Source organism: Lactuca sativa, chromosome 9 (assembly GCF_002870075.4).
Source record: "Lactuca sativa cultivar Salinas chromosome 9, Lsat_Salinas_v11, whole genome shotgun sequence".
Lineage (NCBI taxonomy): Eukaryota > Viridiplantae > Streptophyta > Magnoliopsida > Asterales > Asteraceae > Lactuca > Lactuca sativa.
Window position 1 is genome coordinate 124946530 of NC_056631.2, and position 144179 is coordinate 125090708.

Below are 144179 nucleotides of genomic sequence, written 5' to 3' on the forward strand. Positions count from 1 at the left end.
CTTACTCTTTGTCTCATTATGCTCTGGACTTGTCTCATTCTTTCTAGTTCAGCCTCAGCATTAGCTTTTATCTCCTCCTTCGACTTTTCATACAAGATGCCTTTTCCTTTTCCTGTTACATCTTTCTGAGGTTGAGAACTAGAACCTCCTTCGTTTCCTCCAATAACAATTCCTTTGGAAATTGTTTTTGTGGTTATTGTTGTTGAAGAAATCGGTTTAGTAGGCATTGGAAGAGTTGCAACCAGTTGAGTCGAGATGACTTTTCCCACTGTTTTGGCTTCACCTTCTTTGCTTCGACTTTTCTCTCCCCCTTGCACCCCTGTGAAAACAGGTGGAGCACCCTTCGGAAGTAAAGAAGTAAAGTTTGAAAGCGAAGCAAGAGCTTTCTGAATAGCTTGTTCTAAAGTGTTAATCTTTAGAGACAAGAATTTGGGAGTAAGGATTTGCGAAGATGTTGAGTGCGAAACTGCTGATTTGAGCTCAGTGACCAGTTTGATCAAGTGATCAAACTTCTCCATGGTAGCAGCTTTCTGATCTTCAACAACAGGAATATTGTTGAGTTTGTGGAGTTGAGTAGAAATTTTCACAATCTGCTTTTGAAGATCTTCTTGTCTTGTATGCACAGCTTGAAGATCCTTCGCAAGGTCAGACTTCAATTCCTGAATTTTGAAGTTGACATCCTCACGAACTTTCTTGACGTCTTGGATAAAAAGAATATGTCTTTCTTTTGTAGCAGCTTTAAGGTCTTTGACTGCAGACGTAAAATTATGCCCTTGTGATTGCACTCGGAGTTCGTTGTTTTTGTCGGACTGATCTACTTTCTCCATGATTCTCTTCTCAGCTCCTTTGATCATAACATCCACCTCCATTGCTGAGATTGAAGACATTCTCCCAGAATCGGCTTGCGATTGGATAATAGCCTTTAATTTTTGATTCAGTATCTTGAACTGCTTTCCTGTCATCAGCATATGATCAGGAATGTCTTCTTCATCGGAATCAAAAGAAATGTCATCGAGAACACCTCCAAAAGCACCTCCTTCGACTTCAGGATCAGACATTTGTTGCGAAGGTGGAGGATTCTCAGGTGATTGAGATGGAAAAAGGGTGGTGAATGGGTTTTTAAGGGCATGATCAAAAATGAATGAAGTGGTGGATAATGTGGTGATAGGTAAGGATGTTGGTAGTGTGGATGCGACACTCGGGATAGGTGCCCCCGTATTAGATACGTTGACAACCATATCCGAAATAGGTACCTCCTCAGTAACTGACTTGGTAAGAACTATTTCGAGTGGTTGGGTTTGAGAAATAGTAGTGGAAATTTGCGAAGGTTGAGAGATTGGTAAAGAAACAGTTACCTTTGTTGTGACAGGTGGTGTTTCTGGGACAATTTCTTCGTCTGATGATTCATTGCGAGTCACCATCTTCCTCTTCTTGCCCAGAGTTCGTTGCATGTTTTTCGCAACGTCTTCTGCCCGTTGACGTTTCTTGCCAGGAGACACTGGGGCAGGAATACTGCGAATAGTAACTCCCTTACTACTCACTTTCGCTTTGCGAATCTGTTTTAAAACCCCAGACTTGGAAGGTAAAACATCCTTCTTCAAGACTTCATCTTGCACAGTTGGTGAAGATGAACCCTTCGCAGGTTTCTTGCTCCCCTTCTTCTTCTTCGACGGAGTAGCAACGTCGGGTAATACACCTGTCTGATCAGCTGTATCGATGTTTCGCAAATATCTCACCAACACTTTGTGAGTGGGAGACACTTTGCGAAGCATCACATCCGGAATGCGAGCTACACGGGTAAAAATGGCTTCGTCATCTTCAACCACTTTGGGAAATTGGTAAAGCGAAAACTCAGCAACTTCGACATCTGATACGATTGGAATTGCTTCTTTCTCTTATACTTTCTCCAGGATCAAACTCCAGTACCTGGCACAAGATATTCCCTTCTGCGAATTCGTGTTTTCCAGACTTTTCACAAATTCCTTCCACAGTTGCGTTGCATAGTCGACATTGATGTCATAATAGATACCCATTACCATGGCATACACTTCGACTCTTCCTCTATCCAAGCCGACTTACCTTCCGGTAAGGCATCGTAGGAAAATGCCAAAAAGAAAATTCCATATGCATGGTAATCCCGACTTCCTGAAGTCACTAATCTTCTCCAACTCCGGTTGATGTCCCATCTGATTGAACATGTGGATGATCTGGGAGTTTACAGGTTTAACAAAGTGTGGGTTGTTTGGAATCTGCAAGAACTCCACGAACAAATTCTTGGACAGTTTGACCCTCTTGTTGTTGATGAGATTGAAGGTAATCACATCCGCCGTGTGATTATATGAAGCGGTGGAAGCAGCACGAGATAACCATATCATCGGAACTGGGAATGATCGGAACATGGCAGTTGATAACGGTGATCGTTTCAAAGCCACAATTAGCATCTTCAAGTCTTCTGGATACGCTGAAACATTGGGATCAACTTTGTAATTTGTGCTTTGAATCTTCGTAAGGGATTGAGAAAGGACCTCATCAGTGTTTGAATTTGTGGCTGCCATTGTTAGGGTTTGAAAGAAATTGGAATTTTTGATCAAGATGAAAGCTTTGAAGGTTTGTGAGAATTCTTGTTTGCGTAACCATACACAGTGTTCTTCATCCCCCTTTTATAGGTTACTCAAAATTTGATTTGAAATTAAAGCGGGATGCATTTAATGTTATCGGATGTGGCACCTTGAATCTCGGATCATGGCTGTAAAAGATTACTATGCAGCAAAAAGTAACTGTCACATCTCCTTGAAAACCGGATAGAATACCAACCATTTTTAGTATACAGCCTGTCAAGTATCCGTTATAGAATCCAAATCGGTAAAACCCTTCGCATGGAAGCAAGGCTCTTTCACTTTTGGGATTTAAAGCGAAGTCATATGCCAGACTTGCGAAATCATCAGTCTGAGTTGGTTTTACTCAGAACCTCAAGGATTTCGTGTGTGCATTGTGCCAATGAAATAAGATAAGAATCAAGAAATTTTGGAATGTGGTGATGTCAAAAAGTTAATTTGACATGAATGCAGAAAAACCCCAGGCAAAGGTTGCTTCGTTAATTATCAAGAGAGATAATCAACAGCTTGTGTAGTTTCCCGTGAATTACAATCGAATACTTGTAAAGAAGTATCAAAGGGCTTCTTTTAAAAGTCATTTTGGGTTGGTTTGAAATTTCATTACATATCAGCCTTAACATAAGGTGAGAAATTGTAAATGAAATTACTTGTTTGACTAGTGTAGACAGTGACAAGTTGGCTTGTGAAATTATTTATCATGACAAGAATTTGCGAATGAAACTTACACTGAAATCATATTCAAAAGAAAATTTGTTTTGGATCTTGTTGGGTAACAAATATTCTTGGTTGTAAATATTTGATCAAGACCACGCATGCAAATTGAATATGATTTGAAGTTTCAAAATTTTTGATACTGAAACAAAGGTTTTGTAAAAGTCTGGAACAAATTTCCCCGTCAATTCCTTAAAGGTGTATGATTTTTGGGTTTCACTTTCATCACGGACTCATGATGTTAGATCTTTAACACAGAGTTGTGATTTGTCTAGGTTTTGATTGGTTTGATCAAAAACCTCAAGGACAAATCTTTTAAAAAAAAAATTTGGAGTGTAAGAACTGTTTGGTTTAAAAAGATTGTTTAAGAATCGAATTGTACCTCTGTTATTATGTGGAGAAAACAGAAAACTCTTAACTCATTTAAGAAAAGTAAGGTAGCTCTTGTTGATTTATGCGAATACAAGCCTTGTTGGGTAGAAATGTTCATGAGATAATTTTGTCAAGGCTTTCATTTCTCACACATAGAATCATTCGAGGCTTGAGGTCTACATACAGCAGCATGCTTATAGGGACATCCTAACTATTTTGTAAAAGAAATTTAATACCTTCCCATAGAAACACAAATGTATGACCTCTTCGCATCGTAGCCCTGTATTAAATTCTCAACACACAGTTTAAAGAACAAAGAAAACAAAAATATTTTTGTGATTTTGGTATTTTTAAAAAATGAAAGAACAAAACAAATAAAATCTTTTTGTATTTTTGATTTTTCAAAATTAAAGAACAAAAAATAAAATATTTTTGGATTTTTAATTTTTCAAAAAAATAAAATCTTTTTGGATTTTCGATTTTTCAGAACTAAAACAGTATGCGTAAACCTTACCATAGTGATTATGAGCCAAATGCGAAAAACTGTGGTTGCGAAGCCATGCGAAGCCTTCTGAATGAACAGTAACCTCTGAATGATTTCGACTCTTAGCTGCTGAACAAAACTTTTACTCTTGTGTTGACAAAATTGAATTCGCATTAATCATCCCCAAACCTTCTAAAATTCGAACAAATGATTTTTCATCAAGAGGTTTTGTAAAAATATCAGCAAGTTGTTCAGTTGTTTTGACAAAATGAATTTCAATATTTCCATCTTCCACATGATGTTTAATAAAATGATATCGAAGAGCAATATGTTTTGTCTTTGAATGTTGTACTGGATTGTGACAAACGCGAATTGCACTTTGCGAATCACAATACAAAGGAATCTTTTTCATGTTTATTGCATAATCACGAAGTTGACTCTGAATCCAGATAATTTGCGAAGTACAAGCAGACACAGATATGTATTCTGCCTCAGCGGTTGATATAGCCACACAAGTCTGTTTCTTTGATTGCCAACTTACTAACTTTCCATCCAATAGTTGACATCCACCTGTTGTACTTTTTCTGTCCAAAGTACATCCTCCTAGATCAGAATCTGAAAAAGCTTGAATGAAGAATCCTGTTTTCGCAGGATACCAAAGTCCTAAAGAAACAGTTCCCTTGAGATAGCGAAAAATATTTTTCACTGCAGTCAAATGAGGCTCTCTTGGATTAGCTTGAAATCTAGCACAACAACAAACCGAAAACATAATATCAGGTCTACTTGCAGTTAAGTACAATAAAGACCCTATCATGCTACGATATAGTGTTAGATCAACAGCAGGAGCATCTAACGAAGGAGTTAGTCTTGTTCCTACTGCCATAGGTACTCTGAGCTTTGTGCTATTTAGCATTCCAAACTTTTCAAGTAAGTTCTTCGTATATTTTTCTTGATTGATTAAGATTCCTTCTCTGTTCTGCCTTATATTTAAACCAAGAAAATTATTAATTTTTCCCATCATGCTCATTTCAAACTGACTTTTCATTAAATTTTCAAATTCAATTGACAATGCTGGATCAGTTGAACCAAAGATAATATCATCAACATAAATTTGAACAAGCATTAGATGACACCCAACTCTCTTGCGAAATAATGTGGGGTCAACTGATCCTTGTTTAAATTTAGATTGTTTCAAGAAATTTGTAAGTGTTGCGTACCAGGCCCTTGGTGCTTGTTTTAACCCATATACAGCTTTGTCAAGGACATACACTCACTGTTTACAAATCCTGGTGGTTGTTCAACATACACTGTTTCTTTGAGTTTTCCATTTAGGAATGCACATTTAACATCCATTTGATAAACATCAAAGTCTTTGTGAGCTGCATAGGCTAAAAATATGCGAACTGCTTCAAGTCTTGCAACAGGTGCAAATGTTTCTTCATAGTCAATGCCTTCTTGTTGCGAATAACCTTTTACCACTAGTCTTGCTTTATTTCGAATAATATTGCCATCTTTGTCGGTTTTGTTTTTAAAAATACATTTTAATCCAACAATTGAAACATCAGAAGGTTTAGAAACTAATCTCCAAACCTGGTTTCGTTCAAATTCAGCCAATTCAGATTGCATAGCAACAACCCAATCTGAGTGTTCCATAGCATTCTTGACTGTTTTTGGCTCTATTTTCGAAATAAAAACATTAAACATACAAAGTTCTTGGTTTGTATTCAGTACCTCATTTTTCGCACGAATTTGAGCTCTAGTCAACACACCTTCTTGTAGATTTCCAATTACCTGTTCTTTTGGATGATTTCGTGTCCATTTCTCAAGTGGTGGAAAATTTGGATCAAATTCTAATGGTGCATCTTCAAACATATCTTCATTTTCAGATCCTGCAACAGAAAATTATCATTAACTTCATGAAATTCTTCATTATTATCAAGATTAATTGTCTCTGTTTCATCATGCTCCCCCTCAACATGATCTGTATCTTGATATTCTTGTCGATTTTGCGAATGCTCCCCCGCAACTTGATGTTCTTGTTGATTTTACGAAGGCTCCCCCTCAACTTGATGTTCTTGTTGATTTTGCGAAGGCTCCCCCTCAACTTGATGTTCTTGTTCCCTATGAACATCTGATGTGCTTTCACAAGTTATCGTTGATTCATCAGTATGTTTTGAGGATTCTGATGTTTGATTATCAGGAGCATTAGTTTCTGCATCAATTGCCTTGTCAGGAATTCCAAAAATTAAGTCATAATCAAAATCATTGATTTCAGAATTATCAATTGGAGTATTTGAATCCACAAGTATTGGTTTATTATCAAATTTACTATCAATTTGTTTAAGATAGTAATCATCAAATGTTAAATTGAAAGTTTCTTCAATTTTTCTTGTTCGTTTGTTGAGCACTCTATATGCAACTGAATTCTGCGAATAGCCTAAGAAGATGCCTTCATCAGCTTTAGCTTGAAATTTGGACAAATTATCTTTTAGATTCATGATAAAGCACCTGCAACCAAAAACATGAAAGAATTTTACATTAGGTTTCCGATTATTGATTATTTCATATGGAGTAACATTAAATCTTCGATGAATGAATGATCGATTTTGAGTAAAACATGCTGTGGACACAACTACTGCCCAAAGATATTGAGGTAGATTTGCATATGTCAACATGGTTCTGGCAGCTTCGCATAGAGATCGATTTCTTCTTTCAACTACACCATTCTGTTGTGGTGTATATGGTGATGAAAAATTATGCGAAATGCCTTTGCTTGTGAGAAAACTGTCAAGAGTTTGATTTTTAAACTCAGAACCATTATCACTTTTAATTTTTCGCACATTCTTCTTCAAACTAACTTCAATCTTTTTGATAAAATCAATCATCGTCTGAGCAACTTTAGATTTCAACCTGAGAAAAAACACCCACGTAAATCTAGAGAAATCATCTACAACAACTAAAATATACCGCTTTTTGTTTATTGTTGCAACAGTTGATGGTCCACATAGATCAATGTGAAGAAGTTCCAATGGATCTACTATTTTTGAATCTATCACAATCGGATGACCCTTTCGATGTTGTTTTCCTTGTTCGCAAGCTGCACATAAAGAATCATTGTCAAATTTTAGTACTGGTAACCCTCGAACTAAATCTTCAGTTACAAGTTTATTTATATTTCGAAAGTTCAAGTGTGACAATCTTCTATGCCAAAGCCAACTAAGATCATTGGATGCTTTTGATAGTAAACACACAGCTGGTTTTCCCACAATCGGTTTGATGTTCAGTGTAAACATATCACCATATCTTTTGGATTTGAGGAGTATTTCATTCGTCTTGACATTTGAAATGATACTACCTTCTTCATTGAATACAACTTGATTTCCAGTACCCACAACAAGTTGTGATACACTTATCAAATTATGTTGAAGTCCTTCAACATAGGCCACTTTGTTTACTGTGAAGTTTCCATTTGTGACTTTCCCATATCCTTTCACTTGACACTTGTGATTATTTCCAAATTTGACAACTCCAGCATTTTCCAAGCTTCTGTAATCTCGCAAATTATCTTTCCTTCCAGTCATGTGACGAGAGCAACCACTATCAATGTACCATTTCATGTCATATTGCTCGTCACATATCACCTGCATTTATTGAAAAAATTTAGGAACCCAAGACTTTTTGGGTCCATCATTAGTATAATGAAACAAATTTTTGGAATTTAAAAACCATGTTTTCACTTTGTTTGTAACTGAATCAATTATATCAACATCATCAGTTCTAGATTTTGAAATATAATCATTCAATAATTTTGGATTTCCATTAATTTGAATCTTATTCTTCACAACATTCGCAATTTGATAACTGGTTTCCATTTTTGAACTGGAACTTGCGAATTATGAGATGATGCACTCTCAATTGAAGAATTATTTGTGTACTTATCAAATGCACTTTTGATTTGTTCTTTTGAAAATTTTCCACTTTGATATTTCTTTCCTTTTTCTTCAAACCAATGATTGAACGTTCTAACATCAGATTTTCCTTTTGTATATGAAACTTTGGTTGGTTTTGATATTGAAGGATTTGGAAAATTTGGTTGTTTTGGTGAAAATTTCATTTTAGCTTGAGTTGAGTTCTTCAAACTTGATGAAGTGTTCGTGAATTTGCCAACATTTTGAAACTTTTGATTATTTGCAAACTTTTGCGAATTCTCAAATTTTCGATTGTTGTCATATTTGCGAACATATGGAACCTTGTCAACAGAGTTTATTTGTTTATGAAAACTTGATGATGTTTTTGAAATTTGTTCTTTTTCATCTCTTGATTTTTCATTAGACACCACTTGCCAGAATATTGCTTTTCTTGCTTTTCTTTTTGAAACATTATTTTTTGTTGAAAAATTTCCAACCATGAATTTGAATTCATGAGAGTTTAGTTTCACTTCAACCTTTGGTTTTTCATCTTTTTCAAAAATTTTATTTGATTTTTCACCTTTAACCACCCATTTTTGTGATGATTTTTGTTTTTGAAACACATAAGTATTTTTCGTTAAATTGTTTTCTTCTATGTTTTGATTTGCGAAAAAACCTTCAGTTGTGGACTTTTGATTATCTTTTTCAATCATTTTATTGAAATCAGGATGAACTTTCTCAGCATTTCCAGTAGTGACAAAAACTTGATTTGGAAAAATGGTTTTATCAGTACATACAAAATTTGGATATACCATAGTGTTGGTTTCCAAATAATGTGCGCCTTTATCATTTAAAATTTTATCAAATTCTTTTGTATTTTCAAACACTTGATCAACTACAACCCTTTGAGGTGTTCCAGTTGAAACTTTCTTTTCTTCTTTATTTACATCTGTGTTATCAGATTTCCAGCTTTCAACTTCCACATTATCAAACATACAATGTTGCGAAGTTGAAGGTTTATCAATTTCATCCTCTACTATTGAATCAACTATTATTTCTTTACCTTTTATCTTAGATATGATATTAATGATTGACAATTGAGAACAATCAACCTCTTCTTCCTCTTCTATCTCACTGATTTCACTCACATTATCAGAATTTTCATCAATATCAGCATAATTCATTTGTGTGGCAAGAGTTGAATTTTCAGTTTTCTTTATGATTTTCACTTGTTCACTCTTTGTCAAACTTTCATTGACAATTTTAACCAACTCATCAGCATTTAGAAATTCATCAATTTTGACAATACCATATGCATATCTATCATCAGGTATTTTGTCAAATTGAGCAATTGTGCTTTCGCAATCATAAGAAACAACATCAACTTTTTCACGTTCATACTCAAGAAAAGGTAAAAGTTTTCTATGTTTTTCTTTGCTAATATAAGAAGAGTGATGTAAAGCTGTTAATTTTGCATACAAACATTTTGCAAAATTACAATATATGTTTCTCTATGCTAGTAATAACCTAACATCGTTAGTTAAGATTATTCCTATCACAGTCTATATTTTTGACTTGTAATTCCAATTTTTCAACTCTGCTCTTCTTTATTTCTAAATCTCTTTGTGTCTCACTAAGTTGCACATTTAATTTCTTAGCTTCATTACTAGCAGACACAATAACAGAATCAAAATAAGCCACAGTATCATCAAATGAAACAATTTCAGCATCATAAGCAGATAAAGGAATATTAAAAGATTCAAGAATTGCACGTACCTTGGTTGTCATGGGTGACTTGTCAGTGGATTTGGACACAAAACATCTCCCTGAAATGTTTTCTTCGCATTCCTCAAAACTTGCGAACATTGCTCCATGTGTGGGATGCCTTATTTCTTCATCGTCAGATCCTGAAGACCAGATTTGATAAGTTCCACTCTCTTCTTCAGTAGTTTCTCCCTTCGCAACCAATGACACTCCTTTGGTCTTAGCACGTAACTCTTCAATTTTCTCTGAGTAGTATGCTTCATCTTTGACTGTTTCTTTCTTCTCTTCTCTCTTTCGCAACATGCAGTCGGTTGCGAAATGATTCGCACCATTGCAATAAAAACAATAGATTCCTGAATCACCTTTCAACTTTTTCTCTTCATTCGCATTTTTCTGTTTTTCATCAATTTTCTCCATCTTCTTTCTCTCATCCCCTCTAGTCCTTGTGGTAACATTCTTCGCATCATTCATCTTTCCTTTTGGATTAAAAGGCTTTTTGAAAAACTTTTTAACTCTGTTGTTTGAATAGAATGCTACAGCTTCATCATCAGAATTCATCAAAAATCCTTCATTATCTGATCCATCTTTTTCATCATTTTCTGATACCTTTGAAACTAGAGCCAAAGGACCACCAATAGCTAGTTTTGATTCTTCATACATTTCTGAGACCTCATATTCATGTGTTTTCAGTTGATTGTAGAGATCATTCAATTTGGTTGTATCAAAACTTTGTTGATTCTTAATCATCATGCTCACACTTCGCCATTCCTTGCGAAGTCCCATAATGAAAGTTAAATTGAATTCCATGATAGATCTAGTTATACCATACCTATTACAGCGAAACATAAGCTCATTCAGACGATCATAGTAACTTTCAAGAGTTTCTGCATCATTTTGTCTGAATTCCTTCAGTTCAATCAGACATTGCTTCACAGAATTGATCTTCGTCTTTTCGCTACCTTGATACTTTTCTTTTAGAGTATTCCAGATGTCTTTAGCTATTTTACAACTACGAATGTAATTGTAAACCACAGGAGGTAGAGCACCTCTTAGTTCCCACATGCACCTCTTTTAATTATCCTTCAGTCGTTTTCGTTGATCTTCAACATCAGGAGATCCAGTGGATGAACCAATTTGTTGAACATTTGCAGGAGCTTGAACTGTTCCATCGATACAATTCCAAAGTTCTTCATCAATTCCATTTAAGTAATCTTCCATTCTATCAGCCCACTGATCATAGTATTCTGGAATCAACATCAGAATTTTGGTTGAAGAACCAAGCAAATGAGAGAAAGAAGTCATTGTATTCATGTTGAAGTTCGCCATTAATGAACAAAAAAAAATCTCTGAAAACTTGAGAACTTGATGAATTTCAGAATTCGATCAAACAAATTGATCAAAAATCACTAATCGATTACTCGACTTAACAATTCAAATACCGAATCAATTCAAATCTGAAGATCAAAAGTGATTTTCAAAACCAAAATTGCACGGAAAATTTTGAGTAAATTTTGCAACTCAAAAAGCAAATGATTCTTCTACGAAAATCAGATCTAAATAGTTTGAATCCTGCTCCGATACCAATTGATGAGAATTGTTATCGAGTATTAAGAAAAGAAACAATAGATTTGAATGATGAAAGATGATGAACACACGAAGTAAATATTAATCAGATCTCGTTTTATTAAGACTGATTACAAAGTAAGTTGAAGAGAGATATTGTGTTTCGATATTGTGTGTTTACTTCAAGCCTAAGTCCTTATTTATAGGGAACTTACAAAAAGTATACTAAGTCTATACATTGAAACTTCGCATGCTACACTTTGCATATAAAATTGACTTAGTAAAATAACATACAAAATGCGAATCATTACAAGACACACTATTCGACTTTTACAACTAACATCTACAAACTGTAAACGTTTGAAAAACCCTAGAAATCCCTATGATTCCTACTATTATATAAGGGTGTCTTCTACCAAGACCTAATTGTTCTCAATGTAGTCTTCTACCAAGACTTAACTGTTCTAAATGTTCGTTCTTTGTAAAAGTGTGTAATTTTCCCACGTGTAAATATCATTAACAAAATATAGTTTTTACATTTAATGCTTAAGTGAAATGATCACTAAATATATGAAAAGGGGAAATTAATGTAGTACTGTGGTGTTGTATTATAGGAACTACTGCTGTACTAACTACCTTAAACCGGATTTATATTAAGGTATCATGTGATTAATTGTACCATACTATCGATTGGTAACAACGACAAAAGTTAGGTTGTAAAAAGAAATGACGTTTGGCACCCGCAGACCTGTAGGTCCGGCTGTAGCTAGCAGCAAGGTGTAGGATAGTCAATCCAGTATAGATCTATACGCAAACTCACACTCTCCCTCCAAGAGACTCTGGCTACAACTCGGGCCATGACATTTAAGGCAAGCTCCGAAACAGTGGATCACAATTTTGTCAATGTATATATGTATATGTAATGTATTGTTACTCATTCTAGTATCATTGTATATGTTCTCTTTCTATTATAGTTGTATATGTTCATCCTCTAGTATAGTTGTATATGTTCTTTCTCTAGTATAGTTGTATATGTTCTTCTCCTAGTATAGTTGTATATGTTCTTCCTCTAGTATAGTTGTATATGTTCTTCCTCTAGTATAGTTGTATATGTACTCATAGCAATGTAATGTATATGTTCTCATAGTAATTTATGTTCTCTCTATCTAGCAAGTATTGACTCATGAATGAACTGACTCATTGTATGATATCACATTCTAGTAATAGTTCTAGTATCTTCCTAAACTACCCATATGGTAGTTTACTAGTAATCTAACTGGTACGTATAGACATGGATGTATACCCTTGCTACCCAATGGCATGGGATGAACTGGAAGGGCCTTTATGACTATATATGTACACATGTTATATAACTAATATTTAAATGACCTTCGGACGAGTACCCGATATCCCACCAGACCACATCCAAATCGAGGAAAAGGAAACAGGGTGGATAGCCTTCCTAAGTCTTTTAAACATTTCTTATATAACTATACATATAGAGGCATGCAATTTATAATATAAAAGCATAAAATAAGTTTTGTAAAACCTTTGAACATAATTATTATCTAAGAAAAGATCGACATGATGTCAATCTATAAAACGGTTTGAAGGCATGGGTTTGATAAAACAGTTTAAGTATAAGGAAGCATTTGTTTGAAACACAATTCTAAATGAGGTTGAATGGGACATACAGACTAAAATGTACAGTTTAATAAGGATTTTTAAACATAATAAGTGTTTACGATAAACATTTGAAGGAAACTGTTTGGTAAAACGGCTAATGAGTAGCCAATCAGTTGTATGCTGTTTATTAATCACAAGTGATTGATATAATAACTAGCTTGATTCTAATTGTATCCCCCCCCTCCCCGGTAAAACATGTAAAAATAGTTAAAACATTGATTAAGGGGTATGAACTTACCTGTAGCAAGTGGATCGGAAGGAAGTGTCGGATAAGTGCTAGGTGTCAAGTGAAGACTTAAACACGCACAAAGATCCTAATAACATATATGGATATATGTTTATAAACAATTAGTCTTTAAACAACTATTAAACAAAGTCAAGACACTCTAAGGCATGACAAACTCTTTGTATAAGTGTTATAAGTGCTATGGAGTGCATCTAAGTGTTGTAGGGAAATGCTAGTGTGTTTGGGGTTCAAGGGTAAACTCCCTTGGAGTTTACGGTTTTCATGACCATTACCCAAGGAGTTTACAACAGTAAACTCAAGGGTTTACGGTCGTAAACTCTACACTTTAAGATCATTTGTTGGTTTGAAGTCTTCTAAGCTATTCCAAGCATTCCTACTTCATGATTTAGCCTTAGGAAGTGTTGGGTGGCATCAAAACACTCCTAAATGGACTTTACGGTCTAAGGACCATTTCTCCATGAGTTTACTACCTTAAACTCATGACTTTACTACCTTAAACTCCTAAGTTTGGTATTTGAAGGTTTTCAAGTCCTTAGCTCAAACATGGCACTAGTCTAGGTTAGATTCTAGCCATAAGGAACAACCATGGGCCATTTATGGGACATTTACACAACATTTGAGGTTTTTACGGTTTTGGGAGATCCCCAAACAGTAAACACATAAAATATATGATTTTGGTGCTTTTTGTGTGATACACCCATCAAGGATGGATCTAGACAAGTCACTAAGGCATTGTGAAGCATCTAGACACCCTAAAGCACCCTAAGGCACTATATTTTGTGTTTACGGTTTTGGGAGCCTCCCAAAATAGTGAACACCTTGTTGTTGGTGTTCTTGGGACTTTTCCTTGGTTTAAACATGTATAGCTAGCTTAAAATGACTCTAGGATAGAAGTACTTACATAGTGGAAGCTTGAAATGAACTTTAAGTCCAAGAACACTAGTATGTGTTCCTGGTGTTCTTGGTGTTTTGGAAAAACTAGTCAAAACACATAAATGAATGTGTTAAAGCATGTACAATCACTAGATTAAGTGATATACTAACTCGAAAGGGTTAAAACACTTACTAGTTTGAAGATCTAGAATAAAAACTTGGATGATACTTGAGAGGATATTTTGGAGTTTACTCTTTTGAGCTTTGGGGAGTAAACACAAATGACTAACTTTTTGGAAAGTAAACTCATACATAGGTATGAGTTCACGGTTTTGGGTGATTTCTAAACCCAAAACATAAAAGTTTGGTCGGGTGTTTCTAAGACGCGAGGTGTTTGCGGTTTTTAAAATTCAAAACCCGGATTTATATTAAGTTATCATGTGATTAATTGTACCATACTATCGACTGGTAACAATGACAAAAGTTAGGTCGTAAAAAGAAATGACGTTTGGCACCCGCAGACCTGCAGGTCCGGCTGTAGCTAGCAACAAGGTGTAGGATATTCAATCCAGTATAGATCTATACGCAAACTCACACTCTCCCTCCAAGAGACTCTAGTTACAACTCGGGCCATTTATGGGAACAACCATGGGCCATTTATGGGACATTTACACAACATTTGAGGTGTTTACGGTTTTGGGAGATCCCCAAACCGTAAACACATAAAAATATATGATTTTGGTGCTTTTTGTGTGATACACCCATCAAGGATGGATCTAGACAAGTCACTAAGGCATTGTGAAGCATCTAGACACCCTAAAGCACCCTAAGGCACTATATTTTGTGTTTACGGTTTTGGGAGCCTCCCAAAACAGTGAACACCTTGTTGTTGGTGTTCTTGGGACTTTTCCTTGGTATAAACATGTAGAGCTAGCTTAAAATGACTCTAGGATAGAAGTACTCACATTGTGGAAGCTTGAAATGAACTTTAAGTCCAAGAACACTAGTGTGTGTTCTTGGTGTTCTTGGTGTTTTGGAAAAACTAGTCAAAACACATAAATGAGTGGATTAAAGGATGTACAATCACTAGATTAAGTGATACACTAACTTGAAAGGGTTAGAACACTTACTAGTTTGAAGATCTAGAACAAAAACTAGGATGATACTTGAGAGAGTTTGGAGTTTACTCTTTTAGAAAATGGGGAGTAAACACAAATGACTAGTTTTTGGGGAGTAAACTCATACATAGGTATGAGTTCACAATTTTTGGGTGATTTTTCAACCCAAACTTAAAAGTTTGGTCGGGAATTTCTAAGACGCGAGGTGTTTGCGGTTTTTAAAATTCAAAACCTGAGACGGCACTTTCTTTCACCCGTTCGTTTAAAAATAATATTGAAATAATCAAACGAAATTTATATTTCTTAAAAATAAGAAATAATGACATTGACTTATGATACGAAGTGGTTGACTTTTAGGGTTTGACTGAATGGAAATTTCGGGTTGTCGCATCATCCCCCTGTTAATGGAATTTCGTCCCGAAATTAGAATTTAGGTAAGGAAGTAGGCATGAATGATCGAGTCGTGAGGTGGAAAACTTCCTAATCGATTGGTTCTTGCGATCCTAAGTGAAATCCGGTCCTCGGTTGGTATCCCAACGAACCTTCATTAAAAGGGAGGCGGCGTTGCTTTGTCCGCTTGACCACTCGGTTGAGGGTCACTACAGTTCTAATACGAAGGCGAGGATCTCGCGAATTTCGTTTTCGTTGAGTGGACTTACGGGATCTCGCGAATTTCGTTTTCGTTGAGTGGACTTACGAGAGTCCTAACGGAAAGATACGGTTTCAAGGTCAAGATGCGAAGGGTAGACTGTACATTACTGAGGTCGCATAGTAGGTTTAGTCTGTGAGGTACATGACCGATTCTGGTAAGAATCTCGGAGGTCCTAACTATCTTAGCTTTCCATGCGATACTAAGCATATTAAGCCGTTCCTAGAGTGAGACTTCCTAAAGAACATGGTGTCTCACTTGGAATCTCCAAGGTTTCCTTTTCTCGTTTAACTTCCCAGTCAAGGGCCACTCCTTGGTGGGTCAAGGTCGTACGGTTTCCTGTGATTTGCGAGGGTTCTGGAAGAACTATGACAGTAGGTCTGTAAGACCTAGAATTTGGCGAATGACTGTCGGCGTCTCTGGTGTCGACAAATTATCAACGGTTTTGACAAATTGTAAGAGTACTCAAAATTTCCCACATCACTAACAGTGTGTCATAGAAATTTGACTCTTCAATTTCCAAAACTCGTGCCTAGAGAACTTCGCGAAAGGTACCTATGAAGGTAATGTTTCCATGGGTTTCTTCTTACTACGAGGGTAGATAAGTAATTCATTACATGGAGAAATGACGAACTGATCCATGTAAGAAAGACGTACCCTACTCATTTAGCTCGTGAATACTATGGGCGTATTGGTCCTATCCGAAGGGTATCACTACGAACTTGAAGTGTCCGCATCGAGTTCAGAAGGTAGTCTTTCGGGCATCCTTCCCTAACACTCAAACTGGTGATATTCGGATCTCAGGTCCATTTCTAGAAGTAATTCTTTCCTTTTGTTTGCTCAACCAATTCATTTATGCGAGGCAGGGACAACGATTTCTAATGGAAAATCTTGACAAAGTCCTCGATAGCCGAGGTACATGCGATGTAATCTGTCGATCTCTGGAAGAATAAGACCGGGGCTCTCCAGGGTGAGAAGCCTAGTCTTCTAATTCTATTTCTGTGTTGTTCGCTAAGTTGTACGGGCTGTTCTTCTATCTCCGTAGGTGTTTAGACTATAGGGTGATCTGTTTACAAGAGTCATACTGGGTTCTAAGTTTGTTCTAATGAGGATGCGATTACTCGTAGTCTTGGGAATTTCTCCGTCCTGAAGTTCATTTTAGAATCCATACTTGGTTCAATGATCACCATCTCGGGTATACGAGTCGTATATAATTAAGACTGAAAAGATAGTCGGATAACTGATTCTTCTTTAAGCTCATATCCCATCGGGGAAAAAGAAGTTAAAGTGGAATCATTAACTCTAAACCTGTAGAACCTTGATTATATATTACCCTTATGTATACATTCCTCAACGATAGATCAACCGTATGAATCCTTGGATTGAACTTGACATACTGCACGAGTGGTACTTCGGGGATTTCTTCGGAAAAGAAAGGAACTATGGGGGTACTCCCGACATGAATACTTCGGTGTTCTGAAATCACGGTTTCGCTAAAAAGACGTTTACTGATAAAGAGATGTACGTATGAAGCTGTTTTTGTGAGGATCAAATTGAACTGAGTCGTATGATAATGTCGGAATCATACTGAAACTTAAAGACATTAGATTTGAACATAAGACGTTTACAAACAAAACACAACCATGTAACCGTGAACAGAGTTACAGTACTTTAGATTTACTACAAGACTATTGCTGTGAATAAGGTATACTACAAAACACAAGTATACGCAACATGAGCATCCCTATACCGACAGGATCTCGCAAAAGGTAAGACTCTAGTTGCACTAGATTTGGATGGGTTATAACTCTGTTACAACGAAACACCTAAATTACATTAACGCGGATCCAGAGCAGGTTCTCCTGCGGTAGTGATCCTGAGAATCTTCCCATCTGTGCCAGAGTTCTTTGCTATAGGGCAATCATTCTTGAAGTGCCCTGTCTCACCGCATTGCTGGCATGTCTGGCTGCTACTAGCTTTTATGGCGGGAGTGCGGTGCTTAGCCAGTGATATGAGGACACGAGTGCCTTCCTCATTACTCCACCATGGAAATTGCTTCCTAAAGCGTTTTGCCGGAGTTTCCACTGGTGGCTGTGGCATGGCAAGTCTTTGGGCTCTCTTGCGCTCCTTTAGGGCTTTACGATATCGCCTCTTCCTTTCGGTCTTATTGCTTTGCAAGTCCATGGCTGTTTCCATTTGTTGGTTTCCCGGTTATGTACTACCATCGGAACTCTCGACCCCATTGTCAGTCTTGCTTGTGTTGCCTAAGTTGATGTGTGTTAGGAAAGTTGTCACAGCAGCTGCTACTGCAGCTTGTAACGTAGCGGCGTCGATATGGAGTATAGGGGTTTCGTTCCTCGGCTGATTGTTTCTGGATGAAGACATGATTCTGTTTCATGGAAAGAAAATAAATTTATAAGCGAGCATGGTTGAACCCAGACGTAGTTCGACTGTTTATGTAAAGAATAGAAGTATGTTCCCGTGGGTTTGACCTGCATTTCTATGATGCAGTCCTAATACGGATTGGAAGTATGTTCGTGAAGGTTTGACCTACATCCCTATGATGCAGTCCTAGTACGGAATGGAAGTGAGTTTGTAGAATGGTCTAAAGATGTTTGTCGTTCAAGCCGAGGTATCGTTGGTTGATGAATAACATGATCCAACCACTGGAAGAGACATGGAAATGTCTCTAGAGTTAAATTACTATAGTCCAATGACTTGACTAAAGCATGTTTCAAATGGACTCAAATGAAAGAATGATAAGAGCACTTGAATAAAGAATGACACAGAAGTTAGCCGACTGTCAATATCTTTGATATTCACGACGTACTAGTTCGGGAAAATGACCTTGTAAAAGGTCTTACATCATATCTAGAGAAGATAGTCCTTGACAGCATAAAGACCTAACCAAAAGTACTTACAGTACCAGATAGTTTCATAGAAAATGCCACTTCGGGCATAGACAAAAAAAAACGATTCCTTTTAATAAGGAAAATAAAGTAAAGCGTCTACTACTGGCGACGGTCAACCCTTTGGTGAACTCTTAGTTCAGCCAGTTGACGTTCCATGTCAAGTAGATGTCTTTCGTACACTCTTTGGCGTACTCGGAGCTCTATGACTTCGGCTCATGATTCAACCAGTGCTTGCAACAGGGTTTTGTGGTTTCTCTCAGATCTCTTGCGAGCATCTTCTAGACAAATGGTGCGGAGGGTACACATTTTCGCATCGGCGACAACTTCGGTGATCTGATGTAGGGTTGTCCTGCCTTGAATCTCATTTCGGGCCACTCTGCGGACCAAGATTGGCAAGATTCTGTCTGCTGAGCCCTCATTACTCAGGTTACAGAAGCTTTGGTCACCATTAAATGGCATGGCTGATCTTGTCCTTGGCTCTATGTTTCCAAGCATTCCACCCACTCAGGCTTCGGGCCTTGGAAAGTCAGACGAGGGTTTGGAATTGGAATGGGTGCTGCCTTGTAACGCCCAAAATATAGAAGGCCAAGAAAGGAAAGAAAATCCTAATTTTAGGGGCAGATCGGCGAGTCCAAGGGGGAACTCGGCGAGTCCGAGCGGGATCCGGGTCGAGGAGTAAGCGACCGACTCGGCGAGTCGGCCAAGGAGACTCGGCGAGTCTGGTCTGTGCGAGGAAAACCCTAATTCCGGGAGTTGTATTCTATATAAAGGGTGTTATGTCCCTCCCTCAGCCTCCATTTCATCCTAGAGAACCTATAAACTCTATATTTCGTGTGAGCTTCCATCATTTGAGAGAAATAGCTTTGGAGGAAGGAAATTGTGGAAAGGAACTTGAAGATCAAGAAGGTTGCTTCAAAGGAGAGGTGTATATCCGAGATCTACTTCAGTTTGTGTTCATCTTGGAGGTATTAAGCTGCCATTATCCCTTCTTTGCATCTAGATCTATTTTTGTTATGAGATTTGGGGGTTTTATGGTTGATTGAGACCCAATTCGAGTTAGGGGCTTAGATATGTTGTTTCCACTTCAGATCTAGTGTGGGATGGTCCAATAGGTCATAAAGCATCAGAAGATGAGTAGTTGGTGAAGCCCTTTTGTCCTTAAACCAAACCCTAGTATGTTTTGAGCCTAGATCTCTTTAGTTATACGTAAAGTTTGCAAATTTACGTGGGGATTGAGCTTTGGAAGTATGGATCTATGGTTTTGAGTCCCTGCATGACTCAAAAGTCCTCTACATGTTTGGAGATCTGAATGGACTCGGCGAGTCCTTTGAGTGGACTCGGCAAGTAGCATGAAGATTTGGAGAAACTCAACGAGTGGGATGAACAACTCGTCGAGTCGGATGAAGTTGGGTAGGAACTCGGCGAGTTGGATGAACAACTCGGCGAGTCTATTGAAGGTTGTCTTGGACTCGGTGAGTCAGGTCGCGAAACCCCAAAACCTTCAAGTTGAGACTCGAATCAATGAGTCGAATGGAGACTCGGTGAGTTGGACAGGTCAGGACTCGTTAATTGGTAGACTCAGCGAGTCATAGACTGACTCGGCGAGTCGAGTCGCGAATAGAAGGACTCTGAACATATGAACTCGGCGAGTCAATAGGGTGACTCGACGAGTAGGGTTGACCTGGAAGGTTGACTTTGACCAGGACTTTGACTTTGACTAGAGTTGACTAGGTTGTCTTTCGGGGGTCAGTTAGACTCAGTGTTGCATTGATATTGTGTCACACCCCAAAACCGAGAACGGCGGAAACGTTCTGGGGCGGAGGACGTCATGTATAATATCAACAACAATGTAAAGTAGTAAACAAGCAACAACATCATCCATTGCATTAATAAAATAATTATTATACAATTGTATTCTGACAAATTTTGATAAACACTAGAGCATAAATCAAAATGAAAGATAAGTCTTGAATAAGCTCCATCTTCCGTTTTTCCTTGCATCGGTACCTGTCTATGATGACCTGAGGATACAAGTAATTTTGAAAGCGAGTATCAGCTTTAAAGCTGGTGAGATCATAAGTATTAATGTGTCTTAATGTGTGAAAACTTATAATTTCTAATACTTGACATTGCTTTGAAAGAAAACGAGTATAAGTATGAAAATATTTGTAGCTCAACTGTATATGTTTGAAAATCCCTAGAAATCCCTATGATTCCTATTAGTAACAAAAGGAGTCTTCTACCAAGACTTAACTGTTCTGTGTGTATGTGTCTCATGTAAGAGTATGTATTTTTCCAAAGTATAACTATCATTACTCAAAATATCTTTTGTATATTTATGTTTAAGTGAGATTATCACTGAAATATGTACTGGAAAAATTAACGTAGTACTAAATCGTAGCTCTAAAAGGGCTACTATTTATCAACAGATAGCATCTACATTGCCGCGTTTCCTATGAAAATTCGCGAAGTGAATGTAATGGGAAAGGAATGGTACTATGGTGTAGTGTCGAACTACAACCGTACCTATTACCTTAAATCTAGGGTAAACCTACCAAGTACCACAGTATTTGGATATATATTTAGGTATATATATCAATACACCGATACTCAACTTGCCTTATTTGATGGATAAGGTATAATGTGATGTCTAGATCCCAGACTGTTTCGCTCCCCTATCAGAGGGATTTTAGGACCCACACACGACCCCTGCATGAATGCAAGCCGTGAGCACCACATTACCTGCGATCATGTATACTCGATATAACCATCACGTTCGTAGTGTGATTTATCAGTATAGTTAGATCCTAAACTGGTTCTGAGCTATAGCCCCTAATGACGTCTATCCTATGTATATGAAAGCGTACTCATGTAAGTGTGATCACGTAATTGTACTTATGGTGTACTGAAGTGTTCTACGTGTGCTAGCTGTAATGTGTGATCTCTTTAGCTAGCATGTATTGTCATGTAAGTGTTCTAGTATAATTGTATATGTTCTCGTCCTAATATAGATGTATATGTATTTCACAGCAACATTCTAGAAAGTATTGACTCATGAATGAACTGACTCGTTGTATGATATCGTGTTCTAGTAATAGTTCTAGTATCTTCCTGAACTACCCATATGGTAGCTTACTAGTGATCTAAGTGGTACGTATGGACATGGATGTATACCCTTGCTACCCAAGGGCATAGGATGAATTGGAAGGACCTTTTATGACTTTATGTGTACACATGATATATAACTAATATTTAAACGACCTTCGGATGAGTATCCAATATCCCACCAGACCACATTCAAATCGAGAAAAAGGAAATAGGGTGAATAGCCTTCCTAAGTCTTTTAAACATTTCTTATATAACTATACATATAGAGGCATGCAATTTATAATACAAAAGCATAAATAAGTTTGGTAAAACATTTGAAACATAAATATTAGTTTAAGGAAAGATCGACTTGATGTCAATCTATAAAACAATTTGAAGGCATAAGTTTGATAAAACAATATAAGTATAAGGAACATTTGTTTGAAACACAGTTGTAAATAAGTTTGAAATATTATAAACAGAGTAAGAGGTACAGTGTAATAAGGAGTTTAAAACATATAAAATGTTTATAAAAATCATTTGAAGGAAACTGTTTGGTAAAACGGCTAATGAGTAGCCAAATCTTTTGAATGTTGTATATTAATCACATGTGATTGATGTAATAAGTAATATACTCCTACTTACTAATCACATGCGATTGACATAATAAGTAGCATGATTCTACTTGTATCCCCCCCCATAAAGCATTTAAAAGTAGTTTAAAACATTATTTAAGGGGTATGAACTCACCTGAAAGCTTGAAGATAGCGAGATGGAAAACCGGGCAGAGTTTTGTCTCGGGAAACGGATTTTCCTCGAGATTCTCGGGAATCTCGGGAGTAAAATCGACCCTCGGGACTTGAGCAAAAAGACCAGAGCTTCGGGTTATAACGGGCACGGAAAACGAGGCAAGATCGAGAGAGAAATGAGAGAATTGAGCAACTTTTTCGGAAAGCCTCGCATCCTATTTATAGGAAGGCTGAACCGCCTCCGAACGCGGGGCGTACGCTCGTACGCAGCGCGTACGCGTACGTCATGCATGACCGAAGCCTCGACTGCCTCGGTTCGGATGGGACGGGTTGCTGGGTACGCGGGTCGGATGGGACGGCAGGTCGGACGGGACAGCGGGTCGGACGGGTCGGAGCTTCGGACGGGTCGGACGGGTTAGATTCTTCGGATAGTGCGACGTGGACGATCCGAGACCCTCGATCTCAGTACGCGGGGCGTACGAAGGTACGCAGGGCGTACTTCGGTCCTATCCGGTGACTCCCCTTCGGATAATACCGGGAATTTATAATTAAATTCATATTTATTTTAATTAAACTTCTAAAATTCATATCTCCCTCATACGAACTCCGTTTTTGACGTTCCTTATATCCACGCGAAGGTGAGACCAAGATCTACAACTTTCGTTTAGAATCCGTTGGCAAATTCCAAAGTTATTTTTATTATTTATTTAATAAAATGACGCGATTAAGGAATTTCTTCAAATATTCATAACTTTCACATCCGAAGTCAGATTTGGACGTTCTTTTTATGCACGATCATAGATTGAGGTTGTCTATAACTTCCATTTAGATACTTAAGGCTAAAAACTATTGCATCGAAATTTCGCGTTTTACGATTAATCGCTGATGCCGGTTTTTCCGAGAATCTTCGGTTGGTCATAACTTCTTCATTATAACTCGGATTTTAGGGTTCTTTATATGTACGAAAACCTTGATACGGTTCCTACTACTTTAATTAACCCAAATAAGATTTTAGGAAAGTTATATTTTGACCTAAATTTGATTGGTTTTACATTACATTGTCTCGAAATATAGGGTTGTCACATCATCCCCCCGTTAAAGGGAATTTCGTCCCGAAATTAGAATTTAAGCAAGGAAGTATGCACGAATAATCGAGTCGTGAGGAGGAAACTTCCTAATCGATTGGTTCTAACGCACCTAAGTGATAACGGGTTCTCGGTTGGCATTCCAACGAACCTTCATGTAGCACCTGGTTTCCGGTATGTGAATTTTATTTGAGCATTGCCCTAATTTAGCCTTAGACTCGGCGAGTCATAGGGTCCGACTCGCCGAGTAGGGACGGGACTCAGGACGCGTTTTAAGTAGGCGACTCGACGAGTCCATATCCTGGACTCGGCGAGTCACCGCTGCGGGATGAAACCCTAAGTTTCAAGGGTTTGCACCCTATTTAAACTCTCATTCCGCCCCAACTCGTCCCCATTCACCCCCAGAACTCCCCCTACATCGTTTTCCCTTGTTTTCTTGAGAGTTTGAGGTATTCTTGGTGTGTTCTTGAAGGTTTTGAAGTGTAAGAGGAGTAGATCAAGAAGAGGAGAAGGAGATCAGGCATCCTTGTGTCATTTCAACATTTCCTTTGAGGTATAACCCGTTTTCCCCTTGATTCTATGCTTAAAACTTCATTTGGGTCCTTCTTGGTCAATTTCCCAAGTTGCATGTTCATTATATGTTGTAATAAGGCGTTTGGCCTTTGGATCTATGTAAGATTGAGCTCCAGGAGCTCAAACCTGTTAGCTTTTTGGTCCCATAAGGCTTGTTAGCCCTAGATCTACCATTTTGAGACATTTTGAGCCTTATAATCCTTATTGGTGGATATCCACACGTAAAGTTGGAAACTTTACGTGTGATTCGTGTCCTAGAAGTCCAGATCTATGAATGGCATGGTCTGGAACCGAGCAAATCGGTATATTTAAGGAGTGCATGGCGACGACTCGGCGAGTCGCATAGGTGACTCGGCGAGTCTGGTCGCGAGTCATAGAATTGGTCCCTTCTTCATGTGTCGAGTAGAGCCTTGAGTCACAGGGGGTGACTCGGTGAGTTGGGAGCTGAACTCACCCATGTTGGGACTCGGCGAGTCAATGCCCTGACTCGGCGAGTCCAAGACAATCTTCTTAGCTCAAGAACAGACTCGACGAGTTGTTCATACAACTCGGCGAGTCTTAGCATAAAGTGTTCATCGGATGAAGATGAACTCGACGAGTTGTTCATACAACTCGGCGAGTAGGATGAAGGACTTGAATATTGGTTAAGAAGGTGAACCCGTCGAGTCGTCGCCTAACTCGACGGGTAGGATCGGGATTCAGGGCAGTCGTTTGGGCAGGGACTCGGCGAGTTGGAAAGCCAACTCGGCGAGTCGGGTCAACTGAAAGTTGACTCTGACTTTGACTTAGAGTTAATCCAGGGGTAAAATGGTCATTTTACCTTAAGGTCAGTTAGCAGTGTTTGATTGGGTATGTCGTGGAAATTGCAGCCGGAGGACTCCCGGAGCAGCAGCAGTCAGTTAGTTCCCGATCAGTTCAGCAACTACTTCGAGGTGAGTTACCTTCCAGTAGCGGTGGGTCTAGGGCCACAATGCCGACCCACCAGTAGGAGTTGTATGATAGATGACTGTCTTTGTGATATCATCTAAGTTTGCTATTACCTGATACGTTATATGCTAGCATGATATGTTATCTGTGATAGTAGTAAAGTTCGGTCGTTAGGACCGAAGGGTAGTCAGACACCCCAGATACGTCTGACAGTATGTGGTGATACGTTTGCATGCTGGCTTGTTATGTTATATGTGATCATAGTAGTAGGGGTGAAATAGTCCCCGAGGATCGGTTGTCAGGACCGATGGGTAGACGGCACCCCAGAATGGCCGTATGGGTAGGTCAGCACCCCAGAATGGCTTGACACGGGTAGGTCGGCACCCCAGAATGGCCGTACCGGGTAGTCAGGCACCCCAGAATAGCCTGGCAGTATATATGTTATGTGTTGGTATGGTATGCGGTACGTTGGGGGAACTCACTAAGCTTTGTGCTTACGTTTACAGTTTTGTTTTCAGGTACCTCTGCATCGAAGGGGAAGGAGCCGGCGCGGTAGCGGCACGTCATACACACACTCTTCGGTTTCCGCATTTATGAGATTTACTGGGACTGTACTCTGATATTTTGATGGGATGTATGGTGTGGCTTTTTAGAACGTGGTTGCAATGTGTTATGGTGTGAACAAACAATGTTTCTTTTTATTTAGACAATGTTTTTATTTATTAATGCTCTCTAAAGTAATATAAAAAAAAAAAAAAAAAAAAAAAAAAAAAAAAAATTGGGTCGTTACAAGTTGGTATCAGAGCCCTGGTTTGAGGGATTCGGACACGCCTTCGGGAGTGTTTGGACTCAAGCCGAGGGATTGAAAGATTTTTCCAAAAGAAATTATTCTTTAAAACCCGGAAAAGAATCACGAGAAAGAGTAAAGTGTGTGACGTGCGCGACCGGCCGAGCTCAAGTAAGTATTCCCCATAGTACCCATACAAGTTTATGTTATGTTTATCAGCCTTATGAAAATTGCATGCTAGAATAGGCTAAGGATCTAGGAGTGATGCCTTATGTGCCTGTTTATTTGTTCCAGCTTGTTGAATATTGCATGTTAGAATTGAGTAGACAGCAGTAGGGTAGCCTGTTTAGGTTATGCCTGATAGTATGAGCTTAGCATCCTATGTTAAGTGTCGTTTCTTGTTCTAAGAACAGTTTTGGCTTGAGTCTGTTTTTCCTTATCCGAATGCTGCTTGCTTCGTGCTTGGTGGGATTCTGAGTAATGGGAGTGAGCCACTAGGTAAACACGTCACACCACATGTAATCAGGGTTGAATAACCCCAAAGTGTTAGAACTGGCCCTATTGCGCAGCTCTTGTTTGAGTCCAACCGTTGTAGGGACGGATCTTTTACTTGAAGGATTACCTAATCCTCATTACATGTGATGGTGTTTAGGTGGTGGCTAACTGGCATTATGAGGAGACCTACAGCAGCTGAGGACCAGTTGTGTTGAACTTGAGTTCTCCCTAGGGCAAGCCTAGGGCGAGAATATCGGAGAATAACAGTAGTAGAGGGGAGTTGGTGGAGTCGAGGAATTCCTCGAAGAAGGTACGGATAGATGTGGAAGGTAGTATGGGCCCGTACTACTGAAAGCAGAGGATCCGTACCCGAGCCGAGGAAGGCCAAGACGAGACCAAGGAACCTGTAAGTAGTTGAGATCCCTCAGGAAGTAGCAGTACCACTAATGATTATTATTGATGTTTTGCAGAATGGTGGTACTTCGATCGAGACCGACAGATGGCGGGTCAGGAGAGGGGTCAGGATCGGGATCTGGCACCGAGCCGATTGAGGAGAGGCTACGTGAGTTCATCACGTCGGAGATCACTAGGGGCATCCTTGAGTCGACCCCCATCATCTTTGGGTCGATCAAGGAAGGGATCGTGGAGATGATGGAGGATCGCCTACGGGCATTCAGGAGCGACTTGGCCTCCAGCCAGTCAGGATCTCGCACACTGTCCTTCAAGGACTTCAGGAGCAGTGGTGCGCCGGATTTCCATGGGGCGAAGGACCCCATTGTCGCCAGGCGGTGGATTGCGGATATCGAGTCCGCCCAGTTGATCAGCTTCTGCCCCGAGGGGTCGAAGGTGAGGTACGCAGCAGGGTGTTTGCGGGACCGGGCCCGAGATTGGTGGGAGTCAGTGGGTGACTCGATGGGAGCCTCGGCTGTCGAGGCAATGACCTGGTCGGACTTTGTGGCTAGGTTCAGGGCAGAGTTTGCGCCAGCGGTCGAGCTTCAGCAGCTGGCCAGGGAGTTCTTAGACATGAGGCAGACGACAGAGACCGTGGCGGAAATCACCGCCGAGTTTCGGGAGAGGGCTTTATTGGTGCCCCAGTATGCAGGTGACGAGGATATGAGGAGGACTCGTTACCACGACATGCTACGAGCTGACATTCGGGAGCATGTTAGCTTTTCGGCTTGCCCTACCCTGGACTCCATGATTGCCAGGGCTAGGGAGAGAGAGATAGATTTGGAGCACATCCGGAAACGGAAACTTGAGGATGGTCAGGCATCAGGGGCTTCGGGGAAGAAGCCCAAGGGATCAGATGGGAGGCCGAAAGGCCAGTCGGGACCGAGCCGCTGCAGGAGGTGCGGCAGGCCGCACGAGGGGGCGTGCAGGATGGGATCGTCAGGCTGCTACAAGTGCGGCAAGTTTGGGCATATCAGCAGGGATTGCACTGCTCCTGCGACCGTTATTCAGACATCGGAGTTGCTGTGTTTCCACTGCAACCAGAGGGGCCACAAGAAGGCCAATTGCCCCATGTTGACAGCTTCAGCGCCAGTGAAGGCGCCAGCTCCAGCGACCCTGCGGATCACGGATGGCCGTCAGGGCAAGGCAGAGGCTCCAGTGGTGAGGAGTCGGGCATTTCAGTTGACTGCCGAGGAGGCACGCGCCGCGCCCGATGTGGTGACGGGTATGATTTCTTCCTTCTATCTTTTATTTTTCGTTATTATGATATTGATATGTGCTCTGTGTGTATACATGTGTATTAGGATCGTTCCATGTGAACGGCATCCCGGTTCAAGTATTGTTCGATTCGGGTGCATCCCGATCGTTCGTTTCTCTTGCTCTTAGCAAGAGATTTCATGAGACTTCAGGCGAGTTAGATTGCCCGTTAGAGGTAGAGATTGCCGATGATCGATCGGTGCGAGCATCGATGGTGTTTCGAGATTGTGTCCTGCGACTGTTTGAGGAGTGCTACCTGGTAGACTTGGTTCCCATTCCTTTGCGTGGGAACAAGGTGATTATTGGTATGGATTGGTTGAGCCCTAATGGGGCAGTGATAGATTGCGCACAGCAGCTAGTGCGAGTCAAGACCCCAAGTGGGGGAGAGTTGGTGATTCATGGAGAGCGGCCGCAGTGTGGACCCACTGTATGTTCAGCAGCGAGGGCTAGGCGCTACCTTCAGCAGGGATGCGCGGGTTATGTCGCGTACGTGATGGACACCCGGGAGGCGGGTAAGGCGACCGTGAGCGAGGTCCCGGTGGTTCGAGATTTTGCTGATGTTTTTCCGGAGGAACTACCTGGGATACCTCCGGAGCGACAGGTGGAGTTCAGGATTGACCTCGTTCCCGGTGCGGCTCCGATAGCCAAAGCACCGTATCGGTTGGCTCCTCCCGAGATGCAGGAGTTGTCTACGCAGCTGCAGGAGCTGCTGGACAAGGGATTTATTCGGCCGAGCAGTTCGCCCTGGGGAGCCCCGATTCTGTTTGTGAAGAAGAAGGATGGGTCGCATCGGATGTGTATAGATTATCGGGAGCTGAACAAGGTAACGGTGAAGAACCGTTACCCGCTTCCGAGGATTGATGACCTCTTTGACCAGCTTCAGGGCGCATCTTGGTTCTCCAAGATTGATTTGCGTTCGGGTTATCATCAGATGAGGGTCAGGGAGGAGGATATGCAGAAGACCGCGTTTCGGACGCGCTATGGCCATTACGAGTTTGTGGTGATGCCGTTTGGCCTCACCAATGCTCCTGCCGCGTTCATGGACCTCATGAACCGTGTATGTAGACCGATGCTGGACCGGTCTGTGATAGTCTTTATCGATGATATCTTGGTTTATTCCAAGACCCGGGAGGAACATGAGGAGCATTTGAGAGAGGTGTTAGAGACCCTGAGGAGGGAGAGCTTGTATGCCAAGTTCTCCAAGTGTGAGTTTTGGTTGCGCGAGGTGCAATTTCTGGGGCACCTCGTCAACCAGAACGGGATTCTGGTCGATCCGGCCAAGGTCGAGGCCGTGATGAGATGGGAGGTTCCGAAGTCCTCATCTGAGATTCGGAGCTTCCTAGGATTGGCAGGCTACTATCGGAGATTTATCCAGGATTTCTCCAAGATAGCCGTGCCCCTGATGCGGCTGACGAAGAAAGCCGTGGTCTTTCGGTGGGGACCCGAGCAGCAGGCTGCATTTGAGACGCTGAGGCAGAGATTGTGTGAGGCGCCGATCTTAGCCCTGCCAGAGGGCGTAGAGGATTTCGTGGTTTATTGCGATGCGTCCATTTCTGGGTTGGGCGCGGTGTTGATGCAAAGGGGGCATGTCATTGCTTACGCTTCGAGGCAGCTCAAGCCTCACGAGGCGAACTACCCGACGCACGATTTGGAGTTGGGGGCGGTGGTATTTGCCCTCAAGATTTGGCGACATTACCTTTATGGGGTTCGGTGTACCATCTACACGGACCACAAGAGCTTGAGGTACCTCATGGACCAGCCGAATCTGAACATGAGGCAGCGTCGGTGGTTGGATGTGGTGAAGGATTATGATTGCGAGATCCTTTACCACCCGGGAAAGGCCAATGTGGTGGCCGATGCGCTTAGCCGCAAGACGGCGCCGATCAGGGACGCCTGTTTGAGGATGACTGTGGTGACTCCCCTGTTGGAGCAGATTCGAGAAGCTCAACAGGAGGCTATCAAGGAGGAGCATCGGAAGAGCGAGCGCGTAGTAGGTCAGGTTTCCTCCTTCGATTATGATAGCCGAGGGTTATTGACACTACACCATAGGGTGTGGGTGCCGTATCACGGGGGCGTGCGCCAGATTTTGATGGAGGAGGCGCACAAGTCCCGATTCTCCATTCATCCCGGGGCGACGAAGATGTATAGGGATCTTCGTCTAGACTATTGGTGGCCCTGCATGAAGCGGGATGTGGCATGGTACGTCGAGCGGTGCTTGACCTGCAGGAAGGTCAAGGCCGAACATCAGAGGCCGCATGGCAAGATGCAGCCGTTGGACATTCCACTGTGGAAGTGGGAAGATATCACGATGGATTTTATCACAAAGCTCCCCAGGACCGCACGTGGAGTGGATTCGATTTGGGTCATCGTGGATAGATTGACCAAGAGTGCTCACTTTATTCCGATCCCGGAGAGCATATCGGCCGAGAAATTGGCCGACATTTATATCAGGGAGGTTGTGGCACGGCATGGGGTGCCAGTATCGGTGATCTCAGACAGGGATGTGCGTTTTACTTCCAGGTTTTGGAAGAGATTCCATGACGAGTTGGGCACTCGTCTGCATTTCAGCACCGCCTTTCACCCGCAGACAGATGGACAGAGTGAGCGGACCATCCAGACTTTGGAGGACATGTTGCGGGCGTGTGTTCTGGATTTCGGAGGTAGCTGGGATACCTATCTTCCTTTGGCTGAGTTCTCCTACAACAACAGCTATCACGCGAGTATCGACCGCCCTCCCTTCGAGATGTTGTACGGACGGAGGTGTAGGACCCCGATATGCTGGGGTGAGGTTGGCCAGAGAGTTATGGGAAGCACCGAAGTGGTGCTCAAGACGACTGAGAGGATACAGCAGGTCCGGAGCAGGCTTCAGACTGCTCAGAGTAGACAGAAAAGTTATGCCGACAAGCGTCGATCCGATTTAGAGTTCCAGGTCGGGGATATGGTCCTCCTGAAGGTGTCGCCGTGGAAAGGCGTCATCCGATTCAGGAAGCGGGGCAAGTTGGGCCCGCGATTCATCGGACCGTTCAGGGTCTTAGCCCGGGTGGGCAAGGTAGCATATAGGCTGGATCTGCCAGCCGAGCTTAGCCAGATCCACAACACTTTCCATGTTTCGCAGTTGCGGAAGTGCCTAGTGGACCATTCTGCAGTAGTGCCTTTGGAGGATATTCAGGTTGATGACAGCCTGAACTACATCGAGCGCCCAGTCGCAATCCTCGACAGGAAGTCGAAGGATTTAAGGAACAAGAGGGTGGAGCTAGTGAAGGTGCAATGGCAGCACCGCAAGGGTTCAGAGTGGACTTGGGAGCCGGTAGACGAGATGATGGAGCACTACCCCGAGCTGTTTCAGGATCAGGCAGCAGACTTCGAGGACGAAGTCTAAAATAAGTGGGGGAGATTTGTAGCACCTGGTTTCCGGTATGTGAATTTTATTTGAGCATTGCCCTAATTTAGCCTTAGACTCGGCGAGTCATAGGGTCCGACTCGCCGAGTAGGGACGGGACTCAGGACGCGTTTTAAGTAGGCGACTCGACGAGTCCATATCCTGGACTCGGCGAGTCACCGCTGCGGGATGAAACCCTAAGTTTCAAGGGTTTGCACCCTATTTAAACTCTCATTCCGCCCCAACTCGTCCCCATTCACCCCCAGAACTCCCCCTACATCGTTTTCCCTTGTTTTCTTGAGAGTTTGAGGTATTCTTGGTGTGTTCTTGAAGGTTTTGAAGTGTAAGAGGAGTAGATCAAGAAGAGGAGAAGGAGATCAGCCATCCTTGTGTCATTTCAACATTTCCTTTGAGGTATAACCCGTTTTCCCCTTGATTCTATGCTTAAAACTTCATTTGGGTCCTTCTTGGTCAATTTCCCAAGTTGCATGTTCATTATATGTTGTAATAAGGCGTTTGGCCTTTGGATCTATGTAAGATTGAGCTCCAGGAGCTCAAACCTGTTAGCTTTTTGGTCCCATAAGGCTTGTTAGCCCTAGATCTACCATTTTGAGACATTTTGAGCCTTATAATCCTTATTGGTGGATATCCACACGTAAAGTTGGAAACTTTACGTGTGATTCGTGTCCTAGAAGTCCAGATCTATGAATGGCATGGTCTGGAACCGAGCAAATCGGTATATTTAAGGAGTGCATGGCGACGACTCGGCGAGTCGCATAGGTGACTCGGCGAGTCTGGTCGCGAGTCATAGAATTGATCCCTTCTTCATGTGTCGAGTAGAGCCTTGAGTCACAGGGGGTGACTCGGTGAGTTGGGAGCTGAACTCACCTATGTTGGGACTCGGCGAGTCAATGCCCTGACTCGGCGAGTCCAAGACAATCTTCTTAGCTCAAGAACAGACTCGACGAGTTGTTCATACAACTCGGCGAGTCTTAGCATAAAGTGTTCATCGGATGAAGATGAACTCGACGAGTTGTTCATACAACTCGGCGAGTAGGATGAAGGACTTGAATATTGGTTAAGAAGGTGAACCCGTCGAGTCGTCGCCTAACTCGACGGGTAGGATCGGGATTCAGGGCAGTCGTTTGGGCAGGGACTCGGCGAGTTGGAAAGCCAACTCGGCGAGTCGGGTCAACTGAAAGTTGACTCTGACTTTGACTTAGAGTTAATCCAGGGGTAAAATGGTCATTTTACCTTAAGGTCAGTTAGCAGTGTTTGATTGGGTATGTCGTGGAAATTGCAGCCGGAGGACTCCCGGAGCAGCAGCAGTCAGTTAGTTCCCGATCAGTTCAGCAGCTACTTCGAGGTGAGTTACCTTCCAGTAGCGGTGGGTCTAGGGCCACAATGCCGACCCACCAGTAGGAGTTGTATGATAGATGACTGTCTTTGTGATATCATCTAAGTTTGCTATTACCTGATACGTTATATGCTAGCATGATATGTTATCTGTGATAGTAGTAAAGTTCGGTCGTTAGGACCGAAGGGTAGTCAGACACCCCAGATACGTCTGACAGTATGTGGTGATACGTTTGCATGCTGGCTTGTTATGTTATATGTGATCATAGTAGTAGGGGTGAAATAGTCCCCGAGGATCGGTTGTCAGGACCGATGGGTAGACGGCACCCCAGAATGGCCGTATGGGTAGGTCAGCACCCCAGAATGGCTTGACACGGGTAGGTTGGCACCCCAGAATGGCCGTACCGGGTAGTCAGGCACCCCAGAATAGCCTGGCAGTATATATGTTATGTGTTGGTATGGTATGCGGTACGTTGGGGGAACTCACTAAGCTTTGTGCTTACGTTTACAGTTTTGTTTTCAGGTACCTCTGCATCGAAGGGGAAGGAGCCGGCGCGGTAGCGGCACGTCATACACACACTCTTCGGTTTCCGCATTTATGAGATTTACTGGGACTGTACTCTGATATTTTGATGGGATGTATGGTGTGGCTTTTTAGAACGTGGTTGCAATGTGTTATGGTGTGAACAAACAATGTTTCTTTTTATTTAGACAATGTTTTTATTTATTAATGCTCTCTAAAGTAATATAAAGAAAAAAAAAAAAAAAAAAATTTGGGTCGTTACACTTCACTAACTGGCGATGGCGTTTCTTCGTCCGCTTGACCTCTCGGTCGAGGGTCACTATGGTTCTAATACGAAGGCGAGGATCTCGACGAGTGGACTTGAAAGAGTCCTAACGGAAAGGTATGGTTTCACGATCGAGATGCGAAGAGTAGAAAGTACGTTACTGAGTTCGCGGAGTAGGTCTTGTTTGTGTGAGGCACAGGACCGATTCTGATAAGAATCTCGGAGGTCCTGTCTAACTTGGATTTAGATTCCCACGCTTTACGAAGCGTATTAATCCATTCCCAGAGTGAGTTATCCTAAAGAACTTGGTCACTCACTTGGAATATCAAAGGTTCCTTTTCTTACGTAACTTCCCAGTCAAAGGCCACCCATTGCTGGGTAAAAGTCGTACGAGTTTCTGTAGCTTGCGAGGAGTTCTGAATGAACTAATGCGGTAGGTCGGTAAGACCTAGAATCTGGCGAAGAACTGTCGGAGTCTCTGGTGTTGATAAATGCTCAACGGTTTTGACTAATTGAGAGAGTACTCAAAATTTCTCACACAACTATCAGTGTGTCCTAGAAATTTGACTCTTCAATTTCAAAACTCGTGCCTAGAGAACTTTGCTAAAAGTTCCACTGTAGGATTGTTACCATGGGCTTTCTTCTTACTACGAGGGTAGATAAGTAAGTCATCTCATGGGGAAAATGACGAATTGATCCAAGTAAGAAAGATGTAACCCTTCATTTAACTCATGAAAACCATGGGCGTATTGGTCCTATCCGAAAGGTATCACTACGAACTCGAAGTGTCCGTATCGGGTTTAGGAGATAGTCTTCCGGACATCCTCCCCTAACACTCGAACTGGTGATATTCGGATTCCAGATCCATTTCTGGAAGTAAATTCTTTCCTTACGTTTGCTCAACCATTTTGTATATGCGAGGCAGAGATAACGCTTTCTATGAAAGTTTTGACGAAGTCCTCGATATCTGAGGCACATACGATGCGATTCGTCGATCTCTGGAAGAATATGACCGGGGTTCTCTAGGGTGAGAAACCTAGTCTTCTAATTCTAATTCTATGTGGTTCGCTTAGTTGTTTGCACTGTTCTGGTATCTCCATGGGTGTTTAAACTATAGGGCGATATGTTTTCGGGAGTTGTACTGGGTTCTAAGTTTATTCACATGTCGATGTGATTACTCATATACGTAGGCAGTTTCTCCGTCCTAAAGTTCATATTAGAATTCATACATGGTATCACCATCACAATTTCGGGTATACGAGTTGCATATAATTAAGGTTGAAAAGGTAGTCGAATAACTGATTCTTCTTTAAGCTCACATCCCATCGGGGAAAAAGAAGTTAAAGTGGAATCATCAATTCTAAACCTGTAGAAGCTTGATTATATATCACTCTTATGTATACCATTCTCAGTGATAGATCAATCATATGAATCCTTGGATTGAACTTGACGTACTGCACGAGTGGTACTTCGGGGATTTCTTCGGCAAGAAAAATAACTAAGGGGTACTCCTGGAATGAGTACTTCGGTGTTCTGATATGACGGCTTCGCTGAAAAAGTGATCTAGAAGAAAGAGATGTACGCATGAAGCTGTTTTCGCATCGATCAAATTGAATCTGATTGTATGATAATGTCGGAATCATACAGAAACTTTAAAGACATTAGAATTAAACATAGACGATTACAGTCAAAACACAACTGTGCAACCATGAACAGAGTTACAGTACTTTAGATTTACCACTAGACTATTGCTGCGAATAAGATATACTACAAAAGACAAGTATACGCAACACGAGAATTCCTATACAGACAGGATCTCGCAAAAGGTAAGACTCTAGTTGCACTAGTTCTAGATAGTTTATAAGTCTGTTACAACGAAACGCCTTAAATACATTAACGTGGTTCCTGAGCAGGCTCTCCTGCAGCTGTGATCCTGGGAATCTTCCCGTCTACGCCAGGGTTCTGCATTATCGGGCAATCCTTTTTGAAGTGCCCTAACTCACTGCATTGGTGGCATGACTGGCTAGTACCCACATCAATGGAGGAAGTGAAGTGTCGGGTAGGAGTTATGGGAACACGGGTGCTTTCCTTGTTTTCCTTCTTTGGGCAATCTCTTTTATAGTGCCCAAACTCACCACAGTTATAGCAATCTAGGCTGGCCCTAGTGGTGAAGGTAGCTTTACAGAAACGGGCGATGTGTCCTTTCTTGTTGCAGTTCACGCACTGTAAGACGCGGCACATTCCCTCGTGGTGGAAATTGCACTGGTCGCACTTCGGGAGTGTTCCCTTATATGGTCTGCTCGGTACTGGGATGGCAGAGGTTTGTGGCTGCTGTCTGGCAATTTTCTGAAACCGTTTGCGTTCCACCTTGGCTTGACATTTTCTTTTCTTGTTCTCTGCTTTCTGGCTTTGCGAGCCTGTGGATGTTACTGTTGGGTGACTTCCTGGATGGATATTGCGATTGGAAAGTTTATTCCCATTAGCAGCATTGACTGTGCTGTTAGCGCTACAGTGCGCCATGAACGCGGTTACGGCAGCCACTACGGCAGCTGTAACTGTCGTTTGAAAGGTGGCGGCATCCATCGGAAAAGTAGAGGTCTCGTTGCTTGGTTGGTTGCTTCCGGACGACGCCATGATTCTGTAACATGAAAGAGTAAAGATTTGTAAGCGATTATGGTTGACCCTGATGTACTTAGATTGTTCATGAAAAGAGTAAGGGTATGATCTCTAAAGTTTGACCTACATCCCTATGATGCAGTCCTAGTACGGAATGGAAGTATGATCGTAGAATGGTCACAAGACGTTTGTCGTTCGAGATGAGGTATCGTGGGTTGGTGAATAACAAGATCCAACCACTGAAGGAGACTTGGAAGTGTCTCCTGAACAAATCACCATAGTCCAATGACTTGACTAAAGCATGTTTCAGATAGACTCGAATGAAGGTAAGATAAAAGTACTTGAATGAAGAATGACACAGAAGTTAGCCGGCTGTCAATATCTTTGATATTCACGATGTAAGGGTTTTGGAAAACGGCCTTTTAAAGGTATCACATCATATCCCCAGAAGATAGTTCCTGACAGCATAAAGACCTAACTAAAGTACTTACGGAATCAAGATAATTTCATAGAAAATACCACATCGGGCATAGACAGAAAAAAAACACAGTCTCTTGTTATAAGGGAAATAAAGTAAAGCGTCTACTACGGGCGACGGTCATCTCTCTGGTGAACTCTTAGTTCAATCAATTGACGTTCCATTGTCAAGTAGATGTCTTTCACACACCATGTGGCATACTCGGAGTCCTATGACTTCGGTTCGTGATTCAGCCAGTTCTTGCAGCAGGGTTTCGTGGTTTCTCTCTGATCTCTCGTGAGCATCCTCTAGAAGAAGGGTGTGGAGGGTATGCGTTCTAGCATAGGCGACTTCTTCTGAAATCTGATGTAGGGTTGTCCTGTCTTGAATCTCATTTATGGCCTCTCTGCGGACCAAGATTGGCAAGACTATATCTGCTAAGCCCTCATTGCTCAAGTCGTAAAAGTTTCGGTTGCCAATAAATGGCATGGGCTGATCTTGTTCTTGGCTCCATGTTTCCAAGCATTCCACTCACTCAGGGTCAGGCTATGAAAAGCCGGAAGAGGGTTAGGAATTTGAAATGGGAGCTACTCGGGGTAGGTTCTCAACCTCTGGCTCGGGGTTAGCATCGTACAAAAAGTCTTCATTACGGTGATCATCCAAGGGGATAGGATGATCATTCTCTGGTTCTTCTCCAAACCAACCAACTATGACTTCATTCGGAAGGTACTGGTTGTCAAGGGAATGGAGTCCAGCTATGATTTTTATGCGAGAATTTAGGGTAAGAGGATAATTATTAGACGAACTATCTAGATAATTATTTAGAAAACCTTCATTAGTTACATCGTTAATTGTGAAGTGCATACCAGCTATGTGTAATCTAAACAGGATAGACCTTCGAATAAGTGACCTTATTTCCAAATTCACACAGAATAGGGGTAAGGCAAAATTACCACTGATTCTAAGTCTATAACATCCTAATTACATGTAGCCTTAGTGTATCCACTTAGCAACTATCAACTTAGTAATGAGGATTCCGTTTTAATTCTCAAGTATAAAGTACTTATAGTAACACCAAATACTCCTATAGTATTTTAAAATTTTATATTATGTTCTATTGTTCTCATTGTGGTAGGGTTGGTAAGATTTTAGCATTGTTGCAACCACACACTTAAACTTAGGCACATGCTAGTCAACCCTCGGATAATATAGGCGATCAGGCTATATCTTCCCAATTCTGACCATATGTCTCTAAGCATACTTGTGTTGCCCAACAATCGTAATTCTTTTGTACTGTCCTAGTGACACTGATTTTAGTATGAATGCAGCACGTATACTTACTTAAATATTTTACTATTTAGAGTATAAACTCTTGGTCAGAGTATTTTTAATCCCATATGTATTTATAGTTAGTATATCTTTTATGGGTTGATATACTTAATTCACTATAAACAATGCTCTGATACCAATCTGTCACACCCCAAAACCGAGAACGGCGGAAACGTTCTGGGGCGGAGGACGTCATGTATAATATCAACAACAATGTAAAGTAGTAAACAAGCAACAACATCATCCATTGCATTAATAAAATAATTATTATACAATTGTATTCTGACAAATTTTGATAAACACTAGAGCATAAATCAAAATGAAAGATAAGTCTTGAATAAGCTCCATCTTCCGTTTTTCCTTGCATCGGTACCTGTTTATGATGACCTGAGGATACAAGTAATTTTGAAAGCGAGTATCAGCTTTAAAGCTGGTGAGATCATAAGTATTAATGTGTCTTAATGTGTGAAAACTTATAATTTCTAATACTTGACATTGCTTTGAAAGAAAACGAGTATAAGTATGAAAATATTTGTAGCTCAACTGTATATGTTTGAAAATCCCTAGAAATCCCTATGATTCCTATTAGTAACAAAAGGAGTCTTCTACCAAGACTTAACTGTTCTGTGTGTATGTGTCTCTTGTAAGAGTATGTATTTTTCCAAAGTATAACTATCATTACTCAAAATATCTTTTGTATATTTATGTTTAAGTGAGATTATCACTGAAATATGTACTGGAAAAATTAACGTAGTACTAAATCGTAGCTCTAAAAGGGCTACTATTTATCAACAGATAGCATCTACATTGCCGCGTTTCCTATGAAAATTCGCGAAGTGAATGTAATGGGAAAGGAATGGTACTATGGTGTAGTGTCGAACTACAACCGTACCTATTACCTTAAATCTAGGGTAAACCTACCAAGTACCACAGTATTTGGATATATATTTAGGTATATATATCAATACACCGATACTCAACTTGCCTTATTTGATGGATAAGGTATAATGTGATGTCTAGATCCCAGACTGTTTCGCTCCCCTATCAGAGGGATTTTAGGACCCACACACGACCCCTGCATGAATGCAAGCCGTGAGCACCACATTACCTGCGATCATGTATACTCGATATAACCATCACGTTCGTAGTGTGATTTATCAGTATAGTTAGATCCTAAACTGGTTCTGAGCTATAGCCCCTAATGACGTCTATCCTATGTATATGAAAGCGTACTCATGTAAGTGTGATCACGTAATTGTACTTATGGTGTACTGAAGTGTTCTACGTGTGCTAGCTGTAATGTGTGATCTCTTTAGCTAGCATGTATTGTCATGTAAGTGTTCTAGTATAATTGTATATGTTCTCGTCCTAATATAGATGTATATGTATTTCACAGCAACATTCTAGAAAGTATTGACTCATGAATGAACTGACTCGTTGTATGATATCGTGTTCTAGTAATAGTTCTAGTATCTTCCTGAACTACCCATATGGTAGCTTACTAGTGATCTAAGTGGTACGTATGGACATGGATGTATACCCTTGCTACCCAAGGGCATAGGATGAATTGGAAGGACCTTTTATGACTTTATGTGTACACATGATATATAACTAATATTTAAACGACCTTCGGATGAGTATCCAATATCCCACCAGACCACATTCAAATCGAGAAAAAGGAAATAGGGTGAATAGCCTTCCTAAGTCTTTTAAACATTTCTTATATAACTATACATATAGAGGCATGCAATTTATAATACAAAAGCATAAATAAGTTTGGTAAAACATTTGAAACATAAATATTAGTTTAAGGAAAGATCGACTTGATGTCAATCTATAAAACAATTTGAAGGCATAAGTTTGATAAAACAATATAAGTATAAGGAACATTTGTTTGAAACACAGTTGTAAATAAATTTGAAATATTATAAACAGAGTAAGAGGTACAGTGTAATAAGGAGTTTAAAACATATAAAATGTTTATAAAAATCATTTGAAGGAAACTGTTTGGTAAAACGGCTAATGAGTAGCCAAATCTTTTGAATGTTGTATATTAATCACATGTGATTGATGTAATAAGTAATATACTCCTACTTACTAATCACATGCGATTGACATAATAAGTAGCATGATTCTACTTGTATCCCCCCCCCCATAAAGCATTTAAAAGTAGTTTAAAACATTATTTAAGGGGTATGAACTCACCTGAAAGCTTGAAGATAGCGAGATGGAAAACCGGGCAGAGTTTTGTCTCGGGAAACGGATTTTCCTCGAGATTCTCGGGAATCTCGGGAGTAAAATCGACCCTCGGGACTTGAGCAAAAAGACCAGAGCTTCGGGTTATAACGGGCACGGAAAACGAGGCAAGATCGAGAGAGAAATGAGAGAATTGAGCAACTTTTTCGGAAAGCCTCGCATCCTATTTATAGGAAGGCTGAACCGCCTCCGAACGCGGGGCGTACGCTCGTACGCAGCGCGTACGCGTACGTCATGCATGACCGAAGCCTCGACTGCCTCGGTTCGGATGGGACGGGTTGCTGGGTACGCGGGTCGGATGGGACGGCAGGTCGGACGGGACAGCGGGTCGGACGGGTCGGAGCTTCGGACGGGTCGGACGGGTTAGATTCTTCGGATAGTGCGACGTGGACGATCCGAGACCCTCGATCTCAGTACGCGGGGCGTACGAAGGTACGCAGGGCGTACTTCGGTCCTATCCGGTGACTCCCCTTCGGATAATACCGGGAATTTATAATTAAATTCATATTTATTTTAATTAAACTTCTAAAATTCATATCTCCCTCATACGAACTCCGTTTTTGACGTTCCTTATATCCACGCGAAGGTGAGACCAAGATCTACAACTTTCGTTTAGAATCCGTTGGCAAATTCCAAAGTTATTTTTATTATTTATTTAATAAAATGACGCGATTAAGGAATTTCTTCAAATATTCATAACTTTCACATCCGAAGTCAGATTTGGACGTTCTTTTTATGCACGATCATAGATTGAGGTTGTCTATAACTTCCATTTAGATACTTAAGGCTAAAAACTATTGCATCGAAATTTCGCGTTTTACGATTAATCGCTGATGCCGGTTTTTCCGAGAATCTTCGGTTGGTCATAACTTCTTCATTATAACTCGGATTTTAGGGTTCTTTATATGTACGAAAACCTTGATACGGTTCCTACTACTTTAATTAACCCAAATAAGATTTTAGGAAAGTTATATTTTGACCTAAATTTGATTGGTTTTACATTACATTGTCTCGAAATATAGGGTTGTCACATATTGGTAGCTCGGGGACCGAGTGGAGCAGGAGTTCAGAGAGTTGCCGGGCAGCAGCTAGTACGTTCATCAGCCAATTCAGCCAGTGCAGGTGAGTTTCCCTTTGTATGAATGGGTCTACGGCCACAATGTCGGCCCATGTATTTACGAGTAGAAGACCCGGGGGTTAGCCCTAGGCACAATATGCTAGTATGATGTCCGGGACGAGGTCCAATGATAGAGGGTGGGTGCCCAAGGAATGGTTTAGGTGATATAGTTTATACTTGTTGTCTGTGTAATACTTGTATGTGCCTGGTAGGGAGGTGAGTGTGGGCGAGGTCCTGTAAATCACCAATAGCAGAGTGTGGATGGTGTTCCACATCTCAATAGCAGTAGAGCAGGGGCGAGGCCCAAGTTACGGAAGGATTGAGGGTGGGCTGGGCCCGTACCTCACTATTAGCAAGAGTATGGACGGGGTTCCATGATTCATCAGTAGCAGGACAAGGGCGGGGCCCGGAGATAGGCGAGCCCTTAGGACAAGATCCGTTAGTATGTGTTTAGATTATGTGATGTGATGTGTTATGTTTACGTGCTATTATATGTTAGTGGGCGAGGCCCTGTGATAGGTGAGGCCTAAGTGAAACACATATGTATCCGAGCGGGGCTCGAAGCCAGGTGGGGCCGTTGTAGCGGGTGAGGCCCGAGGTAGGGGGCGAGGCGCAGGATAGCGGGCGTGGCCCAGTATGTGCAGTATGTGGTTATGCATGGTATGTGGTAGGGTGGGGAACTCACTAAGCTTCGTGCTTACGGTTTTCAGTTTTGGTTTCAGGTACTTCCGGTGGCGGAGGGAAGAGCTCGAGATGATCGCATGGCACACACCATAGTTTAAGACAGCCTGGGAATGTTTACTCTGATAACGAACATGTATTTTGGAAACTAATACTCTGTTTATGTTTTAAAATGATGAATTTGCTTAAAGTAATGTTTTATCAAAAGAAATTTTTAGTCTTGAATTTTGGGACGTTACAAGTTGGTATCAGAGCCTTGGTTTGAGGGATTCGGGCATACTCTCGGGTGTGCCTGAACTCAAACTGAGGGGTCGGAAAACAAGTTTTCAAAAATGAAAAGACAGTTTCGTAAAAAGAATTTTGAGAACGAAAAACAGTTTTAGAAAAGCAAAAAAAATTCAAAAAGAAAACAACTTTGAGAAGAGAAAAGGGGTGTGGTGCATGCAATCAACCGAGCTCAAGTAAGTACCCCAAAATACCCATACAAGTTTATGTTATGATTATTAGTTGATAGAACAATATGCTAGACTAGGACTAAGGATCTAGGGATGATGCCTTATGTGCCTATTATATGTGCTTTGAGCTGCATGATAGTGTTGATTAGACAGTAGTAGGATAGCCTGTTTAGGTTATGCCTGAGTTTGTGTTGCATGCTAGTTCAGATTTTTTTGCTATGTGTGTATCATTGCTTGAGTATGTTGTGGTTAGATTTTCCCCTTGTATGAATGTTGCTTGCTTTGTGCATTGTGGGATATTGAGTGATGGGAGTTAGCCATTAGGTGGATACGGCACGTCACATGTGATCAGGGTTGAATAATCTCAGAGTGCTGGATTTGGCCCTATTGCGCAGCTCTCGTTTGAGTCTATTACTCGAAGGATTATCTGAGCCTTGTGACATGTGATGATATCCAGGTGATGGCTAATTGGCATCGCGAGGAGGCCTTCAGCAGCTGAGGAGTGGTTTGAGTTGGGTCAGAGGTTTCCCTAGCGTCAGCCTAGGATGAGATAGTGCTGAGAGCAGTAGTATTGGGAGAGGGACCTGGTAGAGTCAAAGAAGTTCTTGAGGAAGGTACGGATAGATGTGGAAGGTAGTATGGGCCCGTACTACTGAAAGCAGAGGATCCGTACTCGATTCGGGAAAGGCCGAGACAAGACTAGGAACCCGGTAGTGCGTGTGTTTGGTCTCGTAGCAGTGATGGGTATTCTGATAGTGGTTGTGTGATGTGTTTCAGCATGGTGACGTTGCGAGAGAGACCAGTGGGCGGATCAGGCGCCGGAGAGGGATCAGGCTCGGGCTCAGGAGCCGAGCAGCTGGAGGAAAGAATGAGGGTGTTGATATCCATCGAGGTTGCGCGCAGTATGCTAGATCAGACTCCTGTGATCTTTGGCACGGTCAAGGAGGGTATATTGGAGATTTTGGATGAGAGGTTGGGAGCCTTCCGTACTGAGATGATGGCCTTGTTGGGATCGCGTACCTTGACATTTCGGGAGTTCAGGGCTTGCGGGGCACCAGATTATCATGGGGCTAGGGACCCCATTTCTAGCAGCAGATGGTTGGCTGATGTTGCAAACACATTCCGTACGAGCCGGTGTCCTGAGGGAGACAAGGTCAGACTCGCTTCCTGTCTTCTGAAGGACAGAGCGAGAGATTGGTGGGAGGAGATTGGTCATGCGTTGGGGGATGATGCCGCGTTGGACGCGATGACTTGGAGCGATTTCTCGGCCAGGTTCAGGGCAGAGTTTTTGCCGATTATTGAGGTGCAGCAGTTGGCACGAGAGTTTCAGGATTTAACACAGACCACTGAGACTGTGGCAGATATCACCGTCAAGTTTAGGGAGAGGGCTCTTCTTGTACCGCAGTATGTCGCGGATGAGGAGATGAAGAAGGCCCGATACCATGAGATGTTGAAGGATGACATCAGGGAGTTCGTGAGCAGATCCAGCTGTAAGACGCTGGAAGATATGATTTCTCGGGCTAGAGAGAGGGAAATTGATTTGGAGCAAATCTGGAAGAGGAAGCCGGATGAAGTTCAGGTAGCTGCAGGTTCGGGCAAAAGGCCCAAGGGATCAGATTCGAGATTGAGGGATTATCAGGACCGCAGTCGGTGTGGGAAGTGTGGCAGGGCGCACGGGGGCGCGTGCAAGAGTGGTAAAGGTGGTGAGTCTGGCTGTTTCAAGTGCGGTCGGACTGGTCATTTCAGCAGGGTTTGTACTGTTACCACCACGCAGGGATCAGACTTGTTATTTTTCACTGCAAACAGCGGGGCCACAAGGAGGACCAGTGCCCCAGTTTGTTTTCAGCAGGACGGGTGATGGCACCTGCCCCTGCAACTTTGAGGATCACAGACGGCCGTCAGGGCCATGCAGAGGCGTCTGCGGTAGGAGGCAGAGCTCTTCAGATGACTACCTTAGAGGCGCGATCAGCACCGGACGTTGCAGGTATGTGATTTCTATTTTCAGTTCTTTTATTTGTGCATGATTATATTGTTATGGTTCTGCATCATTATCGGTATGAGTGTTTTATTTCTGAGCAATTGATTATGATCGAGTTATATGGCATCTGCATACCTTGGATATTGGATTGGTAGTTAAGGGATGGGTTCTATTGGAGAAGGTTTCCTAGGATGCAGTAACTATAGCATGTCTGGGAAGGACTTGGTATGTCTCGCTAGATCGGAGTCGTATAGTGTTAGAGATGGATTGGTTAGATCCCTAGCTATGGTGAGCTAGGGTTTCTCAGAAGATTGATTATGGAATGGTAGCAAGGATTGGGATTTCTTTTTGAGTATTGAGCAACAAGGGGTAAGCAGGATCGAAGTGGGGGAGAATCCTCCAAGTGTGCAAAGGTAGGAGCACGCAGACCCAGAACGAGTGCGCGACCTCCGATAAGGAAAAGAAGTGGTTCAGCGTTTGATGGATTGAGGACTTCAGGGTTGGGAGTTTGAGAAACTCCCCATCAGCTAGTGCGTGTGATGGAAATGGATAGTACATGGTTGGGAATTCAGGTTGTGGATCGCCCGTGGGACTCGAGGGAGTCGGAATGAGGATCTTAAGAGCTAATGGCACATGGGTGCCTTCGTAGTAGCAGTCAGTTGTAGAAAGTGATGTAAGACTACAGGGCAGCCGTAGCATTCACTAACAGTCAGCAATGGAAGGTGATGTAAGACTATGGGTAAGCTGTAGCATTCCTTAGTAGCTTCGTTAGCGGAGTTAGGGCGAGGCCCTTAACTCCTAGTGATCAGATTGGGATCAGGAATGGGTAGTGGGTAAGGATGTTAGGGAGTCTGCCTGTATAGACCTAAAGAGGTGAGACCTTGGGAGAGGCCGCTCCAGGATATAGTTGGGTGAGACCCGTGGGCGAGGCCCGTATGAGAGTAGCAGTATAGGTGAGACCTGAGAGCAGGGTTGCTTAATAGTATGGTTGGGTGGGACCCGTGGGCGAGGCCCGAGCGAGAGTGACTAGACTAGTGGGACTAGATGGTTAGAGGTGGTTGGGACCTATGGGCGAGGCCTGTGAGTTTTAGCAGCGCAGGTGGGACCTGGTAGGGACCTTAGTGTCAAGCTAGGGGATCGGGGATCCCAGATTTGTGGTGCCTGAATGGCGAAATAGATTGAGCAGTTATAGGTGGTCGAAGTTTCTTTGGAAGTCGATGGGAGCGACTAGTGGTGGTGTTGGGATTAGCTGCCGGTGGGAGCCGGTAACCCAGACATTGATAGGTTGGTAGGGACTAGGGTGGTCTTAGTTCATCCGGAAGGCAGATGAGGAATGGCAGAAATTTCCAGTCAGTAGTAGTGCGGGTAAGCGGTTTATGGTGGAATTCAGTTAGTCGAGTCGAGGGGTGCTCGACACCAAGTTATGACAAGAGAGGAAGTGTCAGTGGTTACTGGCGGTGATGACCCATACTGGTTTTAGCAGGAATAATGGATTAGTGAAGATAGGATCTTCACAGTGTCACAAGAAACAGTTGCTTATGGAGCTTTTCCTTGGGAAGGCAAGGAATTGTGCAAGGAAAGAAGGGGTGAACCCATATGGGTTCAGTGCAGTACTCGATGATTACCAGAAGGAGTTTCGGTAACTAAGTTGTGTTTCCTGGATGTTCAGGGTCAGGGTGACCCGAGTTTATTATTCGCAAGGATTTGTGTTAGTTGGAATGACCGAGCGGGAGGCCAGCGAAGGTAGGCAGCTAGTGTTGGATTAATTGGTGAGTTATTGGAGGCAGATCGCAGGCGGTGGGCCATAGCAAACTTCGAGGATGAAGTTTAGTTTAAGTGGAGGAGAGTTGTAACACCCAAAATCTGGAAGGCCAAGAAAGGAAAGAAAATCCTAATTTTAGGGGTGACTCGGCGAGTCCAAGGGGGAACTCGGCGAGTCCGAGCGAGATCCGGGTCGAGGAGTAAGTGACCGACTCAGCGAGTCGGCCAAGGAGATTCGGCGAGTCTGGTCTGTGCGAGGAAAACCATCATTCCGGGAGTTGTATCCTATATAAAGGGTGTTATGTCCCTCCCTCAGCCTCCATATCATCCTAGAGAACCTGTAAAACTCTATATTTCGTGTGAGCTTCCATCATTTGAGAGAAATAGCTTTGGAGGAAGGAAATTGTGGAAAGGAACTTGAAGATCAAGAAGGTTGCTTCAAAGGAGAGGTGTATATCCGAGATCTACTTTAGTTTGTGTTCATCTTGGAGGTATTAAGCTGCCATTTTCCCTTCTTTGCATCTAGATCTATTTTGGTTATGAGATTTGGAGGTGAGTGTGGGCGAGGTCCTGTAAATCACCAATAGCAGAGTGTGGATGGTGTTCCACATCCCAATAGCAGCAGAGCAGGGGCGAGGCCCAAGTTACGGAAGGAGTGAGGGTGGGCTGGGCCCGTACCTCACTATCAACAAGAGTATGGACGGGGTTCCATGATTCATCAGTAGCAGGACAAGGGCGGGGCCCGGAGATAGGCGAGGCCTTAGGACAAGATCCATTAGTATGTGTTTAGATTATGTGATGTGATGTGTTATGTTTACGTGCTATTATATGTTAGTGGGCGAGGCCCTGTGACAGGCGAGGCCTAAGTGAAACAGATCTGTATCCGAGCGGGGCTCGAAGCCAGGCGGGGCCTGGAGCTGCGGGGCAGTTGTAGCGGGCGAGGCCCGAGGTAGGGGGCAAGGCCCAGGATAGCGGGCGTGGCCGAGTATGTGCAATATGTGGTTATGCATGGTATGTGGTAGGGTGGGGAACTCACTAAGGTTCGTGCTTACGGTTTTCAGTTTTGGTTTCAGGTACTTCCGGTGGCGGAGGGAAGAGCTCGGGATGATCGCATGGCGCACACCATAGTTTAAGACAGCCTGGGAATGTTTACTCTGATAATGAACATGTATTTTGGAAACTAATACTCTGTTTATGTTTTAAAATGATGAATTTGCTTAAAGTAATGTTTTATCAAAAGAAATTTTTAGTCTTGAATTTTGGGACGTTACATGCCTGGGGTAGGTTCTCAACCTCGGGTTCGGAGTTAGCATCGTCCGAAAGGTCTTCATCATCGTGATCATTCAAAGGGATAGGATGATCATTCTCTGGTTCCTCTTCAAACCATCCAGCAATGACCTCATTCGGGAGGTACTGGTTGCCGTGGGGATGGAGTCCAGCCATGTTATCTACGTGAGAAATGGGGTAAGAAAATAACTAGTAGACGAACTATCTAGATAATTATTTAGAAAATATTCATTAGTTACATCACTATTTGTGAAGTGCATACTAGTTATATGTAATCGAAACAGGATAGGCCTTCGAATAAGTGACCTTAACTCCAAATTCACACAGAATAGGGGTAAGGCAAAATTTTCACAGATTCTAAGTCTATAACATCCTAATTACATATTGTAACAATGTAAAATTTCCAATTTAATTTTTTTAATTTTTAAACCACAAAATGTATATCGTATCTTAATCTCAAATCCAAAACAACAGTGTTTTCAAAACAAATCCCAAGATCTCTCTAATGTGAACTCCATCGGTGTGGGTATGTATGAGTCAAGCCGTCGCCTTCCCACGGTCCTCGTTGGTACCTACGACATCAAACACAACTGTAAGTATTAATGCTTAGTGAGTTCCCCAAAATAGCACATACCACAAATACGCCACTCGAGGCTAAACCCGACCCTCCGGTCAAGATGTCTCAGCGGGACCCTCCAGTCCCGCAGCTCGTCGGACCCTCCGTCCAGTCATAGCTCATTGGGCCCTCTGGCCCGGTCTGAATCGTTGGACCCTCCGGTCTGGTCTATATAATCATACAGCATACAAATAACACATAACATGTAATCTCTAATATAACACGTAATCTCATACATAGCACATAAGACCCTCTGGTCAACTTAGAAAAACACTCAAGGTAACGTATAGTGAGAAGACTCACCTCGCGTAACTCGGTAACTCGGAAAACCTCGAACTTGGTGAATAGGACCTAGCCTCTGCCTAATCATGTGAAATATACACTCGTCATCAACATAATTTCCCAAGGCTAGACCAAACTCTCTAAACACTCTTAGGAAGGGTAAAAGACCATTTTACCCCCCTGCTTGGCTCAAATACACTAGAGTTGACCAAACCCTAAAAGTCAAAAAAAGTCAACCCTCTCCGGGTTACGCTGGGCGTACCCGAAGCTTCCACAGAATCGGGGTAAGCGACACTCTACGCCGCGTGTACTGGGATTACGCCCAACGTAACACCCATTTTCCCTTATCCCATTCATTCTGACCTTAATCTGTTAAGACTTTCGTCCAAACTCCAGATCCGACTCCTTTTATACGACTTAACCCATAAAGTCGAGACCTTTATGCCTTTGCATGGCTGCAGAGGTCACTTTGTGCTCAAAACACCATTTCTCTTTCCATAATGGGACTATAACTCATGCATGACACTAGATCCACGACCAAGACTGGATTTTTATGAACCCTTAACATCAAACACACTAGAAGAGGCCAGATTCATGCTCATGGAGACTATTTGCACACAAAGTCTCAAGCATTGGACCCAAAAACCCTAAAATGGTCCCAAAAAGCAAAACCTAAGAAGAAAAAGGAAAGCTCTGAGCTTTTTACCTCAAAAGAGATCTCCAACCACTGTAGAGCACGGATCTACACTTGTTCTTCCACTTCTAGCACCAACAATGGCTCCTCCTTCCCTTCATCACCTTGAAAAGTTAGCTCTAAGCTCAAAACATACACACACAGGCTAAGGCACGGATCTCAGCTCTCAAGGGACTCACTCAAGGAATATGGTGGCTAGGGCAAAGGGCCACATGCTCCTTTTATAGTGCACAAGCCAGAAATTAGGGTTTACATCTGTGCTCACTACGCCCAGCGTACCCCTGAGTATGCCCAGCGTACTCGGTCAAGTCCACGTCCAAATTAAGCGCGTGAGTACGCGCGGCGTACACCCCAGTACGCCCAGCATACTCGCTAATTCAACATACAACTCAAGGGACTAAACTTGCCAACTTTCAAAATTGAAGGGCCATAAAGCTTACCTGGATTTTGGGTTGTTACAATTCTCCCCCACTAGAACCAGACTTCGCCCTCGAAGTCTCATGCTGCGAACAACTCCGGATGCTGCTCCCGCATCTCCGACTCCGGCTCCCAGGTCAGCTCGGACCCCTTCCGATGTTGCCACTGGACCTGAACCAGGGGCACTTCCTTGTTCCTTAGAACCTTGATCCTCCGATCCAAAATCGCAATCAGCTTCTCGGCATAATTCAGACTTGCGTCCACCTGGATGTCCTCCAACGGTACCACTACCGACTCGTCGACAATACACTTCCTCAACTACGACACATGGAAGGTATCATGAATCTGGTCCAACTCCGCAATTATCTCTAGGCGGTATGCTACCCTGCCCACCCTTGTGATGACCCTAAACGGCCCAATATACCGGGGCCCCAGCTTGCCCTCTTCCTAAATCGGATCACTCTTTTCCAAGGAGATACCTTCAGGAGTACAATATCACCGACCTGGAACTCGAGCTCAGATCGTCGCCTATCCGCATAACTCTTCTGACGACTCTGACCTGCTGGATCTGCTCTGTCGTCTGAAGCACTATCTCCGTACTACCCATCATGCGTTGCCCCACCTCACCCTAGCAAATAGGGGTACGACACCTCTGTTGGATTAATGTCTAAGTCCATAACTATATTTGGTAAGACTTGACCCGACCCGGCATGGTCCATTTGGGTTGCATACCATCATGCACTTGAATGAGAGAAATAAGACACTTATGGTTATTAATATATTATAAGTTCTAGTATATTAATAATAAGAATAATGAGATTATTTAATTAGTATTGATCAAGAATTAATCTAGGATTAATTAAGTGATCAAAAGAAGACTAATTAAATATATGGGTTGATTGTGTAAATCATCCATACTTGTATAGTGGGCTAATGCTCCATGGATAATCAAGTTGGGCTAAAACCCATAGGATGGTCCATGGATGCTCCATGGTGTATTTGTACCCATGGATCATGGAAATGAAAGGCCATGTCAATTAGGGTTTACATGGTGTAACCCTAACTATATAAGCATCTTATTCTTGACCAAAATCGGCCACTAGTAGTGTTCTAGAGAGGGCTAGCCGATTTCATGAGTTGTAAGAATTCTCTCAAGCTATTCTAAGTGTTTGATGATTGTGATTCCATTTGAGGTGTCACACTTGGGGCACTAGGCACTCTAGCTTCATGAAGACTTTCTTCTCCAAAGAGGTATGTATTCTATCTTGCTATAGTTATTGTTTTGTATGCTAGATTAGGATAATACCTTGGAAGTTCTTATTTGTATGTATAATAGAGAAAACATAGATCCAAGGTATTTAGGGTTGCATGTACACTTAGGAAGTGTTAGAATGCTCAAAACACAACAGTGGTATCAGAGCCTAGGCTTGTTTTCTTGTTATACCTGCAATAGAAGCTGAAAAAACGAATCTGGTGCTGTCTGGCCATCAGACTCGGCGAGTCCATCAGGAGACTCGACGAGTCCATGCCTTAAAAATGATGAATTCGATCCAACTCGCCGAGTTTGTTCATGCACTCGACGAGTTGGACCCCCAGACAGCATATTTTCGAGTTTTTTGGCTAGAAATGGACTAGGAACATTACCCTAAGTTGTTTTTGATCTTATAAACTTGTTTTTGATGTGGTAATGTTCATGCTAATCCATTTTCAAAGATAATTGTCAATAGATTCATGTTTTGTATTAGTTTAAGGTTTAGACTAATTACATGAAAAAGTTTGATTTGAATTATCTTGTTCTTATGAGTTGCTTAGATTAATAGAAATGTTGAGTGAAATAGTTGTTTTCAATCCATTTTAATCTAAGAGTTGAGTATAAAATGTGTTTGTGTAACTTGTCCTCAAGTTACATGAAGAGTCACATTAAAGACTCATAAAATTCATAAGAGTTGGCAATGGTTACAAAATGAAGAGTCTTGTGTCATTGAATAACCTTTTATGACTCCATAACTTGTCCTCAAGTTATGAAAGTTCAAGAGTCACTTCATTAAAAGAAAAAAAATATGTAACCATAATTAAATCCATAAGTTATAAAATAAAGGAAAAGTTAGTTCTTTTATTAGTTTAAAGTCTTCCATAACTTGTCCTCAAGTTATGGAACTTGAAGAGTTTTTGGATTAAAACTACTTTAAACACATAAGTTATGGAATTAATTAGTTTTGAATAGTTTCAAAACTTGCCCTCAAGTTTTGGAATTTGAAAAGTTTTCAAGTATGAATACTTTAATTCCAAGTTAGCCCTTAGAATTTTAAAAGTTAAAATTCAACCCTTATACTTTATAATATTATAAGTTAATAATATATATATGTATAAGAGTAAAGTCAGTCTTACCGCTAGTACGCCTCATTCACGAAGCCGGTCTATAAGGTGGGTATAAGGTTGTTGCCTATAAAATGGCAACTTAATGGGTGTCCACTCTCACCCACCGCTTGCTTGACTGGTGGAGGGTCGTTAGCCGAACGGGTTTGACAGGACTAGAATTCTCCCTTCATTAAAAGTATTAATGAAAATACTAAGTAACTAAACTCTTAATAATACCCAATCTTAGTTACTTAGGAAAAATGTGAATAAGGTGCTAATCCATGAAATTACACTTTACACTTTGTCTAAGTCGTTAGTGGAGCGTGTGTGGTTAACCGGCACACTAACTTGGACTTAACAAGGTAGGTAAAGGGTGACTTAATATTTATCATAGTATCGATGGAGCGTGTGTGGTTAACCGGCACATCGATTGAGGGGTAATTTATTAAGGGTACCAAGTGATTTGCATGGTTACTTCACACCTTGTTTTGTGATCCTCGGCATCCCAGTCACAAAACCTGAAGGGCACACTCGAGATTGAAACATGCCATTGAACAGTTCAATGAATCTCAAAGATCTAGGAGTTTCAAAACCAATTAAAACCTAATAATACATTTCGTTTATCTTGGTGGAAATTGGTGAATCGTCATTCACCTACCTTCAAATATTTTATAGCTTGGATTACGGCATACCTCTTCTAAGTTATAAAATAGTTTGTTGGGTCCTAGCCTTAATATTTCATATTGGGTGTCATATTAAGGACTTAAGATCAACTATCTTGAATATCTCCCAAAAGATGTCTGGTTTAGACACTTATGATCTTCCCAAATCTCTTGAAACAAGGTTTCCTAATGAAGATAATGTCCCATGGATATCATACTTCTTCACCTCTTCAAATTATTCTCCCTAACCCACAAGTTCTTGAAAAGTTTAAGGTCACTCAGGCCCTATTGGCAAGGCAAGGTCTAGGTGTGGTCACATCTTGGAGATGTAGTCACATATTGACAAGCCGGGAGAGTTGGGTGTCAAAGTCTTGAAAAAGTTGGTGGTTCAACTACTTTCTAAGTCACATAGTGAGTTCTTTTGGAACACCTATGAAACAGACTATGACAAGACCCTTAATGATCTTTGCTAAGATCAACTTCCTAAAACCTTATGGACATTGACAATGATGACATTGGATATCTAGTAAAGCATTCTCTACCCAATGGAAAGGGATCGGCTATAGTCAACTCGGTTGACCAAATGGTAAAGAGAAAAGCTAAGTCTGTGATAGTCCTGTGTACCATTATCAAAGGGTCCATATGTTTGTATTGCCAAAGAAAGGGCATTGGTTACGAAGCTGCCAAATTTACCTAAGGATGTTAAAGTCAATAAGTTTGACTCTACTTCAGGTAAATTCCACTATCTAACTCTGTTAAGTTTCTATTCTGAGATTCTTGATACATGATGTGACTGGGTCACATGGTGATGTTTTAAGAATCAAAGAAAAGTGAAGAAACTTAAAGAAAGAATATGCTGAATCTGATGGCGTAGATGGATTTCTATCGCATAGTTTGAAGATCGGATTCTTGAGCTACTTCTCAGGAGTTATGAGATATCGCTTAGGAATAGATAACAACAAGTTTTCATATGGATTGTAAGGATAAGTTTTTCCGCAAAGTTTTAAAATAAAAGGAAAAATTTTGATTTTATTTATTTTAAAATATCCTTACAATGGCATTTGAGGAAAATTTGTTGCTTATATAATTCCATTAAGAGCAAGAGTGGAAATATGAAATTGATTCTTTCATTTGTGGTAATGTCTAAATTTACCAAATAAGGAAAGATTCTCATCACCCAAGTTTCAATTGGACCGAAACTTGGAGTCATGCAAGTTGTATAGCATGATGAATGAGAACTTTCAAGTTTTGGAAAATTAAGACTAATTACTTGTTCACATGGATGTGTGAATCAAGTAAAGGACTAAGGGATCGAGTACACATAGTCTTGTGCACTGATTTAGTCCACCACAAAAAGTTTGATAAGACTATTCGTCATGATTTACTTAAGTTCAGTAAATATGATTATACTTACAAGCTTAAGTGTAACTCTGAGACATTGGAAAAGGTTCCAATGTAAGGCAGAGCGAATAAGAAGAATCAATTTAGGCAGAAGGATAAAAGTTTCTCAAATCTGAAAAGATGGGAGAGTACTTTAGTATCAGTTTTTGTGATCATCTTAATGATTAAGAAACCATAGCACAATTAGTTCTCTAAGGAAATCTTAGTGCATTCTTATGACTAAGAAGAGGGATCTTGAATTGTTGAAGTGGTTAAATCAAGAAGATGAGTCATACTTCGTTCCAATACAAGTCTTAGAGTCATACTCCAAGATTGTAACTTGAGTGACATGTCTTAAAGAAGGTTTAAAACACTCGTCAAATGTAAGAGTAAAAGTTTTCTACTCTTGTACATTTGAAATTGGTAAGTTGTGATGTTTTGGATAAAACAAAGACCAACTTAGGCCAATCGTGTGAAGTGTTTGTCTTGATTAGAATCCACACTGTCTCTTGGATGTTTGACAAGGGAGTCTTATAGGTCAAGAGGACAGTGGGAGTCTTAAAGGTCTTGAAAGTCTCAAGAACTAATCAAGAATAAAACCTAAAGTTCTTCTCTAGCACACAATTTGAGGTTTATAATCTATTGTGTTGACATATACTGTGCCCATTCCAGTTGTAGTTGACTTTGCATATGAGTTCTTAGAGTTCTCAATGTGTTGCATAACAACTTGGAAGCAATGGCAGGCCCTTGAGCTGCCAGGTGGCAAGAAATTAAGATTGAGTTCAGTCCATATGAGTTTGGATTTGTCATTATCCTTGTCTTGTGACTATGATTTTGACAATTCACATGGATAAGAACACATACACCAGTAAATCTAAGTGTCATAAGGTTTCTCTCCGATTCATGAAAATGATGGTGAGGAAACACTTTCACTAAGTAGATTTTAGCTAGATAGCAATTGTGATATTTGCATTCTCAAAGTCGTTAGTGGAGCGCGTGTGGTTAACCGGCACACTAACATGGACTTGTGAGAAGTGGCAAAAAGGTCTAAACATTATGATTACGGCATACCTCTTCATAATTGTTTAGACTCACAAGTGTGCTATCTAAGGGAAGGTGTATGATTTTGATAAAGTTTTATCAAAACAATCTAGCATCAGAAATCTGAACTTTGGTAAGAAAGTCAATGGAGTATTGATTTCTAGAAGTCCAGCTGATTTCTGAGTACATGTCAAAGCTAGTGGGAGCATAAGTGTTATGCTATTAATCATCATGTTAGTGGGAGCATGATAATTATGATAAGTATTGCAAGTTAGCAATGTTAATTATAGAAAACAAAAGTTTCAATTGGGAAAGAGTTGTTTTGCTATAATTAAGGGAGAGGAAATTATACTTCATCTCAAATCTATAAGCTTAGATCATGAGGTTTTAATCATTTAGTCAAGGATATATATATGAATTTCATGTTGGAATGGCTCAACATAAGGAAATTCTGTATATGAGCCCATTATTTGCGTTCTAAAATTCGATTATGATTACGGCATCCCTTTTCATAATCTGAATTATGAGAACTTGGCAAATTGAAATGGACATATTATAGCAAAAGACTAGTTTAGTCTTTATGTGAGACATCATGAATCGTGTCCCATATGCTTTGGATATAGGATCGATTACATGTGCTATAATCATCCGTTCTAAAATTTTCCAAATGCCTGGGGCATTAAGAAGGGAAAAAGGTTTAGAACTGGATATGACTAAAAGGATTAAACAATTGTCGAGGACAATCTAAGGTTTACCAAAGATTGGTTGCTCAAGGACAATTGGAAGTATAGTGATAATTCTGGAAGGACCATATTGACATAGTCTGTAAGGAGGCAACTCTTGTTCAGAAGTGATAGTCAAAATGGAATCTAGAAATGTTTCAAAGTTAGAATTTTCAATCTGTGTAAGATTAAGGAAACTTAATGCAAGAAGGATATTTCCAAGGAGTTGATCTCCTTTGGAATACTCTGTAATGATTGTTGCCAAGTCTTTATGACTTTGTGCATAATCATTACAAGAGGATCAATGCATATAAGTTTAGAATCTAACAGATTTCAGTAAATGGCATGAATTTGGAATTCTTGCATTTGCGGTAAGGATTTGGGAGTGTGAAAAGAGTATCATTGAAGTTATGTTCAATTGATCTAGTTCACAAAGTAAGGATCATAGACAAACATAGTATGCATACTTGGTGTGTGGCATGACTAGTGTTTAAGAAAACATAGTGTACATGCTTGGAGCATGGGACAACTATTGTTTTAAATTCAAGAATAAAGTTGATAGCTGAAACAGTATACAATGAATAATGTGTAATCATATGGTGATAAATAAAAGGTGTTTTATTTATATTCATAAGTTCTGAGACCATATTGGATTCAATTATTATTGTGTTTCACTTTGCATGTTTTGACTTCCCGAATAAACTGGGTTATTCTTCCGGAATGACTAAGTTATTCAAACCATCCACAGTCGGTCATATTTTGGAAGTAGATATGAATTAAGACTGTCATGATGGGTTGTAGAGGTCTAAGGTGTTGGACAAGGCTACAACAATCATGAGTGCTCATAAGTTCTGAGTATTGGATTCAACCCGCGCTCATTGGAATCACTTCATGGATTTTATCACGAGTGATCATGAGACGATAATATCTTATATTCTTTAAACCTAGAGATATGAGTTGTTACTATGAGTTGATAGTACATTGATTGCACGAAACCGCATTTGGTAACTCGGTGCTATAAAACGTGCTTTTGTGTATGATTCAACAAGTAGTAGAACAAGCCATATGAGTCGAAGTTTATCCGTTCCTTTTACCTTCGGGATAAAAGCGATATCTGTGGGCCCCTCGATGATTTGATGATGACAAATGGAAGTGCTCGGCCGGGCCAGGACTGATTTGATTTGTTCAATTAGTCAGTCGTCATAAATCGGAAATCGGGAAACAACAAATGGACAGAGAGAATGATTATAATCCATGTCTCAGTCCATATGATATCTAGAATGGAGGAATATATGATCCCTTATCTAATGGACAAGTCACTGACAAAGGTCAGAGTTCATCGACAAGGTCAGAGTTCGACAGAAGCTTTTGAGAGCTACGATTGCCGGTTGGTTCCTGAAGTCATACGCAATAATAGTTTTAGACTTATCCAAGTGGGAGACTGTTGGATTAATGTCTAAGTCCATAACTATATTTGGTAAGACTTGACCCGACCCGGCATGGTCCATTTGGGTTGCATACCATCATGCACTTGAATGAGAGAAATAAGACACTTATGGTTATTAATATATTATAAGTTCTAGTATATTAATAATAAGAATAATGAGATTATTTAATTAGTATTGATCAAGAATTAATCTAGGATTAATTAAGTGATCAAAAGAAGACTAATTAAATATATGGGTTGATTGTGTAAATCATCCATACTTGTATAGTGGGCTAATGCTCCATGGATAATCAAGTTGGGCTAAAACCCATAGGATGGTCCATGGATGCTCCATGGTGTATTTGTACCCATGGATCATGGAAATGAAAGGCCATGTCAATTAGGGTTTACATGGTGTAACCCTAACTATATAAGCATCTTATTCTTGACCAAAATCGGCCACTAGTAGTGTTCTAGAGAGGGCTAGCCGATTTCATGAGTTGTAAGAATTCTCTCAAGCTATTCTAAGTGTTTGATGATTGTGATTCCATTTGAGGTGTCACACTTGGGGCACTAGGCACTCTAGCTTCATGAAGACTTTCTTCTCCAAAGAGGTATGTATTCTATCTTGCTATAGTTATTGTTTTGTATGCTAGATTAGGATAATACCTTGGAAGTTCTTATTTGTATGTATAATAGAGAAAACATAGATCCAAGGTATTTAGGGTTGCATGTACACTTAGGAAGTGTTAGAATGCTCAAAACACAACAACCTCCTCCCATACAACAGCTCAAAGGGTGGCATACCGATGCTCAAATGATGGCTGTTGTTGTAAGAAAACTCCGCCAAGGGTAAATATGTGTCCCAGCTCCCGCCGAAATCCAACACACATGCTCAGAGCATGTCCTCGAGCATCTGAATAGTCCGCTCAGTTTGCCCGTCAGTCTGTGGGTGGTATGCCGTACTAAAATGCAGCCTCGTACCCAACTCCTCGTGAAATTTCTTCCAGAATCTCGAAGTGAAACGCACATCTCGGTCTGACACGATCGAGATGGGTACTCCATGTCGTGATACCACCTCCTTCACGTATAGCTCTGCCAATCTTTCTGCAGATAAACTCTCACTAATAGCGAGAAAGTGGGCGCTCTTCGTCAATCGGTCCACTATCACCCAGATCGCGTCGACACCCCTTGCCGTTCTCGGCAATTTGGTGATGAAATCCATGGATATCTGCTCCCACTTCCACTCCGGAATCTCAAGTGGCTGCAGCTTACCATGCGGTTTCTGGAGCTCGGCCTTAACCCTACGACAGGTTAGGCATCTCTCAACGAACCACGCCACATCCCTCTTCAAACAGGGCCACCAATACTCCCTCTTCGTATCCAGATACATCTTAGTGGCCCTGGGATGGATCGAAAACTTCAATATGTGCGCCTCCTCCATCAAGATAGTACGCGTCTCGCCCACAAACGGTACCCAAATCCGACCCTGAAAGGTCATAAGCCCTCGGCTATCGGTAACAAACCCTGACACCTGCCCGATAACTCGCTCTCTCTTACGGTTCTCCGGTCTCTCTGCCTCGGCCTGGGCCCCACTGATGGTATCCAATACCGGAGTCATCACCGTCAACCTCATACAAATATCCCGCATCGGGGCACCCTCTGCCCTACGACTTAGGGCGTCGGCTACCACATTAGCCTTGCCCGGGTGGTACAAGATCTCGCAATCATAATCCTTTAACACATCCAGCCATCTCCTCTGCCGCATGTTCAGATTGGTCTGATCCATCAAATACTTCAACCTCTTGTGGTCAGTGTATATCGTACACCGAACCCCATACAGATAGTGACGCCAGATCTTGAGGGCGAACACCACACCCCCCAACTCCAGATCGTGGGTGGGATATCTCGTCTCATGAGGCTTCAACTGCCTCGATGCATACGCGATCACATGCCCTCTCTGCATCAACACCGCTCCCAACCCCGATATCGATGCATCACAGTACACCACGAAATCCTCCATCCCTTTCGGTAGTGCGAGCACGGGAGCTTCGCACAATCTCTGGTGAAGGGTCCTAAACGAGGTCTACTGCTCTGGACCCCAAGATAAAGTAACACCCTTCCGGGTCAACTTGGTAAGTGGCACGGCGATCTTGGAGAAATCTCTGATAAATCTCCGATAGTAGCCTGCCAGCCCTAAGAAGCTCCTGATCTCCGTAGGTGACCTCGGCACCTCCCAACTCATCACAGCCTCAATCTTGGCTAAGTCAACCAATATCCCATTCTGGTTAACGAGATGCCCTAAGAACTAGACCTCCCGTAACCAAAAATCACACTTGGGGAATTTGGCAAAAAGCCTCTCTGATCTCAGAACTCCGAGGAGCTCCCTCAAATGTTCCTCATGCTGCTCTCTGGTCCTCGAATACACCAGGATGTCATCAATGAATACAATTACTGAACGATCCAACATCGGCCTACACACCCTGTTCATGAGATCCATGAACGCCGCTGGTGCATTGGTGAGCCCGAATGGTATCACCACGAACTCGTAATGCCCGTAAAGAGTCCTAAACGGCGTCTTCTGGATATCCTCATCCCAAACTCTCATCTGGTGAAATCCTGACCTCAAGTCTATCTTGGAGAACCAAGACGCCCCTACAACTGATCGAATAGATCGTTGATCCTTGGTAACGGATAACAGTTCTTGACCGTCAACTTGTTCAACTCCCGGTAATCAATGCACATCCGGTGTGAACCATCCTTTTTCTTGACAAAAAGGATCGGCACTGGGATGGATGAACCCTTTCCCCAACAGCTCTTGCAGCTGTGAGGATAACTCCTGCATCTCTGGCGGTGCTAGCCGATATGGCGTCTTAGCGATAGGCGCAGCCCCGGGAATCAAATCAATACAAAACTCCACCTGCCTCTCGGGAGGCACACCCGACAACTCCTCGGGGAACACGTCCGGAAACTCACGCACTATCGGCACCTCATCCACTGAACTTGGCCTCCCAGCGGCCTCTCGTACGTCCGTCACATAGGCTACGAACCCCTTGCAGCCCTGCTGCAAACTCCGCCTCGCTCTGGCAGTCGAACAGAATACCGAACCACCACGATTCCCCTCGCCATAAACTGTCAGCACTCCCCCACTAGGATCTCGGATCGTCACCAATTGACGCTCGCAATCTATGACAGCCCCGAAACGGCTCAACCAATCCATGCCTACTATAACACAAACATCCCTCATATCAATCGGAATCAAATTAATCGGAAACTCCACCCCGAAGATCTCCAACACGCATCCACGTATCACCTCGGTAGCACATACCTCATGCTCATCTTCTATGGAAACCCGCAGAGGTTGACTCAACGCCTCTCTCGGAATACTAATGTGTCGACTAAAAGTCACAGATATGAAAGATCGACTCGCACCCGAGTCGAACAACACTAATGTAGGTACAAAACTCACAAGAAAAGTACCTACGCATAACATATAGCAATTACAATAGCATAAACTCAACATAAAATAGATAAAGATTACATACCCGCCACAACGTCAGGCACTGCGCGGACCTCCTCCGCAGTCAACTGGAAGGCTCTCCCCCTAGCTTTCGGTGCTTCGGCCTTCACTGGCCGAGTCTCAGTAGATCACCCCTCTGAGACTCGGTCTCCTCCCTCGCCTGTGTCTGAAGCTCAATCTCCCTCTTCTGGGCATTTTCCTGGAGCTTGAAAAATGTCTGGTAAGTCGAGTTCGCCACGAACTCACAAATGTCCCTCCTCAGTATACTCAAATAACGGCTCATGCGAGCCTGCTCAGTGGACACCAGTTCCGAGCAAAACAGCGCCCACTCATGAAACATCCTCGTAATCACTGTCACCGACTCAGTCCCCTGCTTGAGGGTCAGAAACTCCTGAGCTAAACGTTCCCTCTCCACCTGGGGAACATACTTGTCACAAAACATCACAGTAAACCTCTCCCAGGTCACTACAGTCAGCTCAGCTATCGAATAGCTCGCGGTTACAAACTTCCACCAGTCCTTCACTCCCAAGCGATGCTGGTTGAGTGCGAACCGCACCCTCAAGTGCTCTGGACACGAGCACGTATAGAAAAAACCCTCTATGTCTGAGATCCACCTCATAGAGGCGATCGGATCCTATGTACCATCGAACTCTGGTGGTTTCGTGTTGCTGAACTCTTGGTACAGCAACGAATCACCACCTTGGGGTCTCACACCAGCAACAGCTACTGTGGCTGCAGCAACAACAGCATTAGTCAAGGCAACGTAACGCTCGTCAAACGTCTCGATCAGTGTGGTCTTAATAGACCCAAACATCTCCGAAATCTCGGCTATGATGGCAGCAACCACCTCCTCATGGATGATCCGACGGATCTCCTCATCACTCACCCCACTACTCCCAGCGGTATGGCATGTCCCGACCATGATCAACCTCTGAAATACAACATAAGAAATATCAGGGACACTCTCGAGTATACTCACACTCGATAACTCAATCATCCTCACTTCTGGTGCCCCAAGGATTCTTACTTGGACTGCACACCAATCTGGTGTTTTCAATAGTACAGGCCCAATACTATTGTCCACATCGAATCAATATACAACCCAAGTCCTCCTCCTAGGATCCCAAGTCGTAAATACTCTACTCTCGCTATGCACTGGCTACCCTCAGTAGACCTCTCATGAGCTCCTCACTGCTATCTACTCCCTCTCAAAGTATCTCATAGCAGCAGTAATCTCCTAGGCTAAGGCATCACAAATCAGGCCACTCTAGTCCTCATAGGAGTACCTAGCCTCTCTAACATGCATAACATAATATCTCATAACTCATAACATATAATGTAAGGGTATTTTAGGGATTCACTGTTCGAGTGCTGGCTGACCGTACACACCATCCACTCTGCTTGTTTCCAAAACTTCTTTTTATTTTTATAAAATTTGCAGTTTTGGTTGTAAAATTTCTCAAATCCTCGGTTTGAGTTCAAATACGCCTGAAGGTGCATCCGAATCCCTCAAACCAAGGCTCTGATACCAACTTCTAACAACGTAAAATTTCCAATTTATTATTTTTTTTTTAATTTTTAAACTACAAAATGTATATCGTATCATAATCTCAAATCCAAAACAACAGTGTTTTCAAAACAAATCCCAAGATCTCTCTAATGTGAACTCCATCGGTGTGGGTGTATACGAGTCAAGCCGTCGCCTTCCCACGTGTCACACCCCAAAACCGGAACGGCGGAAACATTCGGGGGTGGAGGACGTCATGTCAAGTGTGACAACCCGAAATTTCTATTTTGAACAAACCATTTGAAGCCAACAGAAGTAGAACAGTTATAGTGAAAACTCAGATTTTGAGTATAAGTTTGGCAGTTTTCAGGATATTACACTTAAGGAGATATTAGGAGAGTGGATGCACTAGGGTTTTGTGCAACACTATTATTCCAATACTCTAGGATATTAGAGTTCATTCCGAGAATAGAAATATTTTCTGCCAAAAATCCCAGGACTATATATAGAAAACTGAACCAAATAGTTCATTAGTTGAACTCCAATTAGAGAAAAGCCAAAATTCTCTCACGGATCTTCGGGTTTTTATCCCAAATTGTGAGTACTTCGATCTAGTTATGTTATATAGCTTAGATTGTGTTTATAAACACCAATTACATATCAAATTTGTGAGACTCGAGAGTTTACCGCCCAAGAACGTTCTTGGGGAGTAAACTCCAATATGTGGCTTAAATGCCACTTAGTCCTTTCCCCGTGATTTGTAACTACCTTAGACTTGTATGCTAGTTTGTATATGACTAGAAAATATCAAAATCGGATTAATACCCCAAGATTTGGGAGTTTACCGCCCAAGAACAATTGGGGAGTAAACTCCATTTTAAGGTCCTAAAGGTTTCCAATGACCCTCAAAGCTTTAGAACTCGAACTAGAAGCCTTCATTGCATGTTTAGGACACCAAAATCAATTAGAAACAATGATGAAAGTGATTTCACGGCCAAGGAGCTTCTTGGGCCGTGAACTCCATGTTAACTGCCCAAAATGCCCAAAATGCCTTCATTTAGCCAAGAGACTAGCCTAGCACATTACCTTGATGTGTCTAATACCCAAAACAATAAAAAAAACCAACACCTAGGGGTGTTCACGGCCGTAAACACATGGCCAATTGGTTCATGGGCTGAAAACTCTAAATAGGGGTGTTTTGATGCCACAAACACTTCCTAAGGCTTAGGCTTAAATTAGGACAAGTACTCTAAAGTGTTTATAGCCTAGAAAACATAAGGAATCACATGTATTAAGGAGTTTACGGCCAAGACAAGTTCTTGGGCCGTAAACACCTATAAAGGGGTCAAATGACACCCTAACTCCTTCCTTATGCCTAGAACCCAACATAGAACATAACCTTGAAATGTTTGAGACTTGAAAACACCATAAACACCCTCCCAAGGGATTTTATGGCCGTAAACTCCAAGGGTATATGGTCCCTGGGCCGTAAACTCCTTAAAGGAGTTAATATGACACCCAAACACTTGATTTAGCGTTGAAACAATTCACCACATGTGTTGTATAATTGTTAGACCTCATCTCGGGACTTGGTTGAGAGTTTACGGCCAGGAGTTTACTCCCCTGGGCTGTAAACCCCAAAACATATGGCCATTAGACCATAAACTCCCATTAGGGGCATTGCACTCCCTTGTTTCAACCCATTAGCCTCCTAGCAATTGACCAAAAGTGTTTTCTTCGCGTTTAAAAGTTTATACTTGTATAATTAGTGTTTTAATCACTAATTATTTATATACATATGTCTTCATATGTAATTAGGATCATTGTGTGTGTCTAAAGTCTGCACTTGACACCGAGCACTTGCCCGATCCTTCCTTACGATAACAGTCCGTTCAATTCCAGTCACTTACTGCAGGTGAGTTCATACCCCTTAACTAATGTTTTAAATTATTTTTAAATGTTTTATGGGGGGGATACAAGTAGAATTATGCTAGTTATTATATCAATCACATGTGATTAATAAGTAGAATTATGCTAGTTATTATATCGATCACATGTGATTAATATGCAGCATTCAAATGATTTACTACACATTAGCCGTTTTACCAAACAGTTTCCTTCAAATGATTTTTATACACATTTTATATGTTTTAAACTCCTTATTACACTGTACATTTTAATCTGTATATTACATTTCAAATTATTTACAATTGTGTTTCAAACAAATGTTTCTTTATACTAAACTGTTTTATCAAACCCATGCCTTCAAATTGTTTTATAGATTGAGATGAAGTCGATCTTTTCTTAAAATAATAATTATGTTTCAAATGTCTTACAAAACTTATTTATGCTTTTATATTATAAATTGCATGCCTCTATATGCATAGTTATATAAGAAATGTTTAAAAGACTTAGGAAGGCTATCCACCCTATTTCCTTTTCGCACTTGAGATGTGGTCTGGTGGGATATCAGGTATTTGTCCGAAAGTCGTTTAAATACTAGTCATATATCATGTGTACATATATAGTCATAAAAGGTCCTTCCAGTTCATCCCATTCCCTTGAGTAGCAAGGGTATACATCCATGTCCATACATACCAGTTAGATTACTAGTAAACTACCATATGGGTAGTTTAGGGAGATACTAGAACTATTACTAGAACGCAATATCATATAATGAGTCACTCATTCATGAGTCAATACTTTCTAGATCATTACAGTACATTACTATACTTGCTAGATAGAGAGAACACACATTACAGCTAGCACACGTAGAACATTTCCGTACATTACACTTACATTAATACGTTAATAAAATTGTGATCCATTGTATGGGATCATGCCTTAATTGTCATGACCCGAGTTGTAGCCAGAGTCTCTTGAAGGGAGAGCGTGAGTTTGTGTATAGATCTATACTGGATTGACTATCCTACACCTTGCTGCTAGCTACAGGAGGACTGGTAGGTCTGCGGGTGCCAAACGTCATACCTTATTTTCGACTATAGGTTGTCGTTGTTACCAGTCTATAGTATGGTGCAATTTATCACATGATGCCTTAATATAAATCCGGTTTAAGGTAATTAGTACAACAGTAGTTCTTATAGCGCTACGTTTTAGTACTACATTAATTTTCCCTGTACATATATTTAGTGATCTCTTCACTTAAACTATAAATGTAACAACTATATTTTCTTAATAATAGTTACACTTGGGAAAATTACACACTTTTACATAACACGAACAGTTAGAACAGTTAAGTCTTGGTAGAAGACTACATTGAGAATATTTAGGTCTTGGTAGAAGACACCCTTATATAATAGTAGGAATCATAGGGATTTCTAGAGTTTTTCAAACGTTTATAGTTGTTTTACAAACATTTTCATACTTACAGTTCATATACAAATTCTTGCATAAAAATACTTACATACAAATACTGACATACAAATTAAGACACTAAAATACTTACGATCTCACTAGCTTCAAAGCTGATACTCGCTTTCAAAATTACTTGTATCCTCAGGTCATCATAGACAGGTACCGATGCAAGGAGAAAGGAAGGTGGAGCTTGTTCAAGACTCATCTTTCTTTTTGATTTATGCTTTAGTGTTTATCAAAATTTGATAGAACATACTTGTATAATAATTCTATTATTAATGAAATGGATGATGTTGTTTCTTGTTTACTACTTTTCATTGTTGTGATACTGTACATGACGTCCTCCGCCCCAGAATGTTTCCGCCGTTCTTGGTTTTGGGGTGTGACAGATTGGTATCAGAGCTTTGTTTATAGTGAATTAAGTATATCAACCCATAAAAGATATACTAACTATAAATACATAAGGGATTAAAAATACTCTGACCAAGAGTTTATAATTTAAATAATTAAATATTTAATAAAGTATACGTGCTTGCATTCATACTAAAATCAGTGTCACTAGGACAGTACAAAAGAATTACGATTGTTGGGCAACACAAGTGGGCTTAGAGACATATGGTCAAAACTGGGAAGATATAGCCTGATCACCTATATTATCCGAGGGTTGACTAGCATGTGCCTAAGTTTAATTGTGTGGTTGCAACAATGCTATAATCTTACCAACCCTACCACAATGAGAACAATAGAACATAACAGAGAATGATCATCCTATCCCCTTGAATGATCATCAAGATGAAGACCTTTCGTAGGATGCTAACTCTGAACCAGAGGTTGAGAACCTACCCCGAGCAGCTCCCTTTCCAAATTCCTAACCCTCGTCCGGCTTTTCATGGCCTGACCCCTGAGTGGGTGGAATGATTGGAAACAAGGAGCCAAGGACAAGATCAGCCCATGCCATTTAATGGCGACCGAAACTTTTACGACCTGAACAATGGGGACTCAGCATACAGAATCTTGCCAATCTTGGTCCACAGAGTGGCCCGAAATGAGATTCAAGGTAGGACAGCCCTATATCAGATTACCGAAGTTGTCGCCGATGCGAGAATGCATACCCTCCGCACCATTCGTCTAAGAAGATGCTCACGAGAGATCAGAGAGAAACCATGAAACCCTGCTGCAAGCACTAGCTGAATCACGAGACGAAGTCATAGAGCTCCGAGTATGTTAGAGGGTGTACGAAAGACGCCTACTTAATGTAGAACGTCAACTGGCTGAACTGAGAGTTCACCAGAGGGGTGACCGTCATCAGTAGTAGACTCTTTACTTTAAATCCCTTGTTAGAAAGTAATCGTTTTCTGTCTTTGCCTGATGTGGCATTTTCTATGGAATTATCTTGTACTGTACGTACTCTTAGTTAGGTCCTTATGCTGTCAGGAACTATCTTCTGTGGATATGATGTAAGACCTTTACAAGGTCATTTTCCCGAATCTTTACGTCGTGAATATCCAAGATATTGACAGCCGGCTAACTTCTGTGTCTTTCTTCATTCAACTACTTTTATTATACTTTCATTGGAGTCTATCTAAATCATGCTTTAGTCAAGTCATTGGACTATAGTAATTTAGCTCCGGAGACATTTCCAAGTCTCTTTCATTGGTTGGATCATGTTATTCACCAACCTGCGATACCTCGGCTTGAACGAAAAAACGTCTTGAGACCATTCTACGAACTTACTTCTACTCATTACTAGGACTGCATCATAGGGATGTAGGTCAAACCTTCGCGAACATACTTCCATTCCGTACTAGGACTGCATCATAGGGATGTAGGTCAAACTTTCGAGGACATAGTCGTACTCTTTACATGAACAATCTAAGTACATCAAGGGTCAACCAGAATCACTCACAAATCCTTATCTTTCATATTACAAAATCATGTCATCATCAGGAAACAATCAGCCGAGCAACGAAACCCCCATCCTCCATATCGACACCGCTACATTACAAGCTGTAGTAGCAGCTGCTATGACAACTTTCCTTACACACATCAACTCAGGCAACACAAGCAAGACCGAAAAAGGGGTCTAGAGTTTAGATGGTAGTACCAAACCGGGAAACCAACAAACAGTAACAGTCACTGGCTCGCAAAGCCGAAAGACAGAGAACAAGAAACGAAAGCGTCAAGCCCAGATAGAATGCAAGAAATCCCAAAGGCTGGCTATGCAACAGCAACAAGTGGAAACCCCTGCCATCCCAGTACCGAGCAGGCCATACGAGGGAAAACTCCCGAAGTGTGATAAGTGTAGTTTCCATCATCACGGGGCTTGCCATGAGATGCAATGTTGCAATTGCCTAAAAATAGGGCACCATGCTCGTGGCTGTGGAGCACCGGCACGACCCATCACTCAAGTCCCTTTCATCGGGACTAACCTTACACACGAGGGTAGTTATAACGCCGAACGCTTTAAGAAGCAATTTTCAAAGTGGAGTAAGGAGGAAGGAACTTGTGTCCACATAACATTGGCTAAACACCGCAATCCCGTCACCAAAGCTAGTACTAGCCAGTCATGCCACCAATGCGGTGAGATAGGTCACGTCAAGAAGGATTGCCCTATAGCATAGAACTCTAGCGCAGATGGGAGGATTCTCAGGATCACAGCTGCAGGAGAGCCTACCCCGGAACCCTCGTTAATGTAACTTAGGCGTGTTGTTGTAACAGACTTATAAACTATCCAGAACTAGTGCAACTAGAGTCTTACTTTTCATGAGATCCTGTCTGTATAGGGATGCTCGTGCTGTGTATACTTGTCTTTTGTAGTATACCTTATTCGCAGAAACAGTCTTGTCGTAAGTCTAAAGTCCTGTAACTCTGTTCATGATTGCACGACTGTGTTTTGTCTGTAAAATTCCTTATGTTCAAATCTAATGTCTTTAAGTTTCAGTATGATTCCGACATTATCATACGACTCGAGTCAATTTGATCCTCACAAAAACAGCTTTATACGCACATCTCTTTCTTCTAATCACTTTTCCAGCGAAGCCGTCATATCAGAACACCGAAGTACTCATGCCAAGAGTACCTCATAGTTCTTTTCTTTTCCGAAGAAACCCCCGAAGTACCACTTGTGCAGTACGTCAAGTTCAATCCAAGGATTCATACGATTGATCTATCACTGAGGAATGTATGCACAAGAGTGATATATAATCAAGGTTCTACAGGTTTAGAATTGATGATTCCACTTTAACTTCTTTTTCCCTGATGGGATGTGAGCTTAAAGAAGAATCAGTTATTCGACTACCTTTTCAATCTTAATTATATACGACTCGTATACACGAAATTGTGATTGTGAAACCAGGTATGAATCCTAATATGAACTTCAGGACGGAGAACTGCCTAAGCCTACGAGTAATCGCATCGTCATGTGACTAAACTTAGAACCCAGTACGACTCTTGTAAACAGATCGCCCTATAGTCTAAACACCAACGGAGATACCAGAACAGTACAAACAACTTAACGAACTGCACAGCAATAGAATAAGAAGACTAGATTTCTCACCCTAGAGAACCTCCAGTCTTATTCTCCCAGAGATTGACGGATTGCATCATATGTACCTCAGATATCGAGGACTCTGTCAAGATTTTTCATTAGAAATCGTTATCTCTGTTGGGTTTTGAGCATTCTAACACTCCTAAGTGTACATGCAACCCTAAATACCTTGGATCTATGTTTTCTCTATTATACATGCAAATAAGAACTTCCAAGGTATTATCCTAATCTAGCATACAAATCAATGAATGTAACAAGATAGAATACATACCTTTTGATGTAGCTTGATGTCTTCAAGCTTTAAGAGCTTAGCCCCAATTGTGTGGAAGCCTCAAGTGGAATCACAATCACCAAAACACTTAGAATAGCTTGAGAGAATTCTACAACTCATGAAATCGGCTAGCCCTTTCACTTCACACACTAGTGGCCGATTTTGGTCAAGAATAAGATGCTTATATAGTTAGGGTTACACCATGTAAACCCTAATTGACATGGCCTTTCATTTCCATGATCCATGGGTACGAATACACCATGGAGCATCCATGGACCATCCTATGGGTTTTAGCCCAACTTGATTATCCATGGAGCATTAGCCCACTATACAAGTATGGATGATTTACACAATCAACCCATATATTTAATTAGTCTTCTTTTGATCACTTAATTAATCCTAGATTAATTCTTGATCAATACTAATTAAATAATCTTATTATTCTTATTATTAATATACTAGAACTTATAATATATTAATAACCATAAGTGTCTTATTTCTCTCATTATAGTCTATCCAAGTGCATGATGGTATGCAACCCAAATGGACCATGCCGGGTCGGGTCAAGTCTTACCAATTATAGTTATGGACTTAGACATTAATCCAACAGTATCCCACTTGGATAAGTCTAAAACTATTATTGCGTATGACTTCAGGAACCAACTGGAAATCGTAGCTCTCAAAAGCTTCTGTCGAACTCTGACCTTGGAGATGAACTCTGACCTTTGTCAATGACTTGTCCATTAGATAAGGGATCCTATATTCCTCCATTCTAGATATCATATGGACTGAGACATGGATTATAATCATTCTCTCTGTCCATTTGTTGTTTCCCGATTTCCGATTTATGACGACTGACTAATTGAACAAATCAAATCAGTCCTGGCCCAGCCGAGCACTTCCATTTGTCATCATCAAATCATCGAGGGGCCCACAAATATTGCTTTTATCCCGAAGGTAAAAGGAACGGATAAACTTGGACTCATATGGCTTGTTCTACTACTTGTTGAATCATACACAAAGGCACGTTTTATAACACCGAGTTACCGTATGCGTTTACGTGCAATCAATGTACTATCAACTCATAGTAACAACTCATATCTCTAGGTTTGAAGAATATAAGATATTATTGTCTCATGATCACTCGTGATAAAATCCATGAAGTGATTCCAATGAGCGCGGGTTGAATCCAATACTCAGAACTTATGAGCACTCATGAGTGTTGTAGCCCTTTGTCCAACACCTTAGACCTCTACAAGCCAACCCATGACAGTCTTAATTCATATCTACTTCCAACATATGACCGACTGTGGATGGTTTGAATAACTTAGTCATTCCGAAAGAATAACCCAGTTTATTCGGGAAGTCAAAACATGCAAAATGAAACACAATAATAATTGAATCCAATATGGTATCAACTCTTTGAACATAAATAAAACACCTTTTATTTATCACCATATGATTACACATTATTCATTGTATACTGTTTCAACTATTAACTTTATTCTTGAATTTAAAACAATAGTTGTCCCATGCTCCAAGCATGTACACTATGTTTTCTTAAACACTAGTCATGCCATACACCAAGTATGCATACTATGTTTGTCTATGATCTTTACTTTGTGAACTAGATCAATTGAACATTACTTCAATGATTCTCTTTTCACACTCCCAAATCCTTACTGCAAATGCAAGAATTCCAAATTCATGCCATTTACTGAAATCTGTTAGATTCTAAACTTATATGCATTGATACTCTTGTAACAACTATGCACAAACTCACAAAGACTTGGCAGCAATCATTACAGAGTATTCCAAAGGAATTCAACTCCTTGGAAATATCCTTCTTGCATTAAGTTTCCTTAATCTTACACAGATTGAAAATTCTAACTTTGAAACATTTCCAGATTCCATTTTGACTATCACTTCTGAAAAAGAGTTGCCTCCTTATAGATTATGTCAATATGGTCCTTCCAGAATTATCACTATACTTCCAACTGTCCTTGAGCAACCAATCTTTAGTAAACCTTAGATTGTTCTCGACAATTTTTTAATCCTTTTAGTCATATCCAGTTCTAAACCTTTTCCCTACTTAATGCCCCAGGCATTTGGAAAATTTTAGAAAGGATGAATATAGCACATGTAATCGATCCTATATCCGAAGCATATGGGAATCGATTAATGATGTCTGACATAAAGACTAAACCAGTCTTTTGCTATAATATGTCCATTTCAATTTGCCAAGTTCTCATAATTCAGATTATGAAAAGGGATGCCGTAATCATAATCGAATTTTAGAACGCAAATAATGGATCCATATACAGAATTTCCTTATGTTGAGCCATTCCAACATGAAATTCATATATATCCTTGACTAAATGATTGAAACCTCACGATCTAAGCTTATAGATTTGAGATGAAGTATAATTTCCTCTCCCTTAATTATAGCAAAACAACTTTTCCAACCCCTGCAACCTCACGAATTGAAAGTTTTTGTTTTCTATAATTAACATTGCTAACTTGCAATACTTATCATAATGATCATGCTCCCACTAACATGATGATTATTAGCATAACACTTATGCTCCCACTAGCATTGACATGTACTCAGAAATCAGCTGGACTTCTAGAAATCAATACTTCATTGACTTTCTTACCAAAGTTCAGATTTCTGATAATAGATTGTTTTGATAAAACTTTATCAAAATCATACACCTTCCCTTAGATAGCACACTTGTGTGTCTAAACAATTATGAAGAGGTATGCCGTAATCATAATGGTTAGACGTTTTTGCCACTTCTCACAAGTCCAGGTTAGTGTGCCGGTAAACCACACACGCTCCACTAACGACTTTGAGAATGCAAATATCACAATTGCTATCTAGCTAAAATCTACTTAGTGAAAGCGTTTCCTCACCATCATTTTCATGAATCGGAGAGAAACCTTATGACACTTAGATTTAATGGTGTATGTGTTCTTATCCATGTGAATTGTCAAAACCATAGCCATAAGACAAGGATAATGACAAATCCAAACTCATATGGATTGAACTGAATCTTAATTTCTTGCCACCTGGCAGCTCAAGGGCCTACCTTTGCTTCCAAGTTGTTGTGCAACCAATTGAGAACTCTAAGAACTCATATGCAAAGACAACTTTAACTGGAATGGGCACAGAATATGTCAACACAATAGGTTGTAAACCTCAAGTCGTGTGCTAGTGAAGAACTTCAGGTTTTATTCTTGATTAGTTCTTGAGACTTTCAAGACCTTTAAGACTCCCACTGTCCTCTTGACATATAAGACTCCCCTATCAAATATCCAAGAGATAGTGTGGATTCTAATCAAGACAAACACTTCACACAATTGGCCTAAGTTGGTATTTGTTTTATACAAAACATCACAACTTACCAATTTCAAATGTACAAGAGTAGAAAACTTTTACTCTTACATTTGACAAGTGTTTTAACCTTTCTTTTGAGACATGTCACTCAAGTTACAATCTTGGAGTATGACTCTAAGACTTGTATTGGAACGAAGTATGACTCATCTTCTTGATTTAACCACTTCAACAATTCAAGTTCCTCTTCTTAGTCATAAGAATGCACTAAGATTTTCCTTAGAGAACTAATTTTGATATTGTTTCTTAATCATTAAGATGATCGCAAAATTGATACTAAAGTACTCTCCCATCTTTTCAGATTTGAGAAACTTTTATCCTTCTGCCTAAGTTGATTCTTCTTATTCGCTCTGCCATACATTGGAACCTTTTCCAATGTCTCAGAGTTACACTTAAGCTTGTAAGTATAATCATATTTACTGAACTTTAGTAAACTATGACGAATAGTCTTATCAATCTTTTGTGGTAGACTTAATCAGTGCACAAGAATGTGTACTCGATCCTTTAGTCCTTTACTTGACTCACACATCCATGTGAACAAGTAATTAGTCTTAATTTTTCCAAAACTTGAAAGTTCTCATTCATCATGCTATATTACTTGCATGATTCCAAGTTTCGGTCCAATTGAAACTTGGGTGATGAGAATCTTTCCTTATTTGGTAAATTTTGACATTACCACAAATGAAAGAATCAATTTCATATTTCCACTCTTGCTCTTAATGGAATCATATAAGCAACAATTTTTCCTCAAATGCCATTGTAAGGATATTTTAAAATAAATAAAATCAAAAATTTCCTTTTATTTTAAAACTTTTTGCGGAAAAACTTATCCTTACAATCCATATGAAAACTTGTTTTTATCTATTTCTAAGCAATAACTCATAACTCCTAAGAAGTAGCTCAAGAATCCGATCTTCAACCTACGCGATAGAAAACCATCTACGCGATCAGATTCAGCATATTCTTTTTTTAAGTTTCTTCACTTTTCTTTAATTCTTAAAACATCACCATGTGACCCAGTCACATCATGTATCAAGAATCTCAGAATAGAAACTTAACAGAGTTAGATAGTGGACTTTACCTGATGTAGAGTCAAACTTATTAACTTTAACATCCTTAGGTAAATTTGGCAGCTTCGCAACCAATGCTCCTTTCTTTGGCAATATAAACATATGGACCCTTTGATAATGGTACACAAGACTATCACAGACTTAGCTTTTCTCTTTACCATTTGGTCAACCCAGTTGACTATGGCCGATCCTTTTCCATTGGGAAGAGAGAGCTTTACTAGATGTCCAATGTCATCATTGTCAATGTCCATAAAGTTTTAAGGAAGTTGATCATAAGAAATAGATAAGATCATTAAGGGTCTTGTCATAGTCTGTTTCATAGGTGTCCCAAAGGAACTCACTATGTGACTTAGAAAGTGATTGAACCACCAACTTTCTCAAGACTTTGACACCCAACTCTCCCGGCTTGTCAATATGTGACTACATCTCCAAGATATGATCACACCTAGACCTTTCCTTGCCAATAGGGATTGAGTGACCTTAAACTTTTCAAGAACTTGTGGGTTGGGGAGAATAATTGGAGGAGGTGAAAGAAGTATGATTTCCATGGGACATCATCTTCATTTAGGAAAGCTTGTTTCAAGAGATTTGGGAAGATCATAGGTGTCTAAACCAGACATCTTTTGGGAGATATTCAAGATAGTTGATTTAAAGTCCTTAATATGACACCCAATATGAAATATTAAGGCTAGGACCCAACAAACTATTTTATAACTTAGAAGAGGTATGCCGTAATCCAAGCTATAAAATATTTGAAGGTAGGTGAATGACGATTCGCCAATTTCCACCAAGATAAACGAAATGTATTATTAGGTTTTAATTGGTTTTGAAACTCCTAGATCTTTGAGATTCATTGAACTGTTCAAAGACATGTTTCAATCTCGAGTGTGCCCTTCAGGTTTTGTGACTGGGATGCCGAGGATCACAAAACAAGGTGTGAAGTAACCATGCAAATCACTTGGTACCCTTAATAAATTACCCCTCAATCCATGTGCCGGTTAACCACACACGCTCCATCGATACTATGATAAATATTAAGTCACCCTTTACCTACCTTGTTAAGTCCAAGTTAGTGTGCCGGTTAACCACACACGCTCCACTAACGACTTAGACAAAGTGTAAAGTGTAATTTCATGGATTAGCACCTTATTCACATTTTTCCTAAGTAACTAAGATTGGGTATTATTAAGAGTTTAGTTACTTAGTATTTATCATTAATACTTTTAATGAAAGGAGAATTATAGTCTTGTCAAACCCGTTCGGCTAACGACCCTCCACCAGTCAAGCAAGCGGTGGGTGAGAGTAGACACCCATTAAGTTGCCATTTTATAGGCAACAACCTTATACCCACCTTATAGACCGGCTTCGTGAATGAGGCGTACTAGCGGTAAGACTGACTTTACTCTTATACATATATATATTATTAACTTATAATATTATAAAGTATAAGGGTTGAATTTTAACTTTTAAAATTCTAAGGGCTAACTTGGAATTAAAGTTTTCATAAGGAACACTTTTCAAATTCCAAAACTTGAGGGCAAGTTTTGAAACTATTCAAAACTAATTAATTCCATAACTTATGTGTTTAAAGTAGTTTTGATCCAAAAACTCTTCAAGTTCCATAACTTGAGGACAAGTTATGGAAGACTTTAAACTAATAAAAGAACTAACTTTTTCTTTATTTTATAACTTATGGATTTAATTATGGTTACATATTTTTTCTTTAATGAAGTGACTCTTGAACTTCGATAACTTGAGGACAAGTTATGGAGTCATAAAAATTATTCAATGACACAAGACTCTTCATTTTGTAACCATTGCCAACTTTTATGAGTTTTATGAAACTTCAATGTGACTTTTCATATAACTTGAGGACAAGTTACACAAACACATTTTAGAATCAACTCTTAGATTAATTTGGATTGAAAACAATAATTTCACATAACTTTCCTATTAATCTAAGCAACTCATAAGAACAAGATAATTCAAATCAAGCTTTTTCATGTAATTAGTCTAAACCTTAAACTAATACAAAACATGAATCTATTGACAATTATCTTTGAAAATGGATTATCATGAACATTACCACATCAAAAACAAGTTTATAAGTTCAAAAACAACTTAGGGTAATGTTCCTAGTCCATTTCTAGCCAAAAAACTCGAAAATATGCTGTCTGGGGGTCCAACTCGTCGAGTGCATGAACCAACTCGGCAAGTTGGATCGAATTGATCACATTTTAGGCATGGAATCGCCGAGTATCTTGATGGACTAGCCGAGTCAGATGATCAAACAGCACGAAAATTCGTTTTTTCAGCTTCTATTGCAGGTATAACATGAAAACAAGCCTAGGCTCTGATACCACTGTTGGGTTTTGAGCATTCTAACACTCCTAAGTGTACATGAAACCCTAAATACCTTGGAACTATCTTTTCTCTATTATACAAGCAAATAAGAACTTCCAAGGTATTATCCTAATCTAGCATACAAATCAATGAATGTAACAAGATAGAATACATACCTTTTGATGTAGCTTGATGTCTACAAGCTTTAAGAGCTTAGCCCCAATTGTGTGGAAGCCTCAAGTGGAATCACAATCACCAAAACACTTAGAATAGCTTGAGAGAATTCTACAACTCATGAAATCGGCTAGCCCTTTCACTTCACACACTAGTGGCCGATTTTGGTAAAGAATAAGATGCTTATATAGTTAGGGTTACACCATGTAAACCCTAATTGACATGGCCTTTCATTTCCATGATCCATGGGTACAAATACACCATGGAGCATCCATGGACCATCCTATGGGTTTTAGCCCAACTTGATTATCCATGGAGCATTAGCCCACTATACAAGTATGGATGATTTACACAATCAACCCATATATTTAATTAGTCTTCTTTTGATCACTTAATTAATCCTAGATTAATTCTTGATCAATACTAATTAAATAATCTTATTATTCTTATTATTAATATACTAGAACTTATAATATATTAATAACCATAAGTGTCTTATTTCTCTCATTATAGTCTATCCAAGTGCATGATGGTATGCAACCCAAATGGACCATGTCGGGTCGGGTCAAGTCTTACCAATTATAGTTATGGACTTCGACATTAATCCAACAATCTCTGCCTCGATCATTCGTGCATACTTCCTTGCCTAAATTCTAATTTCGGGACGAAATTCCCATCAACAGGGGGATGATGTGACAACCCGAAATTTCTATTCTGAACAAACCATTTGAAGCCAATAGAAGTAGAACAGTTACAGTGAAAAGTCAGATTTCGAGTATAAGTTTGGCAGTTTTCAAGATATTACACTTAAGGAGATATTAGGAGAGTGGATGCACTAGGGTTTTGTGCAACACTGTTATTCCAATACTCTAGGATATTAGAGTTCATTCCGAGAATAGAAATATTTTCTGCCAAAAATCCCAAGACTATATATAGAAAACTGAACCAAATAGTTCATTAGTTGAATTCCAATTAGAGAAAAGCCAAAATTCTCTCACGGATCTTCGGGTTTTTATCCCAAATTGTGAGTACCTCGATCTAGTTATGTTATATAGCTTAGATTGTGTTTATAAACACCAATTACATATCAAATCTGTGAGACTCGAGAGTTTACCGCCCAAGAACGTTCTTGGGGAGTAAACTCCAATATGTGGCTTAAATGCCACTTAGTCCTTTCCCCGTGATTTGTAACTACCTTAGACTTATATGCTAGTTTGTATATGACTAGAAAATATCAAAATCGGATTAATACCCCAAGATTTGGGAGTTTACCGCCCAAGAACAATTGGGGAGTAAACTCCATTTTAAGGTCCTAAAGGGTTCCAATGACCCTCAAAGCTTTAGAACTCGAACTAGAAGCCTTCATTGCATGTTTAGGACACCAAAATCAATTAGAAACAATGATGAAAGTGATTTCACGGCCAAGGAGCTTCTTGGGCCGTGAACTCCATGTTAACTGCCCAAAATGCCCAAAATGCCTTCATTTAGCCAAGAGACTAGCCTAGCACATTACCTTGATGTGTCTAATACCCAAAACAATAAAAAAAACCAACACCTAGGGGTGTTCACGGCCGTAAACACATGGCCAATTGGTTCATGGGCTGAAAACTCTAAATAGGGGTGTTTTGATGCCACAAACACTTCCTAAGGCTTAGGCTTAAATTAGGACAAGTACTCTAAAGTGTTTATAGCCTAGAAAACATAAGGAATCACATGTATTAAGGAGTTTACGGCCAAGACAAGTTCTTGGGCCGTAAACACCTATAAAGGGGTCAAATGACACCCTAACTCCTTCCTTATGCCTAGAACCCAACATAGAACATAACCTTGAAATGTTTGAGACTTGAAAACACCATAAACACCCTCCCAAGGGATTTTATGGCCGTAAACTCCAAGGGTATATGGTCCCTGGGCCGTAAACTCCTTAAAGGAGTTAATATGACACCCAAACACTTGATTTAGCGTTGAAACAATTCACCACATGTGTTGTATAATTGTTAGACCTCATCTCGGGACTTGGTTGAGAGTTTACGGCCAGGAGTTTACTCCCCTGGGCTGTAAACCCCAAAACATATGGCCATTAGACCATAAACTCCCATTAGGGGCATTGCACTCCCTTGTTTCAACCCATTAGCCTCCTAGCAATTGACCAAAAGTGTTTTCTTCGCGTTTAAAAGTTTATACTTGTATAATTAGTGTTTTAATCACTAATTATTTATATACATATGTCGTCATATGTAATTAGGATCATTGTGTGTGTCTAAAGTCTTCACTTGACACCGAGCACTTGCCCGATCCATCCTTACGATAACAGTCCGTTCAATTCCAGTCACTTACTGCAGGTGGGTTCATACCCCTTAACTAATGTTTTAAATTATTTTTAAATGTTTTATGGGGGGGATACAAGTAGAATTATGCTAGTTATTATATCAATAAAATGTGATAAATAAGTAGAATTATGCTAGTTATTATATCAATCACATGTGATTACTATGCAACATTCAAATGATTTACTACACATTAGCCGTTTTACCAAACAGTTTCCTTCAAATGATTTTTATAAACATTTTATATGTTTTAAACTCCTTGTTACACTATACATTTTACTCTGTATATTACATTTCAAACTTATTTACAATTGTGTTTCAAACAAATGTTTCTTTATACTAAACTGTTTTATCAAACCCATGCCCTCAAATTGTTTTTTAGATTGACATCAAGTCGATCTTTTCTTAAAATAATAATTATGTTTCAAATGTCTTACAAAAGTTATTTATGCTTTTATATTATAAATTGCATGCATCTATATGTATACTTATATAAGAAATGTTTAAAAGACTTAGGAAGGCTATCCACCCTATTTCCTTTTCGCGCTTGAGATGTGGTCTGGTGGGATATCAGGTATTTGTCTGAAAGTCGTTTAAATACTAGTTATATATCATGTGTACATATATAGTCATAAGAGGTCCTTCCAGTTCATCCCATTCCCTTGAGTAGCAAGGGTATACATCCATGTCCATACGTACCAATTAGATTACTAGTAAACTACCATATGGGTAGTTTAGGGAGATACTAGAACTATTACTAGAACGCAATAACATACAATGAGTCAGTCATTCATGAGTCAATACTTTCTAGAACATTACAGTACATTACTATACTTGCTAGATAGAGAGAACACACATTACAGCTAGCACACGTAGAACATTTCCGTACATTACACTTACATTAATACGTTAATAAAATTATGATCCACTGTATGGGATCATGCCTTAATTGTCATGACCCGAGTTGTAGCCAGAGTCTCTTGAAGGGAGAGCGTGAGTTTGCATATAGATCTATACTGGATTGACTATCCTACACCTTGCAGCTAGCTACAGTAGGACCGGCAGGTCTGCGGGTGCCAAACGTCATACCTTATTTTCGACTATACGTTGTCGTTGTTACCAGTCTATAGTATGGTGCAATTTATCACATGATGCCTTAATATAAATCCGGTTTAAGGTAATTAGTACAGTAGTAGTTCTTATAGCGCTACGTTTTAGTACTACATTAATTTTCCTTGTACATATATTTAGTGATCTCTTCACTTAAACTATAAATGTAAAAACTATATTTTGTTAATAATAGTTACACTTGGGAAAATTACACACTTTTACATAACAGGAACAGTTAGAACAGTTAAGTCTTGGTAGAAGACTACATTGAGAATAGTTAGGTCTTGGTAGAAGACACCCTTATATAATAGTAGGAATCATAGGGATTTCTAGAGTTTTTCAAACGTTTACAGTTGTTTTACAAACATTTTCATACTTACAGTTCATATACAAATTCTTACATACAAATACTTACATACAAATACTTACATACAAATTAAGACACTAAAATACTTACGATCTCACTAGCTTCAAAGCTGATACTCGCTTTAAAAATTACTTGTATCCTCAGGTCATCATAAACAGGTATCGATGCAAGGAGAAACGAATGTGGAGCTTGTTCAAGACTCATCTTTCATTTTGATTTATGCTTTAGTGTTTATCAAAATTTGATAGAACATACTTGTATAATAATTCTATTATTAATGCAATGGATGATGTTGTTGCTTGTTTACTACTTTTCATTGTTGTGATACTGTACATGACGTCCTCCGTCCCAGAACGTTTCCGCCATTCTTGGTTTTGGGGTGTGACATCAAGTATCACGAGATATGTATATGGTAAGCAAGTAATGAACAACCATTTCATTTAGAAAGAAAGTGATTACAATGTATGTGTTCACAAAACATAGAAGTCATAAACAAATAACAAAACAAGACTTGAAGCTATAGTGCTCCATCTTCTAAAGTCCCAGCACGAGCACCTGTCTAATAGTCTCCTGAGAATACAAGTTATTTGAAAGAGTTGATCAGCAATTAAGCTGGTGAGTTCATAAGATTTTAGTGATGTGAGTATGCTGTAAAAATGTGGTTTAAAATGTATATGTAAAGTACTGTAAGCTGTAAGGTGTTGTTTTGTAAAGTTTGCCTGTTCCTCTAGAAAATCATATATTTCCTACTTAAAATGGGAGTTGTGTAAAATGACACTACAAGCCTTTCTATGCGTAATAAGTGGGTACAAGTTATATATACTTGGAGTAAACAAACAATCGATTATGCGCATCTGCCCTCAACCTACAACCCGACGGAGTACAGTAAGTAAGGCAGATAGCACATATTCCATTGGTTATTAGATCGTTGTCATATATAACCTAGGGGTATTCACTTATTACTCATGGAGTTATTTGTAATGGTTCCTTTATGTCTAATGGAGAGTTCCTTTTTAAGAAAACCTATATTTCTTATAATAAAACATTGACTATGGTGATTACTTTTATAATAGCTTTGTTTATACTGCTATATATAATTTGGTATCGGGTAGATAATAGATTGGGTGACCTCAGTGTAAACCCACATCCAACGGGAACAGGACGTACAACGAAGAACACACATCCTATTAGCTGTCAGATATTAGTCTTATATATAAACATGGTGTATAAACTAAGGTATTATAGAGTTAACTCACTTAAAGTCTTTAAAACTGTACTGGCTTAATAAAATGGATTAATCCCTTAACTGGGAAATTGCTAGTTTTGTATATCAAAACTACTGACTTTGAAACGAAAGTTTTGTACTAGAAAAATTGTGCATTGACTCTGTGTCCTATGACCTGATCCATACCTGGTACCCTTATGATCACTTAATGTATACTAAGCATAAATATATATAGATTCGGGTAGATAATAGATTGGGTGACCTCAGTGTAAGCCTACATCCAACGGGAACAAGACGTACAACGAAGAACATACATCCTATTAGCTGTCGGCATCTACTTAACATATATATATCCTATAGTGTATACATTACAGAATCATAAGGTTAGCATCATGGTCCTAACTTTTAAAAGTAGCCTTCTACCAAGGCTCGATTGTTTTGAAAGCAGTCTTCTACCAAGACCCTACTGTTTTAAAAGCAGTCTTTTACCAAGACTCTACTGTTATGAAAGCAGTCTTCTACCAAGACTCTATTGTTCCTTTGTCAACTGTAAAGTACATTCTCCCTAGTTTATAACCTATCTCAATTAGAGAATAGATCAACCTTCAAGTGTTACCGACACTTTTATGAAAGTAATGGGAGAAATGAGTACCCTGATGTCGTTTATAATGACATACGGAGGTACTATCAACCTAAAAACATATGTGTGTTTTATTACGGTCATAATGTGAAAGTTAGAACCCCTACTAACCCGCTCTCATGTATGGAGATTGAGGGAACCAAACGCGACCCGAGCAAATCCATGCAAGCCGTGTAATTCACATTAAAGTTAGATCCTGTCTGTGTGTTGTCATTCTATAGCAAATTAACTTTTTAGTTATGTTATGTTCTGTTCTGTTCTGTTCTGTTCTGATATTGACTCTTTGTGTGCTTCATTGTACTAGAAGTAATGAATAGCATTCTCCTAAACTATACCTATAATAGTTTACTAATGCTCTAACTGGACTGTTACTGAAAAGACTCATTTATCTACAAAGTTATGCTTATAATTTAAAATGGGGTTTTGTATAACTATAAAGTAACATAACCTTTAGAAGAGTTTTGAAATGTTTTAACAACTTATAAATAACATAAGTAACATTTTGAAAGAATGTTTAACAACAAATAATTACACAATTATCATTGTGTTCAACTTGTATTCCCCCCTTAAAACAATTAAAATAGTTAAAAGATTCATTACGGGGTATGAACTCACCTATTTTGGGTGATTCAAACGGTTATGCACGTATGGATGAGAAGTTCCACGAATGAAGTTCCGAGACACAATAAGTCCTAAATGATATTTAAGGACACATAATGACATGAATATAGTGTTTATAAACAACTATATGAAAGGAAACACCTTCCGGGACTAGGAAACACCTTAACCAAGTGTTAGAATCACATGTGATTCAACCTAGGAGGGTATAAAGGAACTTAAATGAGTTTACTACCATGAGTTCCTGGCCCAAGGGAGTTTACGGCCGTAAACTCATGGTTACTCATGGGTTAGTGCAAGTTTGAAGTCTAGGGGGTGATTTAGGGACATTAGCTTTAACCTAAGATGAGAAAGACCACATCTTTTGGCATTTTTGGGGTGTTTACGGCCCAAATGAGTTTACAACTGTAAACGCATGGCCAAATATTCTTATGAGGGTCCTAAAGGTCATAAAGAAGCATTCTAAATTCATGCCTAAGCCCTTGGAAGTGTTTGCGGCATCAAAACACCTCTATTTTGAGTTTACGGCCCAAAGACCATTTGGTCATGTGTTTACGACCGTAAACACTTATGGAAGATGATATTTTGGTTGTTTTGGGTCCTAAACACATCTAGTTAAAGTTCTATGCTTGTCTCTTGGGCTATGGAAGGCATTTAGGGCATTTTGGCACACTAAAATGGAGTTCAAGGCCCAAGAACTTCCGTGGCCGTGAACTCACTTTTGGTCCTTGATTTTAAATGATTTTGATGCCTAAACATGTCAAGGTTTGTCCCATGTTTGGTTTCCAAGGTCTAGGGGTCATTGGGCACACTTTCGCCCTTGAAATGGAGTTTACTCCCCAAGGTGTTCTTGGGCGGTAAACTCACAGATCTTGGTGTTTTCCTATGATTTCTAGTGTATTAAGGATATATATATATATATATATATATATATATATATATATATATAAAGCTTTAAAACAACACTAGATAGAAGTACTCACTTTCCGGAACAAAAGTCTGAAGATCCTTGAGAGAGAATTTGGCTTTTCTCTAGTTGGAATTGTAACTAATGAATAATTTGGTTCATAATTCTATATATAGTCCTGGGATTTTGGGCAGAAAATATTTTATTCCTGGAATGAACTCTAATATCATAGAGTTTTGGAATAACGGAGTTGCACAAAACCCAAGTGCAACCTCTCTCCTGATATTTCCTTAAGTGTAAATCTTGAATTGCTCAAACTTATCCCAAAAGTTTGAAAGTTAGCAGCAACAGACTTGGTTTCTATTGAAGTGGAAATTTTGGGGTTGTCACACCACGGTCCTCGCTGGTACCTGAGACATCAAACACAACAACTGTAAGCATTAATGCTTAGTGAGTTCCCCAAAATACCACATACCACAAATACGCCACTCGAGGCTAAACCCGACCCTCCAATCCAGATGTCTCAGCGGGACCCTCCAGTCCCGCAGCTTGTCGAACCCTCCGGTCCAGTCATAGCTCATTGGGCCCTCTGGCCCGGTCTGAATCGTTGGACCCTCCGGTCCGGTCTATATAATCATACAGCATACAAATAACACATAACATGTAATCTCTAATATAACACATAATCTCATACATAGCACATAAGACCCTCTGGTCAACTTAGAATACCACTCAAGGTAACGTATAGTGAGAAGACTCACCTCGCGTAACTCGGTAACTCGGAAAACCTCGAACTCGGTGAATAGGACCTAGCCTCTGCCTAATCATGTGAAATATACACTCGTCATCAACATAATTTCCCAAGGCTAGACCAAACTCTCTAAACACTCTTAGGAAGGGTAAAAGACCATTTTACCCCCCTGCTTGGCTCAAATACACTAGAGTTGACCAAACCCTAAAAGTCAAAAAAAGTCAACCCTCTCCGGGTTATGCTGCGCGTACCAACATGTACGTTGGGCGTACCCGGAGCTTCCACAGAATCGGGGTACGCGACACTCTACACCGCGCGTACTGGGATTACACCCAGCGTAACACCCAGTTTCCCTTATCCCATTCATTCAGACCTTAATCTGTTAAGACTTTCATCCAAACTCCAGATCCGACTCCTTTTATATGACTTAACCCATAAAGTCGAGACCTTTATGCCTTTGCATGGCTGTAGAGGTCACTTTGTGCTCAAAACACCATTTCTCTTTCCATAATCGGACTATAACTCATGCATGACACTGGATCCACGACCAAGACTGGATTCTTATGAACCCTTAACATCAAACACACTAGAAGAGGCCAGATTGATGCTCATGGAGACTATTTGCACACAAAGTCTCAAACTTTGGACCCAAAAACCCTAAAATGGTCCCAAAAAGAAAACTTAAGAAGAACAAGGAAAGCTCTAAGCTTTTTACCTCAAAAGAGATCTCCAACCACTGTAGAGCATGGATCTACACTTTTTCTTCCACTTCTAGCACCAATAATGGCTCCTCCTTCCCTTCTTCACCTTGAAAAGTTAGCTCCAAGCTCAAAACGTACAGACACAGGCTAAGGCACAAATCTCTGGTCTCAAGGGACTCACTCAAGCAATATGGTGGCTAGGGCAAAGGGCCACATGTTCCTTTTTTAGTGCACAAGCAAGAAATTAGGGTTTGCATATGTGCTCACTACGCCCAATGTACCCCTGAGTATGCCCAGCGTACTCGGTCAAGTCCGCGTCCAAATTAAGCGCGTGAGTACGCGCGGCGTACACCGCAGTACGCCCAGCGTACTCGCCAATTCAACATACAACTCAAGGGACTAAACTTTCCAACTTTCAAAATAGAAGGGCCATAAAGCTTACCTGGATTTTGGGCTGTTACACATATAGCCTTAGTGTATCCACTTAGCAACTATCAACTTAGTAATGAAGATCCCGTTTTAGTTCTCAAGTATAAAGTACTTATAGTAACACCAAATACTGCTATAGTATTATAAGTTTAATGTTATGTTCTACTGTTCTCATTGTGATAGGGTTGGTAAGATTTTAGACTTGTTACAACCACACAACTACACTTAGGCACATGCTAGTCAACCCTCGGATAATATAGGTGATCAGGCTATATCTTCCAAGTTTTGACCATATGTCTCTAAGCCCACTTGTGTTGTTCAACAACCGTAATTCTTTTGTGTTGTCCTAGTGACACTGATTTAATATGAATGCAGGCACGTATACTTACTTAAATATTTTATTATTTAAAGTATAAACACCTGGTCAGAGTGTTTTAATCCCAACTGGGTTTATAGTTAGTATATCTTTCATGGGTTGATATACTCCATTCACTATAAACAATGCTCTGATACCAATCTGTCACACCCCAAAACCAAGAACGGCAGAAACGTTCTGGGGCGGAGGACGTCATGTACAATATCACAACAATGAAAAGTAGTAAACAAGCAACAACATCATCCATTGCATTAAAAATATAATTATTATACAAGTGTGTTCTGTCAAATTTTGATAAACACTAAAGCATAAATCCAAATAAAAGATGAGTCTTGAACGAGCTCCATCTTCTCTAAACCTTGCATCGGTACCTGTCTATGTTTGACCTGAGGATACAAGTTATTTTGAAAGAGAGTATCAGCTTTGAAGCTGGTGAGATCATAAGTATTTCAGTGTCTTAATGTATATGTAAGAAATTGTTTGTATACGAACTGTAAGTATGGAAAATGTATATGAACTGTAAGTATGGACAATGTATATGAATTGTAAGTGTAAAAATGTTTGCAAAACAACTGTAAACGTTTGAAAAACCCTAGAATTCCCTATGATTCCTACTATTATATAAGGGTGTCTTCTACCAAGACCTAACTATTCTCAATGTAGTCTTCTACCAAGACTTAACTGTTCTAAATGTTCGTTCTGTGTAAAAGTGTGTAATTTTCCCAAGCGTAACTATCATTAACAAAATATAGTTTGTACATTTAATGTTTAAGTGAAATGATCACTAAATATATGTAAAGGTGTCACACCCCAAAACCAAGAACGGTGGAAACGTTCTGGGGCAGAGGACGTCATGTACAGTATCACAACACAGTAAATGTAAATAAGCAAACAACATCATCCATTGCATTAAATATATAATTTTAATACAAGCGTGTTCCGTACAGTTTTAGACACCAAAAATATAATGTAAATCAAAATAATATGATGAGTCTTGAATGCGCTCCATCTTCTCAAAAGCTGGCCTCGGTACCTATCTACTGATGACCTGAAAATACAAGTTATTTTGAAAAAGTTTATCAGCATTAAGCTGGTGAGTTCATAAGTATTTTAGTGTCGATGGTTTTTATCAAAACGTTTGAACGTGTCTCAAGTGTAAGTTTGTAAAATGTATGTAAGTGTTTGTAAAAGTTTGAATCTCTCAAAAAAACCTATATTTTCTATTAAAGTAGCCTTCTACCAAGGCTTAACTGGTTTGTATGCTCGTTTTTTGTAAAAGTGTGTAATTTCCCAAGTGTAACTATCATTTAATAAATATAGTTTGTACATTAATGTTTAAGTGAAATAATCACTAAAAATATGTAATGGGTAAATCATTGTAGTACTGTAGTTTTGTATTATAGGAACTACTGCTGTAGTAACTACCTTAAACCGGATTTATATTAAGGTATAATGTGATAAATTGCACCATACTATCGACTGGTAACAACGACATACGAATGGTCGTAATCACGGAATGACGTTTGGCACCCACAGACCTGCAGGTCCGGCTGTAGCTAGCAGCAAGGTGTAGAATAGTCAATCCTGTATATATCTATACGCAAACTCACGCTCTCCCTCCAAGAGAATTCTAGCTACAACTCGGGCCATGACATTTAAGGCATGCTTCGATACAGTGGATCACAATTGTTAACGTATTCTTGTATATGTAGTGTAATGTTTCTCGTCTAGTATAGTTGTATATGTTCTCCTCCTAGTATAGTTGTATATGTTCTCGTAGTAATGTAATGTATATGTTCTCTTAGTAATGTAAAGTATAGACTCATGAATGAACTGACTCATTGATCTAGAAGTTGTAGTAGTATGATCATGTGTTACCCCGATGGCAACATACTAATGATGTGTATAGTACACATGAATTTGGAAGTACTTTTATGTCTATATATGTATATTTGATATATAACTAATATTGAAACGACCTTCAGACGGTTACCCGAAATCCCACCAGACCACATCCAAATCGAGAAAAAGGAAATAGGGCGGATCGCCTTCCTAAGCCATTTAAACATTACTTATATATCTATACATATATGGGCATTCAATTTATAAGAAATAAAAATAGAGTTTAATAAAAGCATTTGATAAGTAATAGAGTTTGTAAAACATTTTGAAGTAAAGAGTTTGATAAACAGTTTGAACAGTGATAGAATCATTGGTTTTCTAGTTATTAATCACATGTGATTTAATGTAATCACATGTGATTAATACAATAATTATAGGCATTTAACTTGTATTCCCCCTCCCCCATAAAGTATTTAAAACATTTAAAGTATTTCAAAGGTTAATTAAAGGGGTATGAACTCACCTGTGGTGAGTGGTTTCGATGGTAGTGTCGGATACCGTGCTAGGTGGCAAACGGAGACTTGTTCACACGTGCGAGCCTAGTTTTCATATAATGAGCATATATATAACTAATTAGCCAAATAATAACTTAATGAAATAAGTTGGGACACTTAGGAACATGTAAACACTTTGTATAAGTGTTATAGGTCCTAATGGTTGCATCTAAGTTGTTATGGGACAAGGCTAAAGGGGTTTAAAGCTTCCAAGGACCTTGTATAAGAGTTTACTACACAATAAACCCCACCCAAGGAGTTTACGGTCATAAACCCTTGAGTTTATGGCCGTGAACTCCAATCTTGGTGTTTTTGGGTGTTTTAAGGTGCTAAATGATTTCTAGAATAAGCCTAGCTTGGTGGTTTAATCCTTTGGGTAGTTTAGGGCATAGATAATACTCCTTTGAGGAGTTTACGGCTAAAATACCATATCCCTTAGAGTTTACGGCCGTAAACTCTCATGGGATGGATGTTTTAATTCTTTCAAGTCTCTTGCACAAGTAGGATAATTTCTAGGCTTTTGATTTAGGCTAAGGGGGACCCTAGGCACACTTTTGTGCCCTTACTTGGAGTTTACGGCCCAAGAGCATTTCTTGGCCGTAAACTCCCTTTTAGGGGTGATTTTGATGTGTTAAACTCCCCATTTTAGCTACAAGTAATTGAGGTTAAAGTCTAAAGCCTTAGGGGTTGATTAGGGCACATTAAGCCCTTGAAAATGGTGTTTACGGTCCAAGAAACTCTTGGGCCGTAAACTCCTAAAACTATGAGTTCTTGATTGATTTCTAGTCTCAAATGATCCTACATATTATCCTAAACTAGTTCCCTAACAAGGAATTGGGACTAGATAGCCTTAAAGCTTCATTTTGGAGTTTACTCCCCAAGAACGTTCTTGGGCGGTAATCTCTCGGATCTCACATATTCGACATGTAATCTATGTTAATAAGCATAAAACAAACATTATAACACAACTAGAGAAGTGTACTCACGATTTGGGATGAAAACCCGAAGATCCATGAGAGAGAATATGGCTTTTCTCTAGTTGGAAATGTGAATAATGAATGAATTTAGTTCAGAAATCTATTTATAGTCCTGAAATATTTTTGGCAGAAAATAATTTTATTCTGGAATAGGACTCTAACATTATGAAGTTTTGAAATGCCCAAGTTTCACAAACCCAAAAGCATCCACTCTCCTGATATCTCCTTAAACGTAAACCCTAATGTACACAAACTTATTCGGAAAAGTCTGAAATTCATTGAAACAGGACTAGCTTTTATTGAATAGTTAATGTTCGTACAAAATGGAAATTTCGGGTTGTCACATCATCCCCCCGTTAGAAGGAATTTCGTCCCGAAATTAGAATTTAAGCAAACAAGAAGTTACACACAATTAAGCGAAAAGATGAGGGTATTTCAGTTTTATCTGATCCTCGCGTTCCCAAGTGAATTCCGGTCCTCGCTTGGCGTTCCAGCGAACCTTCACGATAGGGATACAACTTTGCTTCGTCTGCTTGACCTCACAGTCCATGATCTCTACTAGTTCTTCCACGAAGTTGAGGCTCTCATTGATCTCGATCTCGTCGAGTGGGATTACAAGAGTCTTGTCAGACAGACACTTTTACAAGTTAGATACGTGGAATGTAGAATGTACGTTACGAAGTGTGTCGGGTAGGTCGAGTTTGTAAGCTACGGGGCCGACTCTTGCGAGAATCTCGAAAGGCCCTATGTACCTCGGATTAAGCTTCCCACGCTTTCCGAAGCGTATCAAGCCCTTCCAGGGTGAGACTTTGAGAAGGACTCGGTCTCCCACCTGAAATTCCAAAGGTTTTCTTCATTTATCAGCATAGCTCTTCTGTCGGTCTCTAGAGGCTTTCAATCGTTCACGAATCTGAACGATTTTCTCTGTCATTTCCCGAATGATCTCCGGACCGGTGAGAGTACTGTCAGAAGCTTGCCCCTGGCTAATTGGGTATCACCCACCTCAGCCCAGCACAGAGGAGATCTGCACTTTTGTCCGTAGAGAGCTTCAAATGGAGCAGCCTTGATGCTCGTGTGATAACTGTTATTATAGGAAAACTCAACAAGGGGTAAATGAGTATCCCATGCCTTCCCAAAGTCAATCACGCAGGCTCACAACATATCTTCCAGTGTTTGGATGGTCCTCTCACTCTGTCCATCAGTCTGTGGATGGTAGGCTGTGCTCATGTCCAGCCTTGTTCCTAAGGAATGTTGTAGTGATTGCCAGAATCTTGAGGTGAACCTACTATCTCTATCGGAGATAATGGACATAGGTACACCATGTAGCCGTACGATTTCCCTAATGTATGTTCTCGTAAGTTTCTCCATCTTGTCAGTTTCTTTGATATGCAGGAAGTGTGTAGACTTGGTCAATCTATCGACGATGACCCATATGGTATCAAGTCCACTTGGGCTTCTGGTACTCGACCTTAACCTTTGCGCAAGTAAGGCATTTACTTACGAAGGTAGCAATCTCTGCTTTCCTATTAGGCCACTAGTATAGCTTTTTAAGATCCAGATACATCTTATCTGAACCTAGGTGGACGGAATACCGAGTGTTGTGCGCCTCGGTCATGACCAAGTCTCGGAAACCACCGTGTTTCGGTATCTAGATCCGGTTCATGAAATATGAGGCTCCGTCACCCTTGGCTTCTAAATTCTTGTCCATTCCTCTAAGGGACTCACTCGTCACATTTTCAGGTTTCATGGCTTCAAGTTGGGCCGCCTGAATTTGATTAGACAAGTGTGAATGGATGGTTATTGACAATGACTTGACTTTGCAACCAGAATATTCCTTCCGACTTAGGGCGTCTGCTACTACGTTGGCTTTACCCGGATGATAAAGAATATCGCATTCGTAGTCACTGAGTAGCTCGACCCACCGTCGTTGTCTCATGTTGAGCTCCTTCTGATCGAAAATGTGTTGTAAACTCTTGTGGTCGGTAAAGATAGTGCTTTTCGTTTCGTACAATTAATGTCTCCAGATCTTTAGAGCAAACACCACTGCTCCTAGTTCGAGATCGTGGGTGGTGTAGTTAACCTCGTGTGTCTTCAACTGTCTCGAGGCGTAGGTGATGACCTTACCTCACTACATCAGAACACACCCGAGCCCTTGATTGGATGCATCGCAATAGACTACGAAGTCTTCTATCCCTTCGGGGAGGGATAGTATTGGCGCGGTGCACAAGGCTCGTTTGAGCATTTGGAACACTCTCTCTTGTTTCTCTTCCTAGTCAAAGGCCACACGTTTCTGGGTCAGGGTTGTAAGAGGTTTCGCTATTCGGGAGAAGTTCTGTATGAATCTGCGGTAGTAGCCAGCGAGGCCTAGAAATTGACGAATTTCAGTAGGCGTCTTCGGTGCTGACCAGTTCTCAATGACTTTAATTTTGGATGGGTCCACGTGGATTCCCTCTTCGCTTACCACGTGTCCTAAGAATTCGACTCTTCGGATCCAAAATTCACATTTCGAGAACTTCGTATAAAGTTTCTCCTTTCGTAATGTCCCTAGAACTTGTCGCAGGTGATCGCCATGTTCTTCCTTACTTAGGGAGTAGATCAGGATGTCGTCAATGAAAACGATGACGAACTGATCTAAGTAAGGTCAGCATACTCTATTCATCAGATCCATGAAGACTGCGGGCGCATTGGTCAATCCGAATGGCATCACCACGAACTCGTAGTGTCCGTAACGAGTTCGGAAGGCTGTTTTCGGCACATCCTCCTCTAGTACTCGTAACTGGTGATATCCGGATCTTAGATCAATTTTGGAAAAATAGTTCGCCCCTGGCAGTTGGTCAAAGATATCGTCTATGCGAGGCAGAGGGTAACGATTCTTGACCGTCAGTTTGTTGAGTTCTCTGTAGTCGATACACATACGGAATGATCCGTCTTTCTTCTTAACGAACAAGACCGGTGCTCCTCAAGGTGAGAAACTTGGTCTTATAAAGCCCTTACTGAGCAGTTCGTTAAGTTGACCAGAGAGTTCCTGCATCTCAGCTGGTGCTAAGCGGTAGGGCGACTTGGCTACTAGGGTAGCTCCTGGGACCTAGTCGATTCTGAACTCGACCTGTCATTGCGGAGGTAATCCAGGTAGCTCTTCTGGGAAAATGTCGGGGAAGTCGCTCACTACTGGGATGTTCTTTAGTTCTTTCGTTTCGAGGCTCGTGTCGACGACGTGAGCAAGGAATGGATGGTATTCTTTACGCAGATACTTCTGCGCTTGAATACTTGATATTATACGAAGATTCGCACCAGGTTTGTCGCCGTAGACTATAAGAGTTTTGCTAGACGGACTGCTTTCTCGTAGCACATGATGTCGGCGCCATGAAGACTTAACCAATCCATGCCAATGATAACGTCGAAGCTTTGTATTAAGACCGGCATGAGGTCGATTGGGAATGAATGGTTATCTAGAGTTAGGGTACAACCTAAGTATATGCTATTCGTACTTTCAGTTTTTCCATTGGCCATTTCTACTGTGAATTGTTCTTTGAATGCGTGTGGTTGTTGCTTAAGCATGCGAGCAAATTTATGGTTTACGAAGCTTCGCTCCGCTCCACTATCGAACAGAATGCATGCATAGGAGTTATCGAGGAGGAACGTACCAGTCGCCACTGTCGGGTCAGCAACTGCTTCCCCTTGGCCTATAGCTAGTACCCTCCCTGCTCCTCTAGAATTCTTCGCTTTGGGACAGTCCCTCCTAAAGTGGCCTGCTTCGTCACATCCATAGCAGGTTGGGCTCGCGCCAGAGCTAGGGACTTGGGTGATCGGTTGTGCCAGGAACTTACAGAAACGGACTGTGTGTCCTTTTCTGTTGCAGTTAGAGCACTGCATTTCACGGCAGGGGCCGTTGTGGTGGAAGTTGCATTTGTTGCACTTAGGCAAAATTCCAGCATACTACTTCCCCGGAGCAGTAGCAGCAGCAGGGGTTACCGCGGCATGCACTGCCATAATTTGCTGCTTTTTGGCAGCTTGCTGCTTCTTCTTTTCATCCCAGAATTTCCGCTTAGTGTCAGCGGGTTTGGAGGGTTCCGGGATGGTTAGGGTGGTTGTTGTTGCAGGGGTTTTGACTCTATGGTCAATGAGTCGCTGTGCCAGTCGCTTGGCACTGTCGAAGGTAGAGGGGTTTGAAGCTAGGACATTCCCCTGATACGGAGGCACTAGCCCCCATATGTACCTTTCGATCTTTTTCCCCTCAGTGGGAACCATATTGGGGCAGAGGGCCACCAGTTCGTTGAATCAGGCAGTATAAGCGACCACGTTGGTACCCTTCATGGTCAGGTTCCAAAGTTCCTGCTCCAATTTCTGGACTTCGCCCCTCGGGCAGTATTCCTCAATCATGAGGTCTTTCATCATTTCCCAGCCCATGTCGTCGGCTACGACGAGGGTTAGTGCCTTAAACATGGTCGTTCCACCAAGTCAGGGCCTTTCCTTCAAAGGTGCATGCGGCATACTTGACTTTGCTCGCAGCAGAGCATGAACAGATTTCGAAGACTGATTCAGTCTTCTCGAATCATTGCGAGAGGGCAATGACTCCGCTGGTGCCATAGAAGGACTTCGGCTTGCAATTGGTGAAATCCTTGTAGGAGCACTCTCTCGAGCGCACAGGGGTTTCAACCGGAATTGATTCCATAGGGGTTCCACCTCTACTGGCATCAGATGAGTGATACTAAGCCATGGCAGTTGCCACTGCTGCAGCTACGGCAACATTCAGGGCTGCAGTATCGATGACCGGAGGCGGAGGAGGCGGTGGAGGTGCAGGGTTATTCCTGGGAGATTTGCGAGGAGGCATCTTTCAGCTATAAGTTTATAAAGATAAGAAAAATGGTAAGAATCAATTTGTAAGCAACGTGAGAGTGACACATGGACTAACTAACCATAGCCCAACAGTTGAATGAGTGTTTGAGATCACATCAAGGAATATTAGTAGGAAACACGAATGTACAGACTTTTCCCACAGATTCGATAGATGTCAATAATACTGGTATTACTGATGTAATAAGTTCAGGGAAAATCGACCTATCAGTAGGTCTCACATCATACCATACAGAAAAAGTTTGACAGTTCTTAGATTCCTAATTAGAGTACTGAAAGTTAGGAATATTTTACAAACAAGTGGTACTTAGAGCACAGATGTTAAAGGCTATTCCTTAACCAAAAGATAGAGATGTACTAGACATCATCTAACGGCGATGGGAATTCCTCGGGCGAGCCCTGAGGTCTGACACTTGACGAAACACCTCTTGAAGGTGTCGTTCTTGAGCCCTCTGACGGGCTCGAAGTTCCAGGACTTCAGCTCGGGAGGCAGCCAGCTGTTGCTGCAGGGTTTCATTGGTTCTCCTGGTCCATTACATGTCTTCTTCAAGACGGCAGATGCGGACTGTGTTGACACCAGAGTTGGCATTAATCTCCATGACCCGGTCGATGGCTGCTCGACCTTGCTCAACATTACGAGCTATTCTGCGGATAATGACGGTCAGAGCTCGGTCAGTAGAACCACCTTCACTGACGTTGTAAAAGCTTCGGTCCCCAAAGTATGGTAAGGGTTGACCCTGTTCGTCACTCCAGCGATTTAATTTGGTTGCCCACAAGGGTGTAGGACCTGGAAAAGCTGGTCGGGGGTTGTTGTTCGGGGCTTGACCAACTAGCGGTAGGTTGTTGACTTCAACCTCTGAGTCAGATCCATCAGAAAAGCCTTATGCGAGGTGATCATCCAAAGGGATTGGATGCTCATCTTCGGGCTCTTCTTCGATCCACCCGGCATTGCCTTCATTTTCAAAGTACGGGTCGCCGTGATGGAATCAAGCCATTTAAATCTACACGAGAAGAGAGGTATAAGAATATAGTATACATGTAAATAGTAGTACAAAATACACCTATAGTATTTTAAGTTTAAGTTCTACTGATCTTCTTGTGGTATTGTTGGTAAGTTTGTAGACTTGTTAACACATCACAACCACTCTAGGGCAAATGCTAATCACCCCTCGGACCAGCATAGTTGATCAGGCTATGCCATTCCCAGGACTGACCATACATCCCCGAGCTCACTTGTGATATTTAACAATCGTAATACTTTTGTTCTTGTCATTGTGACACTGATTTTAGTATGAATGCATATTAGTATACTTAATTAAATATTTTAATATTTAAAGTATAGACTCTGGGTCAGAGTGCTTTAATCCCTAATGGATTTATAGTTTAGTATATCTTTTATGGGTTGATATACTTGATTCACTATAAACAATGCTCTGATACCAATCTGTCACAACCCAAAACCAAGAACGGCGGAAACGTTCTGGGGCGGAGGACGTCATGTACAGTATCACAACACAGTAAATGTAAATAAGCAAACAACATCATCCATTGCATTAAATATATAATTTTAATACAAGCGTGTTCTGTATAGTTTTAGACACCAAAAATATAATGTAAATCAAAATAATATGATGAGTCTTGAATGCGCTCCATCTTCTCAAAAGCTGGCCTCGGTACCTATCTACTGATGACCTGAGAATACAAGTTATTTTGAATGAGTTTATCAGCATTAAGCTGGTGAGTTCATAAGTTTTTTAGTGTCGATGTTTGTTATCAAAACGTTTGAACGTGTCTCAAGTGTAAGTTTGTAAAATGTATGTAAGTGTTTGTAAAAGTTTGAATCTCTTAGAAAAACCTATATTTTCTATTAAAGTAGCCTTCTACCAAGGCTTAACTGGTTTGTATGCTCGTTTGTTGTAAAAGTGTGTAATTTCCCAAGTGTAACTATCATTTAACAAATATAGTTTGTACATTAATGTTTAAGTGAAATAATCACTAAATATATGTAATGGGTAAATCATTGTAGTATTGTAGTTTTGTATTGTAGGAACTACTGTTGTACTAACTACCTTAAACCAGATTTATATTAAGGTATAATGTGATAAATTGCACCATACTATCAACTGGTAACAACAACATACGAATGGTCGTAATAACGGAATGATGTTTGGCACCCGCAGACCTGCAGGTCCGGCTGTAGCTAGCAGCAAGGTGAAGGATAGTCAATCCAGTATAGATCTATACGCAAACTCACGCTCTCCCTCCAAGAGAATTCTGGCTACAACTTGGGCCATGACATTTAAGGCATGCTCCGATACAGTGGATCACAATTGTTAACGTATTCTTGTATACGTAGTGTAATGTTTCTCCTCTAGTATAGTTGTATATGTTCTCCTCCTATTATAGTTGTATATGTTCTCTTTCTAGTATAGTTGTATATGTTCTCGTAGTAATGTAATGTATATGTTCTCATAGTAATGTAAAGTATAGACTCATGAATGAACTGACTCATTGATCTAGAAGTTGTAGTAGTATGATCATGTGTTACCCCGATGGCAACATACTAATGATGTGTATAGTACGCATGAATTTGGAAGTACTTTTATGTCTATATATGTATATTTGATATATAACTAATATTGAAACGACCTTCGGACGGTTACCCGAAATCCCACCAGACCACATCCAAATCGAGAAAAAGGAAATAGGGCGGATGGCCTTCCTAAGCCCTTTAAACATTACTTATATATCTATACATATATGGGCATGAATTTATAAGAAGTAAAAACAGAGTTTAATAAAAGCATTTGATAAGTAAAAGAGTTTGTAAAACATTTTTATGTAAAGCAGTTTGATAAATAGTTAGAACAGTGATAAAATCATTGGTTTTCTAGTTATTAATCACATGTGATTGATACAATAACTATAGGCATTTAACATGTATCCCCCCCATAAAGTATTTAAAACATTTAAAGTATTTCAAAGGTTAATTAAAGGGGTATGAACTCATCTGTGGTGAGTGGTTTCAATGGTAGTGTCGGATACCGTGCTAGGTGGCAAACGGAGACTTGTTCACACGTACGAGCCTAGCTATCATATAATGAGCATATATATAACTAATTAGCCAAATAATAACTTAATGAAATAAGTTGGGACACTTAGGAACATGTAAACACTTTGTATAAGTGTTATAGGTCCTAATGGTTGCATCTAAGTTGTTATGGGACAAGGCTAAAGGGGTTTAAAGCTTCCAAGGACCTTGTATAAGAGTTTACTACCCAATAAACCCCACCCAAGGAGTTTACGATCGTAATTCCTTGAGTTTACAGCTGTGAACTCCAATCTTGGAGGCTTTGGGTGTTTTAAGGTGCTAAATGATTTCTAGAATAAGCCTAGCTTGGTGGTTTAATCCTTTGGGTAGTTTAGGGCATAGATAATACTCCTTTGAGGAGTTTACGGCCAAAAGACCATATCCCTTAGAGTTTACGGCCGTAAACTCTCATGGGATGGATGTTTTAATTCTTTCAAGTCTCTTGCACAAGTAGGATAATTTCTAGGCTTTTGATATAGGCTAAGGGGGACCCTAGGCACACTTTGGTGCCCTTACTTGGAGTTTACGGCCCAATATCATTTCTTGGCCGTAAACTCCATTTTAGGGGTGATTTTGATGTGTTAAAGTCCCCATTTTAGCTACAAGTAATTGAGGGTTAAAGTCTGAAGCCTTAGGGGGTGATTAGGACACATTAAGCCCTTGAAAATGGTGTTTACGGTCCAAGAAACTCTTGGGCTGTAAACTCCTAAAACTATGACTTCTTGATTGATTTCTAGTCTCAAATGATCCTACATATTATCCTAAACTAGTTCCCTAACAAGGAATTGGGACTAGATAGCTTTAAAGCTTTATTTTGGAGTTTACTCCCCAAGAACGTTCTTGGGCGGTAATCTCTCGGATCTCACATATTCGACATGTAATCTATGTTAATAAGCATAAAACAAACATTATAACACAACTAGAGAAGTGTACTCACGATTTGGGATGAAAACCCGAAGATCCATGAGAGAGAATATGGCTTTTCTCTAGTTGGAAATGTGAATAATGAATGAATTTAGTTCAGAAATCTATTTATAGTCCTGAAATATTTTTGGCAGAAAATATTTTTATTCTGGAATAGGACTCTAACATTATGATGTTTTGAAATGCCCAAGTTTCACGAACCCAAAAGCATCCACTCTCCTGATATCTCCTTAAACGTAAACCCTAATGTACACAAACTTATTCGGAAAAGTCTGAAATTCATTGAAACCGGACTAGCTTCTATTGAATAGTTAATGTTCGTAAAAAATCGAAATTTCGGGTTGTCACAAAAGGGGAAATTAATGTAGTACTGTAGTGTTGAATTATAGGAACTACTGCTGTACTAACTACCTTAAGCCGGATTTATATTAAGGTATCATGTGATTAATTGTACCATACTATCGACTGGTAAGGACGACAAAAGTTAGGTCGTAAAAAGAAATGACATTTGGCACCCGCAGACCTGTAGGTCCGGCTGTAGCTAGCAGCAAGGTGTAGGATAGTCAATCCAGTATAGATCTATACACAAACTGTTGGGCTGAAAAAGAGTTTTGTTGTTGCGTCTTTTGGGCTCGTTAGATTAGCCTTTTATTCTCCGGTTTGGGCCTGTCCAACCGAGAGCCTTTTATGTATAGTATTTAAGTTAATGCTTGCATGCATATTAGGTTAAGATTCATAAGATTCTAGAGATTATCGATATAGCGATTTATCAAGAGTACAATATTTTCCAGTAATCGTTCTTGTAATCTTCCAATCCTTTACAGTTGATGTTCTTAATCGAGCTCTTCTAAGGATTTTATTTAATCATTCGACACGATTGATTCAAGCTGTTTTGTTCTTAATATTGCGTTCTGCTTTGTTTTAATATTGTGTTCTTGCTGTTTCATATTCATATACTTGTTCAAGATCTAATCGATCGTCATAGATTAAAAGTTGTTGTTTTAATCCCATCAATTGGTATCAGAGCAGGAGGCTGTGTAATCGATACACATCTTTTCTGTGAAAAAGATTTCCATTAGGGTTTTCCGCAATCATCGATATTTATTGAGCCGTCATCTTAATTGACGTATCTTAGTATTTATTGTTTTGCCCTAATCTGCTTTATTACAAGTCTGATCTTTGAACAGGTTATTACGATCATTATGGACGCGACACAATCAAACACTATTAATATTTCCAACAGCATCGGTTCGACGACAAAGATTCCAATCTTGTACACCCATGACTATGAAGTATGGGCGCATCATTTCGAAGATTACGTGATTGGATCGGAGGACAATGGTTTTCTCATATGGGAAGCCATCATCAATGGACCATTTTCTCATTCTGCTACATCCAGAATCATTAAGACGCAAAAAGAGTATAACGATCTGCTTAAGGACGTGACTAATATTGCGCAAGATGAAAAAGATAAATTTCAGTGCAATATTAAGGCACTAAGGTTAATCAGATTCGCCCTTCAGTCCGATACATTCAGGCTGGTCAGCTCATGCACTACGGCGAAGGAAGTGTGGGATAGACTTCGCGAACTGTATTCCACAGACGAAGATCTTGAACATTCCATCCAAACCTTGCTTCTATCTGAATTTGGTGAATTCAGGCAAGGGGCCGAAGAAACAGTGACCCAGACGTTTGATCGCTTCAATCATCTTCTCAGCAAGATGATCAAACACGATATTGAAAGGAAGCTCATCGAACAAAAGGTTACTTTCTTGAACGGACTGCGATCTGAATGGAGAGCAGTTGTTTCCACAGTCAAAGCCCATGAACAGTTTAAATCATATTCTTTGGCGAAACTGGTGGGTATTCTAAAGTCCCAAGAGAAGATTGTGGTTCAAGAGAAGAATGTTGTCTCCAGTCTTGGTTCGTTGGCCCTCCTATCTAAAAGTAAAGCTGTGGTGGAGGATGAAGAGCTCAACTTGGAAGAATATGACCTCTCAACTGAGGATTATGCCATGATGGTATCCAATCCTAAGAGGTTCATAAAGAAGAGATTCCCCAGCAACAAAAACCGAAACTGGCAGGGGAGTTACAGCTCAGAAAAAGCAAACAATGAACCGAAAGCTGAGGAGCCCAAAAAGGAACCGAAAGCAGATGGCGATTCCGGAGTAAGCTGTTTCTATTGTGGTGGCAAGAACCACTACGCTAAGGACTGTGTTCTTAAGAAGATGGCTGAAAAGGACAATGGAAATGATGAGGAAGCTGTGCTGCAGAAGAGATTGGATGAGTTGAGAAAGAAGAAGTCTACCGCTAACCCTTCTATTAATGCTCTTATTATGCAGGGTTCGGTCAATAACGATGAGTTCGGTAGCACTGAAGTCTGGTCTACTGACTTAGAAGATGAAGAAGTGAGGAAGCCTACTCATGGAAAGGCATATGTGGCTAAGGAGGAAAGCAGTGGTGGAAAATGCTTCATGGTGACTGAAGTGTCTCAGATGAGGGGATACAATACCGATGGAGGAAGCAATGGACCGAAGGTGCAGGAAGATATGTGCTTTACGGCCAAACCACTCAGCCAACAGTTCAATGAGCTTGATGAACTGATAAGGAAGGTACAATCTGCTTTTATTTCATCTAAAGTACCATCATCCTCTTACGAGAAAGAACTAAAAAACGTTAACACAAGAATTTCTCATTTAGATAGTAGCTTAACTCAAACTCGAGTCACCAATTCTAACCTGACTGATCAATTAAGCAGGGTGGCGTCGAAGAGTGAGGAGCGGTGTATGTGGATTGAGTTAAAAGAGTCGGAATTAGTTAAAGTTAAAGACGAAAACATTTATTTACAGAGAGACAATTTGAAATTGTTGAAACAACGAAATGTTTTTTGTTTAATAGCTAAACGTTTATATTCCAATATTACTCAACTTCACTTGGACTGTGAGATAGGCCAAAAGATCCATCGTATGATTTTGCCCTTCCTAGAATTTAAGGAGGATGAAATCGATGCCGAAGCTTACAATTGTGAGAGTGTGATATCGTCTGATGATGTCAACCCAACTTATAAAATTGGACTGGACAAAATTGAGTCCTTCATTAAATCCAAAGACCACAAGGTCATGCTCAAAAATCTTTTGGATGAAAATGACAGACTTAAACTGAGAACCGAAACCATACAAAAGTTTGACTCTCTAAACGCCAAAGTAAGCTCAGAAAATAAAATCGATGTTGAAAATGCATCTAAGCTTAACGAGGACGAAAACATGAGTGAAATTTCTGTAGAGGATACGGTTGACTGCTCAGAATTTGTTAAAAGAGAAACTGAAAACCACAAAAATCTTATTTCTGAAAACTCTGTGGAATTCGCTAGATTGTCCCAACAAAAGTCCCCGAAATTAGTAGAAAAAGTTGTTGTGTATCAAAAGGTCAGGACCACTCCAAATCAAGTATACAAGGTGACTGGAGTAACCGAACATCAAACAGCTGAACTCACAGCTATTGTTAACGAAGACAATGCTGATGGCTGTGATGAGTATTTCTGGGAAGCTCCTATTGATAATGGAAACGAAACCGTCGGACTATCTGAAAGAACCTCTTGGATGAGAAAAGGAAGATACATACCTGAACCCTTGAACAAGCCTGATAATTTCAGTGAACCAAGTACAAGTGGTACGAAAGAAATTCCTCAAGAGGATGATCGTTTAGCAAAAGAAGACATTCCTTCAACACCTACAGCTCGAAGTGAAACTTCATCAGATACTCCTTCCACTTCCTCAGGGCAAACTAAATCTTCTTCAGATATTCCCTCTGCTCCCTCGGCTCAAAGAAAAACTCCTGAAGTTCAAAAGGAACCAGCCAAGGTGACATCAAAAACAAGAGCGAACGTTCATCATCAACCTAAGCAGATGAGGGATAAGAAGATAGAGAGGAACCAAAGATACAGGAAAAATCTTTCTGAAAGGAAACAATTCTGTCACTCCCATAACGCATACTATACACACAAGGACAAGAATCTGAAGTATGAAAACAATCCTGTACGAAAGCCTGAAAGTTCCTCCAACCGAAAGCTAAGGTTCGGTTCACAAGAAAATACCAACCGAAAGCCAAGGTTCGGTTCACAAGAAAATACCAACCGAAAGCTAAGGTTCGGTTCGCAAGAAGATACCAACCGAAAGTCAAGGTTCGGTTCTGAAAAGGATTCCAACCGAAACCGAAGGTTCGGTTCCAAGAGCAACTCCAACCGAATGCAGAGGTTCGGCTCCGAAATCAAAAGAGAACAAGACTCGAAGGTCCGACCCACCAACGATCAAAAGAAAAAGGGTCACCTAGAGTCATCAGCAAGGAAGACTTCTCCATCCAGATCCAGATCCTCTCTTCCTAATTCTTCTCGTTCTTCTACTTCCACTCATTCATCTCCATCTAGTTCCAGAACTAATTCCGCTTGCACTCAAAAACCTCATTCTTCAGCTGAACAGAAGGGAAAGCAGAAGGTCGATGAATCCAAATCTGAGTCCAAAACGAACATCCCTAATCTCAATAAAATAAAAGTCTTTACCATTAAAAAGAAAGATGAAACAACTCTAATTAAAAGAACATATCTAGTTGACATCTCTCTTACTATTCCTGTTCCCATGAAAAGCTCACATGGACCCAAGAAACTTTGGGTTCCTAAATCTGCTTAATTTTTGCAGGTTATAAGTGACGAGCAGTTTGACGAAGAATGGTACATCGATAGTGGCTGCTCGCGTCACATGACAGGGAGTAAAGAGGAGCTCAGGGAATACAGATCGCTTGCAAATGGTGGAAACGTTAAGTTTGGAAATAACTCTTTCGGCACCATAAAGGGATATGGGATGATAACGAATGGTGATTTTACCATAAGGAAGGTGGCCTATGTGGAAGGACTTCAACACAACCGCATCAGTGTATCTCAGCTTGTTAGAGGTACAGGTCTTAAAGTTTCATTCGATGATGAAGGTTCTGAAATCATAGAGAAAAAGACAAAGAAAGTGATTCTGAAGTCAGAGCGAAAGGGTGAAATGTTTCCTCTGAACATGAAACCCATCAAAGGAAACCCAGCCATATGTCTGCTATCAAAAGCTCAATCCGACGAAAGCTGGTTGTGGCACAGAAGACTCTCTCATCTCAATTTCAAAGATATCAACCGACTTGTCACTGGAGGTCATGTTAGGGGTCTTCCATTGCTCAAGTTTGACAGAGAGCATTTATGTGCTGCATGCGAAATGGGAAAGCAGAATCGTCAAAGTCACCCATCTGTAATTAACACAAAAGTTGTTGAACCACTCGAATTGCTTCATATCGACTTGTGTGGTCCTTCATCTATTGAAAGCATCGGTGGTAGCAAGTACATTCTTGTTATCGTTGATGACTTCTCTCGATTTACATGGGTGTTCTTTCTAAAGCTCAAATCTGAAGCGACTCAAAAGCTGAAAGTGTTTATCAAGCAAATTGAAGTCCAGCTCAAGAAGGTCGTTCGCAACATCAGGAGGGACAATGGTCTCGAATTCAAAAACAGGGAGTTTGAAGAGTTTCTTGCAGAAAAGGGAATTAGCCATAATTTCTCAGCTCCCTACACACCACAGCAGAACGGGATAGTCGAAAGACGAAACCGATCTCTGTGTGAAGCTGCCCAAACTATGTTAAGTTTCGCTTCCTTACCTCTTTATTTTTGGGCTGACGCTATTTCTGCTGCTTGTTATACACAAAACAGGTCCTATCTCAACAAGCGATTCACGCTCACACCATATGAGATATTAAACAACAGGAAGCCCAATGTGAAATTTTTCCACGTTTTTGGCTCAAGGTGTTTCATCTTTAACTCTAAAGAACACCGCAACAAGTTTGATGTCAAAGCCGACGAGGGAATTTTTCTGGGTTACTCTCTCACATCCAAGGCGTACAGGGTCCTAAACAAACGATCAAGAAGGATTGAAGAGACATACTATGTGACCTTCGACGATAACTACGTCAAGAAGCTACAGGCCATAGATGACACTGCCGGGGAAATATTTCCTCAAACTGGCCAAGTCACAGTCTCAATCGCCAATATGTACGAGAAATTTCTGGAACTCTTTGATGAACCGGAAAAAGCTTCTCTCTCCGAAGCAGGTGCAGCTGACAACAAGATAGATCATATGAAGCAGATTGTCGAAGATGCTGCAAGAAGAATGCATGAAGGAGAATCACCCAATGATGACTCTCCAACCAACAATGCTTCAGTCGAGGGGGAGCAAAGTTCTCATGTCGAGGGGGAGCAAAGCTCTACCACTTCACCCGAAGGTCCTTCACCAACCGAAGGTACCTCTCCAACCGAAGATTCCCCTCCAAACGAAGGTGCTTCAATGCCTGAAACTTCAGCACCACAAGAAACCCTTGAACCTCATGTTTCTCAAGACTCATCAATTGAGGGGGAGCATGATGATATGACGCTTGATGACGATAGCCAATCTGAGCCCGAAGAGATGATCAATGCTGAACTAGATCCAACCTTCGACCCGAATTCCCCTCCTCTTACCAAATGGACCAGAGATCATCCTATCTCTCAAGTAGTTGGTGATGTATCTGATAAGGTCTTGACCCGATCTCAACTGAAGGCAAAACAGACATCTTTATTCTCAAAGGTAGAGTTTTGTATGTTTAACTCATTCGTATCAAAAGTTGAACCGAAGACAGTGAACACTGCCCTCGATCACTCTGATTGGGTTCAAGCAATGCAAGACGAACTGAACGAGTTTGAAAGGAACAAAGTCTGGCGCCTCATTCCAACTCCTCCAGATGCTTCGGTTGTTGGTCTTAAATGGGTTTTTAGAAACAAAATGGACAAGGAAGGTAATGTCATAAGGAACAAGGCTCGTCTGGTAGTCAAGGGATACTGTCAGGAGGAAGGGATAGATTACGAAGAGACGTTCGCTCCAGTAGCTAGGCTAGAATCGGTTAGAATATTCCTGGCCTATGCTGCTCACAAAAACTTTGAGGTCTTCCAAATGGACGTCAAGTGTGCATTTCTCAATGGAGAACTTGAAGAAACTGTGTATGTGGAGCAACCTCCTGGGTTCGTGAACGAAACGTATCCAAATCATTGCTATATTCTGGATAAAGCTGTGTACGGCCTCAAACAAGCTCCGAGAGCCTGGTATGAAACGCTTACAAAATTTTTAAAGATGTCCAAATTCAAACAAGGTTCGGTTGACCCAACCTTCTTTCGCAAAAAGGAAGGTAACCACCTTATGATAGTTCAAATTTATGTCGATGACATCATCTTTGGCTCTACGAATCCCAGCTTAACAGCTGAATTCAGAAAGTTGATGGAGACTAAGTTTGAAATGAGCTCAATGGGTCCTATTAATTTTTTCCTTGGTTTAAATATAAGACAGGGACCCGAAGGCATCTTTATAAATCAGGAAGCTTACACAAAGACTCTCCTAGCAAAGTTTGGCATGATGGGAGACTCAAAAGTCAAAGTCCCAATGGCATTCGGCACCAAGCTTACCCCTTCTCTAGACAAACCGGCTGTCGACATCACGCTCTATCGTCAAATGATAGGCTCACTGATGTATCTAACTGCTAGCAGGCCTGATATCATGTTTTCTGTGTGTTATTGTGCTCGATTTCAGGCTAACCCACGCGAACCTCACATGCTGGCAGTGAAGAACATCCTACGCTATCTCAAGCGAACCGCCTCCCTAGGTCTATGGTATCCATCCAATTCAGGCTTCTTCGTTCAAGCCTATTCTGATGCTGACCTTGGAGGATGTGGACTCGACCGCAAAAGCACAACTGGTGGCTGTCAATTTCTTGATGGGAAGTTGGTCAGCTGGCAATCCAAGAAACAAACATGTGTGTCGCTGTCTACTGCTGAAGCGGAATACATTGCCGCTGCATCCTGCACATCACAAGTGATTTGGATCCAGAGTCAACTTCGAGACTATGGACTCAATATGAAGAAGATCCCACTATATTGTGACTCTGAAAGTGCAATTAGGATCTGTCATAACCCGGTGCAACACTCTAAAACCAAACACATAGCACTGAGGTATCACTTCATCAAAGATCATGTGGAAGATGGAAATGTCGAAGTTCACTTCGTAAGAACCACTGATCAACTGGCTGACGTCTTTACCAAAGCTCTTCCAGAAGCATCGTTCAATAAAATATTGCAAGGGCTAGGAATGATGGAATCAGAGTCAGTACCTCACACTACCTCTCAATCTCAAACGTAAGAAGCGAAACCAACCGAACGTTCGGGTTCGGTTCAACCATTTGACTCGCTCATTACTTCAAAGGTAGTTTTTATGTGTTGTATATTTCCTGTGCAAAATTTGTTTTTCTTTATGTAAAAAGTTTTTTTTATATTGCATATCTAAACTCCTTGGTTTCTTAAAATTTTCCATAACCGAAACCTCCAGAAGGTTCAGGTTCGGTTTTTCAAAATTTTCAAGAACCAAAACCAACCGAAGGTTCGGGTTCGGTTTTTCAAAATTTTCCTGAACCGAAACCAACCGAAGGTTCGGGTTCGGTTTTTCAACTTTTTCCAACCGAAACCAACCGAACGTTCGGGTTCGGTTTTTCATTTTTTTCCAGAGTTTTTTTTTTAGGTCTTATTTTTATTTTAACTCTTATTTTTTTTTTTATCTATTACTGTTTTTATTTTTTTTTAATTATAAATTTCAAAAACTGCAAAAATATTTTATTTATTTGTGTGCTCATTCGTTTATGGGGATCTATTTGATGACTTACTTAAGTGTCCCTAGAAGCATGCTGTTGTATGTGTCCCAAGCCTCATAAGATTTTGAATAATAGCCTTCATGACCTGGTATACACAAACCTTGTCTTCCCAATAAGGCTAACTCATTTATTCTAATCGTGAGCTACCTCACTCTTTTCTCACATGAGTTCACAGTCTCCTGCTTGGTCCTTTTGTTCGCAGCAGAGGTACTATGTCTTCTTTCACCATCCCAATTACACTTCTCCATAACATTCGTTTCATCACTGTAACCCTTGAGACTCTCAGAAACTACCACTGAGGTTTATGGTTACACAACATCTGTGTTTATGATCTTAGCTTCGTGCCACTACGAGCTGAGTGAAACCCAAAATTCAACACCAACGAATTGAAGGTGACCAATTAACTTGATCAAGTTTTCACCAATGAATTGACGAATGTACCTTCATGAAATCTCAAAATTTTTTTTGCGTGATTCCAACGACATTGTTACACACCATAACATTTCTTCCCATGGGATCCAGTTTTAAATTTTTTATCTGAGATTTCATATTAATCCAAGCCACTACAAAATCAACGCAAACCTACTTGTTCAACAGACTACACTGGTCTCACAAGTACTTTGTTCACGTTCGTTCTTATATCAAGAATTGAACTGTTGAATCAAAGCGAAACCACCTTTAATTTGCCTTATTAAAAGAAGCCTTTCAACATTTCTTAATGAATGTTTGATCGTAATTCAATGGGATTCCACACTAACACTTTGAGGTCTTTCTTGACCTTGAAGGAAGAGATTCGTGCCCGGGATCATCAGTTTCGTGTCCTTATGGACATCACAGATCATCCTAAAAAGAGTTGCTTTATTTCTTTTTTCTTTTACACTCTTTGCACGAAAATCCAAGATTTTCAAAAATTCCGTTACTAATTATTTTACAGGCTGGATATTTACTGGATGGTTACAAATGAAGTTGTGGTCAAAAATAAGCCACGTGGATCATTAATTGGAAACAGCCGTTTAAAAGGGGATAAGACAAAAAGTTGCTGACTCGGCGGGAGTTAAAAGGATAGAACTTCAAACGACGGTAAAAAGGAGGGCGCGTGAATTTGAAACGGCCGCGCTTTTTCTGACACTTGAGGACGCGTGTGCAATGTCGAAGCGTCATATCTCTGAAGTTACAGGCGCGTGTGGAAATGGAAACGATTTCTTTCTCTAAACCGGCGCTTATTGGGCGGCGTGATCCTAGGAATCTGACACTCTCTCTCCTACGTGATCATCGCACGTCCCAACTGTCACCAATCAGTCACTACCAAAAACCCGTTTCGTATTTCCATAAGAGATTTGAAACGATCTTTCTCTCTCCTATCACCTACTATAAAAACCCATCAACACCACCTTTTACCTCTTTACTGCCCCATAATTTCCAAAGCAAAAATACTTCCAAACTCTCTCCCGGTTATCTTCTTCTCCAAACCTGCAACAATGGCTGAATCCTCTTCCGTCCATGCTACTTCTCAGATTCTTCCAATCCGTCCTCAGCAATGCCTCGTGATTGATCTCAACCCACTGGCGTATGATTCTTATATGTCGCCGGTCATCGAGTGTCTCAAATACTCCCAACTTGCTCCTTCACTGTCACGGATTGAAACGGTGCCAATGGTGGCCTTATCTCAGGTCTACGCAACGGCTTACTACGACAAGGCCGTCGACAGGGTCTTTTTCGAAGTGGCGGAACACAAGACGTCGATTTCTCGTCCCCGCTTCTGCACCATGCTTGGGTTTGCTGCTGACCCATCGCGTGTTCACCCGAAGACGATTCCGGTTGGAATGTTCTACAGCATGTTCTACAACATGGGCTACACGGAAGTTCTCACCTCCGTCGCCAGGTTCAAGAAGTCATGCCTACCGCCCCAGTGGAATGGGTTATTTACAGTTCTCTTCAAGGGACTGTCAGAAAGGAGCTCAGGATCGGACGGGGCCAGTCGTCTTTTCCTGTCAATTATGTATGGGGTGTACAACAGGATCAATCTGGACTACGGGTTTGTCCTTTGGCAACAACTGATTCAGGGCCTCTCTTCCTCTTCCCGACACTCCGAGGTGTCGCTGGCCCGGTTCTGGATCTTGCTCACCAGATGGGCTATGGACAAGTTTAACGTTCCCAGAGCCAACGGTGCACCGATGTCTTCTATTGGTACCTTTCATACCAAGAAGATCATCGTATCCGATGCATCAAAATTCTCCTTCATTGGCTCTATCCCGGAGTCGATGTATGCTGATGTGCCAGCAGATAGCAGATTGATCAGAACGATCAAGGAGTTTCGCCAAACTGGTCCGAGGGAACTGACACCGGACATGCTACGCTCGATTCGTGATGCCGACAAACCGGTGTCCAGGGGTAAGAAGGTAGACAAGGGGAAGAAACCATCCAAAGCCCCAAAACCTTCTCCAAAGAAGCGTAAACAACAGAAACCTGCTTCATCCCCACAACCGAAAAGGAGGAAGACCCAACCAAAGCGAAAGCTCCTCATTCCCTCCTCTTCAAGCGAATCCGAAGGTGGGAGTTCGGACTCTGAGGGCTCACAAGGAGACGAATCTCCACAACGAGGCAACACACCCCCTCGCTCACCAACCCCGGAGATGGAACTTCACCAATCCCCAGTTCCTTCCCCTCCACCCACAATACCTATTTCCATTCCCACCATAAACCCTACTATTCCACCAACCTCATTCCCTATACCCCCACCCATATTCACCACATCAACCGAAACACCACCTGTAACCGAAACCCCTCCCGTAACCGAACCTTCACAAACCGAAACCCATACACCACCACCACCCGAAACTAACCCCCCACCCACTCAACCTGAACCAACCAAACCCACAACACCCCCAGCTTCACCACCACCTCAATCTCCAGACGCCGCCTCCGATGGCGATGATCAATACCTTGGTGGTGATCACATGAACTTTGATTCGGTCTACTATAGTCCGTTTCAAGTTCAAAGTGATGAGGAGGATGATGCTCTAGTGACAAAGAAGCATCTTTGCGAGCTTAACGAGAAGGTTGATCAACTTCTCGCCTCCTCTTCCAACCAGCAGTCATCCTTGTCTGAAGCTGCCCTTCAGAAGATAGTTGATGCCTTCTCCAGGGCTCAACAAGACTCAGTGGCCTCAGCAACTGCTGCAATAGACGCCTCCACCCGAGCTTGTGAGGCGGCGACCGAAAAAGTCGATAAACTATTCTCCGATGCTTCTGACCTGCTGAAGTCTCTGCAGGAAAGCGCCAATGCCACAAAGACAACTATGGAACCGATTGTTCAGCAATTGGCCAAGTTCGTCTCGACGGAGTTGACTTCGTTCGCTACCCTCCGACAAAATATCAGCGACGACAACTCGGCACTCCGTGCCTCCATCGATGCCCGTCTGGCAAAACTACAAGAGGATCTTGCGGCAGAGAACTCTCTGATGGACGTTCTGGCGAGTAAAACAACTGCCCTTAAGGTCAAGAGCACGCAGCTTTCCAACTCCGAACAACAATTGGAAGCTCTTCGATCCGAGAGGGAAGTCATAAAGACGTGTGTTTCGGATGTCCACGCAACTCTATCCAACATCCTGGAAGCACACGACCCCATCCTTAATCATTCGGTGAGGCGCACCCTCGCTGAAAAGCTCTCCCCGGCCATGGACCTCTTAAGCAAAATTGAAGGCCTTCCGAGTTTCGTGTCCATTCCGAAACAAGGGGGAGATGAGAGAAAAGGATCGAAACCACCTCCGTCCTCCAAAGCTACTCACACAACCGAACCACCCCCAACTGGTCATGCCTCGGGTTCGGGTGTGAAGAACAAGGGCAAACACATAGCAGAGGATGGAGATGAAGATGAAGATGAAGACAAGGAGACCATTGTGGACATGTTAAAACGAAAGAACAGTCGCAATGCTGAAGGTGATGCCAGTCGTGTGGCGCGTGAGGCTGAAGAAGCCGAACGAAAGCAAAAAGAAGCCCACGATCTCCTTGAGAGCCGAAAGTTGCTTTTCCCTGCCTGGACCAGGGATCGTTTGATAAAAGAGGCCATAGAGACTCCAAGCATACTATGGCTCGAGCCGGTGATATCGTTTGACTGCAACAACACCATCGATTCGCAGTTCGATATGCCACTGATTTGAAAGGCGTTCATCTTCCACGCCTTCTCCAACATCTTTGAAGTCCCGCATCCGAACGATGAGCTTGACAGGGAGCTCATTGACTTCTACCTGGAGGCCGCTCGCCCTCAATACCTTACATGGAGCGTCCAGAAGATTGTCAATGTTCGGGTGATGAAGCCTTTTGCCGTGGGGAGATTCACAAACGTCAAGTTCAAGCTTATCCGAGGATCTGCAAGAACTGCTCACATGATCTCTCTGGCGGATCTGCCCAATCTAAACCCTCATGATTGGATAGTCTTGTACAATATCCTGCTGACAAACGAAGCCGAATATGGTCCCATCTTAGACCATGTCAAAAGGATGCTGGCATGCTATATCATGGAGGTGGCCCTAATGGATCAAGAGGTTGCCACAGTTTTTAAGAAGAAACCGAAAGTCAAGCCTGTGGGATCGGCCAATGATATGAATCAAATGCAAATGGGCAAGATAGATTCGAGGCGAAACTCTGTGATGTTCACTAGAGCCGAAGGACAGAAATGTCTCTTCGCTTTAGCTGACAAACATCTTTACACTACAACTTGCTTGGAGCACATCTTATTCATCATCAAGCAGTGTAAAGACAATTCGGCTGATGATATCAAGTACTTCAATGATATGATCAATTGGTACATCCGGTTTAGACAGACCATCCTTTCCATAACCAAGTGTCTGTTTAGTACCGTGAAGAAGAAGGTACCAGCTTCAGCCGCCGGCCTAAGTAGGAAGTGAAGGTCTCGCTCCAAATTGACGCAAAGGGGGAGATTGTTGGGCTGAAAAAGAGTTTTGTTGTTGCGTCTTTTGGGCTCGTTAGATTAGCCTTTTATTCTCCGGTTTGGGCCTGTCCAACCGAGAGCCTTTTATGTATAGTATTTAAGTTAATGCTTGCATGCATATTAGGTTAAGAGTCATAAGATTCTAGAGATTATCGATATAGCGATTTATCAAGAGTACAATATTTTCCAGTAATCGTTCTTGTAATCTTCCAATCAATTACAGTTGATGTTCTTAATCGAGCTCTTCTAAGGACTTTATTTAATCATTCGACACGATTGATTCAAGCTGTTTTGTTCTTAATATTGCGTTCTGCTTTGTTTTAATATTGTGTTCTTGCTGTTTCATATTCATATACTTGTTCAAGATCTAATCGATCGTCATAGATTAAAAGTTGTTGTTTTAATCCCATCACAAACTCACGCTCTCCTTCCAAGAGACTCTGGCTACAACTCGGGCCATGACAATTAAGGCATGCTCCGATACAGTGGATCACAATTTTGTCAACGTATTTATGTATATCTAATGTATTGTTACTCGTTCTAGTATCGTTGTATATGTTCTCTTTCTAGTATAGTTGTATATGTTCTTCCTCTAGTATAGTTGTATATGTTCTTCTTCTAGTATAGTTGTATATGTTCTTCCTCTAGTATAGTTGTATATGCTCTCATAGTAATGTATTGTATATGTAATGTGCTGAAATGTTCTATGTGTGCTTGTTGTAGTCTGTGTTCTCTCTCTATCTAGCAAGTATAGTAACGTACTGTAATGTTCTAGCTGTAATGTATGCTATCTCTATCTACCAAGTATAGTAATGTACTGTAATGTTCTAGAAATTATTGACTCATGAATGAACTGACTCATTGTATGATATCGCGTTCTAGTAATAGTTCTAGTATCTTCCTAAACTACCCATATGGTAGTTTACTAGTAATCTGACTGTCACGTATGGACATGGATGTATACCCTTGCTACTCAAGGGCATGCGATGAACTGGAAGGGCCTTTATGACTATATATGTACATATGTTATATAACTAATATTTAAACGACCTTCGGACGAGTATCCGATATCCCACCAGACCACATCTCAAGCGCGAAAAGGAAATAAGTCTTTTAAACATTTCTTATATAACTATACATATAGAGGCATGCAATTTATAATATTAAAGCATAAAATAAGTTTTGTAAAACCTTTTAACATAATTATTATCTAAGAAAAGATCGACATGATGTCAATCTATAAAACGGTTTGAAGGCATGGGTTTGATAAAACAGTTTAAGTATAAGGAAACATTTGTTTGAAACACAATTGTAAAAGAGTTTGAATGGAAATATATAGAGTAAAATGTACAGTTTAATAAGGAGTTTTATACATAATAAGTGTTTACGATAAATATTTGAAGGAAACTGTTTGGTAAAACGGCTAATGAGTAGCCAATCATTTGTATGTTGTTTATTAATCACAAGTGATTGATATAATAACTAGCATGATTCTACTTGTATCCCCCCCGTAAAACATTTTAAAAAATTTAAAACATTGATTAAGGGGTATGAACTCACCTGTAGCAACTGGATCGGAAAGAAGTGTCGGATAAGTGCTTGGTGTCAAGTGAAGACTTAGACACGCACACAGATCCTAATAACATATAAGGATATATGTATATACACAATTAGTCTTTAAACAACTAATAAACAATGCTAAGACACTCTAGGACATGTTAAACACTTTATACAAGTGTTATAAGTGCTAAGGAGTGCATCTAAGTGTTGTAGGGAAAGGCTAGTATGATTGAGGTTCAAGGAACACTCTTAAAATGAGTTTACTCCCTAAGGACCAACACCCCTTGAGTTTACGGTCGTAAACTCCTAACCTTTTGACCATTTGGTGAATTGAAGTCTTCTAAGCTATTCCAAGCATTCCTACTTCATGATTTAGCCTTAGGAAGTGTTGTGTGGCATCAAAACACTCCTAAATGAAGTTTACGGTCTAAGGACCATTTCTCCATGAGTTTACTACCTTAAACTCATGAGTTTACTACCTCAAACTCACAAGTTTGGTATTTGGCGGTTTTCAAGTGCTAAGCTCAAACATGGCACTAGTCTAGGTTAGATTCTAGCCATAAAGAACAACCATGGGCCATTTATGGGACATTTACACTACACTTGAGGTGTTTTACAGTTTTGGGAGATCCCCAAACCATAAACACATAAACATATATGATTTTGGTGATTTTTGTGTGATACACTCATCAAGGATGGATCTAGACAAGTCCCTAAGGCATTGTGAAGCATCTAGACACCCTAAGGCACTATATTTGGTGTTTACAGTTTTGGGAGCCTCCCAAAACCGTGAACACCTTGTTCTTGGTGTTCTTGGGACTTTTCCTTGGTATAAACATGTATAGATAGCTTAAAATGACTCTAGGATAGAACTACTTACATTGTGGAAGCTTGAAATGAACTTTAAGTCCAAGAACACTAGTGTGTGTTCTTGGTGTTTTGGAAAAACTAGTCAAAACACATAAATGAGTGGATTAAAGGATGTACAATCACTAGATAAGTGATATACTAACTTGAAAGGGTTAGAACACTTACTAGTTTGAAGATCTAGAACAAAAACTAGGATGATACTTGAGAGAGTTTGGAGTTTACTCTTTTCGAAAATGGGGAGTAAACACAAATGACTAGTTTTTGGGGAGTAAACTCATACATAGGATATAGAAGCTTCGGTCACCATTAAATGGCATGACTGATCTTGTCCTTGGCTCCATGTTTCCAAGAATTCCACCCACTCAGCCGTCGGGCCTTGGAAAGCCGGACGAGGGTTAGGAATTGGAACGGGAGCTGCCTGGGATAGGTTCTCAAGCTCGGGTTCGGAGTTAGCATCGTCCGAAAGGTCTTCATAATGGTGATTATTCAAAGGGATTGGATGATCATTCTCTGGTTCTTCTTCAAACCATCCAGCAATGACCTCATTCGGGAGGTACTGGTTGTTGTGGGGATGGAGTCCAGCCATGTTATCTATGCGAGAATTGGGGTAAGAAAATAATTATTAGACGAACTATCTAGATAATTATTTAGAAAACCTTCATTAGTTACATCACTATTTGTGAAGTGCATACCAGTTATATGTAATCTAAACAGGATAGCCCTTCGAATAAGTGACTTTAACTCCAAATTCACACAGAATAGGGGTAAAGTAAAATTTTCACAGATTCTAAGTCTATAGCATCCTAATTACATATAGCCTTAGTGTATCCACTTAGCAACTATCAACTTGGTAATGAAGATCTCGTTTTAGTTCTCAAGTATAACGTACTTATAGTATCACCAAATACTCCTATAGTATTTTAAGTTTAATGTTATGTTCTACTGTTCTCATTGTGGTAGGGTTGGTAAGATTTTGGATTTGTTGCAACCACACAACTACACTTAGGCACATGCTAGTCAACCCTCGGATAATATAGTTGATCAGGCTATATCTTCCTAGTTTTGACTATATGTCTCTAAGTCCATCCATGTTGCCCAACAATCGTAATTCTTTTGTACTGTCCTAGTGACACTGCTTTTAGTATGAATGCAGGCACGTATACTTAATTAAATATTTTATTATTTAAAGTATAAACTCTTGGTCAGAGTATTTTTAATCCCATTGTATTTATAGTTAGTATATCGTTTTATGGGTTGATATACTTAATTCACTATAAACAATGCTTTGATACCAATTTGTCACACCCCAAAACCAAGAACGGCGGAAACGTTCTGGGGCGGAGGACGTCATGTACAGTATCGCAACAATGAAAAGTAGTAAACAAGAAACAACATCATCCATTGCATTAATAATATAATCATTATACAAGTGTGTTTTGTCAAATTTTGAAAAACACTAAAGCATAAATCAAAATGAAAGATGAGTTATGAACGAGCTCCATCTTCTCTAAACCTTGCATCGGTACCTGTCTATGTTTGACCTGATGATACAAGTTATTTTGAAAGAGAGTATCAGCTTTGAAGTTGGTGAGATCATAAGTATTTTAGTGTCTTAATGTATATGTAAGAAATTTTTGTATATGAACTGTAAGTATGGAAAATGTATATGAAGTGTAAATGTAAAAATGTTTGTAAAACAACTGTAAACGTTTGAAAAACCCTAGAAATCCCTATGATTCCTACTATTATATAAGGGTGTCTTCTACCAAGACCTAATTGTTCTCAATGTAGTCTTCTACCAAGACTTAACTGTTCTAAATGTTTTTTCTTTGTAAAAGTGTGTAATTTTCCCAAGTGTAACTATCATTAACAAAATATAGTTTTTACATTTAATGTTTAAGTGAAATGATCACTAAATATATAAAAAGGGGAAATGAATGTAGTACTGTAGTGTTGAATTATAGGAACTACTACTGTACTAACTACCTTAAACCGGATTTATATTAAGGTATCATGTGATTAATTGTACCATACTATCGACTGGTAAGGACGACAAAAGTTAGGTCGTAAAAAGAAATGACATTTGGCACCCGCAGACCTGTAGGTCCGGCTGTAGCTAGCAGCAAGGTGTAGGATAGTCAATCCAGTATAGATCTATACACAAACTCACGCTCTCCTTCCAAGAGACTCTGGCTACAACTCGGGCCATGACAATTAAGGCATGCTCCGATACAGTGGATCACAATTTTGTCAACGTATTTATGTATATCTAATGTATTGTTACTCGTTCTAGTATCGTTGTATATGTTCTCTTTCTAGTATAGTTGTATATGTTCTTCCTCTAGTATAGTTGTATATGTTCTTCTTCTAGTATAGTTGTATATGTTCTTCCTCTAGTATAGTTTTATATGTTCATCCTCTAGTATAGGTGTATATGTACTCATAGCAATGCAATGTATATGTTCTCATAGTAATGTATGTTCTCTCTATCTAGCAAGTATTGACTCATGAATGAACTGACTCATTGTATGATATCGCATTCTAGTAATAGTTCTAGTATCTTCCTAAACTACCCATATGTTTACTAGTAATCTAACTGGTACGTATGGACATGGATGTATACCCTTGCTACCCAAGGGCATGGGATGAACTGGAAGGGCCTTTATGACTATATATGTACACATGTTATATAACTAATATTTAACCGACCTTCGGACGAGTACCCGATATCCCACCAGACCACATCCAAATCGAGGAAAAGGAAATAGGGTGGATAGCCTTCCTAAGTCTTTTAAACATTTCTTATATAACTATACATATCGAGGCATGCAATTTATAATATAAAAGCATAAAATAAGTTTTGTAAAACCTTTGAACATAATTATTATCTAAGAAAAGATCGACATGATGTCAATCTATAAAACGGTTTGAAGGCATGGGTTTGATAAAACAATTTATGTATAAGGAAGCATTTGTTTGAAACACAATTGTAAATGAGTTTGAATGGGACATACAGTGTAAAATGTACAATTTAATAAAGAGTTTTAAACATAATAAGAGTTTACGATAAACATTTGAAAGAAACTGTTTGGTAAAACGGCTAATGAGTAGCCAATCAGTTGTATGATGTTTATTAATCACAAGTGATTGATATAATAACTAGCATGATTCTACTTGTATCCCCCCCTGTAAAACATTTAAAAATAGTTAAAACATTGATTAAGGGGTACGAACTCACCTGTAACAAGTGGATCGGAAGGAAGTGTCGGATAAGTGCTTGGTGTCAAGTGAAGACTTAAACACGCACAAAGATCCTAATAACATATAAGGATATATGTTTATAAATAGTTAGTCTTTAAACAACTAATAAACAAGACACTCTAAGGAATGACAAACACTTTGTATAAGTGTTATAAGTGCTAAGGAGTGCATCTAAGTGTTGTAGGGAAAGGCTAGTGTGTTTGGGGTTCAAGGGTAAACTCCCTTGGAGTTTATGGTTTTCATGACCATTACCCAAGGAGTTTACGGCAGTAAACTCAAGGGTTTACAGTCGTAAACTCTAAACTTTAAGACCATTTGTTGGTTTGAAGTCTTCTAAGCTACTCTAAGCATTCCTACTTCATGATTTAGCCTTAGGAAGTGTTGTGTGGCATCAAAACACTCCTAAATAGAGTTTACGGTCTAAGGACCATTTCTCCATGCGTTTACTACCTTAAAATCATGAGTTTACTACCTTAAACTCATGAGTTTACTACCTTAAACTCCTAAGTTTTGTATTTGGCGGTTTTCAAGTCCTTAGCTCAAACATGGCACTAGTCTAGGTTAGATTCTAGCCATAACGAACAACCATGGGCCATTTATGGGACATTTACACAACATTTGAGGTGTTTACGGTTTTGGGAGATCCCCAAACCGTAAACACATAAAAATATATGATTTTGGTGCTTTTTGTGTGATACACCCATCAAGGATGGATCTAGACAAGTCCCTAAGGCATTGTGAAGCATCTAGACACCCTAAAGCACGCTAAGGCACTATATTTTGTGTTTACGGTTTTGGGAGCCTCCCAAAACCGTGAACACCTTGTTCTTGGTGTTCTTGGGACTTTTCCTTGGTATAAACATGTATAGCTAGTTTAAAATGACACTAGGATAGAAGTACTTACATAGTGGAAGCTTGAAATGAACTTTAAGTCCAAGAACACTAGTATGTGTTCTTGGTGTTCTTGGTGTTTTGGAAAAACTAGTCAAAACACATAAATGAATGTGTTAAAGGATGTACAATCTCTAGATTAATTGATATACTAACTTGAAAGGGTTAGAACACTTACTAGTTTTAAGATCTAGAATGAAAACTTGGATGATACTTGAGAGGATATTTTGGAGTTTACTCTTTTGACATTTGGGGAGTAAACACAAATGACTAACATTTTGGGGAGTAAACTCATACATAGGTATGAGTTCACGGTTTTGGGTGATTTCTCAACCCAAAACATAAAAGTTTGGTCGGGTGTTTCTAAGACGCAAGGTGTTTGCGGTTTTTAAAATTCAAAACCCGGATTTATATAAAGTTATCATGTGATTAATTGTACCATACTATCGACTGGTAACAACGAAAAAAGTTAGGTCGTAAAAAGAAATGACGTTTGGCACCCGCAAACCTACAGGTCCGGCTGTAGCTAGCAACAAGGTGTAGGATAGTCAATCCAGTATAGATCTATACACAAACTCACACTCTTCCTCCAAGAGACTCTGGCTACAACTGGGGCCATGTAAATTAAGGCATGCATCGATACAGTGGATCACAATAACGTATTTATGTATATGTAATGTATTGTTACTCGCTCTAGTATCGTTGTATATGTTCTCTTTCTAGTATAGTTGTATATGTTCTTCCTCTAGTATAGTTGTATATGTTCTTCTTCTAGTATAGTTGTATATGTTCTTCCTCTAGTATAGTTGTATATGCTCTCATAGTAATGTATTGTATATGTAATGTGCTGAAATGTTCTACGTGTACTAGCTGTAATGTGTGTTCTCTCTCTATCTAGCAAGTATAGTAATGTACTGTAATGTTCTAGCTATAATGTATGCTCTCTCTATCTAGCAAGTATAGTAATGTACTGTAATGTTCTAGAAATTGTTGACTCATGAATGAACTGACTCATTGTATGATATTGCGTTCTAGTAATAGTTGTCGTATCTTCCTAAAATACCCATATGGTAGTTTACTAGTAATCTGACTAGCACGTATGGACATGGATGTATACCCTTGCTACTCAAGGGCATGGGATGAACTGGAAGGGCCTTTATGACTATATATGTACATATGTTATATAACTAATATTTAAACGACCTTCGGATGAGTATCCGATATCCCACCAGACCACATCTCAAGCGCGAAAAGGTAATAAGTCTTTTAAACATTTCTTATATAACTATACATATAGAGGCATGCAATTTATAATATTAAAGCAAAAAATAAGTTTTGTAAAACCTTTTAACATAATTATTATCTAAGAAAAGATCGACATGATGTCAATCTATAAAACGGTTTGAAGGCATGGGTTTGATAAAACAGTTTAAGTATAAGGAAACATTTGTTTGAAACACAATTGTAAATGAGTTTGAATGGAAATATACAGAGTAAAATGTACAGTTTAATAAGGAGTTTTAAACATAATAAGTGTTTACGATAAATATTTGAAGGAAACTGTTTGGTAAAACGGCTAATGAGTAGCCAATCATTTGTATGATGTTTATTAATCACAAGTGATTGATATAATAACTAGCATGATTCTACTTGTATCCCCCCCGTAAAACATTTAAAAACATTTAAAACATTGATTAAGGGGTATGAACTCACCTGTAGCAACTAGATCGGAAAGAAGTGTCGGATAAGTGCTTGGTGTCAAGTGAAGACTTAGACACGCACACAGATCCTAATAACATATAAGGATATATGTATATACACAATTAGTCTTTAAACAACTAATAAACAAAGCTAAGACACTCTAGGACATGCTAAACACTTTATACAAGTGTTATAAGTGCTAAGGAGTGCATCTAAGTGTTGTAGGGAAAGGCTAGTATGATTGGGGTTCAAGGAACACTCTTAAAATGAGTTTACTCCCTAAGGACCAACACCCCTTGAGTCTACGGTCGTAAACTCCTAACCTTTTGACCATTTGGTGAATTGAAGTCTTCTAAGCTATTCCAAGCATTCCTACTTCATGATTTAGCCTTAGGAAGTGTTGTGTGGCATCAAAACACTCCTAAATGGAGTTTATTGTCTAAGGACCATTTCTCCATGAGTTTACTACCTTAAACTCATGAGTTTACTACCCTACACTATCAAGTTTGGTATTTGGCACTTTTCAAGTCCTAAGTTCAAACATGGCACTAGTCTAGGTTATATTCTAGCCATAAAGAACAACCATGGGCCATTTATGGGACATTTACACAACATTTGAGGTGTTTACGGTTTTGGGAGATCCCCAAACCGTAAACACATAAAAATATATGATTTTGGTGCTTTTTGTGTGATACACTCATCAAGGATGGATCTAGACAAGTCCCTAAGGCATTGTGAAGCATCTAGACACCCTAAAGCACCCTAAGGCACTATATTTGGTGTTTACGGTTTTGGGAGCCTCCCAAAACCATGAACACCTTGTTCTTGGTGTTCTTGGGACTTTTCCTTGGTATAAACATGTATAGCTAGCTTAAAATGACTCTAGGATAGAACTACTTACATTGTGGAATCTTGAAATGAACTTTAAGTCCAAGAACACTAGTGTGTGTTCTTGGTGTTTTGGAAAAACTAGTCAAAACACATAAATGAGTGGGTTAAAGTATGTACAATCACTAGATAAGTGATATACTAACTTGAAAGGGTTAGAACACTTACTAGTTTGAAGATCTAGAACAAAAACTAGGATGATACTTGAGAGAGTTTGGAGTTTACTCTTTTAGAAAATGGGGAGTAAACACAAATGACTAGTTTTTGGGAAGTAAACTCATACATAGGTATGAGTTCACAATTTTTGGGTGATTTTTCAACCCAAACCTAAAAGTTTGGTCGGGAATTTCTTAGACGCGAGGTGTTTGCGGTTTTTAAAATTCAAAACCCGAGAAGTCGCTTTCTTTCACCCGTTCGATTAAAAATAATATTAAAATAATCAAACAAACTCTATATTTCTTAAAAATAAGAAATAATGACATTGACTTATGATACGAAGTGGTTGACTTTTAGGGTTTGACCGAATGTAAATTTCGGGTTGTCACATTTGGAATCTTAAGAACCTCAAGTGTGATGCCACTAATGGTTCACAAACATCAATATTCAAAGGAGGTTCTAAGAGAGTAAGTTACTTGACTCTTTTTGAAGGTGCAACTGATTTTGGTGCATGGAGGGGGCTATTTATGGTTGTGGCAAGTGCTAGGGTTACACTTTGTAAACCCTAATGATCCATAACTTTACACATTCCTATGATCCATGGGTTTAACCTCCATGGACTATCCATGGGTTATATTATTGGTTTAGCCCACATACGTAATCATGGATCACTTAGCCCATGCTATAAGTATTATTGATTTGCATAATCAATCCCTCCATATTTAATTAATCTTTTTTGACCACAAAATTAATTTCAAATTAACTCTTCGACAATACTAATTAAATAACCATATTAATAAACTATACTTATAATATATTAATAAATTATAAATAACATTATTCTCATAAAAATATCCTATCAAATTGCACTGGTGAAAGCAACCCAAAAGGACCATGCTACTATCGAGTCAACTACATATCAGTTCTAGTTATGGGCTTAGACACCAAATCAAACACCTCCACCAATCAATGAAGCGGTGGGTAAGAGTGGACACCCATTAAGCTACCATTTTATAGGCAGTAACCTTATAACCCCCCCCCCCTTACAGACCGGCTTTGTGAATGAGACCTACTAACGGTAAGACTGACTAGTCTTATACACACACACAAACACACATATATATATATATATATATATATATATATATATATATATATATATTAAACCTATAATATTATAAAGTATAAGGGTTGAATTTTAACTTTTATAACACTAGGGTTTGGAATTAAAGTTTCATTGACAAGACTTTACAAATTCCAAAACATGAGGGCAAGTTTTGAAACTTGTCATAACTCCTCACATTCATAACTTATGAGTTTATTTGGATTTTAATGTATGTCACCTTTCATTTTCCATAACTTGAGGACAAGTTATGGAGGTCATTAAAATTCATCTAGATCATTTTTCTAACAACTAAAATTATCACATAATCTATGATCTAACTAAACTCATTATCAAGATGATTTCAAGTAAAAAATTTGAAAGATATTTTGTTTATCATATAAAAACAACAATTATTTTAAAACTATGACAACTATCTTGTGGTTGGATGAGTACAAGCACTACCATATCATAAAAAAATCCAATGATCCAAAGCAGTGTGTGGTAGTGTTCCCAAACCAAACCAGGCCAAGAAACTCGAAATTCTGCAAACAGAGCCATCAACTCGTCGAGTGCATGAACTGGACTCGGCGATTTGCTCTGTTACTGAGTGGACTCTTCGACTCTGTTCATGGACTCGACGTGTTCACCAGTCAGAGGCCAAAATTTCGACTTTTTCAACATTGAAAAACTAGTAAGCATCAAATATAATAGAAAACAATCCTAGGCTCTGATACCATTGTTGGCTTTTGAGCACTATAACACTCCTAAGGTGCAAATGCAACCCTAAATGCTTTGGATCTATGTTTTCTCTAATTATAGATGCATTTTGTTTTTCCAAAGCATTCACCTTAGCTAGCATACAATTGAAGCTATATAATAAAAACTTAGTTTGGATGCTTACCTATTGAGTAGGGTAGATTTCTTGATCTTTGAAAGCTTGAGCACCTTAAGTGTGATGCCTCTAATGGTTCACAAACACCAATATGAAATAGTAGTATTAAGAGAATAGGTTACTTATCTCAAAAAGATGGTGTAACTGATTTTGGCTCATGAGGGTTTTATTTATATTATGGCAAATGCTAGGGTTACACTTTGTAAACCCTAATGCTCCATGACTTTTCACATTCTTATGCTCCATGGGTTTAACCTCCATGGACTATCCATGGATTAAATTATTAGTTTATCCCATCTAAATAATCATGGATCATTGGCCCACACTACAAGAATCATTGATTTACATAATCAATCCCTGTATATTTAATTAGTCTCTTTTGACCACAAAATTAATTCCAAATTAATTCCTGATCATTACTAATTAAATAATATGATATTAATATATTATACTTTTAATATATTAATAAATCATAAATAACCTTATTCTCAAAAGTCTATCCTATCAAATTGCACTGGTGAAGGCAACCCAAAAGGACCATGCTACTATCGTGTCGAGTACATCCCAGTTATAGTTATGGGCTTAGACACCAAATCCAACAGAACCAGCTAACTACAAAGAAGTCATGGCGGGCAACGAGTCTGCCAAGTGGAAAGAAGCAATGGACAACGAGATCAAGTCCATGTATGACGACCAAATTTGGAATTTGGTTGACAATGTACCAGGTCGTAAGACAGTTGGGTGCAAATGGATCTTCAAGAAGAAGAATAACATGGATGGAAAGGTATTCCCATCCAAGGCACGACTGGTTGTAAGGGTCTTTACTCAAACCCCAGGGTTGACTATGATGAGACCTTCTCACCAGTGGCTAAGATCAAATCTATTAGGGTTATGTTAGCCATCGCTGCATTTCATGATTATAAAATTTTGTAGATGGATGTATAAACCGCTTTCCTTAATGGAAAGTTGGTTTAGTATGTTTACATGAGTCATCCAGAGGGTTTTGTGGAAGCTAAGTACTCCAATAGAGTTCGTATGCTTAAGAAATCAATCTATGGATTGAAACAAGCTTTTCGCATATGGAATCTTTGCTTTATGAGAAGGTCAAAGAGTTTGACTTTGTTAGGAGTGAGGATAAGTCATGTGTATATGTGAAATCTTGTGGGAGTGTAGTCTGCTTTCTGGTATTGTATGTTAATGACATACTACTCATAGGAAACGACGTTCCACGCTTGCAGGAAGTTAAGTCCTGTCTTGGAAAGTGTTTCGCTATTAAGGATCTAGGAGAAGCTTCATATATTCTGGGAATAAGGATTTTGAGGAATAGGAGTAGAAGACTAATTGGGCTTAGTCAAAGAACGTATTTAGATATGGTGCTAAAGCGTTTTAGCAAGGAGAAATCCAAGAAATGATATTTGCCTATCCAAAGTAATACCAAGCTAAGTAAGACTCAGAGTTCGAGTACAAATGTTGAGATAGCGGAAATGAGTTGAGTTCCATATGCTTCCGTTGTTGGCTCGATCACGTATGCTATGACATGTACTCACCCTGACATGGCTTTTTCTTTGAGCATGATTTGTCAATATTAGGGAAATCTGGGTAAAGCTCATTGGATAGCGGTTAAGAACATTCTTAAGTATCCGCGAAGTTTGAAGAACTGGGTCCTTGTGCTTGGTGGCAGTGATGACTTAAGAGTTACTGGGTATAGTAACGCCAGCTTTCAGACAGAAAGAGACAACTTCTGTTCTCAGTAAGGCTGGGTGTTTACCCTTACTGGGGGAGCAGTAACTTATAAAAGTTCCAAGCAAGAGACCGTGGCAGATTCAACGTGTGAATCGGAATATATAGATGCGAGCGAAGCGTCAAAGGAGGCTATATGGTTGAAGAACTTCATTGGAGACCTTGGATTTGTGTCAGACATGTAGGAGCCAATGGAAATTTTATGCGATAATGAAGGAGCAGTTGCCTTGACCAAGTACCCAAGAGACCATGGAAGATCTAGGCACATCGACAAAAAAATCATTTTATTAGACATCAAATAGAAGAAGGACGCCTCATCGTTAAGAGGGTATCATCAGAAGAGAATCATATCGATCCCCTTACAAAAGGTCTAAGTAGGATTAAGCACGTTCAGCACGCGAGTAACATTGGTCTGAAGGATGATATTAATTTTAATGATTAGATAGATAGTTACAAACTTGTAATAGATAAATGTAATTAACATTTGATGATTAAGTAATGGAGATTTATTTATGAGTATTGTTTACTACTTTTTGTTAGTTATTTATCTTTGTGATTCAACATTGCATGTTTTACTTCCAGAATAATTGGATTATTCAACACATCCACAGTCGATCATAATTTGGAAGTAAGTAGTGAATTAAGACCGTCATGAATTGGATTGTAGATTTTCTAAGTGTTTAGACATACCAATGGTTTGCTGCAACGTTCATGAGTAATTTAAAAATGGAGATTTGAGTATTAGATTAACCCACGCTCGTAGAATGACTTCATGGAATTTATCATGAGTAGTTATGAGACGATAATATCGTACAGTCTTTAAACCGAGATATATGAGTTGGTTGTGTATTGATAATACAGAAACACATCAATAACTTGATGTTATAAAATGTATTGTTGTGTATGATTTGATGAGTAAATAGTACAAGCATATAATTAAAAGTTTATATGTTCCTTTTACCCTACCCCTCGATCATTTGGTGTTCACTTATGTGTCAAGCCCGGTCAGGAGTGAATTGATGTGTTCAATTAAGTTCTCTCTCATTACAAATCGGAAATTAGGAAACAAGCTGTTGGACAATGAAAATCATTTTGTTCCATGTCATTTGTCCACATGATATCTTGCCGAACAGAGGATTATATGATCCCTTATCTTAGGACACGTAACTGACTAGGTTAGAGTTCGACAACGGCTTTTAAAAGCTACAATATGTTGGTTAATTTTTGAAGTTATACTTACAATTATAGTTATTAGACTTATCCAAGTGGGAGACTGTTGGATTTGGTGTCTAAGCCCATAACTATATTTGGTATATACTTTATACTTGAATTGATAGTAGCCTAATCCTTTTGGGTTGCCTTCACTCTTGCAACTTGACAGGATGACTTTTGGAGAGAAGTTGAATTTATTATTTGGAATAATAAATTGATATAAATGATTTATTAACATGTTATGAAAATAATATATTAATTGGAAATTATGTTGTTTAATTAATATTTAATCAGACACTAATTTGGAACTAATTTTGGTATTAAAGGAATTAGTTAAAAGTACAAGAGTTGTTTTGCAAATCATTGATAATTGTGACACTAGGCTCTTGGACTCCTTAGATGGGAGTGGAATAAAATTATACGGAGGCCCTATAAGTTTTTGTCCCAGGCCTTTTAGAAGAGGAGTCCATAGGTTGCTTAGGCCTTAAGCAGGGAATTAGGGTTTCCACCTGCAAACCCTAGCTTTGGGACTAAGCAACCTGCAATATATAAAGAGGGTAACCCTTGGGATTTTCGGCTCCTTGGATCTAAATCTAGTAGAGCTAAATTTCTAAGAGCATTCCCTCCTCTCTTCTCTCATCCTCTTGTAAAGAGTGTTTGTAAGCCATTAGAGGTGTCATGTTTGAGGCACTTGCTTTCATAAGTTCAAGATCTACATGGATTAATTGTTATTCCTACACAACAATTAAGGTATGAATCTAAGCCCTATTATTTTTTTCAATTTCGATTATATAGATGCATATCAGGGTTTCTCCTTTGTATTCAAGTTTGCGTGTTCAACTAGTGAAAACCTAGATCCAAAGCATTAGGGTTGCATGAACACATAGGATTTGTAGTTATGCTAAAAACCCATCATATTTTACGTGGGAGATCATAGGGTAATTCATAAAATGGATGTAGGATTGAGACATCGCCTTGTCACTATTGAGGAGCTCTTCTTGGACCCATAGTACCTACAAAACTTAAAACAAACCAAACCCAAATGAAAAACCATAGATTTAGCATTAACAGAGAAATCAGTGAACTGGTTGTCCAATTCTCATGTTGTGGTATTTAAAGCCCACATCATGAGCTAGTTTCAGCACTAGTAACGAGAATCGAATAGCAATTTGGACAAATAGAACTCAAATAATACTAGGGGTTTACTTTCATAATCGATTTAAGTCCAATAATTAAACATGCAGTAGCAATTTTACAAGAAATCAGACCGATTTTGATATATTCATCCTACGAACTAACCCTAACTATAAATGTTTGTAATTAGGAAAAATTAATAAGTTTAAAGTACAGAAATAATACCTCAGTCGTAATGGAAAAAACAAAAATAGAAAATTGGATGATTTTTTGTAGAAAATCAAAGTGGGGACCAAAAAACGTGAATTCTCGTTCATAAGTGGTTTTTTAAGAAAATGAAAGTAAAATTGCCCATGACAGATAACTGTTGGTCCCCCTTATAAGCTCATGTCGTGAGACCTGGGGCTCACATCATGAGTTTTGAATTGAAGGAAAATTGGGTTTTTAAAATTTCCATGGTGCATAGCACAAGTCGTGAGAACTGATAAAGTGCAAAAATCATTTACTTTTTTATATTTTGTTTTAAAATTTCCACCACCCTCCAATTAAAATCCCACACTTGATTTTAAAAATAGAAGATGACTAAGATGACTTATCTTAGAAATTAAATGAAAATGAAAAACTAATTAAAAAGAAAAGAAAATGCAAACCAAGCTCGGGTTGCCTCCCGGGAAACGCTTCTTTTTTAGTATTCGTGAGCCAGACTCCTTCCAGCTCTAAGTTGCATCAGTTTGGAGCGAAATCTCCTTCTTCTCCTTTTGCTCCTTCCACCTCCTCTTGTACACTTGAACTCTCCTTATGTACGATTTCTTTGAATTTTCCTTTTTCAATTGATGGTTGCAAGTTTCCAGTTTTCTTTTCACTCCTTTCAATTTTTCATCGTTTGGACTTTTCTCATTATTTTCAGACGGTCCCTTCTTGTCTATCTTCATTCCATCAAGCTTTACATCTTTGCCTTCTTGATCATCCTCTTCATCACTTGAACTTATCTCTTCACTTTAACAAACTTCTTCATCCTGAATTTTTGGTGTAGTAAAGTGTAGCACCTGGTTCCTACTATGTATTTCATTTAAGTATTTTGCATTTTTGGCCTAGGACTCGACGAGTTGAAGGCCCAACTCATCGAGTAGATGCAGATTTGATACGAGATTTAAAGATGGACTCGTCGAGTCGGCTTCTAGATTCGACAAGTAGACACTGACTGGACAAAACCCTAATCTAAGGGTTTGCACCCTATTTAAGCATCTCATTCAGCCACCCTTCATCCCAATTGCTTCCAGAAACCCCCTATAGCAAACTCTAACTGTGTGTGTGAAGATCTAAAGGCATTTATGGTGATTTTTGGAGGTTTTAATCACAAGGAAGAAGGAAGGGCCTAGAGGAATCGAGAGAAGACCAAGGGAGTTCAAGTTTGTGCATCATGTGCAGTTCCCAGAAGGTACAAAGTCGATACCTTGCTTGTTCATTTGCTAGATCCCTTTTTGGGGGGATTTAGAGCTTTTATAAGGCGTTCTTGGTAAGCAACTATGATTGCAAGCATGGTTGGGGGTTGAGGCTTCGGATCTAGGTCCATGGAGGAGTTACAAGGAAGAAAAGGGCTGCTTTTGCACCCATGGAAGCCCCCATGCAACTTAAGAGCCTCTTTTAGAGCCTTTTTGGCTCAAAGTCTCACGCATGCACGTAAAGTTCGTAACTTTACGTGCTAGATCGAGTTTAGGGACCTAGATATATCATTTAGACTAGAGTTGCACACCATAAATTGAAGAAATAGACTTGGACTGTATCGACTCGGCAAGTCGTTCTTGGGACTCGGCGAGTCCAAGGTTAGACACCCCTTTTCTGTTAGGGTTCAAGAGACCTAGTTGAGAGTTAGAAAGGTTTTAGAGGGTCCAGGAGAGTGACCCAAACGTATTGGGATAAGCCATAGTCCTGGAGTTCATAGGATTCGATAAGTGCATGAGCTGACTTGGCGAGTCTAATGCAATCTCCCAACTCTTGAAGATGAACTCGATGAGTTGTTCATACAACTCGGCGAGTTGAGGATAGGACTTGTTCATAGGATGAAGATGAACTCGACGAGTTGTTCATACAACTCGGCGAGTCGGATGAAGGTTCATTCGGGGTTGTTTTAGAAGAAGAACTTGTCGAGTCGTTGCTAAACTCGAAGAGTAGAGACGTGGATGAGTTCAGTTAAAGGGATAGGGACTCAACGAGTTGGCGGCCCAACTCGGCGAGTCTGGTCAATACGAAGTTGACTTTGACTTTGACTTTGACTTGGACTTGGTTAGGGGTAAAATGGTCATTTGACCCTAAGAATAGATATCAGACTCTGATTAACTATTTGCGGGGATTATAGCTGGAGGATTTTCGATGCAGCAGCAGACAGAGATTTCCCGTGCAGATTATCAGCAGCTACTTGTTCGAGGTGAGTTACCTTCCAGTAAGGGTGGGTCTAAGGCCACAATGCCGACCCACCAACAAGGATATTTATTAGATAATTGTCTATGTGATAATTATCTTGGCTTGGTTATGTGATTTGGTCATGTGATATGCTTGCGTAATATGAACGTTGTGTTAGTGGTAGTAACAGGGGATAGTCTTTCCCTGGCATAGCTCGTTAGGACCAATGGGTAGGTTAGTACCCTGATATGCCTGACTGTATGTTTATACCTTGCTATTGTATGCTAGTGGTAGGGGTGAAATATTCCCTAGTTACCGGTTGAAAGATACCGATGGCGGTTACCGGTTGAAAGATATCGATGGCGGATACCGGTTGAAAGATACCGATGATAGTTACCGGTTGAAAGATACTGATGGTAGTTACTGGTTGAAAGATAACAATGATATTATTTCCTATGCGGTATGATGGGGGAACTCACTAAGCTTTGTGCTTACATTTTCAGTTTTGGTTTCAGCTACCTCTTCGTCTAAGGGGAAGGAGTCGGCAGTGTAGCAGCGCATCACACATTCACACATGATTTCCGCAATGAGCTTCTGGGATTGTACTCTGATTCCCATTACTTATGATGTTATGATTTTGAGACACGACATTGTGGTTTAAACCTGATGTAATATTGACAATGTTTTGGTAACAGATTCTATGACTTGCTTAATTTAAAAACAAAATTTTTGGCCTCAAATTTTGGGATGTTACAAGTTGGTATCAGAGCCCTGGTTTGAGGGATTCGGACTCACCCTCGGGGGTGTTTGGACTCAAACTGAGGGATTAAAAGATTTTACAAAGAAAATTGTTTCCTTAAATCTAAATTAAGGGATTTCGAGAAAGAACAAGGTGTGTGATGCATGCTACCGGCCAAACTCAAGTAAGTTTTTCCCCAAGATACCCATACTTGATATGCTAGCTTATATGATTTATGATTCTGAGAACAACATGCTAGATTAGGGCTAAGGATCTTGGAAGGATGCCTTATATGTTTGTTGTATGAGCTGTATGCTAGGACTGTTTAGTCAGCAGTAGGATAGCCTGATTAGGTTATGCCTGGTGTGGTTAGTCGATGCACGAATGTTGCTTGCTTTGTGCTTAAGGGGTCCTGGCTAACTTTAGCTAACTAGTGAATGGATATGTAACAGTACTCGCAAGCTAATTAGGGAAGGGAAGTAGGGACTCCTAGTGCAGCTGATGGCGGAGAGTAGGTCGGGGAGTGCCCTAGGAAAGCCTAGGACGAGATTAGTAGGAAAGGGTATCGGTAAAGCGACTTGGTTAAGTTGAAGCAATCCTTGAGAAGAGTACGGATAGATGTGGAAGGTAGTATAGGCCCGTACTACTAAAAGCAGAGGATCTGTACTCGATTCAAGGAGGGCCGTGATGGAACCAGGAAACTTGGAGAGTGTGTGAGACCTCTTAGGGATATATATGATCCTGACGCTTATGTGTTTATTTTCAGTATGGTGATTACACGACATGGAGCAGGATCTGGGTCAGGATCAGGGTCAGGCTCGGGCGCGAGATCCAAGCAGGTTGATGACAGGTTATGCGAATTCATCGCGTCTAAGATCACTAGAGGTATCCTTGAGTCGGCCACCATCATCTTCGGGTCGATTAAGGAAGGGATCATTGAGTTGATGGAGGATCGCCTCCAGGCATTCAGGAGGGATGCGGCGTCCAGCCAGTTGGGTACGCACACGCTGTCCTTCAAGGATTTTGGAGGGAGTGGTGTGCCAGACTTCCATGGAGTGCAGGACCCAATTGCTGCTAGGAGATGGATCGCAGACATCGAGTCTACGCAGTTGACGAGCTTCTGCCCGAAAGGGTCGATGATCCATTTTGCTGCAGGATGTTTGATTAATTGAGCCAAAGATTGGTGGGAGTTAATTAGTGATACATTGGGAGCCCCAGCAATCGAGACTATGACGTGGTCAGATTTCGTGACCCGATTCAGGGCCGAGTTAGCACCGGCTGTGGAGGTTCAGCAGCTGGCCAGGGAGTTTTTGGATATGAGACAGACTGTGGAGATTGTGGCGGAGATCACCGCCAAGTTCTGGGAGAGGGCTTTATTGGTGCCCCAGTATCCAGGAGATGAGGATATGAGGAGGACCCGCTATCACGACATGTTGAGAGCCGATATCAGGGAGCACGTCAGCTTCTCGACATGTCCGACCCTGGACTCCATGATTGCCAGGGCACGGGAGAGGGAGATCGATCTGGAGCACCTCAGGAAGAGGAAAGCAGAGACCGTGTAGGTTATGGGGGTTTAGGGGAAGAAACCCAAGGGATTCGACTCTAGGTCGAAGGGCCAGCAGGGCCGCCACCGCTGTGGAAAGTGCGGTCGGTCACATGAGGGAGTTTGCCGCACTGGGCCGGGTTCAGGTTGCTATAAGTGCAGCAAGACTGGGCATTTTGGTAGAGATTGTACTGCCCCTACCCCTGCGGTTCAGATACCAGACCTAATTTGCTTCCATTGCAATCAGAGGGGCCATAAGAAGACCAATTTCCCCAGATTGACGACAGATGTTGCAGCACCGGTAGTGGCGCCAACTCCGACGACTTTGCGGGTTATGGATGGCCGGAAGGTCAAGATGGAGGCTCCAGTGGTACGGAGCTGAGCACTTCAGCTGACAGCCGATGAGACACGCACTGCACCCGAAATGGTGATGGGTAGGATTTCTTATTTACGCTTTTATGTTATTTCGCTGCGATTTTGATATATTATATATGTGCTTTGTTAGGATCGCTCCATGTGAACGGTATCCCAATTCAGCTGTTGTTTGATTCGGGTGCTACCCGATCGTTTGTCTCTCTTGTGCTTAACAAGAAGTTTCCTGAGTCTTCGGGCATGTTAGAGTTGCCAGGGATACCTCCGGAGAGCCAGGTAGAGTTCAGGATCGACCTAGTCCCTGGTGCAGCTCTGATAGCCAAGGCACTGTATCGGTTGGCTCCTCCTGAGATGCAGGAGTTGTCTACATAGTTGCAGGAGCTGTTAGACAAGGGACTCATTAGACCAATCAGTTCACCCTGGGGAGCCCCGATTCTGTTTGTGAAGAAGAAGGACGGGTCGCATTGGATGTGTATAGACTATCGGGGGTTAAATAACCTAATGGTGAAGAATCGTTACCTCCTTCCGAGGATTGATGACGTCTTTGACCAGCTACAGGGTGCATCTTGGTTCTCTAAGATTGATTTTCGCTCAGGATATCATCAGATGAGGGTCAGAGAGGAGGATGTGCAGAAGATTGCGTTCCAGACGTGCTATGACCACTATGAGTTCGTGGTGATGCCTTTCGGGCTCACCAATGCTCCTGCCGCGTTCATGGATCTCATGAACCGCGTGTGCAGACCGATGTTGGATCGTTCTGTGATAGTTTTCATCGATGACATCTTGGTTTATTCCAAGATGCGAGAGTAGCATGAGGAGCACTTGTGAGAGGTGTTGGATACTTTGAGGAGAGAGAGCTTGTATGCCAAGTTCTCCAAGTGCGAGTCCTGGTTACGCTAGGTGCAGTTTCTTGGGCAACTTGTCAACCAGGACGAGATTTCGGTTGATCCGGCCAAAGTGGAGTCCGTGATGAGGTGGGAGGTTCTGAGGTCTCCCTCCGAGATTCGGAGCATCCTAGGACTAGCAGGCTACTATCGGAGGTTCATTCAGGACTTCTCCAAGATAGCCGTGCCCCTGACCCGGTTGACGAGGAAAGTCGTGGTCTTTCTCTGGGGGCATGAACAGCAGGCTGCATTTGAGACATTGAGACATATATTATGTGAGGCGCCAATCTTAGCTCTACCAAAGGGCATGGAGGATTTTGTCGTATACTGCGATGCGTCCATCTCGGGTTTGGGCGTAGTTTTGATGCAGAGAGGACATGTTATTGCTTACGCTTCGAGGCAGCTGAAGACTCATGAGGTGAATTATCCGATGTATGATTTTGAGCTGGGGGCATTTTTTTTTGCCCTCAAGATTTGGCGTCATTACCTCTACGGGGTCCGTTGTACCATTTACACGGACCACAATAGTTTGAGGTACCTCGTGGATCAGCCGAATCTGAACATGAGGCAGCGACAGTGGTTGGATGTGGTGAAGGACTATGATTGCGAGATCCTTTACCACCCAGGGAAGGCCAATGTGGTGACCGACGTGCTTAGCCGCAAGGCAGCACCGATCAGGGATGTCTGTATGCGGATGACCGTGGTGACTCCGCTGCTGGAGCAGATCCGAGAGGCCCAGAGGAGGCTATAAAAGGAGGAACATCGGAAGAACGTGCGTATTATGGTTTCGGCTTCCTCCTTTGACTATGATAACCGAGGGTTGTTGACCGTCCACCGTAGGGTGTGAGTCCCTTTTCATGGAGGTGTGCATCAGACATTGATGAAGAAGGCGCACAAATCCAAGTTTTCTATCCATCCCGGGGCGACGAAGATGTATAGGGATCTTCGTCTTGACTATTGGTGGCCCTGCATGAAGCGAGATGTAGCATGGTACATGGAGCGGTGCTTGACCTGCAGGAAGGTCAAGGCCGAGCATCAGAGACCACACGACTTGATGCAGCCGTTAGATATTCCCATGTGGAAATGGGAAGACACTACGATGAACTTTATCGCGAAGCTTCCCAGGACCGCGTGAGGCGTAGATTTGAATTGGGTCATCGTTGATCGATTGACCAAGAGCGCCCATTTTATTCCAATTCAGGAGAGTATTTCGGCCGAAAGGTTGGCCGATATCTACATCAGGGAGGTGGTCGCGAGGTACGGGGTGCCAGTTTTGGTGATTTCAGACAAGGATGTGCGGTTCACTTCCAGGTTTTGGAAGAAGTTTCATGACGAGCTGGGTACCCGCTGCACTTTAGCACTGCCTTTCACCTACAGACAGATGGTCAGGGTGAGCGGACCATCCAGACTCTGGAGGATATGTTGCGGGTGTGTGTGTTAGATTTCGGTGGTAGTTGGGATACTTACCTCCCATTAGCTGAGTTCTCGTAAAACAATAGCTACTACGCGAGTATTGACCATCCTCCCTTCAAGATGTTATATGGGAGGAAGTGCAGGACCCCGATATGTTGGGGTGAGGTTGGCCAGAGGGTCATGGGGAGCACTGAAGTGGTGCTCAAGATGACAGAGAGGATTCAATAGGTTCAGAGCAGGCTTCAGACTGCTCAGAGTCGGCAGAAAAGTTATGCCGACAAGCACCGATCATACCTGGAGTTTCAGGTCGGGATATGGTTCTCCTGAAGGTGTCGCCATGGAAGGGCGTCATCCGATTCAGGAAGCGGGGAAAGTTGGGTCCCAGGTATATTGGACCCTTCAGGGTTATAGCTTGGGTGGGCAAAGTGGCGTATAGGCTGGACCTGCCAGCCGAACTCAGTCAGATTCATAGCACTTTTCACGTCTCCCAGTTACGGAAATGTTTGGTGTACGATTCGACAATGGTACCTTTAGAGGATATTCAGATCGATGACAGTCTGAATTACATCGAGCGGCCTGTAGTGATCCTTGACCGAAAGTCGAAGGATCTGAGGAATAAGATGGTCGAGCTGGTGAAGGTGCAATGGCAGCACCGGAAGGGCTCGAAATGGACTTGGGAGCCGATGGATGAGATGATGGAGCATTACCCAGAGCTTTTCCAAGAACGAGCAGCAGACTTCGCGGACGAAGTCTAAAATAAGTGGGGGAGATTTGTAGCACCTGGTTCCTGATATGTATTTTATTTAAGTATTTTGCATTTTTGGTCTGGGACTCGGCGAGTTGAAGGCCCAACTCGTCGAGTAGAAGCAGATTTGATATGGGATTTAAATGAAAGACTCGTCGAGTCGGCTTCCAGACTCGACAAGTAGACGATGACTTGACAAAACCCTAATCTAAGGGTTTGCACCTTATTTAAGCATCTCATTCAACAACCCTTCGTCCCTATTGCTTCAAGAAACCCCCTATAGCAAACCATAACTGTGTGTGTACATCTAAAGGAATTTGTGGTGATTTTTGGTGCTTTTGATCACAAGGAAGAAGGAAGGTCCTAGAGGAATCGCGAGAAGACCAACGGAGTTCAAGTTTGTGCATCATTTGCAGTTCCCATAAGGTATAAAGTCGATACCTTGCTTGTTCATTTGCTAGATCCCTTTTTGGGGAGGTTTAGGGCTTTTATAAGCCATTCTTGGTAACCAACCATGATTGCAAGCATGGTTGGGGGTTGAGGCTTTGGATCTAGGTGCATAGAGGAGTTACAAGGTAGAAAAGGGCTGCTTTTGCACCCATGGAAGCCCTCATGCAACTTAAGAGCCTCTTTTAGAGCCTTTTTGGCTCAAAGTCCCATGCATGCACGTAAAGTTCGTAACTTTACGTGCTAGATCGAGTTTAGGGACCTAGATCTATCATTTGGACAAGAGTTGTACACCAGAAATCGAAGAAATAGACTTGGACTGTATCGACTCAGCGAGTCGTTCTTGGAACTTGGCGAGTCCGATGTTAGACTCCCATTTTCTGTTAGGGTTCAAGAGACCCAGTAGAGTGTTAAAAAGGTTTTAGAGGATCCAGGGGAGTGACCCAAGCGTATTGGGATAAGCCATATTCCTGGAGTTCATAGGACTCGGCGAGTGCATGAGCCGACTCGGCAAGTCCAAGGCAATCTCCCAACTCTTGAAGATCAAATCGACGAGTTGTTCATACAACTCGGCGAGTCGAGGATAGGACTTGTTCATAGGATGAAGATGAACTTGACGAGTTGTTCATACAACTCGGCGAGTCGGATGACGCTTCATCCGGGGTTGTTTTAGAAGAAGAACTCGTTGAGTCGTTGCTAAACTCGACGAGTAGAGACGTGGATGAGGTCAGTTAAAGGGATAGGGACTCAACGAGTTGGCGGCCCAACTCGGCGAGTTTGGTCAATTAGGAAGTTGACTTTGACTTTGACTTTGACTTGGACTTGGTTAGGGGTAAAATTGTCATTTCACCCTAAGAATAGATATCAGACTCTGATTAAGTGTTTGCGGGGATTATAGTTGGAGGATTTTCGATGCAGCAGCAGACAGAGATTTTCCGCGCAGATTATCAGCAGCTACTTATTCGAGATGAGTTACCTTCCAGTAAGGGTGGGTCTAAGGCCACAATGCCGACCCACCAACAAGGATATTTAGTAGATAATTGTCTATGTGATAATTATCTTGGCTTGGTTATGTGATTTGGTCATGTGATATGCTTGTGTAATATGAACGTTGTATTAGTGGTAGTGACAGGGAATAGTCTTTCACTGGCATAGGTCGTTAGGACCAATGGGTAGGTCAATACCCCGATATGCCTGACTGTATATTTATATCTTGCTATTGTATGCTAGTGGTAGGGGTGAAATATTTCCCAGTTACAGGTTGAAAGATACCTATCGCGTTTACCGGTTGAAAGATACAGATGGCGGATACTGGTTGAAAGATACCGATGGTAGTTACCAGTTGAAAGATACCGATGATATTATTTGGTATGCGGTATGATGGGTAAACTCACTAAGTGTTGGGTCAAAACATGGTTTATACTTTACTTTTTCTAGGCAATTGTATTTTTCTGTAATTTTTATGAATTTATGGTCTAGTTTACGGCCGTAAACTCATTTATGGCCCATGTGTTATCCGGTCCATATTCCAAGTATAAATAGAGGTGTTAGGGTGAGGAGTAGAGATTGATGAACCCTAAGGAGTTTATGGCCAGAGAGAAAGGAACGATTGTGTGGGTGAATCTTGTGTAAGGAACTTCATTCATATTATCAATACATTCAAGATTCATATTATTCTTCTTCTCCTTCTCTTCTATTTGATCTGACATCATCCGTTTGATTGGGATTCCGAACCATCAAACGGATCTGACTGATACACGGGCTAATTAGGGAATTACAATTGGTATCAGAGCCTGGTTGTATCAGTCAAAAGGATTTATTGTTTCATCCAAAAATCGAAGATTTTGTGTTCTCGGTCCAAGCTTATGTCCGTAAACACTGAGTTCACGGCCGCAAACCAGTCAAATTCATCAACCGTGAAGTCTAGATTCTTGGGATGTAAACCCTATTTTGGGGCATTATTTGATCTTATTTTCAAAATATTCTTGCGTTTTTGGATAGATCTCTGAAAAATAAGGGGGGTTTGTTCTTCGTGTTTTTCATAAAAAAAGGTTTTTGATCGAGTTTTGGAGCTTCAAAGTCGAAAAAACGGTGTTTTTGGTCGGAGTTTACGGCCGGCGGCTAGGGTTTCTGAGTTCACGGCCAGAGTTTACGGCCGGAAATAGTTCACGGTCGCCGGAGGTTTGCAGCCTCGGCTCGGACGTTGCGGCTCGCGACTTACGGCTCGGCTTGGTGGGATAAGCTCGGTGATCGCGCTTCATTAAAAGAAAGAAAGGGAGGACCGAAACTATCGACGCCAGGAATCGAACCCACAACCTCAAGTTCAACAACCAGCGCCTTAACCATCTCCTCTAGCCGATTACTTGTTCCTTTCCTCCGAAGTTTAAAATATAACCCGTCATTTTCGGTTCCAATTTCACATTTTTTACATTTTTAACCCAAAACTCAATTCCTTTTAATTTTAAATTTCTTTTTCATCCAAAATAATAATAATAATAATAATAATAATAATAATAATAATAATAATAATAATAATAATAATAATTGTTTTTATTTTTTACTTTTATTTTTGACTTTTTATTTCAAATTTTGACTTTCACTTTGAAGTTTCACTTTTGTCTTTAAACTTTGACTTTTTCGTTTAATTTTTTTAAAATTTCAAATTTAACTTTTCGGTTTGACTTTCAAGTTTGATTTTTTCAAGTTTGACTTTTTCAAGGTTGACTGTTTCATGTTTGACTTTTGAGTTTGATTTTTTTTTTTGACGTTTAAGTTTTATTTTAGCTTCTAGTTGTGTTTTTTAATCGATTTTAAAGTCTACGAGGGAGTTGAAAACATGAAAGAGAGTCGTCAGGATATGTTAAGAAAAAGTTTCAATTTTTTCAATTTTATCCCTGGAGAAACCCTTTAAAACTCAGTTGCAGCGATTTACTACACTCACTACTGAGATGAATATAGCCGGGATCTTCTTGACTAAGTCCGAGATCAACAAAAAGCTGCTAAATTCACTTCCGAAATCGTGGGATATGAACGTGGCCATCATCAAGAAGACAAAAGATCTCAATCATCTTAGTCTTGCTGATATAATTCAAGAACTTGATGCTTTGAAGTGTAGAGAAGCAATGAATACTGAAAACATTCCGGTCACTGAAGTTACATGTACTCCATCTTGTGAAGCCACGATTAAATTTCTTCGGGAACAAATTGATGTATTTAAAAGAGAAGTTGAGGACCTGAGATATGAAGGATATCAGCTCAGGAAAGGACAGAAACCCCTGAACTGAGTTAGAAGAAAAAACCAAGGACTTTAGGAAACATCAGGAAGAGTATAACAACAAGTGTGAAAATTATGATTATGTTAAGAGAGAACTTGTTGCTATAACTGAAGAACTTGACGCTTTAAAAATCAAGTGTGGAAAAACTGATGTCAGTTTCAAAAATTATATTGCGTCAAGTCAGACAGTCGAGTCCTTACATGAAACCCAATTAAAATTCAAACAAAATCAAAACAAGGGTCTAGGGTATGATAGTGTTCCTCCTCCTTATAATCATAACTACACATCCATACCTATGACACAGGACGAAACTGACAGGGAGCCACATCTTCGATATGGCAAACGAGCTGGATTTGTGTTAGGAGGAGTTATTAATGTTGAAAATATTGATGCTTCTATTACATGTGCAGGCAAAGTAACAAAGGATGAGAACAAGGAGAGTTCTTCTGAACAAACAAACGACCCCTTGAACTCTGAATCTGTTGCTTCTAATCAACCTGGCATTGGTAAATACAGGCCACCATTTCAAGCTAAACAGATTGCCTGTTTCAATTGTGCTTGTGGGAACAATAAGAGACAAGGCAAGAATACGCCACCAGGGGGCAGGAATAAATAACTTCACAGTGAAGAAAAACACTTGTTTTCACTATGGAACACCTGGACACACTGCTAGAAATTGTCCTAATCGCGCATACGTTCCCTACTATGCTTAAGGATGGCAGAACGCACCAGTAGGGAGATACTTCAAAAGAAACCCCTCAAGGTCACGTTCAGACCATGATGACTGGAATGCGCACAAGGCCAGGCATCCGAATCCCAAGGGCAAGAAGGAAATGTCAGCCAACAAGCCCAGTTCAAGAGATGCTCCTGTGAAGCCAAGACCGGTTAAGTCAAAGTCATCTCGGCAGCCGACTTCAAGTTCCAAATCAAGTGTCGTGGCACCCATTAGATCGAAAAAGAAATGGGTTAAACCCGAATATAGATGGGTACCAAAGGTGAAAACTCCCAAATCTCCTAATGCTTCTAACATTTCTACATCTTTTGTTTGTGATAAGCAGGATATGTCATGGGAGAGAGTATCGTGCGTTGATAACAAAGGTCGACCCAGTTTCAAAGTGGATTGGGTTCCAAAGACCAACTGATCCCGCTCTGTGTCGGAGCAGCTATGGAGGCATATCATCAGACTTCGGTTTGTTGGTAGTGCCTGCTCTTGGCATATGATTGGGGACATCTCTCAAATGTACAAAACTCATAACATTATTTGAGAGTATGTGTCCTTTACGGGAAGGGAAGAAAGGAAGGGATCACTCATGGGGTTAGTTCTTAATGATGTAAAGAATTTTCGGATCTGTTCTGAGATTACGCATGCTATTCTCAGACCTTCTGGAAGCAGATTCAATCGGTGAATTACGGTTTGCGTTTTCTTCTCTATACTCCTGAGTTTTTCTTAAGCTGATTCGCTTTAAAGACTAATTTTTGTTTTAGGATAGTTTAAATTTGCGCATTTATTTTCGTTTCTCTCCTATGCACAAATTTAGGGGGAGAAATAAAAACAAAACAAAAAATTAGAAAATTTATAAAAAATATATGGTGTAAATGAAATGTGCTTGAGGGAGATGTTATGGGAAGTGATATTATCAAGTGATAACAGGTAATCTGAGTCTGCGTAACATACCCAAAGTTGAAGGGTCTATGCTCTGGTTTGATGCATCGGTAGGCACGAAAAATTTTAAATGGACTTGACTAGGGAGATTTGAACTCATGAAATTTATAGACTTGACAAATCTTGACCTAGTTAGATACGTTCAGCCTGACAATACGACGCTCAGATAGGTTGAGCAGGGAGATATATATGGGAATCTACTCGTCACATTAAATGAACCCGTACTTGGAATAGTGGTTTAACTTTTACTCGATGTGCAGATTCTGTCCTTAATTCCGGTTGGATGGAGCGACTGGTAAATTCCGATAAATTAGGTATGTAGAATATCATTTTCTTTCTTTCCGTCTGTTAGCCATATGCTATCTCCTCTGTGTGACTTCTAATCCGACCTGGTACACAGCATATGCAACCTTCTTCTTCTCAACCCCTCTGAAGTAGTAAATGATATAATTCTGAATCTCTTCTCTATTTGAATGGTTGTCTGCTCACCCGGTGTAAGGTGTACTCTGGAAGTTCTTGATGGCTGGGGCATATTAGGAAGCGAGAAACACGTTCTAATACACTTAAAATTGAACACATACAGATTGTCTGTAGATCTCGCTGCTCAATTTAGGTGGACAACAATATCCCAGGTCGTCGTCAGATGAATGGACCTTAAGATATAGTATCTAAGAAATTAGGATCATATATAAATTTTAGGTTTTTAAGTTCATCATGTCTTGTAACAAATAGTATGTCCTAAATCTGTCACAAATTTTTCGTGTTTAAGTGGACCACAATACCGACGATTGACCAGACAAAGATGTGAATATGGAAGGTACCGACAAGTGGATAAAGGTTGTCTAAAAACTTGATCCCAAATCTCTCTTAAAGTTAAATACCATTTTTTTTTTGTTAAATTTGTCATAGTTTCTTCTAATTTAAATATTAGGGGAGAATTAAAAATTAAAAACAAAAAAAATCAGAAAAATTCAAAAATCAAAGAAAAAAATCAAAAATTAAAAATCCAAAAATAGTGTTATTTCTGTTTTATTTCTTGTTCAGAAAAATAAAAAATCCAAAAATATTTTTGTTTCTGTTTTAATTTGTGTGCTAAGTTTTCCTTTAGTTTTGTTTTGTCATGAAAAGTGATTTCAGGTATAGATAAGACTCATGGAGTTTGTGTTGAAAATTTCTGAGCCAAGGCTTCATCTGTGAGCATCGAAGAATTCGCATTCGAAGGAGCAAGAAATGAAGATTATTCTTTCAACATTCATTCCTTCAACCCCAGAAGCAAGGTGAAGCTGCAATTGAAGATTATGTGACAGATTGCATTGAAGCCTCCTCAATCAGTCTGCTGCTATCTTTGTACCTGCTGGAGTGATCTAGAAGATTTGTTCTCTCTGATGTTCTCTCTGAAGATTCTCAAGCTGAAAGCACTATCTTTCAATAATCAGTACATCAAGCCTCCTTAGCCAACGTGCGTTCAATGCCAAATTCTGAAGAAAAGCCCAACTGCTCAAGATGAAGTCATTCATTGAAGATTCATCAAGTTCATCTTGAAGTCATGAAGAATTTGAAGATTAATGCTGAAGCCAAGTTCCCAATGAAGATTATCAAGAAATCCAACTACTTTTTAGGGGGGGCTTGTTGGGTCAATTAAGAAAAGAAAGCTATAAACCAAGGGGAGATTGTTGGGTCAAAATATGGTTTAGACTTCACTTTTCTGGGCAATTGTATTTTTCTGTAATTTTTATGAATTTATGGTCTAGTTTACGGCTGAGTTTACGGCCGTAAACACCTTACGGCCGTAAACTCATTTACGGCCCATGTGTTATCTGGCCCATATTCCAAGTATAAATAGAGGTGTTAGGGTGAGGAGTAGAGATTGATGAACCCTAAGGAGTTTACGGCCAGAGAGAAAGGAACGTTTGTGTGGGTGAATCTTGTGAAAGGAACTTAATTCATATTATCAATACATTCAAGATTCATATTATTCTTCTTCTCCTTCTCTTCTATTTGATCTGACATCATCCGTTTGATTGGGATTCCGCACCATCAAACGGATCTGACTAATACACGGACAAATTAGGGACTTACACTAAGCTTTGTGCTTACAGTTTCAGTTTTGGTTTCAGGTACCTCTTCGTCTAAGGGGAAGGAGCCGGCGGTGTAGCAGCGCATCACACATTCACACATGATTTCCGCAATGAGCTTCTGGGATTGTATTTTGATTCCCATCACTTATGATGTTATGATTTTGAGACATAGCATTGTGGTTTAAACCTGATGTAATATTGATGATGGATTGGTAACATATTATATGACTTGCTTAATTTTAAAAAAAAAAAAAAAAAAAAAAATTGGCCTCAAATTTTGGGATGTTACATAAAGGCTAAGACTTAAAGATCATTGGAATTGAGGCTCTTGGCTTATTAGGATTGACTGATTCGATAGGATTTTCTCTAGTTTAGACCTCTTCTTCCATTAATTTCTCTAATTCTTTAATTTCACCATTTTCATCCACAAAGAACACTTCATTTTGATTCTTAGACTTATTAAATCCTTCTTCAACTTCGATGTCATCTCTTCATTTCCAACTCGCAAAGTAAGCTTTGATTCACGAACATCCACCAAGGCGCTCGTGGTACTAGGTAGTGGGCGCCCAAGTATAATAGGGACATACTCATCCTCTTTCATGTCTATTACTACAAAATCAATTTGAAAATTAAATTTTCCAATTTTGCCCAATAAATCTTCTATTATTCCTCGAGGATAAGTTACCGAACGATTTTTCATGTGGATCGCCATCCTTGTAGTCTTCAATTATGAAAGATTGAGTTTTTGATAAAAAAGAATAGGGCATTTATTTAAAGCTAGCTCCAAAATCGGCTAAGGAAAATGTTTTTTGTGGAATTGCGAAATTCACATGGTAGTGTAAGGCGTCATGGATCTCGTATATTTGTTGGTATGCCTTCCATGATTACCTTTGAACATTTTTCATTAAAAACCACCTTGAATGTCTTCTTTAATTGTTGGCAAGTGTCAAGAAGTTCTTGAAGAAACTTTGCATATTCGAGAATTTTCACTAATGATTCAATGAATGGGGGTATTAATTGGAATACCCATGACTTGTTTGTTAAATCTTTTATTCTCTTGATCTAATGGATGTTCCCTTTCTCGAGATGGAAAAAGTAGTGGAGGCTGATATGGTTTAACAGTAGAAGGATTGTTTTTGTTCAGACTGAGCACATGATGTTAGCATTTGATCCTCACGACATGAGAACTAGGCAACAACCCTATCTTTTTCTTTGAACTTCATTCTCTTTGGCTGTGGATCGGGATG